The sequence below is a fragment of the Acomys russatus genome, chromosome 1 (genome assembly GCF_903995435.1).
Source record: "Acomys russatus chromosome 1, mAcoRus1.1, whole genome shotgun sequence".
In the NCBI taxonomy this organism is placed as follows: Eukaryota; Metazoa; Chordata; class Mammalia; order Rodentia; family Muridae; genus Acomys; species Acomys russatus.
Window position 1 is genome coordinate 124,324,108 of NC_067137.1, and position 144,179 is coordinate 124,468,286.

Consider the following 144,179-nt stretch of genomic DNA (forward strand, 5'->3'; position numbering starts at 1 on the left):
ATCAGTAGCTCTCTAGCAACATCTTTTTTTTATAAGATATTTGGATGATTTTACTATTACTCTTAAGACAAAGACCATTCCCTTAATGAGCTTCTCTCAGTCTGTTTATCCCTCACTCTCTGACTTCTCAGGTACCCTTCTTCAGTGTTTGACATAGCCACCTACTTCATTCAATTAAGTATTTTATGTTTTGTGAATTTCATACCTGAGACTGTATTTACGTAATTTCCACTTGCCCCTGTCCGCACTCTAATTCTTTTATTGTGCTCTTCCTACTTCTCAAAAACAAGACTTTTTCTTTTAAATTATTATTTTCACATATATACAACCTCTGGCCTCATTTAGTGCTACGTGTGTGTGTGTGCGCACGCGCGCGCGCATGCATGTGTGTGCATCTGATCACTGGAGTTAGATAACCTAACAAAGGGCTCATTCCCAGAGAAAAGTTTATCTCCATCCCTCAGAAGGCACAGAGTGCCTGAAGTACTTCACCCAGGGATAGGGCCTCGTGAACTGTCTCCCATTCGCATTGGCAATGACAACTGGTATTATCATTATGCAGGCCTTGCTTAGACTTTTATTTAGATTTCATGAGTCACTTGACATGTCTAGCTGCTGTTTTTGTTTTCTGGATCTCATAATCTCTTGCTTCCTCTTCTACAATGTGCCCTGAATCTTAGATATAGAGTTATCTTATATTTGTACCAATGGACAATGAGCTCACCATGCTTATTTAGTCTTTGTATTTTAAAAATATATTTTATTAATTTATTTATATTACAGCTCAATTGTTATCCCATCCCTTGTATCCTCTCATTGCTCCCTCCCTCCTGTTTTCCCCTTCCTCCCCTTCCCTATGACTGTGACTGAGGGGGACCTCCTCCCGCTGTATATGCTCATAGGGTATCAAGTCTTTTCTTGGTAGCCTGCTATCCTTCCTGTGAGTGCCACCAGGCCTCCCCATCCAGAAGACATGGTCAGATATGGGGCACCAGAGTTCATGTGAAAGTCTCCACTCTAGTCTTTGTATTTTGAGCTGTAGCATATCTCTATAGTAGCCTCGGTTGCTTCTTTGGGGAGGTGCAAGAGCTACGTTTAAATGTGGTTGTAAGGACAAGTGCTTGTCATACAGTCAGAAATTATTAATTTAGGAAAATGGCAGCAGTAAGTTTCCCTCTAGGACCTCCTCTTTTGATACAGGTAGTTGACTTGGTTTATAGTAGCAGGAATAAATTCCCACCTGTCTAGTGGCCCTAAGTACAATTTATACAACTCTTGATTATGCCCAAAATATATGTGCCACTATCTCATCACTGGGTATATTTTGCAGGCTGGTCACTGTCGTGGCTCACAGGTTTTACAGCTGGGTAGAACTACTGACTGCTTTTCCCCATTTGCAGCTTGTATGGTGTCCTTACAGAAGAGGCTGCTAGTTCAGCTCCTTATCAGTTCCTCCAGGGTATGTAAGTCCTCAGTAGTTCCTGCCTCACACATATGTCTGTGAGATATATTGGACCAGAAGGCTGAAGATGATGCTCCAATGTCGTAGAGTTTTGGGTGACTATTCAGGCAGCAATCTGTCTGTCATTTTTTCATTTTGGAAGCTGCTAACCTGCACTTCCAGTTCACTCAGGTAATTAATTTTATTCCTTTTCTGATGGGGTTGAAGACCAGAAAGTCTAGTTTTACTATTAAGCTTAGTTGTTTAGGGGTTAAGATGTTTTTAGGTCTAGATAGATGTTTTAAGTTGACAGAGATGAGATACTTTCTGCAAGATTGCCAAATACAAATAGCCAAAACATCATGAATATAACATTTATATAACTCTTGATTGTTTCATGGTTCTTCTTGCTGTATGCAGTTTTTTATTTATGTGTAATAATATAAATATATATGCCAAAAATAAAATAAAACCTTTTGAAAAAAATATAAATGCCTTCCGCAGTAGCCTCTTTGTTCCCTTCAAGCATAGAATCTCTGTCTCATTTCAAGGGACCACCAGACACCAAGAGGACCTCTGATCTCTCTTTAGGCCCTCTCAGTAGCTGCCTCTCACCTCCATGACACCCTGTCAGGTCCCAGTTAGCAGCTGTGGTGAGATTTGATAGGCCAATCTCTGCCACTCATTATCAAAGTTGTGATCTCACCGGTGTTCATGTGATTTTGAGAAAACACTCGACTCTCTGGGGTCCTTCTCATTTCATGTCATATTTACTATACAGAGCACTGTGGCTTGCACAAAGACACTCATTTTTTTTTTTTTTTTTTTTTTTTTTTTTTTTACATTAAGGAATAAGTAGCTGAGTGATTGTATGTGTGTGTCCAGGAGCCTGGATCCCAGGCCTTGTTTTGAATACCTTGTTACAGAGTCACTTTCATGCACAGGTGCTCTAATATTGTGCTCTTATCAAAGGCACTGTAGAAAATATCTCCATGAAATATGTTATCTACATTTCCTGTGGTTGTTTCCATTCTATTAGTCAGGATTTCTTATATACCTAATAATGAAAAAAAAGAATTGATTTCTATCTTGTTTTGGAATAACTTTGCTTTCATAGAGTAGTTATTTTCTCTTCTGCAATGGACATTCGGGGATCTGCCTAAATCTATCACAGCCATTAGGACCCCATCATGCATACTGCCTGCTGACCACTTGCAACTAAGGCTTCCTTCCAGCCACTCTTCCTCATCTTCTGCTGAAACCAGTGTGATGCAACACCATTTCACTTCCAGGGCCAGCCTGTATATTCCAAAGTGATCAATCTAAATCTCGGGTGAGATAATAAAGGTTTGTATTATCCAACTATGAAAGCTTAGCAGAGCCAATCCCACCTTCGGCTCCATCCAAAGAAGTATTTCCTGTTCTCACTGCCTTACTCCTTTCTGCTCATCTGGATGTCCATGCCACCGTAGGTACTAAGATCAAGAAACTTCACCAGAAAGCCTTCCAACATGAATTCTGCCTATACATTTATTTCCCAGAGCATATGATTTATGACAAGCTTCCAAAGAAACAAAAACTAAGTAATCATTTCTCCCTGTACTCTACCTGAAGCTAAAAATCCCACGGAATGGATTCCAAATCTATCCATAGGTTTGGTATGCATTTCCTATTATATTTATCTGTTTGGGTGTTCTTTTTCACATAGTTAGCTAATGTGCTTTAGCCTCTTTGTGGAAAAAGGCAGGATTTCGGTGAATAAGCAGAACAAAGACATAGGCATATAGGCTTAGATATACCACTTAAGATTACTTAGAGCATGCTGAAAGTGCTTGTACTAAGAGGAGATAAGTGTGCTCCAATAATGTTCTGCTGTGTGTGTGTGTGTGTGTGTGTGTGTGTGTGAGAGAGAGAGAGAGAGAGAGAGAGAGAGAGAGAGAGAGAGAGAGAGAGAGAGAGAGAGAGAGAGAGAGAGAGAGAGAGAGAGAGAGAGAGAGTTCCTGCTGCTTAAAGAGAAATCCAGCCAGAAAAATGTTATGAGAACACTTGCCTTTTCCTTTGAATTCACTTCCTGACTAAGAACAAGTAGAGAGAATAGCAAAGCTAGCTGGGGAATGAGAAGTTCAGGAGGCAGGCGGTCCAGGTGTTAGTCAGTCTTCCATACTGTCCCTCTCTGAGACAGTGATATGTAAATTACCCTCACGACTGTCTGCTTCTCAGCACTGCAGGCCTCCGAGAAACAAAACAGCAATGAAGCAGCGTGCAGTGGTAAATTGCTCTGTGAAGTGGCTGTGACTCTTGTTTTCAGTTCCTTATTTTTTTAAACCCTTGTAACCAAAGTCACCAGGCATGGAAGTAGCATGAAAACTGGATAAGAGAACATTTCAATTGTTCAGTTCATGAATTTCATAGGGTATCATTTTGTCAAGGAGCAAACAAGGCTTTTGCCATTGCATTTAGCTTGGGCTTAGGGAATTACGTGTTGTGCTAACATTTCTAATGAATAGTTCCTTGATCCCATATCAAAGACATTTACACTTTCTGAACTTATCTCCTCATTTGAAATTTCATTAAAAAAATGAAATCAGAAGCCTAAGCTTTTTTGATAATGCTGTGGCAAAAGCCAGGATGCCTTTCCCTGTAGTTAAAGTCTTTTTGGAGAACACTAAGTCCCTTGATAAGAAAACTCTTACATAGATAGCTACAGGCATGTTTAACCTGGCACCTTTTCCATCAATGCAAAACTATTTCTCACACTCAAGATCCATACACGGTATTTAATGCAGGTTTCAGAGACATTATAGCAAGCACATTTACCTGGATAGTGTGAGCATTCTAGCACAGAGACGAGAAAGAGTGATTCTAGAGGTTCAGTAGACTGCTTACTAACTTGCTTGTTACTCTAGACTGTGAAAACAAGGACAATCTCTATGGTGTATCCGTTACTTTTCTGTTGCTGTGACAATGTACCATAAGTAACACAACTTATAAAGATAAAAGCTTTATTTGGGTTAGGACTCCATCATGTTGAGGAGGCAAGTTGCAGGCATGACAGCAAGAGCAGGAAGCTGAGAGCTCTCATCCTCAACTACAAGCGTGAAGTTATAAGCAGCCGAAGCTTTATAACCGCCCTCCCCCCAACAATGCTACCTATTGAGGACCAATTGTTCAACTATCTGAACCCGCGGGGGTCAGCCTCACTCAAACAACTACACATAGAAACTATAAGAAATTTCTGTTTTATCACTCAACAACTTAAATATCCAAGATATCCTCAAAATAGAGATAATTTAGGGTTAGTAAAAGAGAGCTATGCTATTCTAATAATTGCTTTTAAATCAGTTTATTCTGGTAGTCACCTCGAGGAATGTGCCTTCCCCCAGATGTCTAGAAGTGATGCTGTCAGATGCATTTAGTCTTTCCTGTTTTGCTGTAACCTGCCTGCCTGATGTAACCACTTACATGTTTGAAAAGTGTATGATTTTTATGAACTTTTCTATTTGGTTATTATAAAATGTTCATAAAATTGCTGCTGAGTGGGAGCATGGTATTTGGGGCAACCTGAGTCTGTGTCCCCAAGCCATAGTCACTCATACTTGGCTTGAGAATTAAACCTTCTCTCTTATGCCTTTGAGGTAAAAACTTTTGTCAGGATTTCCATGGATGATGGTGGGGTGAGGGAAATACAATACCCTCTGATATAATTAGGTGAAACTTCATCAATTAATGGTACAAGCCTCTATATATACTATTTTCACTTCAAACATGAGTTACAAGTTCATGAGATGCCAGGCACTCCAATTTCTGACCAGAGGTGTTCACTAATTCTCAGGTGTGTTCGAACAACTCAAGAGAGCACTATGTTTATGACTGTGATTTTTTATAGTAACAGAGGACACATTAAAATCAGCCAATGGGAAAGGTGCATTGTGTAGAGTGTGGCTGGGAGGTGGTGGCATTTGTTAGGAGTCTTCACACTTTAGAACAGCACAGTGGTGTGTGGCAGTGGCTGTTGCTAACCAGGGGAGACTTTAAAGATGTGTTGTATGGACTTGTAGTGTGGCTTCATACCACATTGGCTTGAGTGGTTGATTTATTGTCTATATAGTTGAACTCAAAGTTTAGCTCCTTTTCCCCAGAAATTGTGCTCTCTCCAAGCTCAAAGTCATAACTCTCTAATCACGTGGCTGGTCTTTTTGTCTGAGCAGCAAGACTCCCACTACCCCCAACCATCAAACTGAATCAATCAATCATTTTCTTAGTAAGGCTTTCAAAGAATGCTCACTGAGTCATCTCATAGCCATGAATTCAGGGCTAAGCCCAGGATTCACTGCCAATAACATAGGCATCATATCATTCTAGAAATTTCTAAGGCCAGTCAAAATCTTTGGTACATAAAAGGGAGCCAAAAAAAGATCTATATTCTATTGAAAGGCATCCAGAAATTAGTATTTTAACCATATTATTAAGACAGTGACGTTTAGATATAGTTATGAAGTCTTAAATTAAATTTGTATAAGAGTCTTTCCCACTCTCCTCTTTCTTTCCTTTCCTTGCCTCTCTCCTCTTTTATTTTCCTTTGTCTCAGCTCTGTGTGTGGTAACAAAATTCTGTCTGCAGACAGATTTTTCTCTTCCTGCTTGATAGTCACACTTATTTACAAAGATGTTGCTCTTATGCTCAGAGTCATCTTGTTTTGCTGAGTTCCAGGACATTTTGGAAAAAAAACATTTAACAGATGATTTTACTAGGCCAGACCACTGAAGGTCTTTGTACATGAATGAGCGTGAATGCTAAGTCCCAGAAGTTTGGAAATGCTTCATAACCCATGCGTGCAGGGATCAAGTCCAGAGTCTTCTACTCTTCACATCCTATCTATGCAGCTCTGGGCAATTTAGGAAAAGTGGGTACTGGGCCAAACTCCCGGCCAAAGTCTTACTCGACTCATGTCTTGTCATCAAGTGCAGTGTGAGTAGCAGGCAGATCAAGCCCTGGGAAAGGGCCAGCTAGATAAATGGGGAGGTCACTTGAGGTCAGAGCCTTGCCTAATCTTCAGTGCCCACAGAGGACACTTTATTACAGTCATGCTCTTTATCTCCTGATGTAGTGTTGTCGTCACTGAATATCCTTCCAAAGAGATCTGATGAGTGAGTTTGCGCTAAAAAGCTAAGGACGACCAATAAAGCCAAGAATGCGCTTATCACTCCCCAAGAAGGATATTGAGGTGATAGTTTGGTTCGAAGAAATAAATGCTTAATGATAGGGTTTTTACAAAGGCTGAAGGAATAAACATTTTTGAAGATGGTTCAATCATTGTATAGTCAGCACCAGAAAAGAAAAACACAGAGTCCAAAAAATATAAATTGGTTATAATAAGAAATTATAAAAGTGTTATTTTCTTAAATTTCTTAAAAGTATAAATTCATTTAACACATTTCACACATCAGTAAGAATTTTGGTTTTTTCAAAACCCATTTATGTTATGGAGTGAGTGTGTGTGTGTGTGTGTGTGTGTGTGTGTGTGTGTGTGTGTGTGTGTGTGTGTGTGTGTGTGTTTTGTACCTGTTATGCAATAAACGTCTGCAATCCCAGATGGGCTTCTCTGCTCATGCACATGTGGAGGGCAGGCACATTCCTCTGTTGCTCTCTGTTTGATTTTGTCTTGAGCTAGGTAGCTCACCATTCCTGTGAGCCTCCAGGATCTGCCTGTCTCTACCTCCCTGCCCTGGGATTCCAGACATTCACTGGCTAACAGGCTTTTTGCCTGAGTGTTGGGGGATCTGAACTCAGGACCCTGTACTTGCACAGCAAGCACTTTTGTACATTGAGCTGCCTTCCCAGCCCTGGAATAAGTCTGTAGACTGGTTACACAAGTCCGAGTTGCACCTTAAAGAATGACGGCAAGTAAACACATTTTCGGTAGAAATGAAAAGAGATTTGTCCTCAAATGCTTAACTACCATGATTGAAATGCTGTTGTTGCGTGAGAGTAGGGAGGTCACTGACAGAGGGACAGGTCAGAATGTCCCCTGGAGGGGACAACAGAGAAATCACCCCAGCTAGAGTTGACATTTCACACACATGAATTTGACTCATTCCGAAGACTCATAACCCAGCAGCTGGCTCATGTATTTCCCAGGGCATTTTCTTTCACCATCTAGAATAGAAACTTTCAATTCCCATACAACCCTGCTGCCCACTGTTGCAGTAGGTACCTACTGCCTTGGTTCTCCCTAAAGGGAATTCTTCCCTAAAGTCTCTGTCTTCCTCCTCTTTGTGAACAGCTGTGAGTCAGGTCCACAATTTGAGAGCTCCAGGCAGGCAGGAGCCCCAGGTTTTTCCTTTTTTAGTATAAAAACCTAATGTTGTTGTTAACATATACAAAATAAAAGATTAGTTTTGGGGAGGAAAAATGTTTTCAGAAGTTTTGACAAAGGAGCATAAACAATATTAATATTTGGACCTCACAGACATTATTATGAACTCATTGAATTATGATCTGAAATTATTCTTTAGATTTTCTTAGGGAAAGAATCAATTATTAATGTTAAGTCTTCATATATATATATATATATAAGGTTGCTTGAAATATTAAATGAGATTGTATAGATAAAGTGCATTGGAGAATGTTTGAAGTGTAGAAAGATTTCACAGCATCTAACTTAAGGTATTATTATTTTAAATACTGACTCAGGCTAGAGTTCTTACATGTAATGTGTGGTTTTTTTTTTTTTTAACATCATTACTTATTTTGTTTTAGATTTACTTATAAGGCGTGTATGAGTGTGTTGCCTGCCTGTTTGTATAGGCATCATGCGCATGCCAGATGCTTAGGGAGGTCAGAAGAGGGAGCGGGAATGCCTGGAAACGGACTTACACTTGGTTGTGAACTACCACGTAGGCTCTGCAAGCTAAGCCTGGGTCCTCTATAAGAGCAACAAGTGCTCTTAATTACAGAACCATCTCTTTAATTTCAGCATCATTACTTTTTACATATCATAGATAAAATATTTTAAAAAATCTTGAATAAGGTCCAAGTGAGGAGAGGCAAACAATTAAGTGCCAGACGTTTAGTCTTGGTACCTCATATACAACTGTAATGTTAAATATTTCAATCAATAAATCAATTTATACATATATATCTTATTTTAATTTTTATGTGATGAGGAAACTTATGAACAGAGAGATTAAGGGGTTTTATAATCACACTGCTAATACTGTACTATTTATCAAGGAGTTAGAGTGAGCATCAAAAAGTATATTTTAAAATTACTTTGAATAGTACTAAACATCAAAAGCTTTGAACTACTTTTACGATTACTTTACATTAATAATAAAATATTAAATTGTTTTTGGTATAAAGTGATGAATTTTTTCATGCTTACTAGATTTAGTATATAAATTAACTTTGGTCTCTGTATCAAACCATTCTGTTTTATCTAATTTCTGTGTTATCAAGAAGCCACAAACAAATGACATTGATGAAGATATGTAATTTTGCTACTATTATGACTTGTAATGTAGATACCAGGTATGCAGGGTATCCAATATGTGACTCTGTGAAAAGGTTGTTCATCCCCCAAAGGGCTCGGGAACCACAGCCAGAGAAGTGCTGTTGTGTGCCTTCTGCTCATGTCTTACATGTCCACAACGTAAAGAAAAAAAAAAAAAAAAAAACCCAACCCTATACAACCAGCCTGCATATGATTTTAATTTTCTCTTTTTCCCAGCAAATGAAAATATTTTCTCAACTGATGTTTATTTAGCAAATTAAGTATTCCAAAAACACTTGCTTTCTGTAGCTCTCCTTTGTTGAGTTCATGCATTACTACTTGTATCCAACAGGGGCTCAAGAGATGGCTCAGTGGTTAAGAGCACTGCCTGGTCTTCCAAAGGACCCGGGTTCAATTCCCAGCACCTACATGGCAACTCACTACTTGTATCCAACAAGTGACATTGACTGAAATATAGAGCAAAAATAATTATTCATTTCTTGTCATATGACTTCATTATATAGCTAACAAGGCAATTCTGTTAATAGTTTCATGACTGTAAAACAAGCAAAAAAAAAAAAAAAGAAACCAAATAATCACGAATAAACAAGATAATATAGAAGACTCACAATCAAAGAGCACCAAAACATGGGGGTATTATGCAAAGAAAAAAATGGGCTTCTTCATATACAGCGGGAGGAGGTCCCCCTCAGTCACAGTCATAGGGGAGGAGAGTAAGGGGAAAATAGGAAGGAGGGAGGAATGGGAGGATACATGGGATGGGATAACAATTTAGATGTAATATGAATAAATTAATAAAATATATTTTAAAAAGTGGGCTCCTCATTAAAAAACCCTCATGTCTGTGGAGGTACTTTGTGGTTTGGTTTTTGAGAGAATGAGTGAGTGAGTGAGTGAGTGGGCTCAAGCGTGTAACATTTGGTACCACTATCTGTTTTGCAGGAATCCGCAGGCATCTGTCATTGCTCTGCTCCTTCAAGGGCAGCAAAACTGAGTGGACACTTGGGAAGTGTAGGGCCAACACAGGGAATCGGTGGCCTCCGAGTGGACAATCAGGGAGCTCTCCCTGAGGCTGCAGAGCAAAACAGTGCAGAGAGAGTAAGCTAAAATCATTCAAGTGCATTGAGTCAGTGTGAAATTGAGTGAGATCAAGAAGAAGGCAGAAGGCGGATTAAGACAGGACGGAGGGTTAGAAAGACCACACGACGAGAGTTCTATTGAATAATGTTTCTAGGACTTTTTTTTTTCTCTTTCTGACTTTTAGCTGTGTCCGTTGTCTGTATGATTACAAAGTGTGAACTGAAGATGACCAAGGAACTCAAAATCAGGAAGGGATCAGAACCAATAGGCCTTGGGGTTTTGGAAGAAACCCAGGTCCAGGCTGCAGTCTCCCTGTTAGCTTTCCGAAGCGCTGTGGATTCCATCTGTGGATGTCACCTTCAGTGGAAGCAACCTAACACCCTCCCAACTTACTCAGCATCTCAGGAATATTTCCTTAGATGTCTCATGGCTCAGTAACATGTAGCAGGGTGTTTTTATGTCTTTTACACTGTTCATCCTTATCTTTGCATAACATTTATGTGCGACATATCTCACGGGCTACTAGATTCTATCTGTGCTTAACCCTGGTTTCTCCTGTGTCTCACCGGGCACTCCGTACTTACTGTATATACTCGATGACTTTCACAAGTGTTTGTATGATGGCAACGGAATCCTCTCAGATAACGTAGCCAGCACACCTCAGGAAGAGGAAGACACGAACAAGGACCACACAGAGGCTAGACTTCTGTGTGTGTGATGGAGATTGCTTCTAGAGTGTGCTAAGCAAGGGAGCCTGGCGAGAGGTGGCAAGGCAACCCTTTCCTGTAGGGTCCTTCCCACAGACATGCAGTCATCTTCAATGCTTGTGAATTGTCCCTCCTGCTTTTTAAGGATGATTTATAAGTGGTTACTGAAAGAAGCCCCCAGCACAGCTGTGTGCTTTAAAAGCTTCCCTGTTGTAAACTACATTACACTGTTTATTCTCCTACTGCCCCATCTTCTCCAGGACTGATAAATTATTTACTTAATGTTTACAAGGCTAAACTAGGAAAAACATGCCAAAAATCAGATACTCAGAGGGCCAAGGATAAGAGATTACACAGTTTTCTTCCAGGCTCCAGAATCTTTCAAGGTAGAAGTAAGACTCACAAAAAACTTGATTAAAGCAGTATAAATTGGGTTCGTAATGCATCATATCCTACAATCCCTACACTTGATTCTGGGTGTCCAATGTTGTTAAATTCCAGCTGAACGCGACTTAGCTGAGTTCTGTAACAAGAGAGAAAACCCCCCACTCTTACTTACAGTACAAGACTATTCTTTGTTTTTCATCTCGGATCATGGAAATCACCAAAGTTTTACCACTGTGACTCGAGATGCTGATTGGAAGGTTGAAATAGCTCTGACCCAACATTGAGCAAGTTCTGCTTTCCCAGGCAGCCACTCTAGCATGTCTACACACTACAACAAACACATTTAGAAAGGAGCTACCCAGAGATTTGAAGTTCTATATGTAGGTAATTTAATAATCATCTGGAGACTATTATTAAGGCAAAAGCTCAGAAACATAGGTGGCAGGACACTTGGTAAGTGCTTACCCCACAGTGCCAAAGTTGTCCTTTCAGGATTGCACATTGTTTTAATTTTCAAAGCTTGCTTGATCAAGGTGCTTTTTATATTTTACATTTAAGGAAAACCAGTTTGCTGTGCTTTACAGGGATCTTCTCGACAGTCAGGAGGAGAAAATGTGCAAAATGGCTTTTTAACAAATCATGTGTTACATTTCTCTATTAAAAAAGAAATTGGTTGTGTAAAACAATGCTAAATTACTATGACTGTATTTTTGTGACCAGTCATTTTCACTCCTTGACTGAATGGAACTTTTCCATGCATAGAAGGGATGAGAGTGGCTGCAAAGGAGTAGACTCAACAGAAAATATAAAAGCATTCATTTGGGGCACTGTAAATAACTGAAATTCAGAGATAACAAATAGATATTTATTTTACATCTTGCTTATGCTTAGTAAAGAGTCCTATGCGAGATGCTGCAGAATATTTTTAATAGATAAATGTAACATTTTGCCTTATTCTCAAATACATATTTTTAAAAAAGGATTTTTGAAGGGACAGGAGATTGTTTTTATTTTCAAAGTTCAACGGAAAGAAAAGAAATGATGACAGTGTTCCGGAATTGTCCCTAAAACAGGAAGGGTGGGTGGAGGCTCATCCATGATTATAAATAACGTGACTGGAATCTCCACACAACTGTAGAAAGCTGTCCCTGAGAAAATGCCCACTGTGGCCCCAAATAGTCCATTCTGCCTCGCTAGTCCCTCTGGCAATTTCCCCTTCATGATAGGGTTTCTTGCAACTAAAAAGTATATTAGAAGATCATTTATGTTCAAAATATTGGCCTATGGAAATGAGAGAAGATCCATAGAGGAAATGGAAGTAAAATTGAGCCTCAAAAGGACAGATTCCCTAGGAAATTAATGAAAAAGAGCCTTGCAGGTCAGAGGACAAACTTCAGATAGAGGAATAGAACAGAAGGTGGTTTGTGGTACCTCCTCCCAAATATGGCTAAAAATGGAAAGTGAAATTCTGCTATGGAGGAGCTCCAAAATAGGTGGGTGGGTATAGAGTAAAACAAACAAAAAACAATAAATGCAAGTAACCACATCAAAAGCCCCAAATACACCCAGGATACTATCCAGTGATTCCACTCAGTAAAGGAATTTAACAACATTGAGTGTTTATCCTCAAAGGGTTCTTAGTAAACTAGGAACTGAAGGGAATTTCCTCAGCTCACCATAGGAAATTTGTAAAGAGTCTACAACTAGTAACTTAATGGTCAAAGTCTGATGCCTTCCTTCCGATGGTGACAGTGAGATGTTTGCTTGTACGGTTTCACTTCACCACTGTCCTGGCTACGTTGGCCACAGATGATGTTCATTTACACGCCCAAAACAAAACAACAACAACGTGGGAGCAGGAGATCAAGAGCTAGACAAAGAAAAGGAAAGTCGTACTTTTGAGTCGGAACTCAGAAAACCAGTCATGCTTAGCAGTGAATACTCACAAGCAGCTGCACTTATTCCTTGGAGGTGTAAGTATCCCCTCATTATGGAGAGAATTTACTCCTACCTCCTTAGCCTGTCTTCAGGTGAGTTGAGACTCCTGTGGGATGGTTTCCTGGATAGGTGTCTGACAGGTCCATTTGCATTAACTCTTAAGGGAGGGAACAATAGTATCTAACATTCTAATTTTTGAAGCATTTGAATGAAAATGGTCCACACAGGCTCATAGGGAGTGGCACTATTGGGAGGTGTGGCCTTGTTGGATGAAGTGTGTCACTGGAATTAGAAGCTTAAGGCATACCCAGTGTCACCTTCTCTTCCTAGTGCCCTTAGATCCAGACACAGAACTCTCAGCTACCTCTCCAGCACCGTGTCTGTCTGTATGCCCCCATGTTTCCCACCATGATGATGATTAACTCCAGTTAAATATTTTTCATTATAAGAATTGTGGTCATGGTGTCTCTTTACAGCAATAGAAGCCCTAACAAAGGCAGAGCAGACCAGACCAGAACGTTCGGTCTCTACCTACGGCCAGAGATAAAGCTCAGATTCTGGAAGAAAGCTCCTTTTTCTTAATGGACCTCCACCAAGCTCCAGTACCTTCCCTTCTTCATAAGATATTTTAAGTCCTAAGAAGGGTGAATTCTGATGCTTCCTCTTCTAGGGGAGACAGAAGGTGGAATCTAAAGGCAAATATGAGGCAGGGGTCCACCCTCAGTGGCCTCTAAAGCTCTTAGTCGGTCTTGCAACCCAACAAAAATACATGACAAAAACAACTTAGGAAGGAAGAGTTTATTCAGCTCCTGATTCCAGTCTGTTGTGATGAGGAGAGTGTTGGTGGGAGGAGCTAGTCAGCTACTCACATGGACCCTGGTCAGGAAGCACAAGCATGTGCTGCTCTAGAGCTTGCCCTGGCCTCGTATTCAGCTTGGGGCCCCATTACATGGGGTGCTGTTGTGCATACTTGATGGAGGTCTTCCCTCCTCAGTTAAATCTTCCTGGGAACATCCTCACAGACACACCCAGAAGTTTGTTTCTATAGTGATTCTACACCCAGCCACATTGTCAATGAAGATTTAATTGAGAGCTTTTAGAGAAGTACATACACAATGTATTGTCTATTATTGCACAGTACTCTAACCATAAAAGTTGGTGGCACAGAATAGCTGTGGTTACAAGCGCACTTACCATCTAACAGTATTCACAGCTCAGGACTCAGAAGTAGCTAGGCTGAATCGCCCTTCTTTCCTGGTTGAAGATGTAGTCAAGATTTTGGCCAAGGCTGAAGACTCTGAACTGTTAGCTGGCACTGAGGATTTGCTTTCCAATCGTTCACTCACATGCCTGGACAAGCCAGTATTGACCATTGTCAGGAGGCCTGCATTCTTCGTCTTGAGGCTCTCCCTATCGGGTTTTGGGAATGTCTTCATCACATGGCAGCTGCTTTTCATCAAAACGAGCAAGCCAAGAGAGATTAAGGAGACAACAGTAATGGTTTGATGACTTAATCTCAGAGATTTTCTTTGGTGTCCTAATAGTTACAATTTAGCAGAGAATCACACAGGGATGTGAACATCGCTATCTTGGGATCATTTGGGGTTTATCTTGGAGGCTAGCCACAGACATATCAGAAAATACATAAAAAAGACCCCAATGTCTTAGTTAGATTTTTTTTCCCTGTGTACACAGAAGTCAGGTGTTTTCCTTAGTTCCTATTCACTTTTTTTTTTTTTTTTTGAGGCAGGGTCTCTCACTGAACCTGAAGTTTACTGATCTGGCTAGATTTTCTGGCCAGAAAGCCCCAGCGGTCTTCCTGATCCTGCCTCCATACAACTGGCATCATAGGTGCACTGTAACATGTCTGACTTTTGACAAGGGTGCTGGGGACCCACATAACTCATGTCCTTGTTTGGCATGACAAGTGCTTTCCTGACTGGGCCACTCCCACAGCTGTAGAATAACTCTTAAAACCCCGACACTATAATGACTTATTAACGATGCCAAGCATCTGGGACACTCATATTTTGCTGCTGAAAATGGAAAATGGCACGGCCATTTGCAATGCAGTTTGGACATGTCTCACATAATGATGTTCGTGCTTACCATTTGCCCTTTGACCCTACTCCTAGGCACTTAAACGAGAGACATAGAAACACAGCTCTGTACAAAGAGCTCTTTATGAATCTGGATGGCATTTTCACTCATAATCACCCAGGCAGAAATTCATCAAACTTACTACGCAGGGTCAGTGAGATAACTCAGTTGCTAAGCCTAATGACCTGAGTTTAAGCCCTGAGATCCACGCAGTAGAAAGAGAAAACCGGACTTTCCAAGTTGTTCTCTCTCTCCCTGTTCCACTAAATCAGAGATATGAGTGCTGTGACCCTAACAGGTTGTTAACTGATTAACCATCACATGAAAGGATTGATTGACTGAGAAAGGGGTTAAGGATCTTCTCAAATATCAGAAACATTTAGAATCTGAGTTACGATGTTGGTGTCTTGGGTGCAAATTGCCAATGTTTCTCCAAACTCATTTTGCAGTAAATGTCACATCTGCATGCTGTACAGACACTCACCTAACATACAGAGGGTGCATGTGTGCATTAATGTACATGTGCCTGTGTGTGCACGCATGTGTGTATGTAGCTGTGAGTGTGTATATATGTGTATGCATGTGTGTATATATATGTGTCTGTATAGTGATGGTACTAAGAGCTGATGATTTTGCTTGTGACATTTTTTCCGCTTGTCTCTCCTCTATGCCTGAGCCACCCACACCAATGTTGAACACTTGAGGCCACCTTTACTCATCACCACTTTTAAGAATCCATTTTATTTTCTGCAGCTCTTTAGAAGTATGTGGGTTTTTCTATTCTGCTCTCCTTTCCAAATGATCACTAATTAGACCATCACCACTTCTTTTACCAAAATAGAGACAGAGTATATGATCAGCCTTACTAAATGACTGAAGAGGTAGGAAGAAGTTTAAATGGGATCTTTATCTTTTATGAAAGGAGGAATAGAGAGGAAAGGCATGTACAGTTTTTATTTTAGTCATCTCATTTTACTTAGAGTTCTGCATAATTTTTCCAAGTGGAATTCATGTCATTAGGGGACAAAGTAATAGCATCTTTAAGCTTGCTAACAGTCTTTTCAGAGTTGACCCAAGGACAAATACATAGCATCATGCTATTTTAAATAAGGAAAGCATTGAATTTATCTTAATATATTAAAATGAATAGCTTAATAAAAAATAATCTAGGGAATTGTCAAGTGAGAAGTAACAGGTATTTGAAGAACCAATTTGTAAATCAAGGCAGATAGTTTTGTGTGCAAAATGATCTCATTAAATTGAAATGTGTAAAAATATACATTCTAATGAAATAGAAAGAATAAGTAATTTTACTAATTTTTTTGTAATTTTTTTTGTAATGTAATAGAGGGTCCAAATTACTCCTGAGAAGATTATGATCATTGTTTCAAATTACATAGCAAGCCGTACAATGTGCGGAGATGTGTAATCGGATCAGGAGAACATACTTGACTTTGTCCCATTTTGTTTCCTGGGAGGAAACAGGATGCAGGCTGTATTTGCCCTTATGTTATTAGAGCGACTCTGTAGCTGAGACTTCTGGTGTGAATCAGGCATAGGACTTCTTTGTATCCTAAATGTCAGGAATTCACTAATAATCCATTCTGAGCTTGAGCTTGGTGGGGATAGCGCCTACTTTACCCACAGAGAGCAACAGAAGAGGAGCTCTGAAAGTAAGTAAGCAAATAAGTGAAAGAATGAATGAGCAAAATAAATAAATAATAACAAATCTGTCCTCTCTCTCTCTCTCTTTCTCTCTCTCTCTCTCCCTCTCTCCTCCCCAACCTCCCTTCTCTCCTCAAAGGGAGGAAGTTGGGATTTAATACCTTTTATTCTGAAAGTCTGCGTGTGGCAGGTGAAGCGCTTCTTATCCTGGCACCTTCATAAATATGAGTAATGCCCAGGTCAGGCTGACAGCTGGGCGCGGATGCCTACATCCCATGTCCTCGCTTATCTGTCTGGCTCCTGATTCACTCAGAGACACAGGGTGAATTTTTATGACAACCTTCTATTGTTCTAAACCTTTCCTGAGGCATTAAATATGAATATGAATCAAGAATAATTAAGGTACATTTTCTCTCAGCCGTTAAAGGCTAGGCTCACAACCATAAACATTTTCTCAAAAAAAAAAAAAAAAAAAAAAAAGAGAGAGAGAGAGAGAGAGAGAAATTCTTGTTCCTTGAGAACTCATAGTTTAAGGAAAGCAAATTACCGAACAATGAACAATGCATTATTGAAATAGCAAGGGAGGAACTCTGGTTTACCATGAGTGTTAATCCATTACACTTGGTTAAGCCCAATAATCATTAGAAAGGGCTTCTCTGTGACAAGCTGAAGACCTACTACAGGGTTGCTCCTGGTAGGATAGGAGGGTGACTCTAGCTGAGATTTCTAATAGCTGGGGCCATGGGGACTGAAGAGGCCACCCACCCTCTATCTAGTCAGTACTACTAGTGGAAAGAGGGGACACCAACCCACCCACAAGCACTTTGGCCCAAAACTTACCCTGCCTACAAGATGTGCAGGGGCAAAAGTAAAGCAGAGATTCAGGAAATGTCCAACCAATGCGGGGCCCAACCTGAGACCCACACCAAGGGAGAAAGCCAACCCCTGACACTATCAACAATACTCTGCTATGCTTGCAAATGGGGACCTAGCGTAGCTACCCTCTAAGTTGCTCCACCCAGCAGCTGATGAAAACAGATGCAGAGACCCATAGCCAAACATTGTGTGGCGCACAGGGAGTCTTGCAGGGTTGGGGTGGGGGGATGGGGATGGAGATGGGACAGATAGAAAGACTCAGGACAGGAACTCCAGAAGAAGACCAACAAAGCCAACTAACTAGGGTCCAGGGGGCTCACGGAGACTGAAACACACAATAAAGGACCATGCGTGGACTGGTCCTATGCATCTCTACATGGATATAGGCAATGGGAAACTTGCTCCTTATTTGGGTCCCCTAGTAAGGGGAATAGGGGCTGACTCTGACGTGGACTCTGTTGCCTGCCTTTTGATCACTTCCCCCTGGCGGATCTTCCTAGCCAGGCCACAGGGGAAGAGGATGCGCTCAGTCCTGAAGTGACTTGATGTGTTAGGGTGGTGGGTGGTTGGGCACCCCTTCTTTGAGGAGTAGGGGAGGGGAGATAAGAGAAACAAGGAGGGAGGGTGGAGCCAGAAGGAGAAGAGGGAGGGCCTATGACCAGCATAAAAAGTAAACAATTAGCAAAAGAAAGGGCAGATAGTATCTGTAATGGTTTGAATGAAAATGGCCCCGGTAGGCTCATAGAGAGTGGCATTGCTGGAGTGAGTAGGTTAGAGGGAGTGCGTCACTGGAGGTGGACTTTAAGGTTTCAAGGGCCTATGTTAGGTTCAGTGTCTCTCTTCTTGCCGCTTGCAGATTCAGAGGTAGAGCCTCTCCAGCACCAAGTCCACCTGTGTGTCACCATGCTTCCTACCATGATGATAGCAGACCCAGAAGCCTGTCCCAACGAAGTGTTTTCTTTTATAAGTGTTGCTGTGGTCAAGGTGTCTCTCGACAGCAATAGAAACCCTGATCTAACACAGCATCTAATGTGTGCCAATCTGGGACTTTTAATTGGTAATGTGTAGAGTGACACTTTCTTTCTTTCTTTTTTTTTTTTCTTTCTTTTTTTTTTTTTTTTTAAATATGGAACGCTTCACGAATTTGCATGTCATCCTTGCACAGGGGCCATGCTAATCTTCTCTGTATTGTCCCAATTTTTAGTATATGTGCTGCCAAAGCGAGCACTAGAGTGACACTTTCATGCTGCTGAGTTTTTCCCCCCTGGTAATATTCTCTGGGCTCAAGTTATTTTTGTGGCACCTCTTCTAATAGGTCTGCCTAGAGTCTTGTCTTAACACGAGGGTCCTCTCCACTCTAGCTAATTGGTAAGCACTTTAAGAGAAGGCAGGTGGGTGTTTTTTCCTTCTCTCAAACAATGAATATACAAAATACACCATGGCCAGCAAACGCCTAGCAGGTAGGTGCTTCCATTTCCATCACAGAGCTATAGTACCATGGGAAATTAACTTGGGAAGGTTTATTTTTCCATTTATATTTCCAATCAGCTCACCCCACCCCTTTTTTGTTCCCCTAGTACACATTTCCTCCAGAGAACGTCTTTCTATCAAGCCTATGATAAAGTAGAAATAGTACCAAGCTTCACAGAATAGAAACAAAGCTGAGCAGATGTTTGTAGCACAGCTCTGCTCTTGCCAAAATCAGGAAGAAACGCTCATATCTTAGGGTCTGCTTGTGCCCATTCCCAGCCCTTTTGAGTGACTCTTAAATATTGACTGTCATTGAAACTACATAGAGAGTTCTTGAATGCACATTGTTAGACCCCATTTATAAAGTTTCTAACTTAGAAAAATTGGGTTAGTATGGTGGTTTAAGTAAGAATAGCCCTCATAGGCTCATATATTTGAATGTTTGGTCATTAGGGAGTGGCTCTACTTGACAGGGACTAGGAAGTGTGGCCTTGTTGGAGGTGGGCCAACAAAAGGGTAGGCTAATCTCTCTCTCTCTCTCTCTCTCTCTCTCTCTCTCTCTCTCTCTCTCTCTCTCTCTCTCTCTCTCTCCCTCTCCTTGGTATCTGCCAATCTACCTTTTTGGCACCTTGTCAGCCTATTTGCCACCATGCTTTCTACCATGATGGTAATGGACTAAACTTCAGGAACTGTAAGCCAGGCCCGATTAAATGTTTTCCTTTGTAAGAGTTGCCATGGTTGATGGATGGTAGTGGTGAATGCCTTTAAATTCCAGCACTGGTCTACAGAGCGAGTTTCAGGACAGCCAGTGCTATACAGAAAAAAACCCCATCTGCAAAACAAAACAAAACAAAAAACCCACAAAAGTCATGGCCATGGTATCTCTTCATAGCAGTAGAACATTAACACAGCTAGATACCAAAAACTTTGCATTGTCAACAAGTATTCTTCCAGGGATGCTACTGCCGGCCCAGGGGCTCCTCTGTGAAAGTCAGGGGCTCATAGACTACAATGCACTTAACATGGAAAAAGTATAGGCAAATAGAGAGTTTCTCTTAAGTTAGTTATTTTCCTTATTTTAGTTGTGGTCACAGTGAATTTTATAATCATAATAACAATGTGGCACAGTCTGGTCTGAGGGCTTGTCTGGTTAAGGCCAGAAGTCCAAACAGCGCTGGCCCCAGCGCAGCAACCCAGGGTGCTTCACGGTGTACAGTGTGGTACACGTGGGCCGTTTGTTCTTCTCACACGGTGTGCCTGTAAGTCTGACCACAATATCTGCACCAAAACCACATATTGCCGACGTTTCGAATATTTTACAAATCATCGAAAGTGTGATCATTGGTGTACTTAAAACTTTTCCTGCTTTAGTTTTGTCTGGCCAAGTATTTTGATAATGTGAGAATTTAGTCTACAAGTCATGGATTGGCAAGAACACTGTGGTTTGTGATACCGGTCTGGGAGTTCGATTCAGTTTGGACAGTTACCAGGAGCGACTATTAAAACTGGCATTAGCCTTCTCTTGGAGTAACTGACTCCTTTATTGCCTAGATCAGCTCTGTTTCCAAGCCTCCTGGAAATTCTCTTTAGGCAGGGCCAATATTCCCTCTCTTTGTACTTTTAGATCTTTACTTTCTCTTGGGAAAAAAATGTGCTCTTTTTATGGCCTCTACTTTGTCACAGTTTGAAAGGGCTTCCCTCATGTCATGTCTCCAGTTCACCCAAACCTTCACAACATAAATGTTTCCCTCTACTCTGGTTTCTTTCATTGATGTTAAAAATGGACAAGTCCTTCCCATTAAAAGCAACTGATTTTCTCTTTTGCTGGGCACTGAGGGTAACTGCGCTGGGTATTTGACATCTTCTACTGTTCTTTTCTCAACGAGCACGACTGTGCTAAACTTGTGGGTAGAGCACTTTACCCTTTAGCATTTGCTACTTCCTAGTCAGTAAAACATGGCCTGCCTGTCCTTGACACCGAGTTCTTCATAACCTGGTACTGGCAGCTCACTGCCTTTCATTGTCCTCTTACCACTCTCTCTGCCCTGTGAGTCATGCTTTGCCATTTTCTACGTCCCCCTTGAGTCTCCCTTTCTCCATGTCTACTTACTTTTCCTGTGAGGCTAATGCCATTTTCTGTGGGTCTTCTGTTCTGTCTTATTTATGGCATCTTGGTATACTTAGCATTTCAATTGCTGCCCCCCCCCCCTTCATGTAGCACACATACCAGCTCTTCTACTTTATTCATTGCACATGTCTTCTGGGGTGCAGGGACAAAGGAGCCTCTGGTAGCTGAGCTGGTTTAATTGTCCTCAAAATGCATGTGGTTAGTCACCTGTGAAAAGGGAAGTAGACCTGAGTGTGGCGGACGCTAGCCTAGCCATTTATTGGCTTAATTGGCTTAATTCATTGTTTTTAATAAGTCCCGACTCTCCCGGTAACTCATTTTTTTCTCCTTTGAACATTTAGAGAAAATGGTATTTATGTCAGTGAAGGCTCTCAGTGATACAACTATACAATGAATCAATTACTGGGCTACAAGTTATCTACTGTTACACCAACTGGTATAAGTACACTGTTGGCCTGCCAGGGATGAGTGAGGTGAGCAGCACTAGACAAAGCAGAAGCTATCTACAGTCTCAGGACATGGTTTCCTCGTCAAGGCAGTAATCCCGGGTTGGCAAAGTGGATAAGAGAAAGTGAAACCAGATTTGCACACATCATTTCCTCTTTGCTTTCACTGCGTCTGCTTTTGGCTGTAAAGGAATCTGGAAGTTTCAGGGTAGTCAATTGAAACTCAGGAGGAAGATTATGTGACTAAAACAGAGTGGGAAGAGCTCTGACTCCCAAAGACTAGGTGTAGTCCAAACACAGCTCTCAATGAATTCTCAAAAATTAAGGCCGGTGAGACTGGCTTTCTAGTAGCTTCTCTCTGAACTTGACTGATTAATACCTACATTAACACCAGCAAGTGTCTTCTAGCTAATGGTACATTATATACACTCTTCAAATTATTAGGAGCTCCTTAAGGATAAAATCTCTGTCATGTTTAGTGCTTAATACAACCTGCACTGTTCTGTTTTATTCTTTCCCTTGGGTTAAAGGAAAGAAAGATATAACATTTTTTTTTTTAATTTCAATTGCTTATTGATGACGTTCTAGAATGAACAATTAAATATTGGCAGTATGATGTTTGTGTCGAATGTGTTCTATATCTGATAGTAGAACTGTCTTGAAGGTATGTTTTAAAATGGACTGTTTTTGAGACAGGCTTTCTCTGTGTAGCCTTGGCTGTCCTGGACTTTCCTTATAGACCAGGCTGGCCTCAAACTCACAGAGATCTGCCTGATTCTGTTTCTCTGAGTGCTGGAATTAAAGGCATGCGCTACTATGCATCAGCTTTGGCTAATTTTTAAAAATACTTTGTCATTAGAATATTCTTTCTGTTTACATTATTAGGTATTACCTGAAGGTGCAAGTGCAATTTAGGATGTCACAACTCTTCCTGGGTGGTCTTCATAGCCTAAAAACAGTAGCTTTTAAAAGTTATTCAGTGTCCTTTGTTAGTGACAGCATGTGACTACTGCCACATTTTCTCCTGTGTCAGTATTGTTTCCCAAGGCTTGAAGGGTCACGATGCATATGGAAAATGAAGAACAGGCTTACATATTGTTTATGCTTTTATTAGATCACTAAAGTTTTATTTTAAAACATAAAATTTTATATTGATTAACACCTACATTTAAACAGACTGGTATATCAATTAAATGCCTTGTTACAGCTGTTATAAGCTCTGTTAGAAAAATAAACATTTCACAACAATCTACAGTGTCAGCTTTTAATAAATACATAAAAGAGAAGTTAGTAGTCAACCAGTTTTGCAAAGAGATTCATAGTACAGTACGTGACATTGTCATATTTATTAATCCGTATTATTTAAGGCAATTTCACCTTTTAAATAATTCAAAGCCAGAAACTACACAAAATGTCTTCATGAAGAATTTGTTTTTCTTTGAGCTATTTTATATTCAAATATTTTGTTTTAAAAATACATTCTGTATTAAATTTCTTTTTACAAAGGCAGTATTTTGTTAAGGGAAAGAAAGATTATGTTACTGTTAATTTAAAAACATGTCTAATTGTTTTTTCAGAAATTTATAAACCTTAATAAAGCGGCTAGTTCATGTAAAGTAGCTTTAAAGGCATGTTGAGTGTACATGGAAATTAATGTCTATGTTAATATGTGCAAATTTATACTTTCTTATAATTTAGAAGGAAAATAAGTTTACTTGCATATTTCAATAAAAATCTACGTACCATACTTGTCATTGTGCAGACATGTTTTCAGCATCACATTTGTATGTCTAAAGTCAGTAAAAGGTCCTTTACATAAATCACGTGATTTCCATTTTTGATGATTGCAGTGTTTTTTCATTTATGCTGATGTGATTGACAGCTGTACTGAAATGGGTGGTGAAGAATTCCACCTGGTTGGAAGCGTTAGGTTACAGGGTCCATCCGAGGCAGGAAGGAACTTCAGGTAGACACAGGGTAGTGTTATTACTCTCACGTATCGATCAAAAGCTGCCCAGAGAGTTGAACAATTGTTTTTATATAAGTACTATATCTTAACTATGCATTTTTTAAAACAGTCATCACATGGGAGAGAGAGGAAGGTTACTTGAGCCAAAGGAAACATCAAAAGTACATAAAGGATAAGAAAAAAAAAATGAGAAAGTTGAGTGATCTAAGAGGAAATCTTTCCCACAAAAACAACTTGTTACATCTTTTTATTCTGTTGTAACTGACATCAAGCATACAAAGTGCCGTAAAATCTATGATGTTTCATGTAATCTTTTTCCAGTTAACTTATTGAAAAGTGAGATGACAGTTCCAAACAATCCCTTCAAAAAGGATGGGAAGACCAAAGATCCTTAAAGGAAAGCTCAAGAAACCTCCGCATATCATCAGTGACGGAGGTTTGCTTAAAGCATTGCGGTTAGCAGAAAGTATAAATGGAAGTCTGAAAGAACTTTTGCAACTTGAAGATTCAAAGGATCTGAACTGATGCCAGTTAGGTCTGTACTGAGGTGTATGTGGCTCAGCTGTATCAAAAACCGCCTTACAGCCTGGCAAGGTGGCTCAAGCAGGCCTGTATTCCCAGCACTCTGGCAGGGCAGAGCAGGCGGATCTCTGTGAATTCGAGGCCAGCCTGGTCTACAAAATGCGTCCAGGACAGCCCAGGCTACACAGAGAAACCCTGTCTCTAAAACAAAGCAACCCAACCCAACCCAAACAAACAAACAAGAACAATAACGAAACCTTGCTTTACATATTATCACAAACAAATTCATAAGGAAAGGACTGCACTCACAGATATTTAATTAAGTTGAAGAAGTGTAGTGTTTATCTTAACACAACTTTAAACACTGCACTGCGGAAGACAATTTCAAGAGACAACACAATTTTGGAGATGTTAAATTGAAAGTGTGTCCTAGAATCAGCAAGACACATAGTATGTGTGTCTAAACAGTTATGCATATCTAATTTTCCCACATAGGAATTATGGGAGATGAAAAGGAGAGAATTTGAAGGAATAATTCTACTCCTTTGAAAATGTTTGCAATACACGAAGTGATGTTTTTAAGGTCATAAGGACATGAATATAGCTGTAAACTAAGTATTAAGCGTAAACAGAGAATGCAATATGCATACCACTGAACTTCCTAGGGAGTTGCTACCTCAGTGAAAACATAAATCACAAAGTTGTGAAAATTCAAAATTATTTGTCTTTAATGAGGCTGTCTTTGTCCAAAGGAGTGTTAAAATCAGTAAGAGATCTTTGGAAATGAAGAGCTTAATTACATTATTAAATTGTGATTTTTTTTCACAATTAGGATTATTGGCTTGAATCTTATGGGAAATTTCTAGAGAAATGTGGATGGGAAGACTAGGAGTCAGGAGAGAAAGAAAAAGTCATTGAGCATAATATACTCTACCAAGTATCAAAAGAAAGACCATTCTACAGAGAGAAATATTCATCTTCTATCAAGAATAAATGAGTCCAGTGTCCCATGTATTTTGTTGATATATACAAGAATATCTTCACTGGAGATTTAGTAAATATCAAAAATATTTGAAATTTAATCTTTGGTGAACTTTTGCATCTGATGTATACACAATTTTATTTTTTCAATTTTGAAAAATTTTCCTCCGGAGATATCTAAATTTTTTTGTTATTTTTATGAATTAAGTTAAGCTCAACATGTGGGACATAATTAAAATTTTGATGAACTTTTAAGTATTTTAGAGAATGTTTATGGCTTAATAAATAGTAGAAAATATCTAAAAATTATATCAACTGTCTAAATACACGTGTATTGCAGTGTAAAAATGTCTTAGAAGAAATAGCTTGCATGTAGTTGCTTATGTAGTGGATATATGGGACATTTTTGAATAATTACACACCAGGGCACAAAATGCTGCCATGCCAAAAAAACATCATTCAAGTTATTAATTTTGCTAACAATTTAAAATTTAATAAATTGCATTTACTATCAACAACTCTCAAAAGACTCGTGTGGTCATAGCATTTGAAATACTCTTTAAGTACATAAATTATTTAATCTAAGAATACCCTGTTTCCCCTTATCTGTTAATAAATTCTACCTAGTCAAATATTAATTCTCTTCTCAAAAACTATTAAACAGAAGAACATCAATTATTCAAGTAAAATGTAAGCCCTACAATCTTTAAGAATTAGCTCTTTACGTTAACAAAAAGGAAGAGAAAAAGAAACCACAAGACATCCCACATGTAAGTACATATTATCAACTGGCACTGAGTTCCTGGCAAGGAAATTTGTCTTTCCTGTGACAACAGCATTGGTCCATCTTAAAATTAGTGCAAAATAGTGAGGGCCTAAGAGAGTACAAATCTTTGCTTTTCAAATATTCTCTTTAATTATGCTCTTTTTATGTGGAAATTAATCGGTTGTTCATAAACACTATGTACTTTTAAGTTGTCAGCATTTAATTAATGGATATCTTCCTTATTAGGGGGAAGAATGCCAACTATCCATTAATGTATGTATTTATAAAAGTATCCTGTATAGTCTGAGCAGCAAAATAGGATTTTCACATCAGCTTTAGTGAACCACAGCTTTCCTAGGCACAGTCACAATATTTTGACAATGCCCATCTCCCACTGAAGAAGAAGAAGAAGCACTTCAAGTCAGCAGCATCACCACTGCTCTGCTAAAGGGACTTGTCATGTTTCTGGCTAGAAAATTACTTACAGGCTTTCCAGGCCCCTCTCCCCCCTGCAGGGTGTAATACCTAGTAGAATTTAGTCTTTACCAACATGCAAATATCTATGACTTTCAAGTGCTGGAAAGTAACAAATCTGGGAGAGACATTTCTTTAGATCTCTCTGTTATCATGGGTGCGACATGTACTACACACAGGACAGTTGGCAGTTAGGACTCAAGCACCAAGCTTCTGCACTAAGGCTTTAAGCTGAGCCATGCCTAGCTCCAGGAGGCTTGTCCTTGTAGCCCCTGTGGAGTGAAGGGCTGCACCAAAGCCTTACAGAAGATGGCTAATGGGAAAAAACAGATTCATTTAGAGTTCCCTTTCTACTTTGCTTTGAAATATTCTCATGAAAAATGCTGAGAGTTCAATAAATCATATTTTAAGATTTTCCATGGAGGTAGTGTGCTATTGTACAACACTGGCCTGTAATTACAAGGCATCTCTTCTCTAATACTGTGCTGTCATTGCTCTGTGTTTCTGTGAAATCATTTAGATTTTCTGAGCCTCCATTCCCTCAATAACAAAAGGGAGGGGTTTTAGCTTGTTTCCAAGAAATTACCCACAGTTCTCCAATTTTATACCTTTGTGAATTCTCATGAGTTAGGGTTGGGATGATTCAAAGAATGACCTTAGGCTGCACAGGCGGGGACAATAATATAGTTTTCTATTTGAATAATGTTGACATTAACTTGGAGCAAAAGTCAAGAGAATATACTTAGGGGGAAAGGGCAGTCCTCTTGAAGCAAGTTTTAGACACCTTGTGGATCAGGCTACAGTCAGATCAATGAGAGCGTGAGACAGTTCATCCAGTTTGACAGGTAAGAAAATATAAACTCTCTATCTTCAAAGACGCTAAGGACCGAGACGACACTTTACAGTGACCCTTACAAACGTTCAGCTCTGAAAACCAGTCTTCTAGTAAAGTGTCATTGTCATATGGGTTTCTATGGCAGTAGTAACTTAGCACTTATTTAATCCAGTCCTCTGTGACATTATAAACTTATTCCAGAAGAAAACAAAACAGAATTAAAATGCAAAAAAAAAAAAAAAAGACAAGATGTTCGGTCAATATCCATTCTGCAAAACAGAAGAGAACAGACTGGCACATGCAGCAAACCACACAGTTCCAAAAGCAACGTCACTTAGGGTTAAGGTTTTATCTATTCACCACCAACTGAAATGAAATACTAACCCTTATTCAGCTGGTTGTGAACGTCTAGACAAGGCCAGTTGTTGGTTCAATGACCCCCAGATGTTTTCTGTCAGCAGGTTGTGTGCAAAGATCACTGCACTGTGGCGGTGACCCCGTGCCAACCGGTTTCATAGCATTGTGTCTGTCTGGGAAGTGCAGGGATGACAGGTACCTGTAAAGTGTAATCAGTGCTTTCCAGATGATCTACATTCTATGTTGATCTAAATAAGTTATATATTACAGTAAAGTGCTACAACACTAGTCTCCAACAGTAGTAAGACACATAGTTCTCTGAAAACTTCAGCAGCTGAGTGAGTCACACGGTTGTGAAGACACTTGCCAATCTTCATGGCATAGTATTCAATAATTTGTCTCCTCCTGTGACTTTTTGTATTATACTTTTTAGAAGCAGTTGTGTAAAAAAAAAAATCCAGTTTCCAACAGTTTTCATTTGTTTGTTTTAAATCTTTCTTTAGAAGTTGCATCTGAAAGCGTCATGAGCATTTAGCTTGTTGATATCCATTTTTATTTCCTCAGGCTTTTCTCGTCGGTAGGTGACAGCCCTTGTGCAAACACTCTGCAGAATCAGTTTATCCTTGATGAAGAAGAAATATTATCATTAGTAAGGGAGCCGAGTGCTAGAACTGGACAGTAACATATAGATAGCTATCCTCTGAGTTCACCAACCTTTTTGGAAGCAGACATTCTGTAATCTGATGAGGACTTTATCTTGTTACTATTCCACTGTAGAATCACCTGTCTAATGATAAGGACTTTAAGTAACCCAATCAAGAAAGTGACTATGAATATGATAAAAAATATTCGCAGATAGCTTGGGCCAGATAAACATTCTGCAAGAAAGGAAACAAGTCGAGGAGTTAAAAAAAGTTTTAAAAAGTAAATCAATTTTTTTCTGTCAAATAAATGATGTTTACATTCCTATAAAAGAAATAGAGTTATTTACAAATCTATGTTTTTGAAACAGGAGCCTGACATTACTGATTACTCAAAAGAGCAAACCCTTCTTTGGAAAATATTCACAATGAAAGTATTTGATATATTTTTATTGCTTGCTATGTAAAAAATATCTTACCTACATGTAAGCTTGTTTACAACAGTGCCAGAGAGAGCTTTAGTGGTGTGTACTGTTCAGCACTATTTGGAAAGCACGATTTAAAAACTATTGAGCAGCCCTAAGCATTTAGCATGTATTTTTCTTTTTATTCTTTCTCCTCCTTTGTTGCTGAGCAGTAATGGAAAATAAACATCTGCAGAAGCTAACTCAGTACTACTCTAATAGGGAGATAAATATTTCCTCTAAACCTTGGTGTAAGATTTCATTAATATTTCACATCGTGACTCTGAGAAGCAGGAGTGTCGAATCTTGGACAATACCCAAATTTCTTGTCTCACTTGTTACTAATTAACTTAAGTAATCTGGTCTGTTTGCTTCCACAAATTCATTGCGAGTTCCTCAAAAAAAACAAATAATCACTGGCTGAAGAAAGAAAAGCTGTGTTAGGAGAAGGGACATGCTAGGCCTTTGGCAAACTCTCACTGGAAAATTTGCAGACTCTGTGCTTGCCCGAGGTCTACTCTAGTCTCTGAGGAACATGGTTGCACAACAGTGGGTATTCCACAGAGCTCACAAGCCGCCCCAGATTCATAAAATCACTTCCTGGACTGAAACATGTGTTTCTCCACCCATTCTGCGTGCTTCAGAGACCTAGTCTGACTGCTGTAGTTGCCTTTAAAATAGCCTCAAGGGAGAGGATATGCCAAGGCCACGAGCATAGTAGCATTCAGTCATCGCTGGTTCTGGCCTGAGTGTTCAATGATAACCCAGCATGCCTCTTAAACAAGGCAAGGTTTCAGGAATCGGGGGTTGGGTGGTGGAGGCTCTTTTCCAACTAGGTATACTTAATAGAGACCCTTTCTTGTGATTGGTGACAAAAGACCTTGAGGAGATCAAAGCACATCCAACCCCACTCAGTGGAGTGGAAGCAACAGACACACATACAGTACGGTGCCTCCTTGTTAAAGATGTCATGGGGATAGGGTACAAAACGTGTCTCCAAAGGTGGTGCTCTTTTCCGGCTAACTGCCTTCAGGCTAGTGACTCTCATGACTTAGGTCTTGACAGATGGTGATGTCCCTTGGCTGACTTAGTCTGCTCTGCCAGCTAAGCTGATCCTCAGAGGGTCACATGGCTTGATCCCACTCCTGGCTTTTTGCCTGATGGGAGCTTAGCCAAAGAGACTGAAAGAAGACCCTTTAAGTGTGATTGAGTGGAAACATAATTGAGGTGCCTAACAAATGCCCTTTTCCTTTCTTTGCACAATAGTTGTCAAAGCGGGGGGGTGGGGGTGGAGCCCTGTAGCTACTGATATATTTAAGAAATATTACTAATGTGTTAGCCAGAGGACCCCTTGAGGGCTCAAATCTGCATGAATGTTCCTCATGTTGTTATGGATGGTCTAACATTTGCCCCTGGTCATGCTTTTCTTAGCTGAGGTCAGACTAGGCCTTTTTCTAAGGAGCTTTAAGGGAATAGTGTTTGCAACAACACTTAAGTCAGAGTAGTATTTACTTAACATAATTAATGATATGTAGGGGCCCTCTTTATTAGAAGGGCACTTGGCTTTCTGGAGAGATTGCTGCAATCTCAGCTGGCAACACATGGGACTTTTTTTCTGAGCCAAATTGACTGTGGGCTAAGGGAATGAAATATCGGAAACGAAGATGTACAGGACATTTCCACTCTGCGACTTCTAGGGCTGCCCTTTCTGTTTCTTGAAATACTGGAAGCAACAGGAACATTTCCAAAGACATGGCTGCAAATACAGTTTCTATTTCATAGGTGTTTCTATACCTTGGACCTGTGCAAAGTGGGCTAGATTTTTGGGGTGGGGAGAGCACTCCAATAACCTTTTGTTTAAAAGCAGTTTTTGAACTTAGCTCTCACATCTTTCACCTTTATTCACAGCCTTTGAATTGAGGCCTTTCTTTATGTTCATTAGTTTATTTAGTATCATATAACCTTGCAGCGTACCTCTTATCCTCTATTTTCTAGTGAGGTAGGGCCTCAGAGAAGTTTTGCCGAAGGACTTATATTTCTTTTTTTTTTTTTTTCTGGCATTTTTTTCAAAATAATTTTTTTATTAATTTATTCTTGTTACATCTCAATGGTTATCCCATCCCTTGTATCTTCCCATTCTTCCCTCCCCCCCCCCCATTTTCCCCTTACTCCCCTCCCCTATGACTGTGCCTGAGGGGGACTTCCTCCTCCTTTATATGCTCATAGGGTATCAAGTCTCTTCTTGGTAGCCTGCTATCCTTCCTCTGAGTGCCACCAGGTCTCCCCCTCCAGGGAACATGGTCAAATATGAGGCACCAGAGTATGTGTGCAGTTGAGCAGAGAGTGGGATATGACATATTTCTTAACTTACTATATTTTAGGACAAGGTCTTCAGCCTGAAAGTAACGCATTCTTTCCATTGTATCAAATTTAGAATTATTCACCTCAAAGTAATTTCCTTTTTCTTTTCCCCTTTTTAATTTAATGGGCAGAATTTATATAGTTCAGGATGGCCTTGAACTCCCTATGTATCTGAGGCTGAATTTCAACTTATGATCTCTGGATACCACCTCCCAAGTTCTGTTATATCCCATGATGCCTAGTTTTATGTGGTGCTGGAGACTGAACACAGGCTTTACCCACGCCAGGCAAAGCTTCAGCCTCAGTGTCATAACCTTAGGTATATGACAACTGTAGATGGTCACTTAAAATGTTAGTGGTTCATCTGAAACAGGAAAATAAAGTTTTGATAGAAATGAGGAGGGTCAGAAGGAGAAGAAAAATTAGGCTATAATGGAAAATCAGGCTCCTCTGATCTCTTAGAGTGATAATTCTATACAGAAAAGCCTATATTTTGGCTCAAGGACGTCCTTCTAGATAATTCATTTGTATGGCCCTTGGTAAAGACAAGCAGCACAGGAACTGGGAGGATGAGAAAGGAAGTCTGGCCACTTAAGTGCCCATCTTTGGGAGATCAAAAAAATGGATGACCTACTCAATTCAATCTTGTATGTACATGTTACTACAGTTAATACAGTAATCACATAATACTTTGGCACAGTGATAAAGTCATTCAAAAATGAATCCAGTAATTTACATGGACTCAATATGAAGTAGGTGCTCCTTCCTTCAGCCCCAGGAGCCTCCACACACTTACCTGATGCTTGGTCTACACGGTGCTGTTCCATGGCAGCACAGGAGGCTTTACACTGATCAAGCACAGCCTGAGACAGATTGTGAGGGTGAAGGCACTGCAGACAGTTCCTGTGCAGAGAACATGAAAAGATTGCTACTTTAAAAAGGCAACAGACAGACATTTCAGGTGGGAAAACAAAGCAACAACTAACAGACAAGTTTTGGTTAGGTCCATTAGAAAGTAACTCCATCAGCAAAGTCTGGTGGCCCAAGCCAGTAATCCCAGATACATGAAAGGCTGAGGCAGGAGGATTATATGTTCTAGTGCTGCCTCGGCTCCAGAGTAAATTCAAGGCCGGGCTAAGCAAAACACTGCTTTGGAAAAAAGAAAAAAGGAGGATAGAGAACCTGTCTAATATGTTCGAGTCCAGAATTCAATCCTCAGTTGCAAATAAATAAACTCAACCGTTATAATTAAAATGCTACACTTCTAAATGATTTAAATAACATACTATGCATATTTCTAAGATTCTTACTTGTGTTACTGTTCTGAGAAAGTATGTTTTTTTTTAAATAATTTATTTAATTTTACGTGCATTAGTGTGAGGTCAGATCACCTGGAACTGAGGTTACAGATAGTTGTGAGCTGCCATGTAGGTGCTGGGAATTGAACCCCGGTCCTTTAGAAGAGCAGAAAGTGCTTCTAACCACTAAAACATCTCTCCAGCCTGAAAGTATGTTTAAAAAACATGAACAAGCAAACTTGAACCACAGTAAGATTTACACATGTGCTCTTTGAGCAAGTCTCAGATGGCTATTAAAAATAGTTTTAAGGTGAAATAATAAAGCCACTGTCATGTAACACATGGATTTCCATTTATGCACCCCCTGAGTGCTTCATAGCAACTGCAATTTTTTTTTAAAATATATTTTTAAAATTTATTCATATTACATCTCCATTGTTATCCCATCCCTTGTATCCTCCCATTCCTCCCTCCCTCCCATTTTTCCCCTTACTCCCCTCCCCTACGACTGTGACTGAGGAGGACCTCCTCCCCCTGTATATGCTCATAGGGTATCAAGTCTCTTCTTGGTAGCCTGCTATCCTTCCTCTGAGTGCCCCCAGGCCTCCCCATCGAGGGGATGTGGTCAAATATGGGGCATCAGAGTTCATGTGAAAGTCAGACCCCACTTTCCACTCAACTGTGAAGAATGTTCTGTCAATTGGCTAGACCTGGGTAGGGGTTCGAAGTTTATTGCACGTATTGTCCTTGGTTGGTGCCATAGTTTGAGCAGGACCCCTGGGCCCAGATCTGCCCATCATAATGTTCTTCTGGTAGGTTTCTAGGACCCTCTGGATCCTTCTATTTCCCCATTCTCCCATGCTTCTCTCACCTAGAGTCCCAATAGGATGTCCTCCCCTCTGCCCCACTTTCCTGATATGTGAAGACATTCATGGGACATGCCCCTTGGGCTAGTGTCCAGATATAAGTGAGTATATACCATTTGACTCTTTCTGCTTCTGGGTTAACTCACTCATTATGATCATTTCTAGTTCAACCCATTTGTCTACAAATTTCAGAAATTCCTTGTTTTTAATAGCTGAGTAGTATTCCATAGTGTAAATGTACCACAGTTTCTTTATCCATTCTTCTACTGAGGGACACTTAGGCTGTTTCCATGTTCTGGCTATTATGAATAAGGCTGCTATGAACATGGTTGAGCAATTTTTCTTGTTGTGTGCTGGAGCATCTTCTGGGTATATTCCAAGGAGTGGAATAGCTGGGTCTTGAGGAAGCCCTATTCCCAATTTTCTGAGATAGCACCAGATAGATTTCCAAAGTGGCTGTACTAGCCACTGCAATTCTTTATGCTAATATTAAGATAGTCAATCCCGTTGTAGTGGGTCATATTTAATCACTGACTGCCATATGCCAGGTGCTAAAGGTTTGTTTAATTTACCTTTACAATATCAGTTCATTCCTTTGCAAGCCATAATAAGGTATTACTAGTCTTACTTTTAACCAGAGATACAGAGAGTTTCAATAATTTATCGAACATCACATAGCTAAATAGTAATCAGTGTGTTAGCTGACAGTCTCTGTTTTCAGAAAATTATTTTTAAAAACTAATCAAAGTAGTGATTTTATGTAGCCATGTTCTGATTCTTCCAAAGCAGCTTATTAGGCAAAGATGGAAATTTTAGTACCTTAACTCTTAAAATTTCCCACTCAGTTCTACCCACCACCATCATCCTTATATGATAGTAACTAAGAACTCAGTAATTAAGATTTTAAAAGGCAGAATAAAGAACAGAAATGTCTGTCAGCAAGGACTGCTTTGCCCTCGCTGGAGACGGGGACATACCAGTTTTCACTACAGGATAGATGGCAGGCTGGGCAGTGCTCGCAGAGGCGGCCAATACTCCTGGGATCGGTGCACTCACACCTGCCACACACACAGGTGCCTCTTCCGCTGCAGACTTGGCCCTTGGAGTTGACACAGCGCTGTGCTGCGGCTGATGGGCACTGGCACCTATCGCCTTCCCAGCCATGAAAGCACTGGCATTTGCCACCTTCACACTCCCCGTGACCTGCAACACAGACACACCAGGGTAAGGTCACCAGGCCCACTAGCTTGGTAAGAGCTCTCCCATTTTCATGAAAATGTGCAACAGCCCCATGGGTAGAAACAGCATCAGGTTCTACTTTTTTTTCTTTTTTCTTTTTTTTTTTTTTTTTGGACAAAGCAGTGGCAGGATTTAGGAGTTTCTGTTTTTAAAACTGTTCTATTGTAGATAATTTCCCCGTACTAATATGTTATACTAACATATATGAAAAAAAAAAAAAGGTCCAACTTTGATAGTTTGCCCGACTGCCTAAATGCCATTGCGCTTTCAAGTTTTAAATTAGGAACACATAAATATAGTGAAGCCACAAGGGCTGACTTGAAATCAGCAATGTAGGAGTGTATGAGCAATGGATCCCACCGTCTTCCCGCTTCATTGTTGCTAGGGGCCCAGGAAAACTTCGCCGGGTGTTGAAGCAACCTTTTTAGAGCTTCTGTGTGTTCAGGCATGATTAAAGATAGGTCTTGTGGGAAGCAGACATAATTTCCCTGATCCTCAGAACGCCGCGCAGGAGGTTAGCAGGGCAGGCTTAATCTGTGCTCTGAGCTGTTACTAGGTGGAACAATGGGAAAGAGAAAGAAATATGTGTGTGTGGGAGGGGGCATTTATGCAGACAATTATCTTGAGAAAATCACGCTACACACCATTAAATGGGTTTTAGACTATAAAAAGTGTCTAAAACCTCATATGTCAACGTGAAGTAGGAAGTCTTCAGAAAGAGGCACGTTATGTATTTTATTATTTTCAGGCTTCTATGACTATAGATCAAACACCCTTCTTTTTCTTGCTTCCCTCCTTCTCTCCTTCTTTATCTCCCCGCATTCCTCTCTTCTCTCCCTCCTTCCTTACCTCCTCTGTTTTCCTTTCCTCCTCCTCCCCTCTCCCTCCCTCTCCCTCCTTTTTCTTGTTGCTGGATCAGCTGAATTTGCTAAGTGTAAAGCTGATGAGGTCCAGGCCAGCAAACACCCTGGTGCTGACTCCCAGCCAGATGACTTGTGACCATGAGCTATCATCCCCGAGGGAAAGTAGTAGGGAAAATGCATGTCGGCCTTGCAGCCTCCACTCTGACGACGCAAAGCAGATTGTCAGTTGCCTCTGTGTGTGTGAGGTGTGTAGCCACAATCAAATAGACACTGTCAGGATGTCAATTTCTTTCTTTCTTTCTTTCTTTCTTTTTTTTTTTTTTTTTTTTTTGAGATTACGCAGCAGAACCTGATTCTTAAGTATGTGAAACTGCTTCTAGAGACAGTATCTATTGGCTGATGACAGAAACTTCCTTGTCTTCTGCCCTGTAAAATATTTCCTTTTCCTATAAAATATACTGGACACCTGCTGGCCAACTCGGAAGTCATGTTCCCTCCTATCTACAAGTCTAGTTACAGTTGAATAATGTGCTGAACACAGAGCGTTTTGTGTGTATAATAAAATAAAGGAGACTTAAAATAGTGTTTTTCTGTAATCTAAGACAAGCTTTCTGCCTATACAAGGATAGAGGGTTAACTTTTATAGTTTTTGACTTCCACACAGTTATAACAATGATATAGTTTCATTTTCCAATAATTTAACGGATGTTTCATTACTAGCATACACATACAAGAAAGGGGTCTTTATGGTAAGCAAGCTTACCCTTTCATGGAGAAACAATCAAGGAATTCAAACAGTGAGTAGTTTATTTTATTTTAAATATATATTAAATTTATATTCTATTAATATAATATTATACTAATATTATGGCAATGCTAATATAATGATATAAATATAATATAATATAAAATATACTTATATATTGAAGTTATATTTATTATATTTAAATATAATATATATTTAAAATTATATATATTTAAAAGTTATATTTTGTTTTAATTTTTAAAAGCTGCACAAGTTTTTTTATTTCCTGGATAATAACCAGTAGATGGCCCTGAATTGAATTAACCAAAATTAATCTTGAAATTTTTATCTTATCCTATTTCATTAAAAAATATGTTCTGTGTGTGGCCAGAGGGATTAGTCTTCTGGATTACTTAGCAATTCAGTACTTTCTGAAGAATGCTGCCCTCTGTCCATTCTGTTACTGGCGGTTTTTCAGAAATAAATTGGTGAGGTTTGAATGACTTCAAACTTACAATAGCATCTACAGCGATGCTTTAAGAATTTTCCAGTGACTGGAATTATGTTTTTATAGCTTACTTCCTCTCGTCCAAACAGAAATAAAACCCTCGGAGCAAGCAGAAGGGGAACCATTTGCCAAAGCGAATCAGACCCTTACAGAATACCCCCCATTCTTCTAGAAAACTTGTCAGCCTTCACCAGTAGCTTCTTTTTCTGGTATAAATCTTTCCAACATCAAGGGATACATGAGATTCCTATTTAATTTTAGGTTTTAATTTTTAAAAATAGCAACTGCACTAAAGCTAAAAATATAAACATGATTTTGCCATGACCCAATTTCATAGGCTGTGTGGGGTTTTGAACTTTGATTTTGGGTTAAGTGGCAGAATTTCATGACATCAGGTTTAATACACCAGTGTAAATGCCAATATCACTATGATGAATTCAAACTGCCTGTGTACATCAACTTACCAGCACACACAGACCCATGATGATACGGACAAGAAAAGTCATCCTTTTCACAGTATTTGCCATATACTCTTCCAAGCTTGGTTTTATGACACAAACATTTCCCACAGATACAAACGCCTCGGCCACTGCAGACAGGTTGATCCTCCTGTGACTTGCATGTCTCAGAAGGAAACTGGTCTTCATCAAAATGACACTTGCTGTCATCACAGTGCGGACACTTGGGATCCAGGACAGCTTCCACACACTGTCCTTTATGTTCTTTGAGATCCTCACACTGGCAACTGCAGCTTCTGTGTATGTAGACTTTCGTGGTTTCATTGAAACCGATAGGTTTGATTATTGCATAGTTTTTTCCTCCTATGATATCACATGTTTTCATCACAGCTGTTACATTGAAAATAACCTAAATTTGAAAGCAAGAGGAAAACATGTTTATATCCTTTGATACAATAATACTATATCCAGTAATAAATTCAACAGTGAACATTCTAGAAGCACTAACAGTATTTATAAAACATACATGCAATCTTTTTATATGCAGGTACATAATCCCCCTTTAATTCCACCTTGCCTAACTAATTAATTGGAATTAAAGGAAGCAACAATTGCTAATGGCATGTAAACCTCCATGTGTCCATTTGTCCTCAAGTGTCTGTGTCACCTTAGGTAACTGATTGGATAGACAACTGATGAAACAATGTTTTATTTTCTAAATTGCAAATAAGGGGTTAGTGAACATACGGCATTAGGAACCATTAAAGTAACAACCTTCTGGTTCAGAGCCCTCGGGTATTCATATGGACAGTTTTATCTATTTATAGTCTACTTTCTAGATGTCCAAGGTAAAGGCCCAGAGTTGACCTTTAGCACAGACAGCTTGTCAGTGGAGAAAATTCTACATGGTCTCTGATGTTATTCAAAGGAAAGAGGCTTAGGACTCATTATCAAGTTCAAGACCTCAGCACAGAGCTGCTCTGTTGTTACAGTGAAGAAGCCACTCTAAAACTAAAGGATGGACTTGCAAGAATTAGTCTCACCCCCAGAACTACAGTTTATTTGCCTGACAAGCATTTCCTTGTTTCTTATCTTTTTCCGTAATACGGTTGATTTACTGTCTATATTTTCTGACTCTCCATCCCCAGGTGCTTTGACAAATCAGAATGCTCATGCACATATACACCAGTTATGTATGTGTATACACTTTGAATTGAAATTCACTACAATAATTAAATTCCAACATTAAAATAATGTGTGCTGGAATTTTTAATTGGAAATGAATTAGCATGAAACTAAAAAATCTTACATTTAGGCTTCCATGTGCAAGGCATTTGAGTTGGATTTATCACATTAAAATCAGTGTGGTTGGTGTCAGTTTGTACTTAAACTGTTTTTACCTCTAAGAATTTTAAGGACTCACACTGCTATTATAACCAGTATAAAAAAATCTAGGACTTCCATAAATAATAGGCTCGTTTACTGCTCCCAGGGGTCAAACTGTTTATAGTGCTTAGCTGAAAGGAGATAAAGTCAAAAAAAAAAAAAAAAAAAAAAAAAGAATATAAGAAGGAAGGTAAATCACTGTTATAAATCAGAAAGTCTTGAAAGACTTGCTTTGTTTTTTAGAACTTAGCTTAGTGCTATCTTTCTTGCTACAAAAAAACTTCTCTGTAGCAGAAGTCAAATGAGTATATGAGTATTATATAAATGAGTATATGATTTTTTGAACAATATCCAAGGAATAATTGTAGCTGGAACTACAGAATTAGAAGCTTGAGGTAATTAATTAAAGATACATGGCTTGTGAGCACAGTCGCACTACCCACACGAGGAAAAATTATTTTCCAACTAAAGAGGAAGAAGTGTTCTCTCTCTGAGTTAATCTTAGAATGTTAAAAACTTTCTATCTCTTTGAAAACTCCTTTCTCCCAACACAGAATGCTGGAACACACAACCTTAGAGTGAGAAGGAGGGAAGATGCAACGTCTTCCCACCCAGGGCATCTGAGTCAGGGATGTTGGAGAGGTGACACGCCCACCCCAGCCCTGTGTGCCTGATATACTCTGCTGAGGCAGTTCTTGGTGAAGAACCATTTCCTCTGGCCCTGGAGCTCTCTTCTTGGCATCCCAACTCTTTCCAGTTATTTTATAAATAGTGTCACTCCTCCAATTTGACTCCTTTTAACAAATTTTCACCTCATTTTTGAGGACATCACAAAATGAAAGATTTCGGAATTCTTAGCTTTTATCTGCAATCTCATTCTTTCAATTTCATACAATTTTAATTTGAAATTAAAAAGGCATTGTCACTGTTACAACTACAGAAACTGCTTGCTTGAAAGTATGTGATTTTCTCATTAGACAAACTGAGTCACAAATGTAACACTGCTAAGTATTAAATACGTACTTAACACAATACATATTTAATTTGAAATTCTAAGAGAAGTCAAGTAAGTATGGAAGTAACTTTGAGAAGACACTAGAAGGATGCTACCCTTATAGTTAGTAAGAAAGTTTTTTAAAGTAGTTTAATTTTTTTCATGAGAAAGCACACCAAACAATTAATCTCAAACAAGAAAAGCACACTGACACATACTTCGTCATTGCTTGTCACGTTTCCACATCCAACTATGCCTGGCTTTCTGGCCCCATCCGGACAGATGGCTGTGATGTTGAAATAGACACCATGTACCTGATTTTCCATCTGCACTTTTACTTCTGAAGTGAGTTTCTGCAGAGACATTGGTTTTTAATTACACACTACAGTAGTTTCTAGTATAAACAGTAAAGCATACTCAAGGCTCATGTCATCCTAGACTTAATATTTAACTTAATCAGAGTCTACCTCTGGAAGTTTGAATAAAGTGATGACTTCTTGCAACAGCCCAATTATATGGAAATCATGTAAGAAATACTGAGTGATAAGCTGAGTTTAAATAGTTTGATTTTCCCACACATCTGTGATTCCACATTTTAATCATTATAAAAGCAATTCTCTTACCCAGTGTTATAAGGATAATCTTTCAAAGTCATGTTTATTATATTTAATGATGTAGTTTAAAGAAACATTTTCATAACAAGCGAATTCTGACAATTTATAGCAGGAAATATGGTTTTGGCAAAACAAAAACAAAAACAAGACCCTGAATTTCAAGTGCTTTTGACTATCATGAAAAGCTAGTGTTTTATAAATACAAAGCTGAAACATAGATTTGTGGAGGTGGCGTTTCTAAGCTGCGGGTGTTCACAGCAATCACTGGCCAAACACAGTCTTACAAGGCTCTCTAAGAAGGGCTTAGGGTTTTATCACGTCTCCATGCTTGCCTGACTCCATAATGTTTGTCCCTAGCTGTAATTCTAAAGCAGAGCTTCATGTAGGGTACAGAATTATGGTGCATTTGCGCAGCCATTCAGAGGGTCACTCAGTAAATGTCTACCGCATGTCATGTATTGGGTACACACTAACTTCTTCCATCACAATCTTTCACGTGCAAAAGATGCAGCTACTTTAAATATATCTTTTAGATACATGTGCATTTGGTCACAAAAAATCTGAGCCTGGCACATGGAAAAGTCATGAATTTGTACTTGTAAGCAAAAATAACAGAAATGTGAAATACGCAGCTGTGCAAGGACAGTGGGTGGATGAAATACTTCCAGTGGCTTCTAATTTTTTCAGCTAAAGTAATTTTATTTCTTTACCAATATTTTTGATGAAATAGGTATTCATTGATGAAGAACTTTCTGATACCATGTCCTCACAAGAAGATGTTTTCCTCAAGTTCATGAATATAATTTAAGTGGGTGAAACTACTTCACACACACACATATACACACGCTTACTTTTATCTCCCCCAAGAATTCATATTCTTTGATACAAAGTAATCCTGGCAAACTAGGAGAAGCTCCCCATGGTGTAAATGAATGTGGCACTGATCGCTGGGCCAGGACCTGCCTTCCATAGTGGCACGCTTGCACACCATGCTTGCCGTTCCTCTAAGATCTCAAACCACTTGGGCCCGTGTCTATGAAGCACTGTGTAAAGACAAATCTCTACAGTATTTCTTGTGCTTTGGAAATCAAGATTCTGGTGAAATGTGCAACTTCGTCTTTCTGGTCTAAGAGTTACTAGGACAGACACTATTTCATGTCTAAGCGTGTTGGGAAAGATGCTACTGTTTTTCCTGGTGTATAACACTTGAATGAATTGTAAATTGTTTCTGTTGGGCTTCGAAAATAAAATATAATTCTAAAAGAATTTTGAAAATGTACACACATAAAAAATAATAACAGAATCCCAAGATTATCTCAACCATAATCAGTTTTTTTGTTTTTTGAGTTCTCTAATGCTCTTTCACTGCAAGGATATACAGAACCACAGTAGGCTGAGGAAGTCACATGTCTCCACAAGGCGAAGAACATACGGGCCAAACAATGCTGTCTGGTTTCACTGTTTAAGACAATGTTTCATTCTTAGCTTCCTGTCTCATTTTTCATAAGTCTGACATAAAGGTTTAGAAAAGCTAGACATGGCGGTGTATGCTTATAGTCCTAGGACACAGGAGAAGGCAGAGAAGGGTCAGGAATCCAAGGCTAGAGTTGGTTTATCAAACAAAGAAACAGAAAAGAAGTCAACTTATACTTTGCCGTAATAAAATGGAGGTACACAGTAGTAACTAAAAGGTCTAATTGCAGAGCTGGGGAGATGGTTCAGTAGTTAAGAGCACCGGCTGTTCTTCCAGAGGTCCTGACTTCAGTTCCCAGCAACCACATAGTGGCCCACAACCATCTATAATGAGATCTGATGCCCTCTTCTGGCCTGTACCATATATGCACACCGAATGATTATACATAAATAAAATAAAAGGACTAATTGCATACACTCCTTATTCATTTGGATGACTCTTAAGAACAAACTATGGATAGGAAAGAAGTGTCAATATGGTTTGCTTTTCTTGATATAAAAGTCCATGGATCTAATATTTCTTTAAAGATATGTATGAATGTTTTACCTGCATGTATGTTAGTGCTGATGGAGGTCAGAAGGGGGGTGATGGATCCCTTGGAACTGTAGTTAGAAATGGTTTTGAGCCACCACATGGGTGATGGGAACTGAACCTCCGTCCTTTGGAAGAACAGCAAGTACTTCTACCCACTGAGCTATCTCTCCAGATCCAGGATCTAACATGTTTTTATGGTCGTAAGGGATGTAATTTAAGATATTTGTGTTTATTTCATTCCATGTAGTTTTCAGACATTAAAAAAAAAAATCTCTGCAATGGGTGTTAAGGAGCATAAAGTTGGCACCTTCTGTAGCCAGGTGGGACTCCCAGTGGAGAGAGGTGGATATCACCCCACACATACAAACCTTCGACCTAAAATGTGTCTCATCTGTAAGAAGTGTAGAGGCAAAGATGGAGCAGAAACTGAGAGAATGGCAAACCAGTGACTGGCCCAGCTTGAGACCGACCCCACAGCAGAGGGCAGGCCACTGTCACTGTTAGTGACACTCTGCTATGCTTGCAGACAGGAGTCTAGCATAGCTGTCCTCTGAGAGGCTTCACCAGGCAGCTGATGGAGACAGGTTCAGAGACCCAAGGCCAAGCAATGAGGCGAGCTCGGGGAATACAGTGGAAGAGTGGAAAGAAGAATAGAGTCAAGGACACCACAAGAAGACCTGCAGAGTAATCTAACGTGGGCCCACGGGGGCTCACAGAGACTGAACCACCAACCAAAAGGCACGCATGACTGAACCTAGACCTCCTCCCCATGCCTATACAGCAAATGTGCAGCTTGGTCATCCTGTGGGACCCCTAAGGATAGGAGAAAGGGCTGTCTCTGACTCTGTTACCTGCAGCTGGTTCACTTTCCTTGTCACTCCCAGGTGGGAGAGGATTTGCTTAGTCCTGTATGATGTGAGATGACAGGATGGATTGGTACCAATTAGGGGCCTTCCCTTCTCTGGGAGGAAGGAGACGGGGCAGTGGGAGAAGGAGGATGGGGATGGGACTGGGAGGAGAAGGGGGAGTGGGCTGGGAACAGGATGTAAAGTGAGTAAATAAGTAAGCAAGTAAGTAAATAAACAAGCAAGCTGAGGGAAAACCCTCTGCTAAACCAAGCCTAGCAAGATTTATTTACTTTAAAGAAGGATATTTTAAACAATTTCTTCATTTTCTTTCCTGTGTCTCTTTCCCGCCTTCCCCTTTGAGCCCAAGTTTGAAGCAGGTGCTGCCTAAGGACAGTTAACAAGCAGCCCTGGGGCTTCACAGCTCCGTGGCTCTCACAACACTAATTCCACAAGTCAGGCAAGCTGGCAGGCAGAGAATCTGGGGCAGCAAGGCTTTATAACTGGCCAATAAATCCATGGAAGAATAAAGCATAGTTTTTTTTTTTGACACCCCGTTAAAAAAAATTTAGAAGATAAACAGGCCACATCACACGTCTGGAAGCAGCCAGGTTCCTGGAGTAACACCTAACATTTCATCCTGACGTCTCTGCTCACTGGTTGTGTGAACTACAGTTACTTGGCTTGCTTTTCTGGTCCTAAATGTACAATGGGACTACTAACTGCTGCCCAGCAGAGCAGGCGTGCAGATTAAGTGAAGGCATGTACGGAAAATGGCAGGCATGAAGAGAAAAGTCAGTATTAGCACATTTTAATGAAACTTTTAAATGCAGGCATGATCCAGTTTGCGAGGCTAGAACTCCAGTTTGAGTTCCCTTAAAACTTCACTCACCTATTCTTTTTTTAAAAAATGTATTTTATTAACTTATTCATATTACATCTCAATTGTTACCCCATCCCTTGTATCCTCCCATTCCTCCCTCCCTCCCGCTTTCCCCTTACTCCCCTCCCCTATGACTGTGACTGAGGAGGACCTCCTCCCCCTGTATATGCTCATGGGGTATCAAGTCTCTTCTTGGTAGCCTGCTGTCCTTCCTCTGAGTGCCACCAGGCCTCCCCCTCCAGGGGGTGTGGTCAAATATGGGGCACCAGAGTTCCACACACCTATTCTTTACATGACTGATGATGACATATAACCAGTGACCCAAGACAGCATCCGGGAAAGTGAAACCTTGGCCCAACTCTTGATAAAAATGCGACTTGACTGGATGCTACAATGACTGAGCATGGGTAGCCTCAGGAAGCCCTCTTGTAATCTCTACGTCCTGAAGAGTCTCTTTACCCTGCAGGCTGTTCTTTATAACAGCACCATGTTGCTTGTGTCTGCTAAATCTGTGATGTAGGAAACTATCCAAAATTTTGTGACAAGCTGGTGACTCACTGAATATTCAATTTGAAAGGAAACCTAGATGACCGGATCAATCTTAGTTCACCGTCTGTGGGACAAGTGAGGCACAGAGAACAGAATTGACTCCCCCAAGCATCAGGCATCACTGCTGGTTTGTGGTCCATCCAGGGGTAACCCCAGCTCTGAAGTCCCAGTCTTACATCGTTTCTGTCCCTCCTTGCAAGAAACAACAACACTGCCTTGCACGTTGCCACATAAAATGGTAGTGACATTGACTTGGAGAAAATTGTATGTACATACCTTGTAGGCTTCTACTACTAAATTGTTGAGGTTTGCAGCTTTGGATTCTATTTCACCAGCAATGGCGCCAGGCAAAAGAGGCAGAAGGTCCTGTAAAATATGTGAGTCATGGGTGCATAATAAAACAGTAGATGTAAGCAGTGAACAATCAAGGCATTAAACGTTAAGTAGCTATAAGGAAGAGAAGCCACTGTATAAATGAGGATGTTGGACCAAACCACAAGCAAACTAAGGAAAATGCCAATCCAGAGAAATTAGAAGTAATACATATTGATTATCATTCAGAGTTTTAGATGCACCAAGACAGGAAAAATATTTTCTTCAAGGTTGCCAAATACAAACAGCCAAAACACAATGAATATAACATTTATATAATTCTTGATTGTTTCGTGGTTCTTCTTGCTGTATGTAGTTTATATTATTTATGTGTAATAATATAAGTGTATATGTAAAAAAGAAATGTAATAAAATATTGCAAAAAATAAGTATCAGTGTCTGTGGTCTTCTATGTAAATGAGTGTGTGTGTACATCCTGAATCACATGACCTCAACTCCAATTAAAGTTAGCTCAGCATTTCCTAAACTATTTTTAACATGAAAAGAGTTCTGATGGCAAATAAGTTGATGAAGTTCTATTTTTTTCTCCATTTAGAGATCCAAAATCCACACTTGCAAATTATTCAGAATGGGTCTGCAATTTGAAAATACTTTAACTTTAATATTATTTATCTGGCATTACCAATTCATTAGTTTCTAAGCTCTTTCCATGTGACATAAGTAAATTCTTGATATAAATAGTGTCCTGTGGAATGACACTTTGGGGCATGCTGGGCCGGATGGAAGGTCATAGTTAAAGTGTGAAGAGGAAGATTCTACGTATCTCTTGAGAGAACATGAGACTGGGCAGTGGCCTCAAGGTCTACCCGAAAGAAGTCTGTCTGATCAGAGTGAGAAGTGATGAGCATAAAATTACGATGAGAAAAGCAGAGCATGAGAGCAGCAATGTTCACTTCTTTATTCATTTTCCCACTCATTAAACACCACCATCTCCTTCTGTGTGCCAGCCAGACTTAAATGTAGCAATTTAAAAATTCAGGTGTCAAACTCTCACCGAACACTCTCATATGTTACTTTGAGATGTTAAATTACTAGGCCACATAGTTTCAACTCTTAAGGAGCAGTTTCACGAAGCACCGTACACATGATGACACAATGGAGCCATGCTCAGGTGATATGAGGAGGGACACCAGCAAACATTTCTGTCTGGGAAACATTGTCATGGACTGTTCCCCCAAGAAAGCGACTTAAAGGTTTTGGCTAAATGTTGAGCAAGAGCTAAGAAAGTAATGAGGGAGAACAGATTCTAGGCACAGGGTCGGGGGCGTGGTGGGGGGGGCAAGAACCAGGGCACCAGGGAACGGTATAGCCTGATGAGTGTGCATGTGTGCACACAGAACAATTAGACACAGAGCTGTAAAGACAAGTACAAGGCAGGACACTGTCTAAGGAATGAGTCCAGGGAGACAGACAGAGGCCATATGATATTGAAGGCAGAGGGTGCTTTCAATAGAACACTTTCCTTCAGGTTGTATTGTGGGTATCTTTGTGATTTTGGTGGATTGTCTAGATAGCCAGGTAGAGAGGGCCTGGGAGATAGCTCCCAATTCTGGGGTGTAAACCAGATAAACATGGTTTGTAAGTAGGTAGCAGCAGGTGCACTTGGAACTACGAGCAGAGCTTTTTAGGCTTGGATAGCCCAGCAATTCTTACTTTGCACACATTTCAGTTAATAATAAGCATAATCTTGTATTTCATCAGCCAGATTTACAAAGGGAGAGAGAAACCCCGGTGCCAATAACACATGAAGAAACAACAAGCCTTCGAGAAGCAGGAGGCAAAAAGCACAAAAGGCTGCATAGAATTTAAAGGTCAGCTGTGAATCTTAGAGGTTAAGAGCCTAGGACTTGAGAAACCAGGCAAGCTTTTAACCTCTCTAAATGTTTGCTCATCTTAAAACAAGCATGTTGACAATACTGCCCTTGTTATATGTAGCTAAGAGAACTGATGATGAGTGCGTGTTTCTAAGTTCAGTATCTGAAAGTAGTTAGGGAACCAGCAAACAGAAGCTGCTTGTGTCATTGTCCTAAGTGGTGTCACCGTTCATTTTGGGCCCAAACTAACTCATGTGAATGTAAATTTGCTATTATGTTAAAAGATGACTGATTCCACACTGTGTGTATACAATTGGGGAATCGGGCTTTTATCATAGATTTTGGGTGGAACTAGTGATACACATGAAGTTGAATTTTCAGATGATAGCGTTGTTATTAGGTCTGAAGGAAACTAGTGAAGGAAACAACAGCTTTGTACAAGACGGAAATGAGTTGTGGCATTTGTTGAAGTCAACAGAAAATGTGGCTGCTAAAGAAAGAAAGAAAAGAAGGAAGGAAGGAAGGAAGGAAGGTAAAGCGGATGGGCCACTGTGAGAGGTTTAGAGTGGATAGTAGAAAGAATAAACAAAACTTGTAAAGGAGATGAAGGCTGAGTGAAGACAGGACAACTAACGTATCATAGTCTCATGGAAACAAGAAAGAGAGTCTTGAACATTGAGATGTAACAAGAATAAATTAATAAAAAAAAAATTAACCAGAAAAAAAAAAAAAGAAAGAAAGAAAGAGAGTCTTGGAAGAGACACTCTCAAAGACTGAGAAGAAAGGAATGCCTCAGGCGCTTCTCTGTTGGGCGCTCCATGCCATTTCCAGATTTGTCCCTCTACACAATGTCTGCTTTGCTTCTGAGTCCCACACACACCAAAGGGTTCCAAGATCCACAGAGATTATTTTTATGTACAAGTTATTGGCTGGTTTAGCCACTTCCACGGATTTGGTTGGTCCTTTGCTTCATAGCCTAGACCAAAGCTAGGTGCTGTTAAAAACCAATGCACCTACAGAACAGTTCCTAAACACAAAGCGCAGGGAAAGCATGGATGGGGCGTAAAGATTGTAAGGAAGAGGAGCCAGGAGGCCTGCTGTAGACAGTGAAGGTGTACACAGGAAATCTCAACAATATGGCTTCCTGAACAAAACCTGCATAATGATGATGCCAATCAACATACCAACATGAGTGGAGGCATTTTCATAAGGCCCCCACTCTTAGAGAAAACGTTACTGACAATCAAAGACTGCAGAAGAAGGGAGAATCACTTTTCTCTAGGAATGAGTCCCTGATAGGTCGTAGAAAATCATCTAGTCCCAAGTCAGCCCTGAACATATGTACATAAAAGCAACACTAAAGCAGCAGGATATATATATATATATATATATATATATACATATCATAAATAAGGAAGATGTTATGGATTTGACAGGGAGTTATGAGGAGTTGAAGAGGGGAAGGCAGTAGGAATGATGTAAATACAGAGCTTATGTTTGAAATTCTCCAAAAAAATTTAAAAAAAAAAAAAAAGAAGAAGAAGAAGACAGCTGCTGTTCTCCAGTGTTAGCCTATGATAAGAACATGACCTTGGACCATGATATAAGCAAGAATCCAAACATGAAAAGAACAGAGTTGGAGTATGGAATACTTCTCATATGATGCAAGTCTACATTACTGTTGCATTCAGTACCAGCTTAGGTGTTGTACTGTGACCATGTGCATTGAGTTCAGTGTCCACCTGTCATGGTTCTAGGTGTCACAGACTTAGACAGAACTTTGCACATAAATGCTAACATAAGATACTATAAAGTTTACCTTCAAGGAGACATCATTACTTGGTATATCACAGCTCTAGAATCTCAATTTCTGCTTCTGGAAACTACCTTCACTTCAACCAAGCATTTTAACTCTGACGTTACAGGTGTGAACGTACCTTGTACCAATGAAACTGCTTTCCTTGAACTGCAAAAATGACATTTATGTTGTTGTCTATTAATTTTTCAGAAAGTTGGCCTAATGATGGATGTTCCTGTAATAAACAGCGAAACAAAGATGGAGTGAAGTCTAGTACTCAGTCTCACACATCTATAGACTTTTAGTATGGAAAAAAAAATCCATGTGACTTAGAATAACAATGCATTTACTTGTCTATGACAGTCAAGAAACATTTTCAAATACAACGCCAATATCAGCGAAGTTGGTGTCTTACAAGAGGAACTCCATGAAACTCTATAACTTAGAAGAGTAAAGGTCATATTCACACACTAAAGTGAGGATCACTGCTCTATCAAGTTAGCACTGTTCTAAAATAGGGACATGCAAGTGACAGTGCATTCTGAGCTGAAACTCTTCAAAACTTGAAGTGTAAAACACTAAAAAAAGTTGTTTATCCATACCAACTGTGTTTACACATATACAACTATACACATATTTGTGTGTGCGCACACTTGATTTGATGTCTGACATAGCATATATAAACTCTCTTCACTAGCAGTAAACCCTGTGGTTTTCGTTTGGATAACAGAAGCTCTCAGCTCTATCCTCTGCCCCACGTGCAAGAGATGACAATGTACATAAAATTAGAAAGATGTTTTCGGTAGGTTCTCAGACTAATGGCTCTCAGGATTTCTACCTTAATCTCTTATGTAGAGTACATATTAATGACAAATTAATTATTATTATTGTTTTGGGGCATGTGATAATACTATGAGCCCACTTTACTGTGGTAAATAAAACATGGAACGCTTAATGTAGCCTTTCTTGGCTACATTGGCAGAGGTGGTTGTTTGAAAGCTAGGGATTAACTAGAAAAGGAAATGCAGTTTAGTTCAAGGATGAGAATGAAGCATAGTAGAAGGGTTCTTGCCTACAAAAGACTCTGGCTTCAATTCTCAGCAACGTCTTCCCTCTCATCCTCCTGACGGGCAACTATTTACTGTTATAATCGTTAGGTGCATCACTGGTACTGTTTCTTTCCGAATGCTCTTCTAAGAATTAAATTTTCTCAAACAGCGGGTTCATAATTAGATATACCCCAGAAAGATGTCAGACTCCATTTGCTGTGGCCTCTAGATAGTCACTGGTACCTACGTGTAGGAGCCCAGAGTTGTGTTACTGAGCCTACGTAGCTTCCTTCATGCAGGTCAAGATCAAGTTGTTTTGTAGTTTCTGCACCAGTTTACACCTGCCAACGCTAATCTAGCTTAGTTACCATCTCTGTAATCTGGAAACTATGTGGATTTAGTAATGAAATTTAGTCTTACTTATAGCCAATGGACACAAATACTTTCAAAGGTACTACTTGCTTTAAAAAATACCACTAAGTCAGCAAGTGTGCGTGGATGCTTAGCATCCATGAGGCTCTGGGCTCAACCTGAAACAGACATCATAGCAAATACTCTGTATTTGTTTTTATTAGTTGCATCTAGACGTGATATGAAACCAATTCATGAAGAGGCCCAAAAAGTGTTAGCACATGGGCTTGCATAAGAAAAATTCTTCCCAGAGCAATTCTTAGGCATATAAATTTAAAGCAATAGAAAAAATATCCCTGACATATAAATTCTCCTAGACAAATTCCTATTCTTGTTCTTAATAAAGTACATGGTCTTAAAATAGATTTGTGACAGTTTGTGTAACACCAGTTAAGCTTCAGGTAGTAAGTAAAATACAAGACAAATCTAGAAACATTTGACAATATTATTTTAATAGCAATAGTTACTTTTAAATATTTTTGCTTTGACAAAAAATATTGACAGCTTGCCAAGCATTTACACTTCTTAGTTTTAAAAACATTTCATTTAAAATAAGAAAAAATATGTTTTAAGCAGCTTATACTTAATTCACACAAAATCAATATTTAAAGAAAAGTTGAAAATGTGAGCAGCTTCTGGAGCCTTTTAAATTTATTTCCTCTTCCACAAATAGGAAGTCACATTAACCAAAATTACACAAAATTCAAGTCCAGAATGCTCATTCTAGCTCATTAGACACTCCTAGAAAAAGCTCATCAGACTTTTGCACTTAAAAGAACATTCTTTTTTAGCCCCTAGAGAGAAATCTATTTAAAAAAAAATCTAAGTACCTTGAGGCAGATTTTTTTTTTATTATAAATGTCTAACACATGTTTAAATAAACCACTGTTGACAAGTGGCTGTGGATTAATGGCCATTTCCGAAGCCTCCTCACCTCTTCTTCATGAAGCCCGTTATCTGTCAAGCTTTTTATCTTATATGTCCTTTTCTTTTCTTTTTTCTGCTAGTAGGAGAATGCACTCCCCCTCAGCCCGCTGCCCTGTCCTGGTGATGCCATGACTCCTCAAATCCAGCACACGGTTTCACCTCCCCCAACCTAACCCATTACATATTGCTTATCTAGACTCTGAAAATAATTAATGGAGATAAGGTTCATGTCAGAGGCAAAAGGGAGAAGTGAAGGGCATGCCAGGAGAACGGCTAAGTAATTAAGCTTGTGGGAAGCGACATGAATTTAAGGAGGGAAGAGAGATTGATGGGGAACACTTTCAGTCAAAGAGATTACTGGCAGGAAGGAAGTACAGTTGAGTTGTAACAATATGCGTAGCCAGGCGGGGATAAAGAAGGTGCTAAGGATTCTTTTCATTCTACATAAAATTAATTTAAGAGGTAAGGTAGGTTACAGTTTGTAGTATTGAAAACGAGTAAGATTTGCTTTCAATTAAGAGTAACTTCAGCTAGGTCTTGTTTGCAGAGATCATTTCCTGGCTACTTTTCGGAAAACATGTAAAGCATTCAAACTGGGTTTCATAAAATAACTGCAGAAATATTTTTTTTAGCATGTTTGCAGTTTAAAGCACATAGTACAGTCAGCTGTTATCAAGTGTTTTGTTGGTTTAAAAAAAAAAAAAATAACCCCACAAGATGCAACAGTATTTGTTAAAAACGCATGCGGACTTCAAGGCTTCTATAGAAGTATTTGAGTGCTGAAGAATGTCTTTTTGTTGATGTCTTTTTGTTGATGTGCCCAGAATACATGCTGAGAAGTGAAAGTGTGCCTAACAACTTTTTTATGCTGAAGAACCCATTTCTCAGCCAAGAGCAGCTAAAACATAATTAACAATTTTCTTTTCTAAAAGATTAAGTCTTTGATTAAATGGAATTGTCTGATGTCTATATTAGTTATAAATGCCTCTGTGACTTTGGAATGTTAAAGAAAATTCATTTTTAGTAAAATAAACCACTGAAAGAAACATAACTTCATAAAACATTGTTAACTCATGCATCTAACCTGTGAATTAAAATAATCAAGTATGTTCTTAACTTTGCTTTCTTCATTGACAGTTCTAAAAAAAACAACCTTAAATGTACTTCACAGTCATAGAAAGCTCACAGATGGAATACTAAAAGTGCAGTCCATGCTATACAACACTGTGTGAGAGCAAGAACAAGAATGTTGAATATCTTTCTATGCAAGGAAGCTTAAGTCCATCACCAACAATTTTATATGAACCTCTGTCCTTTTGGAAAGAATGTCATACTTTATGTTGACATTGTTGCTGTGTAGACTGAAACACTAGGTTACTGCTCAAGTTTTTATTATGGCATTTATTGTAGATGAAAACACTAGAAAATAGATTTATTTAATAGTGTACCATGAATGCGGACAGTAGGCACCCATAGAAAAAATCTGTAGAGAGAAATTATTTCAAATTAAATCATCTTTTATAAATCAGATAAAACCAAAGCATACAGGTTTATCCTTCTATAGGAAAAGGCTAGAGTGTAAAAGCTAGAACTGAAAACGCACCAGAAGGTTGAGACATTTTGACAAGGTAGTCAGGGGTACAGATTTAAATGCAGTGGGTCCCAGACCCACAGTTCGTTACTTTTGTAGCTTTCACTCTTCATACAGATTTAACTCAGCTTTTCTAATACTTAATGGTTTTGTTAGTAAAAGGACAATAATGGTAAATACTGTTTAGACTTGTTGTAATGATAAATTCCATGCTGTATACAAATATTTTAAAGATGCTTTCAGCCAATGGGCAATCATGACTAGGGTAGGTTACACTGGTCTTCTGGAAATGGTTATAATTCAAAACTGTAACTCTGCTCCCTGCCCTTCAGAGGCACAAGAGGTATGCGTCTCCCTTTATAAAGGTGAAGTCCTGACTCTTGGGCTAGGAAGTCTAGCATCACTACTGCATTGTTTTCTGGAGGTGAGGCTAGGAAGCAGAGTGCCTGATTTCTTGCTTAACTGATACATTGTTTAGAATTGCTTCACAGCACTTGATAGGAAGGATGTGTAGATATGGGCCTAGAGATGGGGTCAAGGTGGCCTGACACATACCAGGCTTTAGAGCCATTCATTGTACATTTTACACACGGCCGTACAACCAAGGAGTCACTCCACTGCACCAGCTCTTTTTAAAAAATTATTTTATTATTATTATCATCATTATTTTTGGTCAGAGTTGGCAGCAATGAGAATTCTCAGCAGAAGGACTCTTAAAAACACAGATAGTGTCTATAACTCGTGTTCTATAAGTTATTGTCAATGCACTTCCCTTTGATTTGCCCAATAAATCACAGGAGTGACAAGATCTATTTAGAGGAATCAATCTTCTAAACAGATGGAATATTGACAAAGAACACAGAAGAAGGACAGGGTGCTTTGCCTGTTACCCCATATCACAATAACTCAAATGGTGTCTAAAAATCCTATAAAAATTGTAACTTATCCACAAGGTTCTATAACATAACCTGTGTCGAATATCATGATGGCAGTTTATTTTAGCCAAAAGAATCCTCCCTGGGTGAGCCACAACCTCCATTTAAATATACAGACAAAGAGATGATAGAGATGATGTCAATAATTTGGCAAGACTTAAAAAAAAAAAAAAAAAAAAAGAAGTAACAGGACTTGGGAATCATGCCATTGTCATTTCTCCTTTAAAAAACCTTTCTTGGTCTCAGAATAGAGTAGCTCCTCCTGCTCCTCTTCCATTGCTAAGGAACATTTTAGACTTCTACCCTAGATTAAATGAGGCCAAGTAGAAAGCAAGCTAGATAAGAAATTAACAACAGAAAAGACATCTAACCGCATAGGAGACAATTAGCAAATTAAAAGGTTCTCCTAGAGTTAGTCCAAAGCTTGAATTTTAAATACGTTAAGGACTGAATTTATTTATTACGTTTTATTATTTCAGTTTATTATACTGTTTGAAGCAGAATGTGATGTGCCCAGGTTGGTCTTGAACTTGTTATACGGGTGAGGATGATACTGAATTTCTGATCCTCTCGTCTCTACCTCCTGAATGCTAGAATTACAGGCAGGGACCACCATGCCTAGTGTACACGCTACTAAGCAATGGGGCTTGTGAATTGAGAAATTTGTCAGCTTTCTCCAGACATTTGCAAGTATTTAGTTGTCAACACCAGATACAAATGATACTTTGTTGCCCATTTTTTTCATATCATAAATTAGCTAATACTGTGGAAGATGTGGTGATAAAAGGTTGCATTTAAATTCATGATTCAAAACTTATGCTAATCTTTAGGAATTAATGTAAAAGTAACTTTTATTCTCCTGGCTCAGTTGTTGTCTGGGAGGCTTACTGTCTCCTTCTGCTGGCCTAGGGCTAGCCCGGAAGCTTCTAGCCTCTGTATAACCTAAGCTAGGCCTAGAATGTTCTCAGCCTCTGAGACTTACTGCTTAATGAGCTCACCTCTACATGTTCTTTCTGAGCTCTGGGCTGGCTGGTTCACCTCAGCTGTTTTGGCTCAAACTTCTCTCCCAGCTGACTTATTTTGTCTGGCTTCTTTCTTACCCTGGAATTGTTCTGCTTGGCCTTAAACTAACTCAGCAATCTGCTCTAACCTTTTGGCTTTTTCTCATTTTCTGGCTCGTTCAGTTTACTAATGAAATTGGCATCAAGGTAGACAGCCCTTAATAATGGGTAAGAAGTCTGGCTCAATGGAACGGAGGCCAGCTCACTGGAACAGAGTGGGGTATATGAGGCTGCCTAAATATCTAGTTTAAGTGTGGATTCATTAAAATGTAATTGTACCTTGAGAAATAGAAAGAGGGAGTAAGATTAGCTAAAAGACACTGGACTGTAAACTGGGTGTGGTGGTACATGCCTTTAATTCTGTCACTCAGGGAAGCAGAGACAGGCAGATCTCTTTGAGTTGGCAGCCAGCCTGGTCTACAAAGTGAATCCAGGACAGCCATGTTCTGAGTTAACATTCTTCTACAGGTTAATTCAGACAAGCTTCATTCCTCAAGCAGCTCGACACCAGGGATGTGTGGGGAAGGGAGGATGAGGAGTGCAGACACACAAAGCCTGCCTTGCTTCCTTTGATCTTTATTTAGCTTATTTAGTATTGTGTCTTGAAGATTCCCTATACCATTTCTCTTATCACTTTTTAATCTATTTATAGATACCAACCTCATAGAACTAGCTTATTTCCACAAACCAAAGCCATGTTTTTCTTTCTGTTCAAGGTCTTTGAATCACACTAAAATAAGCTCTTGAATCACTGTATTCTTAAAAACTCCACAGTCCTTAGTAGCTTGCCATAGAGTTAGATACTAGACAATACCAACATCTTCTAGCCATTAACTTTCTTGAGCAGTAATTGTAGACTGCACTGCTCCCTTGGTGTTGTTTCCTGGCCCATCTTGGTTCTGCATATTGCTTTTAGATAATTTCCCGTGAGGACAGTTTAACTTTCATTTTAGCCTAAGCAGAGTCTCCTCAGCTAGGAAGGCTTGTTCCTACATTACCATGGTTGTCGATTTGACATAGATGTTATTCTTCAGATGGCAGTTTCCATCATTAGGCACCACGATGCCTGCCAATCTGCTATCAAGAGCAAGATGTGACGTCTGGTCTGTCATCACCAGCAGCAATCTTTTAGCTTCTTTTCGCCATCCAATATGACTCTTAAAACAAACATGTAATTAGACCTTGTACAATGACATGGACCTCACTGCGGTCTTTGCCTCAAGTAAACGATATGTTCAAGTTGACTAACACTAAGTCAGGCTTTATGTACGGTCTGGGACAGCATGGCAGGAATGGGACAACAGGCTCTTTCTGGTTCTTGCATGAGTTGTATTACAAACACAGAGCACACCCTTTGTTAAATCTTATCTTTTCTCTGTAGCCATTTCCCAACTTGGTCCCTCTAGGCCAGCATATACCAAATGAACCCCAATAGTGATAAGAAATGATAATTTTAAAAAATGTATTTGTCGGGCTGGAGGGATGGCTCAACAGTTAAGAACACCGTCTGCTCACCCAGAGGTCCTGAGTTCCATTCCCAGCAACCACATGGTGCCTCACAACTATCTCCACTGGGATCTGATGCCCTCTTCTGGCATCTACATGTACATGCAGATAGAACACTCTAATTAATTAATTAAAATATATTTGTTCATGCTGTTTCCACTCTACAAACAGGCTAGAACAGCAAGCTCTTACACCCTTGGTTACACCCGAGCACTTAGGCACCCAGCGTACAGAGTTCCTTACCTCGCAGACAGCAGCCTGAAGCATGGCATCAAAGCCTCCCTCAGGTGTGTCTATGTTTCCAGAGATCTTCTGTCTGTGGACTGCCTTTTCAAACTCAGTGATATTTTCTGTTAGAGACAGCACATGGATGTACCCATGGGGAGGCATACAGTCTAAATTGTAGTCACTGTGTGGGAAAAAAAAAGTGAAAAATCTTGTTTTCTATGCTTCCTTAAAACTGTCACAGTGCTGCTAACAGTCCAATTATGTGGTGGCCATAAGAAAGAATAGCAGGTGTTCTTGTGTTGGAGGGACAGGGAGATTTTAATAGCACAAAAATCTGTAAGATGAGAGATGCCAGTGTTGACAAACACTTTTTGTGAACAGAAAATAGAACTGTAAGATTTGATGTTCAAAAATGAAGAAGATTCTACGTGTTTCAGGAATACAGGACAATGAAACACTTCAGACGCTAATTAAGACTGGATTTTTAAGAGGAACATAAAAATCTGTACTAATTTCCCATCACAGTTGGACTTGGAGCCGATGAGAAACACATCCAGGGAGATATTTGGGGAATTCAGCTCAAATAGCAAATTGCTTTTTTATTTCTAAAAGATATCACACTAATTTTGAAAATTATGCTGGCTGTGCAACTATTAATATTCAGCAAAACTTATGAGAATGACTTTGATAAACACTCTTGTATCTCAGAAAGAGACTCATTCCCTAAGCAGACTCTCCTTCAAGGAGATTGTTCAAGCTAGGCAGCAAGATTCATGAGTTCAGACTCAGCCTAAGATACAAAGTAACACCTGATCACAGAAAACCATAATGAATGCATCACAATGAGTAAATGGGTAAAGAAATTAATAAAAAGGAGACGGCTTCTCAAAGTCTGGTAAAAGATAAATCTGTAAATTGATAATAACTATTTCTGCAAGTTTGAATGTATAGAGTGAAATTATTTGAGCAGTTTATAAAAATAGAAGATACCTCTAAAGAAAATGATTTATGGAACAAGAGGTATACAGAGTCATTTCTCTGAAAATTCAACAAATGACATTATGTGAAAACTTGCAAGCTTGAAGTTAGTTATTTTTCTTTGGGGAAATAAGTACTAGTTAAAATCAAATTATTAGTTTTTGATCTTTGGAACAGTTGTCTGTATCACTAACAACATAAATACACATTACCACAGTATAGTAAGGGGTCAGCACAGCATTGAGATAATAAATACTCTAAAATGTGCAAACCTAAAATCAACAAATTTAGAGCAACCACAAAGGAGGTACATGTAGAATTTTTGTCAGCCTCACTGTTGGAAATTCATATACAGTTACTAATAATAGGTAAGTTATTGTATGACAAAAATGAATAACAGTATTTGAGGGAATATAACTTAAAACTCAAGGTACAGGCAAATGTTTCCAGAGAGGAGCAAAGATCCTTCTCAATGTTTTTAACTTTTATTTAATAAGACAATATTTTGAAACATGGTAAGTCTTTACAGAAGAGCAAACAACATGAGACTTTGTTAAGAAAGAGTTTTTTACTACTATCCACACAAAACATTAGCTACCTGCACTGATTGTGAATCCTTTCCGGGTGGATGCTAATGTATGGAGAGACAGTTTTATCCACATATGAGCCAAAACCAAGACGGAAGTCACGGGAAAAGAATGCCATTTTTTTAGATAAATCATTTCCAACGGAATTCAGTTTTTCTATATTATTGTGCATTGATGCTGACACATCAACCAGATAATAAAGATCCACAGGATATTTCTTCAGAGGACGGATTTTTAACATAAAATTAGCTTCAGCTCCTAATTCAAAGAAAGAAAAGTATCAAAGAAGGAAATTCATCTACACATCTTAGATGTCAATAAGTCAGTGATATTTTTATTTGCATTTAGAATGTGTGCTTGTGTGTGTGTGTGTGTGTGTGTGTGTGTGTGTGTGTGTGTGTGTGTGTAATCACACTTGTCCCAACATATATGCTGAGGTCAAACAACAACCTCAGGAATCAGAATCAGTTCTGTGCTTCTGTCCTGTGGGTCCAGTGACAGAACTCAAAGACCATACATTCAGGCATCACTTCTAAAGTTTGTTCCAGAGATTGAACTCAGGTGGTCAGCCATCTTGGATGCTTGCAGTAATACTTCAGTAAGCTGCACAATTATCATAGGTTTACACACTATCAAGATGCTTTTCTTACTGTGTAACTATCACTATGTATCACAATGTACATGACTCAGTACTAGACAGGGGCATCTTCAGTGAAGACAGATTGTTTAGGCTCACAGATTAGAGGATACAGCCAATTATCTTGGTGGGGATGGCATGGTAGTTGGGGCAGCAGGAGTTCAATGACCTGATTTTTCTCATCTTTGTAGATCAGGAAGCTGAGTGTTACAGAAGGAAGCAGGGTTGGGTACTGCTCTCAAAGGCCCATTGCAAGGACCCACACCACCAGCCATAACCTTCTGAAACAGTGTCAGAAACTGGGGATCAAATGTTCAGACAAAGGAGCCTTTCAGATCTAAGGAACCTTTCAGATCTAAACTACAACAGTGCACTTCTGACAATTCTAGAGACAATATACAAACAAAAAATTAACCAGCTCAATACAAATGCAGGAGGAATCATTTACATAACCATGAATTATCTGTTGCCCTCAGAGCTAGGAACTCACAATGCAAAACCATTAAGTAGCACTCTGTCTGAAAAAGATTCAGGTGGCTGTGCTCAGGGAATGATCTGAGGCAAAACAGAAAGAAAAATAACCTTTTCTTAGATGTGTTAAGTCTTCTGAAGCAAGGCGTCTCTATCAGTGAGGTGTGACCCCTTTGGGACTTGACAGTACATAAATCCCCTAGAGATAATGGGTGACACGTTATGAGTCAGCAGATGACCTTTTTCTTGTTGATTAGTGACTGAGATTAGAGCAGAAAACCAGGCATGCCACGTTGAAGGTGTAGGGAGTATTAGTTCAACACACAGAGGGAGTTCAATCAAAGCATGCTGCAGAAAGATCACAATAAGTGGTTCTATATTTAGACTACATGGACACTTTAGGATGCCTAAATTATAAAATTCCAAAATGTCCTCCTTAATTAAAAGGTGCCCACAGCCTAGCTTGGTGCTCTAAGGCTTGCCTTGTTTCCCAGGATTTCTATCAAAGGAACCATTAGAGTAATAGCAGAACCAGGCTGGTGGGCGATGGAACTCTGGACTGAAGTGCCAACACCCCAGTCTCATCAAGCACCCATTAGCTCTATCCAGTGGCTTAAAACTAAGAGGCTAACAATGGTGGGCAAGGAAGGGAACCAAAATCTCCCCACTCTTGATCTTTCCTCCTACAGGAATAGCCTCCTGGGCCAAAGACATGCTCAGTGGTTTAGAGCATTAGCTTCTCTCTCAGAGGACTCGGATTTGATTTCCAGAACCCACATGTTGCTCATAACCATCTGTAACTCCAGTCCTGGGGGGATCTAAAGCCCTCTTCTGATCTGTGAGGGCATTCTGCAAAGAGATGCCCAAATAAATATGGTGTGTAGGCAAACACCCACAAACACAAACACAAACACAACTAAATTAAAGAAGAATAACCTCTTATTCACTCCCCATTAGTACATGATTTGCAAGACAATTTGTTCTATTTATTCTATTCAGAATCATATTACTCTTCCATGACTATGGTGATCAGCATGAGAATGCCACCATAGGCTCATATCTTTGAATTCTTAGTGCCCGGTCAGGAGAATTGTTTGGGGAGGATTAAAACGTGTGGCCTTGCGGGAGGAGGAGATGTGTCACTGAGGGTGGGGACTGAGGTTTCAAAAAGGCTTTTGCTATTCTCAGTATACTTCTCATGACCTCCTAATGTACCTCGAGGTGGGAGCTCTCCTCTCAGCTGTTCTTGTCACCATGCTTTTGCTATATCATCATGGACTCTAACCCTCAGATGAAAACCATGGTTCCAATTAAATTTTTTCTTTTATGAAACCATGCCTTGGTCATGATGGCTTAACACATCAGTAGAAAAGTTAATAAGACAATGAATGACCTTTGTTCAATTATTAAAACTAACTGGACTCTTTCAACTATTAGATATTGTCAGAGTTATATTCAATTATATTTGGTTTTCAAGTAAGGGAAACTGAACTAAATTTTACTTTCTGAATAGTTCAGTAAGAAGATATGATTGACAACTATTTAGATTGATGCATACTGGAGAGTTTTAGTCAATGTGTTTTTTAGGTCACATGGAATTGATCATAATCACTCATATCTTTTTGCTCTGAGTGTGGAGGATAAGGGCAATGACTGATTATGTTGCTGGCATCTCTCTTTACCAATCTCATGAAAAGGAAATCTTGGACGATGAATGAGAAGCGAGTTTCTGACAACGCCTCAGCTTTTGTTCAAGTCCTTTGCTGCCATGGAACATATGCTCCCTTCTCTTTGTTGACTTCTATTTGTGGGGTGTGTGTGTGTGTGTGTGTGCATGTGTGTCTGTGTGTACCTATGTGTGTGTGTCCCTGTGTGTGTCTATGTGTGTGTGTGTCTGTGTGTGTGTGTCTGTGTGTGTGTGTCTGTGTGTGTGTGTCTGTGTGTGTGTGTGTCTATGTGTGTGTGTCTGTGTGTCTATGTGTGTGTGTCTGTGTGTGTGTGTCTGTGTGTGTGTCTGTGCGTGTGTCTGTGTGTATCTATGTGTGTGTGTCCCTGTGTGTGTGTGTCTGTGTGTGTGTGTCTGTGTGTGTGTCTATGTGCATGTGTGTGTGTGTCCATGTGTGTGTGTGTCTGTGTGTGTGTGTGTGCGTGTGTCTGTGTGTGTGTGTCTGTGTGTTAAATCACATTTTCTAACTAATTTTAGATCCCATCCCACACACTAAACAGTCAAACCACTAAATATAGTTGATAGTCAAGGCCAACTATGTGGGAAACTGTTATAATTGACTATAGTCAGGGCCTGACCATAACATTTCCTTCTTGGTATTTTCTTTCCCTTATGAATTTCTCCCCTCCATCTTATCTCCTCTTCTCACCAGCTTTTCTTTTGGTTGTTGTTTCAGACAGGATGGCACTATGTAGCTCAGGACTGCCTCAGACTCGACGCGCCCTGACTCTCCCCTGCCCCTCTTGCCTTTCGCCTGCATTTTACCCCCTCACTTCACTGCCCTCCATTGCCGTGAGCCTTCCTGCAGCCACCACACTGTCATTTTAAAACTCAAAGTTGTATACGTCACTGCCTGCTTCTGGTCAGGGTAGACTGAAGCACGTCGTCATTTTCACCCTGTCTTCACTTAAATCTAACAAAACAAAACTGCTTATACACCCCCAGAAGTACTCTGCAAACACACTTGTCTGTGCAAACTGCTTGTACACCCCCAGAAATACTCTGCAAACACACTTGTCCGTGCAAACTGCTTGTACGCCCCCAGAAGTACTCTGCAAACACACTTGTCCGTGCAAACTGCTTGTACACCCCCAGAAGTACTCTGCAAACACACTTGTCCGTGCCACATGTATGCTCCTTTTGTCTGTGGTGAGCTAACCTCCCTTTCCTTCATGTAATTACTGCTCTAAGACACTGGTGGGCAAGCCGCTCTTCCTTGGGCCACGCTGAGCTTCCTTCCCTTGTTGCCTAATGACTGGATCATACCATCATTTTAATGTTTTCCATATGATTATGAAGCCCCAGACATGGCATCTTTATCTTCTTTCAAACGCTAAAAGCTTCTGTGAGAGCTTTACACAGAACACTTAGCTTTGCATTTGGAGCACAGTAAATACATATATGTTAGTAGTTATTGGCATCATTTCCACAGGATTCTAAGTAACTTTAAGGATAATGACTACTTTCCATCTCTGAAGCCTCTGGTATCTGTCTATAATCTCAGGAGACCTAAAGCACTAATATAGCTCCAAAAGACTAAAAGCCAGTTACTGATCTAGACAAATTGCATGAATGCATAAGCAGAAAAATATAATTTATAGGTACTTACATTGCAAATATTTTCTAGAGAACAGGGCTTTTGAATGATACAGTCATATTAATTAGCGATAAGCAATATATAAAACAGGATAACCTGCTGGAAATTAGCATTTAATTATATAAGTAGGGTGGTTGGCATATTACTACGGAGAAGCAAATCACACCAAAGCCCCAAGCATAAAGATGGTTAGAAAAAGTAAGCTTACAAAAGGTGTTCAAACTGTCCAGTACTGGCTGTGGGGAGGGTAAGAGCAGGTAGCTCATGGGCTGTTATGCCGAGAGCACTGAAGACTGGGCCAGCAAGATGGCTCAGCTTGTAACTGCGCCTCCTGCTGATGACCACGTTCTATCCCTGGGACTCCGGTGATGGGAAGAAAGAGCTGACTCCCACAAATTCTCCCTTGACCTCACCTTATGAGCTGTAGTATGCCTGTACACACACACACACACACACACACACACACACACACACACACACACGTGTGAGCGCACACACACGCGCGGATGCACACACACACACACACTAAATAAGTGTAATAAAAGTTTTAAGTAAAAAAAGTGACGACATTAAAATGAACAAGACAAAAAAAAAATAAAAAAATAAAATGAACAAGACAGGAAGCTTCACTCACATAACTCTAAACAAACCTTAGTTCTTCTTATGAATTATATGGGAATGAATATACATTAAAAATCTACACAAGTTTTCTTACTTTAACACAATGTTACAGCTGAAACGTGAATGTTTGCAAGGGCCCCAGATGTTAAATGTCTGACCCAGCTCCAGTGCGGTTGGACTGGGTAGAACATTTAATAAAGAACTGAAGCCAGTCAGGATGGAGTCAGTCACTGGAGGCATGCCTTTGCAAGTGTAGTGGGACCCCTGCCTCTTTCTCTTTGCATTTTACCATCATGAGATAAACAGGTTCCATCTCCCTATATGACGAACTGTCTCACAAGCCCAGAACAGGGAGGTCAAGTGACCAGTGGTAGAAATGCTGGTATCAGAACTCAAAACAAATCTCTAAATTAATTTTCTGATGTATTTTGTCACAGCAACATAAAAATAATTTACCCAGAAAATTCACCTTTAGAAGCATATTCTAAAGAAATGTGCTGCTTTGTTTAGAGAAACTGTATTTGACCTAAATTGGGATTATCTCAATTTGGATGAATATCATTAATTTAACAGTGTTTATGGAGACTTGTAATTCTCACAATAACAGCTTCTTGTTCAGGAATGTTATATTCTTTTGTTTTTTGGGGAGACACAGTGGTTCTTAGCAAATGCAATACGATTTGATTTGCTACAGTTTTTATTAAAGCTTTCACAGTGACTCATAGCAAGTAAGTAACTTGTAGGCCTGCTGTAAATCTGTGTAAGAGTTATTTGACACAGGTATAATGTGTTCTTTGAAAGTTTGAATGAACCCAAAGCAATTCTTACTATGTAACTATTTAGACCTAAAGTACTTATTGAACATTTCTTATTTAATTAGCAATTAAATTTTATTTTGTCTTCTTTTCTTAGTTAAACTTACTAACAATTGATTATTATCATTGAGATTTACAGAGAACCAATTCATGTACATCTATTTACATGTTATTTATGATATAGTTAATTTTATTATTTTAAATTTATTCATTCATTTTTATTTGTGATTGCTTGTATTTTGGGGCTTTTTTCCCTTTTTTAGATGCTTGCTTCAATTTTATCCATTTATTTTTCAAAATAAAAGCAAATGATTCAATTTTTTTCAGAACAATTCAAGTTATATCCCATCTATTTGAATGTATTTTGTTACTGTTACTATTTATTACCTTATGACTAGAACTTTGATTGTGGCATTTTGAGTTAACTTTATTGCACTGTGCTTAAAAATGTTGGGTCATGAAATAGTTTTTAGTTTCTGTAACTGGGTTCTGTGTTGATTTCTTAATATATTTTGTGGACTTTAGCATTTTACATATCAAGTGCTATTAGCCGAATAGTATTTGGAGGGGCCTTGGGGTGTGATCAGGGTTAGATGAGATCATGGGGTGGTAGTTCACCCCATGATTAATGGTCCCTTGAGATACGGGAGAGCTTCCCTTCATATCATCTCCATGCCTATGACTTTCCCTCCCAACTCTGTCGTGTGTTCCTCATTAGGAAGTGAACACCTGCAAGCCTGGAGAAGGGCCCTCACAGGAAGCTAAATCTGCCACATCTTCTTCTCCAACTTCCCTGACATTTGGAATTTTAGGCTTTCTGGAACTGTTCCAGATGTAATTCTATCATTTGTGTCACCAAATGTAAGGCACTGTGTGTGTGACAACTAAACAGACTAAGGCATCAATCAAAATTTCAAGCTCAGTTGTTCTGTTATATTCTTTTCCCCTCATTTCCTCTGCAGACACTGAAGGTTGTAAAATTCTCCTCGTCAAGTGAAGAGCGGTGACGCAGGGATCCGAAGGATTTGAGGAGAGTCTTGGAGTAAGGACAGTGCTCACAGCGTGCCTTCGAAGTTAGGCAAGTTATAATGGATCGTCATGTATGTTATCACTCAAGGCTAACACACAAGAAACAAACAAAAATCGATCCCATAAAGATTCTGGAGGCACAGGTGGAAACGGTGATGGATGAGAGTGCTGTCAAGATATGGAGACTGGTAAGAAAGTAGCTAGGAGAGATTAGAAACCCTGAGATCAGGCGCCCGTTATAAAAACAGGCATAGGAAAAAAGTCGTTAGAGGTTTCTGGGCAGTTATAACTTCAGAAGCCTGTGTGTGCAGGAAAGACGCATGTGAAGTTAAGGGAGTGTGAAGGGCAGATCTTAGTGACTATGTCGCGTTGGGTGAGCACACTAGGTGGAAGAACCGTGACCTTAACTGAGTTAGAATTCCTGTCCTGGCTGTGCTTCCCCTTCCTGCTGGAACTCTTACACTTCCTTCCGAGCTGTCTCATTATTTTACATGGGGAGGAGCCCAGTTTTAACTGGAAGCTCGGAACATGTCGGGGAAAGAACTACACTTTGTTTTTCTGGTAACTAAAGAGTCTGGAAGAAACAGCTCAGCTCAGAGTGGGATGACAACTATAGCATGAATTACTATTATCATCATTAGCGACTACTACTATTATTGTTAAAAACAAAAAGTAGTAACAAAATAGGACCACCCACAGTGAACTAAGGAAGAGTTGAAATTTTTAATATTACTTTAGACCAGTCTTCTAGCTCTGTGGCTTCTGTCTGCATCCTTTGATATCGTGTATACAGTTCATATATTGGAATTCTCTGTATCCGGAAGAATGAACGTTCCCGAGCTACAACATGTGTCAGTGTCAGACTGCGGAACACTTTTGGGGAGATATCAGAGGAATGCACAAGGAAAAGTAGATACTAATCTCAAATGCTATCGCAGAGCTGTCTAAGGTAATTATGGTAATAATGAATGATAGTTTGTGTTTCAAAGTTCATAGTAAAAGCTCCCAATACGTAGCTTAATTTGTATTTCCCAGTAACTAATGAATCAGTGCATCATCCAAATATTTATGGAGAGTTTACTCTATTACCACACTGTGAGGAATGGAGAAAGAATAAAAAAAAAAAAAAAAAAAAAAAAAAAGGGATGTTTTCTTTCTGGGGTTAGGAGGTATGAGCACTTGCTACCGGGAATGGCCATTGTTGTACAATCATTGAACACACATGGCTAAAGAAGAGAATCACTTCCTGCAAGTCGGCCTCTGACCTCTAGGTGCACTGCGACTGGTGTGTGCCTCCTCACCCTCTACCAACTAAACAACTAAGAAGTTTCTTTTCCCCAGCGGTGCATTGTAACAAGAGCACAATTACATCACTGTGTGACTGGACCATATGATCAGAACACAGAGTTATAATAGGTTGTGGGAAGGTTTGGAGCATGTCCAAGGCAATACAGCTTAGCTACAAACATGATAGGGGCTAGAACGATGGTTCCTTTATCTGAGCTCACTAGAATTTTAACGACACTACTGTCTGTTGCATCATATTAACCCTGAGCAAGTCACTAGGAACTGACATTGCAAATTAAGGGCCATTGCAGACTTCTGTGAAAGGTGCCAAACCTGGATGCAGCTGGATTGAGACTTCGCCTGGTGTCACTTGGGTATTGATTTCATTCTCGTTTGGTGTAACCACATGCACAGACAGGTATTCTACTGAATCAACCGGACAGCCTTTGCTTATCAAATTGGAAACAGTATCGCAACGTTCACTTCTTAATCCATCTGAAACAAAATCCTGTTTTTAAAAAAAAAGGAAAATCAATGATGTTTTTAGCAAATCATCTCTGTGACAACTTAAGAAACTGTACAATGCAAATATCACAAAGGAAACATTTCCCATGTAGAACAAATTAGGCCATCCCATAAAGCAGCTGCATGCTTCTAATTAAAGTATGAGAAGTTTTGTCAGGAATAAAAGTTTCACTTCTACATTTCATTTAAAAATAAGAAAACAAGTTAATAAAAGGAGAAGAGTTTAATCAAGCACTTTAATTGTTGTTGACTGAGCACTGTAAAATTACACCAGCTTTATTCTTTGTAGGCATCTGACTTTGGAAAGACAGACCTAAAAAAGAATTAGTCAAAATAGACAATTTATTGTTTCCACATGTGTGCCTTTTATGTTTTAAGGAACCCAGCTGGCATGTCTACTGTACACTATTGTGCTTCGGAGATGAGAGCAAGTCCGTCAAAATCACATGCCAAACTGTGCTGACAACTCACAAGAAGGAATTGGAATACTAGCTTCTTAGGTCGTCAACTTCTGCAGCTTCTTATATACAAAGCAGCCTGTAAATAATTAGATAAAGCAAGGAAGATGCTTGCCGTGATACAACACCAGAAGATTCCATTTCAGACTTTCCTGATTTTGCATCTAAATCATTCAGCATAAAATGATGCATAGTTTAGAATTAATGGAATACGATTAAAAGTTGATTTGTTCTGGTTGAGATAAAAAAAACAATACTTCCATCTTTCACATGACCATTCAGGTATCGTATCGGAAAGCATGGAAATATTTTACTATGGAAAATATTGATCTAAATTGTTTACTTGAGATAGTTACATGTGGTTGAATATTTGTCTTCCTAACGGGGCTATTTGGTCCATTATTTCATCATCTCACCTTTATGTCACATGACTCAGGGAATTTGACCTCTACTTAATCGTTAGTGAAAGACTACTGAGCAGACAGTCATTACAAAACAACGATTGTCTAAGTGTTAAGGAAACAGAGCAAAGCAGCTAGAGACTCCGCTACTGAAGTCAACAGATCACAGGTGGATTCAGTCACTGAGCAGGGAAATATGATTATTTATTATGGGAGTGAAGCTTAGGGGCAAGAGAATGTCTTAGGTTTATGAAGAAAGGGAATTATAAGCTTAAATGACAAGCCAAAGATGATGTCATCAATTATGAAAAGTGATATCCCCTTGGCCAGGGAACTATTAGGTAGACTCATGGTGGGCAATATAAAACATTCAAAAAAAATTGTTCTTTTCTCAATTTGGAGCATGGCCTGGTAAATTAAAGTCAGTGGGACAAATGAGACCATTTGCCTGTTTTTACATGGTTTGTATGTCAAAATGCCCCATTTTTAGGAAACAGTGGAGAACAACACAAGAAGAATTGCTGCACAGGATGTGTACGGCTGCAAGTGCTAATGGCTTACTGTCTGGTCCTCACAGTGTTGACTGATAGTTAGTATATGGCTGTCACTGGTGACCCAAAAACAATGAAAAGGAAAAAAGAAATATGCCCTTCTTTCTAATTGATCCAGGCGTTTGCTAAGTGGTTTGCTATCATATCAACTGGTAACTCCCACCACTGCCAGCCAGATGTCACGTAGAAGCTGCATGGAGTTCCTCAGAGAAGGGTAGCCAGTGCCTGGCACAGCATGTGGCACAGTTCTCCAGTGTGCTCAGGTTAGGCTGTGCTTCTCCCAGTGTAGGGACACCGAGAGCACTTGCTGCATTTCCAACTCACATGTCATGTCATGAAGGGCCACTTGCTTCTTCCAGATGTAAAGGCCCCAAGATCTTAAATAATGCAAAGGAAATAAAATATAAGCAGCTCTGATTAATCTTTCTTCTCAGCCTGAGAAGAGTGTCTGAGTTCTGGTGTAGAGAATAGGGAAGGAAAGGGTGTCTAATTTCCTGTAACTATACATCAAGCTATATGCCATATGACCTTTAAATGTCAAATAGTTTTGCTAAAATAGCAAAAATCTTCTCAATTATTTTGCAATGTCTGAATCAGAACGGCTGTTTTGGTCCACGGTAAGCACTACTAAGTCAGAAAAGCATCACCAATTGGGCCAATTACGTTTTAAAAGGGAAAGAAAAGGCTCTTGCCCAGTGTGGCTCACTTTCCATTTGGAAGAAAAGCGATTTGAAACCACACCCTTTTAATTTCTTGGCAGTTTATGTCATTCTAATTTCTTCTAGCCCTTATGTTTTACTTTTTCTTCAAGAAAAATACTGGGGAAATCAGACTCCAGGTTTCTGTAGCTCAGACCTGATGATTATGGGAGGCCCAGGCCGAAGTCACTGGTGCTGTTCAGCTTTTCACAGGGTTGACTCTTCTATGCATTAGCACAATGCGCTGGTATATAGTGTTCTGGGCTTCCAAAGCCAGCCGTGTGGAAATGGAAGGGTCTTATCATCTCCCCCTAGACAGCAAATGCCGGTCAATTCCTACTCTGTGATAGCTGTGATTTCAAGTCAGGCCTATGATGTCACACCGTGATGGCTCTGTTGGCCAAGATAGAAAGAGAATTGCTCATAACAATGTGTCTCCTCTTACAGTTGTTAACTAGAAATGTGACTGTCAACTAGGTGATATTAATAAGGTACTTATTAATTGTTTTCTGGAGCATGTAAGGAAGGGAAAATAGAGATTATGGAATAACAGATTAAAATGCTATGTAAGAATACAAGCAAATCGAGTACACACTGTCTACATTCATAGTGATTTTTGAGACAGGATTTTTAATAATTTTTGACCATATGATGCTTTCTAATTACTCTTATTCCCCCTTTATCTCCCTCCATCAGTAATGCCTCCTCCTCCCTACACATCTTTCCCCACATTCCAGTCTAGTTGTTTTGTGACCCAGTCTGTCTTGGTGTTCATAGGTTTGGAATTATCTACTAGACCCTGGTGGGCTCACCATTCACTACACAACTAAAGACAATAATCACACCTCTCCTAGGATCTTTAAGCTGCTAATATTTTGGCAGGGAGGAGAGAGCCCTGTGATCCTCTGTCCCATACATAGCCAACTGTTAACAAGACCAGTTTCATGCAGGCCCAGAGCAGGTAGCCACAGTCGCTTGAGTAAAGTGTGCAATGCTGGGTCATTCCCAGTAGATAGAATTTCTCAGCCTTTCCCTCACCTTCCAGCTCTTACACCTTTGCCACCACCTCTTGTCAGGTATTTCATGAGTCTTAGAGGAGGTGGTATATTGACCAGCTTTGAAAGTTATACAGACCAGGTTTGGTAAGCTACCTTTCATCCATTGTAGTCAGGGTTAGGAGAACCCTCTTTTACCTTTCTGGCAGAGAAATCAGGGCCACCAGCTGTATCTGGGTCTATATGATCGGTGATCTGACCTCTTGACAATGCCAGGACAGCCCACAGGGTTGCACAGTCCCTTCTCTTAGTAATTTGAGCAATAGCCAAGATTGGACCTTCAGAGGTTGTGTTATTTTCTTGTTGTACTTTAGTATGGTTTTTGTGTGCATGTGGTCTATGCATGTGTATGCAGCTGCGCTTGTCCATGCAGTTACATGCAGAGGCGAGAAGTTGATGCTTAGATGTCTTCTTCCAGTCCTTCTCCACTTTAGTTTTTGAGATGTTGTCTTTCACTAAATCTGGAGTTTGCCATTTCAACTAGACCGTCCTGTCAGCAAGCCCCAGGAATACGTCTGTTTCTGCCGCCCAATGCTGCCATCACAGATGTGTGCCCCTACATCTGGCTTTGATGTTGGGGACGGAATCCTAACTGAGGCCCTCATACTTCTATGGCAAACACTTTCCCCACTGAGCCATTTCGCCAGCTCCCGGCTGACTTACTGGCATCGGCAGCTCCCTAGACATAAGTATCTACAGCCATAACTGCTATATCTCAAACAATGGCCAGTGGCAAATGTTCCTGCCCGATATATTGGTTAAAGTGTGGACTGAGTACAAACAGACAGGGAAAAATGTGATTTAAAGGGACGAAGCAACATAGTTTACATAGTCGTTTACATAGTTCATAGTTAGAAACTGTTGGTACTAGCGCCTAAATTCAACTTGATATCACTTAGGGTCTTATCTTTCCAAACATAAATTACCTTACACTGCAGTGTGTAGACAAGAACAGCCTTGCACATTTTCAATGTTTTTGTCAAGGCCTCTGTTTGCAGGTCCAACAGTTGACACAGGTTCCCTCTGTCCCTCAGCACACCCCCTGCACTAGCTGTCTTCCTTCTGAATTCCCAGGCCTTGGCACAGCCCCAAGCTCCCGATTCTGTGAGTAGACAGATGGGCATTTTCAGAGCTGCCATTTTTCTCCCCCTTTGTACCAATCACAGCTGTGAGGAGGCGTGGTCTCTCTGGAGCCCAATGTCACACTTGGCTGACAACTAGGCTTTGAAGCATATTTCTGAAAGCTCACCCCAACAACTCCCACTGAAGCACTTAGCAGCTGAGGTTGGCACAAAGATCGGGGCTGTAAGGATCTCTTTTAGTGATGAGTTGAGTATTGGCTCAGGGTCAGGAAAACCAGGCCACAAAACAATCCTGACACAGGGAACTCTACAGGTCAACTCCATGCTCAAAGCTGCAGAGATGAGTGAGGAAAGGGATGTTCAGGGGACAGCAAGGATTCTGTCTGGTATTTAGATGATAGAATTGATGGTCTTGGACTAAGGAAGTCTGGGATCTTCCATTTTATGACATTGTCTGACTTGGTGACAAAGTATTTCCTTGCTAATTAATGATGTCTGATTTTTCTCATTATGGAGCCTGGAGAACAGAGGAGAACATGAGACTGTCCCCGGAACAGGTAACTTTTAGGTGTGGCTACTGTATGCTAACCCCTTATGAGCTAGTGCCCTATTCCTTCATAGGAGAGGGGGACACCCATCATCCCTGCTACCTTTTAGCTGTCTTTGTCCTCCTGACACAAACGTGGAAAGGGAGAGCAAGAGGGGGGAGAGTGCCGAGATGATGGGAGGTTAATTAGAGGAAGTAAAACTAGAGACGCATGGACACATCAGGCAGGACTGCCATGTGCAGGAGCTGCATAAGCAACCACAAAACTACGCAGGCAACCTCACAAAAGAGACTCCAATCTAGCAAACGGCACCTTGGAGAAACGTTTTATATAGGTGCCTCTGATCTAAGATCATTGGTTTAAAAAAAAATTCTTAAAACAAATTAGAGTAAAACAAAAATAAGACATTATAATTTTTACAAAGAATTTTGTTGGAATTTGTTTGTCCACAAAGAATGAAAAATATTAACTTTTAATAATAACAGTGAATTTGCAGGATTTAACTCTACACAATACTTCAAGTGTAAAATACACAATAAGTGTAAAATTAAAGGCATCATATTTTCCATAGTTAAAATTTGCTATACAATGTTAATAAACCACTGAACTCTTAGTATTTCATGGAAAAACAAGCAAAATGGACCAATGAACCAGACTTTCTTTCATAAGCAAGTATTAAGAGAGTAGGTCTAACCTGAGTATATAACTTTATGCTGCAAGTTGCAGCAAGAATCTTATATCAAAGTCTACTGAATTATCAAAAGTTATTATATCTGTTTGCCAACTGCTTCTATAGAGCAGATGGAAAGCGTAAAAATGGTTAGCACTTCATGTAAAAATTACTGCACTTTTCCTAATAAAAATGTTACACTTGGTTTTCCATTCAACCAGATAAGCTGCTTTTTACAGAAAACCAAATAAAATTCCCCTGATGCTCAGCATTACCTTTCTTGTTCCAGATGTGTCTTAAAGTACAGAATATTGGGGCAATGAAATCAGGCTAGAGGGAAAATTAAGGATGGAAAACTCAAAAGTAGCAGCAAAAACCAACCAAACAAAAGACCACCATCAACAAAGACGCACCTCCTGAGCACACCATCCACAGTCTGGACCCAGCTGGAGGCACCTGGCACAGGAGACGACGGTTGAAGAGCCGCATTTATTGTGTTCTGAAATTAAAGTCAAGATGAACCATTAGGCTTTTTTTTTTCCTAAGGTGGAAAGTGTACACAATTCAAACTACGGTAGAAAAGTGAAATAAGGTCATCTTTTGTTAGAAACAGATGGCATCAGAAAATGTACAGTTTCCTTGGGAAACATTAACCTGCCCACTGCCGTTAATAGAACACCTGGGTAGCTAGAGCATTTAATGCTCTAAGATCATGAAAAAGCAGGAGTGTGGAGATGTGACCTTTGTGATATCTAGGGATTTAACTGTACTGCAAGGGAACCCTTTAAAGTTTTAGTTCACTGAAGCCAGAGCTCGTGATCTCTGACCCAAGCAGGTGCTTTTCATGCTGATGTTTCCCACGTAAAAATTAGCATATCCAATCCTGAAGCCACGCTGAGTCACAGTGAGGGAAATTTCTGAGAAGTAATCTTGGTGGACATTTAAAGTAGCTCCAGCAACAGCAGACTGTGTTAATACTACTCTGTACAACGCAGATCTAAAGGACACTGTGGCATGATTCAGCGTTTTAGACACAGTGGTTAAAGTGAGTGAGCTGTTTTAGCTAACTCAATGTGGTTTGTTTTTGTTGTTTTTTTTTTGTTTTGTTTTGTTTGTTTTGTTTTTTTTAGACTGGATCACGAGTCCTGTGCTGGGCTGTACCTGAATAGAGAGTGGTGCCTAGAAATTGTCTTTATTCCTCCGTGCGCTCAGTTTTAAATTATAACAAGGTTCACTGTTGTAGGCGTAGATGCATAGACTAACACAGAATGAGCATGTTATCTTTTTTTCTTGTGTTTAGTAGGCCACTCTCTTCCTATAGCTTCTTCTTTAACCTGAGAGCGCCGACAGGCGCTGAAAGTCATTTACCTCCACTTCACTCGTAAGTGCACAGTGAAGGAGATGGACGGCAAGGCTACGGTCACTCACAGTCCAGGTGAAGTGAATGTGCAGATTATGTAACAAACAAAGGAGACCTCAAATTTCTATGGAAACAGGTGAGGACGGTTCTCTCTACTTTAGAGCAATGGAAAGGGGTGGGGGTGGGGCCCTTACAGCATTGCTCCATAGGGATTGTGCCACCCAGGACTCTCCTGCTCTCTTGGCTCACAGGTTTTAATCTGTATTACTCTCCTTAAAAGTGCATTCAGCACGAAAGTGTGAGTACCTACGGATATAATCACACGATTATAAGAGTCCACAGGGATAGGGCTTGTCAAATTCCCATCGCAATTTTTTTTCTCTCTCCTCCAATTTCCTAAATATTCTGGGAGCCAGGGTGAAACTGTTATGACTTGCGTGTGTCATAGCGCAGGTGTTCGAGTGGGCAGAGCGAGGGTGGCAACTACAGTAGAGAGGCACTAACTATAGCAGAGTGGCAGGCTAGTGTGTGCCCTCCCCTGACTCCCCTAGGCAGGCTTTGCACACTGTTCCCTAACACCCTCTCTTACGCTCTACTATTTACTCTCTGTGGTTCCTCCAACCCTTCATTTTGCCTTTACACTAATTTTAATATATATATTAATATATGCATATACATTACAAATCACATATCTCCAAGAGTTCTTCCCAGATCTTCCCAGGTCTGAAATTCCAAGAACTAAAAATAACTTCTGCTCTGGGCTCCCTTCACTACCAGCCTGGTCATCTAAATATGAGACTCTCTAGTCAAAATCATCCATCTGGCTTAGTTTGCAATATATATCCTGCTTATTCTTAAAATACTCAGAAATCAGAATGACCTTTAGTTTTATTTCCAAAAAGAATTCCAAAATGGATCTAAAAATCAGGCATACTGGCAAACTTTTGTGGTCTTGAGTGTAGTCTGCATCTCCAGTGCAGTGGCTGAGGGCCTTTAAGGTGTAACTGTGTTGGAGGTTCCTACACTGTGAGTGGTACTGTAGCCCTTATAACAGAGGCTTCTCTGTGGTTGTGCCCTTTTGCCTTTTTGGTCTCTGTCGCATGAAGTCAGCGGACCCCGTCACTAGACATGGAATATCTGCTCCTTTATGGTGGATTTCCCAGCCTCTGGAGCTATGACAAACAAATTTCTTATAAATTGCTTAATATCAGATATACTGTTCCAGCAATAAGAAATGAGTAAGACCCAGACCTGACTTGACCTTTACTAGTGCCGACTTTGACCTTACTTGAACATGGAGTGACATCTACTTCAGTTCAGACTTGCATGGGACTCTGACTCGGCAGGTAGAACTTTGTGTTGCCAATCAAGGTAGGAGGATCCTGGGAGAACAGCTGCAGGGCCCAGGGCTCCAGTCCTTATTACTAATGTTTGTCACTTCTGACTTAAGTTCCCCCAAGTTTAAGCTTATGCTGAGCTCCTACTTCCCAGCACACAGGAAGCACAGACAAATTTACAAGCAAAAGCTTCTTTCCTTTTCTGTCTTGCCTGGAACTCTGTACAGCCCAGGCTGGCCTTGAAGTAGCAGCCATCTTCCTTCCCATGTGCGAGACTACACACATGAGTGGTCAGGAAGAGCTGCAAAAGTTTTCTCAGTATTATCTTGTTTTTAAAAATTCCAGGGTCAACCTCTGTTCTCCAACTTCAGATACCTAAAGAAGATCACCAGGATGGATAGGGACCTTGGCTCTGTCAATGCATCACAGACGCCAAGGCCGGCACTGCTGAGAATCTACAGAACTACAGACAAAGAGCCCACAAATGGGTCTAGAGAGGGCAAGCCTGATGACTCTGCAGACGCGGGGAAGATGGGGAAATGAATTCCAAGGGAGCAGTGTTACAAATTAACTCTAGGCAGCGTCATGGTCACACTTGACAGAAGTGCTTCTTCAGGTAGAATTTTATGACGTTGTTCTTTAATTTAAAAATATGCAAGTTAGAAAAAAATGCCAAACATTTAAATAACATAGTTGTGCCAGTTCTTGTCACTGAGGGGCCAAATTATTGGTCAGCATGTGGTAGAAATCCTCTCTCTCTCTCTGTCTCTCTCTGTCTGTGTCTCTCTCTGTCTGTCTCTCTGTCTCTGTGTCTCTGTCTCTCTCTGTCTCTGTTTCTGTCTCTCTGTCTCTCTGTCTCTCTGTCTCTCTCTCTCTCTCTCTCACACACACACACACACACACACACATATCTGTGAGAAGAGAAATCCTTACAAAGCACATAGTTCAATGCACAAATGCTGTTTGTTGACTCTGGGATTTGTCATCATCCTCTGGGTATGTTTGGCTCATTGTCTCTCATTCCCAGTGTAAGAATAGGAGGTTTCCTAGCAGCCCAGGCCTCTGCCCTGACAGCTCATTAGATCATGGGCTTGAGCATCTCTTCCTCATCTATGACTGCAGTTGCTGCTTGCTCAGTCTTTCGTCCAGTGCTGTTGCCTTATATTCTAGGCTTACATTCTTAGGAAAGACAGATTTGTATTGAACTTAAGGAGCATTTTTAATGAATGGGAAACATGGTGAAAATATTTTATGCCAAAGAACTCCAAGTACATCTTTTGTCCTTTTTAGTCTCCTTGAACTCTGTCCTTTCTCTGTGAAGAAATCAGTAAAGGATTTAGTAGTTTATTGTCTTTCTAAAAACTTTATCCCTTGACCTATAAGCAAATTTCACATTATGTTATGAGACGGGAAGAGGCAGATGTGTTGGGGCAACATTGTTAAATGGCTCCTGGGAGAAAACACCAGACTTCTGGGCAGCTGCTACTTACTAACATATGCCTTAAAAGTGTTATAACTTTATTTCTCCCTGAAACGAGTAGCTAACCCATAGCCACATGTTTCTGCAATGGTGCTATAAGGTAAATAGGCAAGCATAGTAAGCACACATCATTAATTGTATGGAGATAGCCATATTGACATGTGCACATATACCTTTATATGTAGATTTGTTTGTGTGTTTAACTCTGGGCTCTCATAAAGAATGACTGTGTGTGTTTATATCTGTAGTAAATGTACTTTTGCTGTCTGTCCTTAACATGGAAGTCTCTTGAGTCATAAGACAAATATTTAAACTGTAGCCAATACAGAAATATCAGTAAGTGAAAAGTTAATGCACTTGGCTTAGTTGTTTAAAATGATTAAGAACAAGAGAGTTAAAGAAACATGTACCAGCCCAGCCATGTGAATGAAAGCTGGGCCCAATGGAGGGCCAAATTACAGACGCTCCCTGAGAACACATTAATTTCACTCATGTCTCGTAGGCACATGTGAAATGACGTCTAACTCCATATATGGAGTAATAAGCACCCACCACCCACAGAGGGCAGACAGATAGGAACCTGGATGTTCACGATGCTCATCCCATTCCTCTTTGTGTAGATGGCATCACTTAGTCCTTACTTTGAGACTATCTAGTCAGTAGATGTAAGGAAACTCACATAGATGACAGAACCCCAAACAAAATAAAACAAGCACGCCACAAAACCCTAAACAAACAAACAAACAAAACAATAGATGTTTTAGTGTTTAGACTGAGAAATTTCCCCATATCAAATGATCAGGCCAAACAAAGGCTGGAAACAAGATTTTCCAGCGTTCTTTTCCTGCTGTAAAGACCGGACAATGAAATTTTAAAATAATTACATGATATCTATTATTGGTTTTGGGTTCATAAAACAAATAGGATTGGTGCACATTGTAGATTTTGATAGCCAGAAGCACTTATTCCAGATTCTTCTATTACTCCTATATAAGATGATTCATAAGAAACTGCATCTTTTTCTAGGCACTGTCCCTTTCCATCTACTTATTATACAAATCAAAGTATATTTGGATAATTTCATGAAGCTACTTCCTTATATAAAAATGAAGTCAGTACTGTATTTTGATAGCAGTTAAACAAGACACACAGAGTCTATAATTTTCAAGGGTAAGTTTAGGGTCTTCTTGATATTTACATAATCCTGTGTGTGTGTGTGTGTGTGTGTGTGTGTGTGTGTGTGTGTGTGTGTGTGTGATGGTCTTGTTATAGTTACCCTCACGTTACTGAACCTGATTACTGAAACTTTTTAATACAAAGATTCAATCGATGCTGCTATTTGATGGACAAACAGAAACAAAAATCACACTGATGCCTCAATCATTAAAAAGTATCTAGTTACTTCAAGGCTTAGGCTACCATTGCCTAAAGGACCCTGTAAAACTCCTAGTTAGCAAGGGAGGAGTAACGTCTTTGAAGACTGGGTATGAGAAACGAAGGTCAAAGAGTGGTAGGGATCAGAAAAGCAGCAGTTCAGAGGAGACAGGACTAGGCAGGGGCTCCTCTGAAGGAGATCTGGGAAGGGAAGCTCTGAAGGATAAGATGAGCCAGTTAGTTCCTGAACCTGTACCTCAAGCCAAAGGCAACAACAACAAAAAATGACACAGATTTTCCATTTTCTTTTCTTCCTCTGAGTCTATCCTTGGTCTTCATAGGTACAACATTAAAACAATGTAGGCTAGCATTTTTAACTTGCTTTTTTAGTTAGTGCTTAGACTATAGGAAGCAATTCTACTCTTGAAACTTACAAGGAAGCAGATAAAAAGGATTACAGTATATCTACCTCAAAGCTTTAGCTATTAAAATAACTTTTATGGAATAAATACATATTTGCTATGTCCATTTATAAGTAGTTAAAAATTTACTTTAATGTGTGTAGTTTACTCCTGTGTTATGGAATCAGAAGCTACTAGTCTCTAACATACTATAGTAAATATTGCCAGCTGGAAGACACCAGGCTGACCTCAAAATCACAGCAATCCACCTGCCTCTGCCTCCGTGAGTGCCGAGATTAAGGATGTGCACCACCACACCTGGCTCAGACTCCTCTTTTTATCCTCTATGATACTCTTCAACTTATTTCAAACTTGTCAATAAACATCCAAGACAAATCAATGAAGATGAGTGTGTCTAAGGGGAAAACAATCTTGTGGGCTTAGCTGGGAGGGTAGCAATTCTTCTGAAAATGGAGCAAGTGTGGGTCCCCAAACAACAGAGCTCAAAAACAAAGGGCAGGGAGCCTAACAGCCTGATGAAAGACGTCAATGTATCAACATCTGCAATGTTCCACCCTGGTTAGCAATAAACCATTAGAGTGCTGTGGCCACTGGCATGCCTGTCCCCTTTAGACTACTGTACCCAGGATTTTTTAAGGCAACACCGAGAGGAACAGGAATGCCACAATTCTCAACTTCTCTAGCAATGATGGTGGTTGTATGAATACCTCTGATGACTGTGTTATCTCAGAGTTGCTTAATGGGTCTTCTGTGAAAGACTCTCAAAAAGGCATTTTCTGTTCTTTTCTTATCCTGCTTCTTTCCTCTTAGCGTGGGCACATGATGTTTTCAGTGACCACTATCATCTTCAGACCAGATGGAACTTGTCTCAGAAGGTCAATGCTGAAGATTCAGAGTGAGAGGACCCATGCCTGTCTGAGACAGAGCTGCACCAGAGGATGAGAATAGACATGCTCTGGTCTTAAATAACCCACAGCTTTTAGGAACCTTCTCACTAAAATAGTAACACAGATATTAACTAACTTTTTTTTAATCAGATAGCTTAAAAATTTAAAAAGTGAAGGAGCCAAAAAGTTTAAGTTCATGGTTTTGAGATAACTATGAAGCCTTCTATCACAATTATTACCACATTGGAGAGATTTCCCTCCTACGCCCCCTCCCCACACACTTTGTTTGCTTTCCCTTGGAGAAGATGACTGGACTCTTAAAACACTTTTTATTTTCTTTTAAAAAGTTAACAAAATTAATTAGTTATTATTCTTGTTATTTTGTGTGGGTGATATGTGTGTGTGTGCCTGTACGTGTTGGTCATACCCTGGTGAGAGGGTGACTTTGTGGAGCTGGTTCTCTGCTGCCATCTTCCCATAGGTTCCAGGGTAGCAAGTGCGTTCACCCTTTGAGCTCTCTTCATGCCTATCATGTATTTTCCTTGTATCCCTAGTACAGAAGTCTAGTACCTGGGCCACACTCAGTAAATGTGTAACGAATAAACAGAATTCTGTGTTAGGCTTAATTTGGAAATTCAGTTCCTGGGGTTTATTTATTTTTATTTTTATTATGTAATTAATTTATTCAGATTACATCTCAGTTGATTTCCCTTCACTTGTATTCACCCGTTCCTCCCTCCCTCCAGCTTTCATCTACTCCCCTCCCCTAGGTCTATGACAGGGGGACCTGATCCCCCACTCTATGGTCATAGGCTATCAAGTCTCATCTTGGTAGCCTGCTTATCCTTTCTCTGAGTGCCACCAGGCCTCCCCACCAAGGGGAAGTGGTCAAATATGGGGCACCAGAGTTATGTCAGAGTCAATCCCCACTCTCCACATATCTGTGGGGAATGTCCTGTCCATTTGGCTAGATCTGAGTAGGGTTTCAAAGTTTACTGCATGTATTGTCCTTGGTTGGTGCGGTAGTTTGAGCAGATCCCCCTGGGTCCAGATCCGCCCGTCATGATGTTCTTCTTGTAGGTTTCTAGGACCCTCTGGATCCTTCTGTTTTCCCATTCTCCCATACTTCTCTCACCTAGGGTCCCAATAGGATGTCCTCACATCTATCCCAATCTCCTGGTAAGTGAAGAGTTTCATGGGACATCCCTTTTGGACTAGTGTCCAATTATAAGTGAGTATATACAATGTAACCTTTCTGCTTATGCGTTAACTCACTCAGTATGATTGTTTCTAGTTCCCTCCATTTGTCCACAAATTTTGGGATTTCCTTGTTTTTAATAGTTGAGTAGTATTCCATGGTGTAAATGTACCACAGTTTCTTTATCCATTCTTCGACTGAGAGACATTTAAGCTCTTTCCAGGTTCTGGATATTATGAATAAGGCTTCTCTGAACATGGTTGAGCATATGTGCTTGTTGTGTGGTGGAGCATTTTCTGGGCATATTCCATGGAGTAGAATAGCTGGGTCTTGAGGTAGCCCTACTCCCAGTTTTCTGAGAAAGCACCAGATAGATTTCCAAAGTGGTTGTACAAGTTTGCATTCCCACCAGCAATGAAGGAGTGTTCCCCTTTCTCCACATCCTCGCCAACATGTGCTGTCACTTGAATTTTTGATCTTAGCCGTTCTGATGGGTGTAAGATAATTCCTGGGGTTTATAATAGCTCTTGAATACTTACATTTTAAAACATCCTTCATTTACCAAACATTTATTTTAAAAGGCAACATAACTATGTTTGCTTCTAAATCCACATCTGGGTAAAGCACATGACTCTCCAAATTCATGAAAACAAACATGCCCTAGTGACATCATTTATTTTAAAAATACAACTTTTATTTTGAAAGTTATTTGAAAATATAATTTATTTTGAAAATTAAATTTCTTTCAGAAGAACCCTGAGCATACGCTAAGATACTATGGAACTAAATAGCATTTTTATTCTTGCTCTCATCAGATGCAAAACCACTAAATTCATTTATATTCTTTGGATGCTCAGATCACAGCCAGCCTCTCATTCAGAAAGTGTTCTTATTTTTACATTGGAATAGTCTGCAAGTGGAGCTTCCTTATGCGTGTTAGGAAGAGTTAGGAAGAATTGCTTTTTTAAGCCAGGTGGGGCTTAGGGGGGTGAGGGGCCCTTAGTAAACGTTACCTTATGTTTCGAGGACAAGGCTCAACTTTCCCGTTATCCAGCAAATAGTTCATGCAGTTATATTAGGAAAGCAAAGCAGGAGCAGGCCATTTTAACTTTGGGCAGGTTTAGGGACGTTGTAGTAACACTGTACATTCGAGTCATTGTTCTTGCTCTCTTTGGGGGAATCCGAAGTGAGTCAGTTACACTGCGACAGGATGGAGTCAGCGTGAACGCCGACAAGAAGAGCCAGTATGCAGCTACAAGTGCCAGTACTTTGTGCTGAAACTGAGTGTCACAAGAGGCCATAGAGGATCACAGCAGGAGTTTTCATTATAACTCATTTGTATACATACTAATTAGTTTGAAAGACTCTGATGAGTACACCTGTTGGGTGACTATAACTTATGCTTTATCTTCAGCCACTTCTTACATTGAACTGGATACTATTATAATTAATTACAATTACAGTTATACCATTGATATAAATTGGAACTCCCCATCAGTTCTTAACCTGTGGGTCACAACCACTGGTAAACACAATGGTCTTAGGAACTGAGAAATTGTTCAGCAACAAAATTGTAGTAATGAAGTAGCAATGAAAATAATTTTATGCTGGGAGAGGGGGGTTCTTCACAACACAAGGAACTGCATTAAAGTGTCACAGTGTTAGAAGGTTAGGGACCATTTAGGTTGACCCTAAATGCTGTTCCAGTAGTAAGAAGTGACAACAAAGCAGCTAGACAGATGTCAGTGATGGGGAAATCCATCCTCACAGGCTTGCCTGGAGCAGGGATCGAAGGCTAGGGAAATGCAGAAATTGAACTGAAAGTAGATCATGTTCTTTTTTATTATCATCACATTCCACACACACTGTGATATATATTGTGTGATGTGTGAAACAGGTGAGCACACAACACACTGTCTGCTTGATTAGTGACTGCCGTTCCTATTTATCCCTACGTCATGAAATTCCTGAGTGTGCCAAGTTTTCATAAGTGTCGCTCAACAAACAAGAGTCGCTCAAAAAAAATGATCCAATTAGGTTTTACAATAAGCTGTTCATCAGACACATCAGTTTGTCTTCAGACACTCACCTAGTAGGAAAATGGGACAAACTCAGGAACAAAGGCGGGGTTGAGACCACACATCTCCCAGCACAGTCTTTCTGCTGAAGCCTCAGACTTCAAAAACTATCAACATCTCAGGACTCAAAGAAGGTTCCAGAGGCCACTTCGGGGTAAACTCTGGTTAAGGCTGCATTTGTCTAACTTGGAAAGGCAATATTAGTCATGTGCTTTGTGTCTTGTTTTAACTGGAACTTTTCCATACATTCCAACTATCCTGTTTATGAGGCACACTCCCTCTCTATAATAGGCAAATATTCACCAGCTTTCCACCCTACATGTTTTGAACTTAACATACTGGATCGGATGAACTTCAGGGACTCTTTCTAATTTCCTTTCCAATTTTTGGCAGGTAGCATTTTCCTGTTCTACATCTTAAAACAAACAAACAAACAACAGCAACAAACCCAAAACATATGGCCATTCTTGCCAGAAAAACGACTTAGTTAAAGAGGCGAAAGAAAAATGCCCTCTGGTAAGAGGCATGTCTTACCTGCGTCAAATCTTCCAACCCTGGAATCACGTTGCAGGTGTGCACTTGAGGAAAACCACAAGTCAATACCTGCATTGTAAGGAATTCAGTTTGCCTTCTGGAAGCCTGTGTGCCTGTCAGTCTGTGTGTATGATGATTCCTACCTGCATGTTTTTTTTTCTTCCTTTAAAAAGGTCTCTTGTTCACCACAGCAAATACCCAACTCACCTCAGATGCCAATAAACTGCAGGTATTCACTCTCTGTCTCCTATGTTACCAAGGGTGCAGCATGGTTACAGACATACGTCACCACGCCTGCATTTATGTGAGTTCTTAGGACTGAACTCAAGTCTTTCTGCTTAATGCAGCCACTCTTTACCCACGCCTCAGTCCAGGATTTTAGTTTCATGTAAAATAAACAGGCAGATGAATAAATGCCTAAGTGCCTGAAGCCAGTCAGAAACTGGTTTTCTTTACACTGCATTTTCAGTATTCCGGGTTCTGCCACTTGAGAAGTCTATTTTCACCTTCAGATGCAATTATGGGAAAAATCAAAACAGTTAAGATTCATCCTGCAATTACCCTATGTTGGGCCCTATTCTGAGTCTCACTGATAGTATGAAAATCCTGTGAGGGTGGCACTACTGTCCCTGGTTTTTTTTTTGGGGGGGTGGTGGGCTAAAGTCTAGAGATGCTAATTCTCAACCCAAAATCATCCATCTAGCATGCCTGGGTACAGCCATGGTGGGCAGTAGTGACTGCAGAGCATTCGGATTACAGAGGCTGTCCCACACGCAGTTGAGAATAACAGAAAGACAATTCCCTTAAAGGTCCTGAGTATCAGAGTCATTAGTGTTAGTCCTTAAGTGATGGCTCAGTAAACCCAGGTACCTTAAGACATAGCTTAAGTGTAAGCACTGTGTCTGTCGTTGCTTTTCCTACCACCACCCGAGGCTGGCTCCTTCTCCCACTCCAAAAGTGAGGAAGTTGTGTTCCTCAGCAGGCGTCTAGTATTCTTGGTGCCAAAGCACCCCTACATTCTTCAGCCTTTCAACAGATTCATTTTTTTTTCTATGATCAAGGGTGACTGAGTTTTAGGTTGAAAGTCCTGGCGCGAGCCCGTTGCTGAGGAATGAATCAGCCCTGTTAGGCAGTGCTCAGGGCAAGATCCTCTTTTCAACTGTTTCCCCAGCCTCTTGCCAGGAGTCTCTGAGCTGTTTACTAAGTAGGCAGAGGCTAAAGTGCTGTTTACAGTGGGCTTTCACTGGATAACTCCCAGTTCTGCACTGGCAGACAAGCTGGACCAGGGAACAGGTCAGGATGGTCTCCTGTCACTGTTGCTCCCCTGACCTTGGCTGTTGCTGAGGTTCTGGGGCTGGTGGATGAGGGTTGCTGCCCCCCACGCAACAGGCTTTGCTTGTCCTCTGAGTTCTAAAAAAAAAAACTTTCAAAAGGCAGAATATGAGTTAATAGAGCATAAGTGGTAATTATCATGTATCTCGTGTGTGCAATTTGCTTAGCCTCCACGGCTGTTTTAAGATACAGTTTATAATAGGCAAGATTTATTTTAAAGGCCAACAAAATGCCTATCCTTAGTTGCAACACCTGCCTGTAATGTTGAATGAGCACTCACTGTCTCCGGTTTCCACATTACTGAGAGGTATCAGCAGCCCTTACAGAACATGGGAGGGCTCTGCATGTGGGCGCAGTCCCGTCTCCACAGATCCGTCAAGATCTGCAGACTCACACTCTAAGTGGTATACCAATGAAATGTACAACTAACACTGTAAATTACAATATTATTTGCTGAAAGAGCAGCAAGCGCAGATTAAAAAATATCTTTTTATCCTGACAACGCACAGAAAAATATTAAATCATATGATACAGCTTTTAAAAAGTGAACGAATGACACTTTGTGTATGTTTTGGGCCTCACCTCCCATAGCGGCCAACTCAGGATGTTTGAGTTGGCACAGTATTTGGTTAATTTGCAGACCTTCTTCAGTTTAGAATAAGAGGTAAGAAATTCTAATGCCTTTCATATCAGTTGAGCCTAGTTGGTGAATATACATTTTTAGTTACAGTTTCTAATACTATGAATAGACACCATGACCAAGGAAATTTTTATAGCATTTAATTGTGAGCTTGCTTACACTTTTATAGGGTTAGTCTGTGGTCAGCCTGGCATGAATTTTTGAAACTTTAAAGCCCACCCCTAGTGACACACTTCCTTTGAGAAGGCCACACCTCCTATTTTTTCCTAAATTCCACTAACTGGAGACCAAGCATTCAAAAGTGAGCCTGTAGGGGGCGTTCTCATTCAAGTGCAGTATCTCAATCCATAAAGAATAGGCAGGATGGTGATATCAGTCTAGGGTTTTCTTAATAATTAATACCATTACTACTCCCAATATAATAATAAGGTATTTTATATTCTACTCTATATTAAAATCTCTTCCACCCTCAACACCATGGCTAGCTCTAAGTACAGTTTGTCTTGCTTATAGTTTATTTTATTTATAGTGTGATATGAAAGGAAATTCTGAGTTACAGTCAGATGAATATAATTGAAACGTATCTTACACAACACACATGTAGATATATACTCTTCTGTGCCTTAAGCTTTTAAAATCAACTATTTGTCTAATTTCACTGGACACAACTTGAAATCTATATGCATATCACAATAGAGTTGGCATATTTCAGGAAAGTTAATATTAATGCTAAATTATGAGCTGTTGTACTTTGAAATTCTTGCTCTGAATTCCTCACATATCCCCAAATAGTTAAACTACTTTCTCTTAATTAAAGTTCAGCTTTACCCAGAGTTCATCGTTCCCTGGAAATGTTTCCTGACAGGTTTTAATATTCTTCTTGCCCTCTCTGGATTCTTGTAGGATTCTGCCCCAATCCCACCTTCCAATCCTTCCTAATGAACAGTTCTGACATTACACCAGCCTTTACCAGGGCCCACTGTCATCATAACATCACACATGTACTAGATTATGTCAGGGCCACTGTCACCATTACAGAAATATTTTTAAAATTTGATGATGTGTTCACCACTTACCCCATGTATCCCATGTCTTGTTCTGCCACCATGGGCAGAGCCATTAGGACTCCCTGAAGATGACTGTGATAGAGTGGAAGCCCTCTTAGGCTCTAATGGCACTGCACTGTGAACATGCAATGGTTCTTAGACTCAAAAACCAAAGGGAAGTGAAAGGCCAATTCAAGATAATCCAGAAAATGGGACAGAAGGCTTCCCACTAAGCCAAGGATGCTAAACCGTGGCCTTAACAGTAAACTGAACAGGCCAACACCAGCCTGAGAGGCATCCTGAGTAGCAGCTTGGAATTTAGTGTTTAGAGCGTTTTATGGCTCCTGGTGAGTTTGCTAGAAAGTCCTTTTAACAGTTCTGTTTGTTTCCCTCAGCTAGTTCTTTACCCCAGCTTTTGCTCTGTCTGGTTGATTTTTATTGGAACTTTTTTTTTTTATACTTGTCATTTGTAATTCTTTCTTCTTAAACCTGCATTTCCCCCTAAGTCTTCCCGCTAAAATGTGACTCTAACCCCAACTTCATATGGCAGTGAACATCCGAATGGCTCGCCTTCTCCACAGCCATCTCGTCTTTATTATCTTTCTGTAGGAAGAGTTCTCCCCCTACAAGATCACCTCGGTGAATGGTTCACTCAAAGGCAAATGGCCATTCCCTGATTACATTTATCAGCTGGCTATGACTGATTGCTTTGTCTTTAAGAATGAGTGGGCCGTTACTCCCTTTCCCCTTCTGACAAATTCTCCTCTTTTTTTGTCTGGCTATTTTCATATTTCCCACTAGATTTCCACACCTCCGGACTCCATCAGCTAATGAAGCTTTCAGATTCTCCTCCTCAAACATGAACACAATTTTTTAAATAATAATTTCCAATGTCTTCCCCATGTTTCTGTTTGGGTTTCCAGCAACCTGCTGGGCATCCATTTAGGTTCCCACCCATCCTCAAAGCCTGCAAACGTTCCTCTTCTTCACCCGAATGGGTTTCTGTTAATTACCTTATATTCCCATTTATTTTAGTTTAAGTCTTTCTGCTCAACCCAATCAAGTCCCAACAACCTACCGGTCCCCAGGACCCTGGTTTAACTTCAGCACCCTTAGTGTTCAGCCTCCTTCTCCACATTCCCTCTGGCCTCATCCTGTTTTAGGCTCCTGGCCATTTACTCTGTCATGATAACTTCTTCAGCCAGTGCACGATACTAAAAAATTATTAAACAAGGATTGGAGAGATGACTCAGTTAAAAAAGTATTTTCCACACAAACAAACTTGAAAAAACCCCAGTGCCCACTTAAGATAGCTGGGCCTGCTGGCATTATGTTTGCCTCTATATGTGGCTACCTTTTTATTTCTGAGTTACAAAATCCCGCTTTATGGATATTCAATGATTTATCTACTCTTGACTAATAATATTTGAGATATCTCTGTCTGGGTGACTATGAGTGAAAAATGCCATCCACATTCATAAAGAGCTCTTTGTACAGAGCTGTGTTTCTATGTCTCTCATTTAAGTGCCTAGGAGTAGGGTCAAAGGGCAAATGGTAAGCACGAACATCATTATGTAAAATATGACCAAACTGCACTGCAAATGGATGTGCCATTTTCAATTTTCAGCAGCAAAATATGAGTGGCCCAGGTGCTTGGCATCGTTAATAAGTCGTTATGGTGTCAGGGTTTTAAGAGTTATTCTACAACTGTAGGAGTGGCCCAGTCAGGAAAGCACTTGTCATGCCAAATGAGGACATGAGTTATGTGGGTCCCCAGCACCCTTGTCAAAAGTCAGACATGTTACAGTGCACCTATGATGCCAGTTGTATGGAGGCAGGATCAGGAAGACCGCTGGGGCTTTCTGGCCAGAAAATCTAGCCAGATCAGTAAACTTCAGGTTCAGTGAGAGACCCTGCCTCAAAAAGTAAAATAGAGACTAACTGAAGAAAATATTCAGTGCTGACCTCTGACTTCCACATGTACAGAAATATATAAAGTCATCAGACACATTTCTTCCAGCCTCACTTCCTGATACAGTGTGATTGTATTACTATTCCCATGAACAAAAATTTTCAGGAGCCAAGATGAACAAACCCCTAAATCCTGTATAATTTCCCCCTCCACAGAAGTAGTAATGTGTTATTAATGGATTTAACCAGCTGTAGTGAAATACCATAGCCTGAATGACTTACTGGTAGCAAACGTTATTGAATACTGTTTTGAAAGAGGCTGGGACATCCAAGTGCTGCCAGGTATAGTGGCCCCTTCCTGAGAGCTACCTCATGCTTGTTTGCTGAGGACAATCATGTCCTAGTTAGTCACCTTCCCGAGTGTCACCTTTTAACATTGTCACATCCAGGACTAAACTTTCATGTTCACGTTTGGAAGCACCACATGTTGAGACTATAGAACACAATTTGAAAAGAAATCTGTCTCTAACGCAATAGCCTCTTTCCTCACTTCTCTTCTGCTGTTGCCCAAGGTAGGGTCAGTGTTCCTCCTGTGATATTGCACCAGCCTGTACAATCAGGCTGGTCCTTCATCTTTGACACTTGTCACTTACGTCACGTCTCACCAATACACCTTCCCTCTTCTCTCCAGGTGTAGTCAAGCCCTTTACTGTTGACTCCTTCCAGAGTTTGTGTCATAGAGAGTTTTTATGCTCTACAGAGCTATTTGTCTGCATATAATTTGCTACTTGTATTTTTGTTCATATATTTGCATATTACACCTGGGACTGTAACTTACATATTACACAAGCAAGTGCAATTATCAAGAAGAAAACTCCTCCAAGAAGGAGAGATTAGTAATCAAGTTTATGAAACGTCCTTTGGTACTTTCACTGGCAAAGTCCTGTTGGTTTGTACCTCAATCAATTTTGTTACCAGGAGTCAAGGATAGTCCACAGGCACACAAGGAAATACAACCTACCACTTTTGGGAGAGGATGAGGTAGACTAAATCTCCCATACCTGAGTGACAACAGGCTTCCTCAGGCCTCTTCCCTTCCCGCTGCAGAAATCAAAAGCAAGCCCAGAACCCCTGCCCTATTTCCCCTCAGCACCCACAGAATCAAGTACAAGATGGTTTACCTTGAGCTTTTCAGGACTAATATATTTATTTCCTTGGTTATACCAATCACTATAAGATGCTCAAAACTGCTGAGTTTTCCCCTACTCTGGTCACCACAGGGCTCTGTGGGACTTCTGTCCTCCCTTCATCTTCTTCACCACACTGATGACTCCTCCTCAATCTTGGACAGAAGGGTTGTTTGTATCTCAGTCTCTCTCCAAAGCACCCTTTATCTTCCAGTCCTCGCAGAGCAGACCGGGAGCTTTCACGAGGACTATGCTTACATTGCTCACCAAAGAGCTGTGATGAGTATGCCTCTGCTAGTCCTCACGGCTGGTCCTGAAGATGGACAGATGCCTTCATCATTGTCATTTGAAGGGTGCTCCCTGAGTGTCCCACTCAGCTTTGACCCTCCTAATGCTAGTGAGGGTCACAGCTGTCAGTAGTGAGTTGTCGGGCAGTTAGCACCATTTCCTGATCCCCAGGTAAATTCCCATCTCAGTTCCAGGAAGTTGTGACTGCTTGATTACATTCAGTGGAGCAAGCTCTCCACTAACTCTCCTTTTCATGTGCACAGACCATCTCCACAAAGCCTGTATATTCAGGCTCCCTGCTCTTTTTTTCAGGTTATTTCTGTCACTGCCCTAACTTTGCCATACTCTCCCACGGTCACAGCTTTACAGCATGTCACTAGTAGACACTGCAACCCCACTGGGATCTTGATGCCATACATCCCTCCTCCGGGCACAGTGCCCTTCCTTTCAGTCCGTAGTCTTTCTAAGCTCTGGGTGGTGACATGCCATCACCTGTTCTTGAATCCTATTACTCAAGAGTCTCTCAGATTGCATTGCTATGCCCTCTGTTCCTGTTCTTCAGCAAATCATTTGACCAAGTCCCCTGAATGGGGAGGCCTGGTGGCACTCAGAAGAAGGATAGCAGGCTACCAAGAAGAGACTTGATACCCTATGAGCATATACAGGGGGAGGAGGTCCCCCTCAGTCACAGTCATAGGGGAGGGGAATAAGGGGAAAATGGGAGGGAGACAGGAATGGGAGGATACAAGGGATGGGATAACCGTTGAGATGTAATATGAATAAATTAATAAAAGTAAAAAAATAAAATAAAAAAATAAAATGGTAAAAAAGTATCATCTACAAGGCTGACTTTTCTCACTGCCTTCGGACTCTTGTTCAAATGTCATCTCTCTTAATAACCACAGGCCCAGCTAGTGTTCTCAGAATGGCGATTTCCAGTTGGTTTCCTTCTCCACCTTTTTACAGCTGCACATATCATCTTTGGTAGATGATTACTTAACTTTACTTACATTGTTTATCACTGGGAACGACTGAAGTCCTGAGTGAATGCTGTTGCTACGGGCACAGTCATGGTAAGAGCCAATGCCTCTCATGCCTACGATGGTGGCAAATACTTTACTGGGTGATGCTCAGAGGACGGGCAAAGCCTTCCTTTTGTCTGAATGTGAATGTTGATAGGATGTGCAAAAAATCACCATGGCTTATTCTCCTTGAATGTTTATGGCCTGAAGTCTGTTCCCCTCCAGAGACGGAGATAAGCTAACCCTTCCTCCTTGTTTAGCTGTGTGCAATGAACTTCCCTCCCTACCTTAAACTGTATATAAATGACACCTGCAGCTCTCACTGCTGTAGCTCCCCACCCCCATGCCCTCCCGCCCCCCCAGTAGGTGAAGCCTTGGGTCTGTGCAGAACGCAGGAACTTGTTGTTTATTCTGTTCTCTCCTATCAAGATTATAAACTCACGAGGAAAAGGACATGTGTGAGAGTGTGAGCAGAGAGCGCTGTGTACGTTTCTGTGTACATTGGGGACATGTGTGCATGCGCCATCCCCTCAGCACTTAGAGAAAGACCAGGCATGCTCTAAACGGTACGTATCTGTGGAGCGGGAGGATGAACAGGCATCGTTTTTCACTGATGAAAATGCCTGGTGTGTATTCTCCCCCTCCCCCGTGTCATTCCCGTGTCATTCCTGTAGCCTTTCCCCATCTGTGCCCCTTCTTCTCAACCCATTTAGGAACTCGTGGCGGGCTTGGAGGAGCTCAGCCCTGACACTGTGCTCATCTCTTATGTCTGTTCTGCACTACTTCCCAGGACACATACACTAATATTTCTCTCCACAAGCCATCCCTGAACTTGGGATTTTTGATACCCTGAGTTTACTCATTTATTAATCCTCACATTTCCCACTTTATACCATATCTCACAGTTTAAACACAGTGCAGACAGACTATGCTTTGGGGGTGCAGCATGTACAGCCTGAATGGATGGCACTTTCTGGTGATTTACTTTACAACAACAGTCTGGGGACATACTGTGCCCATGTGTTCTGAGAAATGAACATCCTTGAAATCTGTTAACCAGGGCTCCACACTCTAACACTCTGCTAAGGAAAGGAAAAACTAAAAGTAAGACTTAATATCTATAAGGATGCCGAGGTTGTGCCCTCTATTACAACATATTCGCCCTGTATCCCGTCTAAAGCGATGAGGCACCAAGAGACAAAGGACTCCTCTGTGTCCATACCACTGCCCTGCGCAGTCACTCACATGCGCAGGAGCAGTTACTCTGACTGCAATTTCTGTAGCAGCCAGACCAAAGTACCATTGGACCTACTGGTTAAGTTAAGTCTTCTGATTCAGCTCTGAGTTTTGTGAATCTGGTCAAATGATAACAGTAAGGCTTCCTTCTCTTAACAAATGACATTTGAATAAGGTCGCTGCCAACAGAAGAAAACATACGCGTCCATCTTAAAGAGCTTTTAAAAGTCAGGGTATGAACAACCGTTTGGAATTTGATTAAAACAACTTTTACATGGTGACTGGGGAATCCAAGTTAGAATACTTTTCACCTCGTGAGAACTCTGCTAGTATCAGAAAAGCCGGTTTCACAGAATGGAGTAGTGGGCAAGGGTTTAATCTAAAGAGGAACATCATATCACTGGGGAGTAGAGATAGAAGATTCCACTTCTTTGGGATTTTGTAGTAGTAAATGATTTTTTTCTGACACTTTTTCTTTTACGAAGTTTCTAGTAATACCTGCTATGGTGCATGGACTTTAAGGCTTCAGTTCTTGCTGTGCAAGGTTTATGGCACCATGGTCAAACCTGACATAAAACAGAACCTTTACAATTAGGTCACAAAAAGGACCAGGCAGGGTGCAGTGGCATCAGATAACAGGGACTTGTCCTCTCAAATGGAGACAAAGAGGGACAAAGCAAACTTCTTTGAGGAAGTTCCTGGGCCTTTTTATTGCATGATTGCACCTCTATTTTGTCTGGTTCACTACCACATGCTGCCTGTTTAAAAAAAAAAAAAAAATCACACCCTATTGCTAGGGCTGGGGCAGGACTGATGACAAGCAGACAACAACAGCAGCCTATTCAGAACCAAGAGACAATTCTTCATATCCCGCACCCTGTTTAATCTGAGCGCTGAGTAACCTAATTCCTAGCCAGCGTCCTCTCCAACCTGGGTCTTTTCTGTTTTCCAACACCTACTGGGCTCTTTGAAGGTCCTAATGCTTTTGCCAAAGATTCCAAGATCTATGTAATTCCACAACAAAATCATATTTGAGTGAGCAATAGAGGAGCTACTCAGACTCCTAGGTCCATGCAGATATAGCTGTTTTTATTTACGTTTTGGGCTCAGACACTACTATACCCCCAAACAAGTGACACACAAACTGAAAACTCAGAGATTATAGGATTCTATATTCCCACACTCAAGAGTGAGACTGCCTATAGCCAATTAATCCTTGCCTTGTGTACAATCAGAGGCATCCCAGACTTTATGACTTTACCTTGGTCTGAAACCAATTCAGAGAAGAAATGGATAAGGGCCTCTCATGACCTGAGTTTGCTTGTGATTGGTAAATTCCCTTGATTTCTAGGATTTGTTGCCAGTCTCCCAGTGCTGATGCTGCACCGTCTGTGAAAGTCACTGGATCATGAGGGCAGTATCCAGGAACATGGGTTTCTCTGACCAACTCATTTGCACTATCCTGCCTCATTCACCACACAGTATTGTCAAAGCTCTACAGAGTACATACTAGTAAAGGTAAATCATTGTGACTCTTCCTAGGCCAGCCATGGTTAAGCATGATATTTGGCTAGAGGAAAGATTCTAAAAATTGAAATACTTCTGTATTTCTTGTGATTTTTCAGAACATTTAGTTCCCTGCTTGTCAATAAGTATCTTTAATAAAGATTCTCACACAGACTGATGTTTTAGTAAGCTCTCTGAGATTATGGCATCTTTACACATGTTGGTATAATTGTTGCTAACTGTTCCTTAACACAGTACAGAAATACCTAGTAACCACAAGAGTTACTTGTGTTCTGCACATGGGAACTGTGTTTAAAAAGCTCAGCCCAAAGAATTATATAATTTTTGTAGTGAGGAAAGAAAACAGTTTGTGGTATCTAGAGAATAAAGCATGTTTATCTGTAAGGAAGAGTGTAAAGTCCAGCGATAGCTCTGACCAGACCACCCTGCTCAGTTCAGTCAGAACAGTACTGTCTATTTATTCTTCAAAGCCAAACTCATCTCTGGAAGGCAGAATTTCACTCCAAAGCCCTGATGTCTGCATTTTCCATAATGTTCAGACAATGCCCTCTGTCCCACTAAGTCTGTCACAGATAATTCAGCCGCAAGAAACAGTGGGCTCTGGTATTGCTCATATGTTGGCCTCCAAGCAGACCAGGACAGTCTTGGGCTGTATAGTGCTATGATGGGGACCTAGCTTGGAAATCCTGGCACTCATCCTCTAGATGCCCTAATCTGCCTTCAGCAAAACATGTGCAACCCTCGGGAGCCCCTTCCTCTTCTCCCATGCCTTTACAGTCCCAGCGGATGGCACCAAGCCCTGTGTGGTCTTTCTACACAGAACCTCATGAATTAATGATGGTAATAACATTTAATCCTTACATTTTTATCACCAACTCAGAGATCTGTTATTGTGACCATATATATTAGACCTTACCTCTGGACTGTCACTTAAACTAGTTTGAACTGAAATGCTCATCGAAAGGGACCTTTTTGTTGTTTCTTTGTTGCAGCCTTGGCTGGTCTGCAGTTTGCTATGTAGACCTCCCTGGCCTTGAACTAACAGAGATACACCTGCCTCTGCCTCTTGAGCACTGGCATTAAAGATCAGCACCAACACACCTGTAAAGTGGTCTTTTAAAACCAAACTCAGGATTCCTGGAACTGACTTCTGTTGTGAGTTGGGCTCCTTTGTTATTTTCGGGGTCAGCAGTCCAGATGAAGTTTTCTTTGAGTGTGTGTCATTTGTAGAGCATTGCCTTTTACAACGTAGACTATACTTGTTTTAAATTTGTTACACAAATTCAAACCAAATGTATAAAAGTACAACAGAGAAATACCTTGGGAGGTATGCCTTGTACTAGGAGAGATTGGCTCCGTTTCTTTCTCTGCCAACAATAAAGTTTGCTACAATGACTTCTTTGTTTCCAACTAGAACAGCCAGTTCTACAGCAATCCCTGCCCATCCTACTACTTTCTTGTATTCTTTGTTTCCCCAGCAGTCAATGAATACCTTACAAGACTAGGCAAAGCCACCCTGGCTTCTGAGCTTCTTTCCAGCAGGCACTTAGGAAAGGCGCACCCCCAGTTTGGCACTCCACAAGGTACATTTTGTGAACTTTCTCCTTTTAAGGAGACTACAGTTTTTATTTTAATTACTTTCCTTCTAAAACCCTCTAAATATTCAAAAGTCCCCTTCTCGTTCCATGAGAAGCCCTTGCCCTCCTCAAACCTGCCAGGGCTGCTAAAGAATTGACACTGACTATACAGTCCTTGATGAGGTCAGGGAGATTGCTTTTACCTGGAAAGACAATCACTCCCTTTCAAGGTAAGCAACCTTGGAGCTACGCATGTAAACACAGATCAGGTGGCTCTATTTTGCATTATCATATCTTGAAATGTCAGTGTAAATCCAAAGTATTCAAACCTAAAATTATCCGTCACCTGTACCTAGCAGGACACACTTGGCATAGCTCAACACCTTGAACTGTGTCTAATCTCCCATTCTTCCGTTTTGTCTTTGTTACTATCCTTTATCCCCACACTCACAGGCTTATGCCCACGCCAGGTGTGTGGCTTAGCCTAGACCTCCCCAGCTGCTTCTGTTTCTTACTTAAGTATTGGCCGTGCTTAAGTGTTTGACAACAGTATAGGTCAGTCATACTCACCAATACTTACTTAGGAAACAACAGACTCTTTCCTCATCAACTTTATTAATATTTTTCAGGCAAAACAAAATAACAAAACACATTATAAAAAGAGAAAGGCTTCTTGTTTTTAAATTTTTCTTTACCTTTATTTTATATGCATTGGTATTTTTGCCTGCATGTATGTCTATGTGAGAGTCTCAGATCTCAGAGTTACTATTTTTTAAAAAGTTTTTGTATCTTGCTTCAAAATGTGAACTTCAAATACTTAAAAAAAATACAATTCAAAATGAGACAATTTTTAAAGTTATCTTGAGATTATATATGTGCAGTAGGCAAGTGTGAATTCAATACTTGGGACCCAGATCGTGGCATGGAAGAATGGACTCCCTCATGTAGACCTCTGACCTCCACACTCACACCATGGCATGGGAACCCATACACATACACACGTATACACCCACAATTTAAGTAAACAAGTGCAATAATTTTTTAATTTAATAAAAATTTTAAAATACTATATATGGTAAGACCACTATAATTTACTTTGTAATTTTCAGTCAATGATTTTGATTTTTAATTATTAAACTAATTAAGGGCCTTTAAAAAAATTGAGATAATTTGGTTATGTCTATTTGGTATCAGTTTCTTAGCAAGAATGACTCCTGCTCCTCTGTTGAAAGGTGGGACTACTTTAATGTATAAAATCCCATCGGATGCCATTTTTACTTTCATTACAGTTTTGTTTGTCTGTAAATTATGCTGACTTACTGACTATAAAAGTCAAAACAAGGTGCATCACTGCTGATTACTGAAGTGAAAAATTGTTCCTTTACTCCATGAAAGCCATACAGTGACATTTACTGTACAGTTGCTCTCTTACAGAGATTGGCGATCTGCCACCTAAATAATTTGGACAAATTTAGCTTATTCATGTGACTAAAGTGATCTTTCCTGTGATCTTTTAAATTAATACTAGGAAATAAAAAGTAAAACTAATTTAAGAATATTTATGCACTGGCTCTAGCAGGCATACTGTTCACAAGAGTGTAGAATTCAGAAACCCCATATCTTGGCTTTACTTGAAGTAGGAAAATATAAAAGCCCGTTGATGTGAAGGAACCCTTCTGCACTTTACCCTGGTACTTGCCTTGTCTGCCCTACTCTCCACTAATATTCAAACTGTCAGGCAAGTCTGCTGCAACTTTTCAAGGCCAAGGCCAGAGTACAAACAGCACCGGACACAACAGGGCCAAGTGTTTAACAGTTGCAAACTAGAATAAGAAATAATTAAGTCAAAGAAGTTCATTACGGTTTGGATACGAAATGTTCCTTTACGACTCATATGCTAAAGGCTTGGTACTTAATGCAACAGTTCAGAGATGACAGTCTGAGTGATTGGATCACGGGCGTGCTAATCTTATCAATGGATTAATCCATTGAAGAATTCCAATCTGAACAGACCATTGGAACTGAGCCTATTAGAAGAAAGTAGGTCACTTGTCCTTGAAGAAAGGCAGATCTTGTTGCTGTCCTTGTTCAGGAGCACGCCCCACCCCACCCCCACTCTTCCTTTTCCCCTTCCCTCTACCATAAAGTGAGCACTGTCCTCTTTGGAAGAGTCCTACTGCTGTGGTAGCCTGTGTAGAGTGTCTAACAGATGAAGGCAGGCAAATCTCAACTCCAACAGAAGCCTCTGGGAGCCTTAAGGCAAGTCAAACTCCTCAAGGTGTTTTGTTAAAGTGATGCAAAGTCAGCACAGAATTTTGTCTAATGGTTGGGAACTTGTACGAAGCTCTCGAGTCCAGGGTCAGTCTTTCCACTCCCAGATCTAGAATCATTCTGCAGTGCAAATAGGTGCTCGCTCACCTGTGTGGAAACTGCAGCCTGTGTGTCTAAGCTGCCTTGTTCTTGTGGCATCGAGCCACATTTGGTGGTTTGTCTTGGATTTGGCACAGAAAGAAGGCCCAGAAAAGCAGCTTGGGGCTATTAGGTCAAGAATTTCAGAAATAACCTAAAAGTGACTGACAGGCAAGGACATCCTCTATGAGGCTAGAACCAGGTCTCACAGGGTCAGGGAGGAACTCCGTCCCCCTGTAGATGGCAGTCTATGACGGTGATTCAGAGTGCTGAGTCAAACCCAGCTCTAAATTGTCCCGGGACTTATTAACTAAGAGAACTTTCAGAAGTTATATGTGGTCACTTCCCCCGGCTCGGAGAGCTGTAACACTAAAGAAATAGTAGATTTTCACATCACGTGCTCAGGGGGCCTCCTGGTCTGTAGAAATCCTTCACAAACCTTACTTAGTCTTACTCTTTTAACTCTAAAACTCAGGGGAGTGCTTGTCATGACATTAGAAAAGCCGCATAATGGTCATGTGGATAAGACACTTTGTTGTTTGTTTTTGTGTGCTGTAAATGAAATCATTTTTTAAGGCCAGCACCAGGGGGACATGGGCAGGGTTACTTTTCATATTCTTTTTTTTTTATTATTAATTTATTCTTGTTACATCTCAATGTTTATCCCATCCCTTGTATCCTCCCATTCCTCCCCCCCCCCATTTTCCCATTATTCCCCTCCCCTATGACTGTGACTGAGGGAGACCTCCTCCCCCTGTATATGCTCATAGGGTATCAAGTCTCTTCTTGGTAACCTGCTGTCCTTCCTCTGAGTGCCACCAGGTCTCCCCCTCCAGGGGACATGGTCATTTAATCATTTTATTCAGCATGGATCTCCATTTTACTTTTATCTCACCTGCCATCAACCTCTTATCTATTACCTTGTTGCCTTCTCATTCAAAACTTTTTTTCCATGTAGAACTATGTGAGATACTTATTATCTTTAATAGCAAAAGAAGGAGAAATTTTATTATGGTTATCAGTTGAAAATCCTAACATATATTTCTTGTAATATTTTCCCTAGGAAGCTAAACTGAAGAATGTCTTAAGTGAAGCTAAAAAAAAAAAAAAAAAAAAAAAAAAAAAAAAAAAAAAAACAAAACAAAAAACAAAACAAAACCAAAACCAACCAACCAAACAAACAAACAAAAACGCCCCAAACTGGAAACAATGTTACTGCATATGAAAATGTGATGTGATGTGATGTATCTGTGTGTGTGTGTGTGTGTGTGTGTGTGTGTGTGTGTGTGTGTGTCTGTGCATGTGATAGCAGTCTGCTCTTCAAAGCGTGTGCACACACACACACACACACACACACACACACACACACTTTAGCTTTTCTTCCTCAAATAAAATGAAAACCTCTTGAAGTAGATATTTGCTTTGTTCTATGTTTTCAGTGCTTAAAACAGAGCCTGGGTTGTCTCCATATCAAGCCTATATGAAGAGGGCAGAGCAGCTTGTGCCTTGAGTCTAGTATATATTGAAATGTCAGGCTCTAAGTGACCCATCTTGCCAGACATTGGGGAATTGCTGAAAATCATTACCAGCCAATGAAAAATATCCAAGGTAGTAAATGTGCTTGGGATAAAAGTGACATGGCTACTACAGCCACTCTGTCACATGATGGCTGTAAGCAGTTAGAAGCGTGGTTAGGCCTGAGTAGGTCAGTAGTCTGACCATGTCATGGATTTGTCCCTAAGAGTACTTTTGATTACTTAGACATTCATTTTTTCCCCTTCTTGCCTTTCTTTCCCCAAGTAACAACTCTTACACAATAGTGATACATTGAAAAGCCAAGGGACCACAGGGAAGCAGATTTTACCACAGGGTGTTCCCCACTAAGCCACCTGTATTTTTTCTCCCTACATGGGAAACCTTTCCACAGTAGGGGAAGCTGGAATAACTGGGAGCTTCCCCGGAGGCATGTTTTGAAGATACCTGAGATTCTAAAGTCACAGCCCTCTCTCTGTGGTTACTCTGCACAGGCAACAGTGCCCTACACAACTCATATTATGGAGGTACCCGAGAACTCACCAGGTGGGGCATGTGTGGCAGACACATGGTTTATAACACCTAGAAATTTCCGCAAGAAATCACGGAGCCTTATAAAGAAATTTAAATCCTGCTCCTCTGTGTTGTACACACTGTTCACCTCCTTGTGCAGCGAGTCCTCCTTTCAAAAGTAGGGACTGTAAATCCAGTTTTCACACAGTGCTGCAGTGGTGATTACATGAATATATTGAATCATTTAGAAAAAAGCATGGCAGAGAATGGGAGCTCAAATAACAAACATTTTTAAAGGTTTTAATGGAGTAACCTTTAAGCTCAATACTTAATATTCAGTGCCACACAGCCCAATAAATTATAAATTTACAATTTTAAATGTATAATTATAAAAATTATAGAATGCTGGGTTTTTCCTTATGGTTTATTTTATCATACAGCTAGTATGTAATTCAGAGAATGTATTTCTTATAAAATTAAAGAATCTCCACAAGACCTCATAGTCTTTAGCTGACAGGCAGCAGTTTGCACAGCAACAGAAGCTGGAGTTTTGAGCAAATACAGGGACATTGGGAGGAAGTTGTTTGCTTATTCGATGGATGCACAAAACGATGATATCTTCGTGTCAGTCTGGCAAAGTGAGAATAAAGTATATCATAAAAGTTTTATATCTGTTATGATAGAGTTATCATGCCAGGAACAAGAAAAGCTCTGCCTTGACTGTAGGTGCTGTGTAACAGGCACCATCAAGGAAGTGGTGTGGGCATCTCTTCTTGGCAAGCCCAAACAAAGACTCACCAAAGACAAATAGTTTACTGAGTGACAGGGAAACTACAGAGGGAAAGAGCTTGTTTGTTAAAGTTTAAGAACCTTAGGTCAAAACAGAACACTCCATGTCAGTGGTGCATAGAAGGATCTGAGGGAGCCTGTCTGTGAGCAAAGTGAGGAATTTAAAACCAGACCTTTTATACCTATCTATAACAGACTCAACCAGTAGAAATCCAAAAGTCTGTAAATGTAAAGGACAAAGACCAAATTATCTCACACACTGTGTTTTCTGCAAGAATTTTTTATTTGAAATAGTATTATATAAAAATTGGAAAGTCAATATAGTGCTTTACATCATGATACTTTTCCCCTCTTATACACACTTTTCCACTCTCATACACACTCCACTGGAGTAGAAACTATTATTCTTGTCCTGACTGCCTGTCCTAATCTTATCTGAAACTCTCCCTTTCTTTCTTGAACTGTATCTGTTGACTGTTCTTGGCTTATTTTGATGCCAATTAATTTGTCTTATAAAGACATAATTAGCTTGGCAGGCATATATATTTACAGGTAAATAATGCTATATCTTCCAAATTTAAACATATGTTTAAAAGTGATCAGCTGGCAAATGTATTCTAAGAAATTCTGTTTCCTGGTCGGTTGCCCTCACTTGTAAGATTCTTTACATGGCTTTACTACGCGCACATAGCCTATGGATTTTACAGTTCTCCTAAACAAAAAGCCAGGCCTTTGGAGTGATTCAGCTTTTATTAAATTGGAGTGGTCCCTCCCTCGATCAGCAAACTGTGACCTAGGACAGCTTATCTTTCCATTTTTACAAATGTGGAAAGACCTTTTTTCCCCAGAAGAAGATCACTGTTTTCTATTAAGTATACTAGAATTCGACTTTACGTACACCTATTTGTTACCCGAAGGGAAAGTATGTCAGTCCTTCCTTCAAATAAACAATGACACAACTGGAGACTCAGTCTAGAAGAAGCACATTTCTGCTTTACTTCTTTGACTCTTCTGCAAGTGTATGTAGGTGATTAAAAAAAAAAAAAAAAGAACAAACGAACAAACAAAAACCCATCATGAACAGTATTCTAGTTGTAGGATTGGAAAGAAAAGGGCAACAAACAAACTGACATATAACGCAGGCCATTAAGGACTAGGAAAGTAAAAGATGCAGAATGGGTCCATAGGAAACACAGAGATGCCCTCTCTGATAGGGTGATGTTTTCTAGACACAGAGAAGAAAAGGACGAGAGGGGCAGGAACATCTCAGAGACAACACATAGAGGAAAAGAGTAGGGCCGTGCCTTGTGTCTCCATAAACAGCAAGGATCAGTGCTGCCAGAGAAAAATCAGAGAGAAGAGATAGGTGGTCAGTGCTGAAGCTTTTGTGGGGTCTTGAAGGCCTTCAATTCAAGACACATAAAACTATGAGGAGTTCCAAATGGAGGGTGACAACAGCCATTGGATGTCTTTACAATAAGGGTGTGGTACACTGTGAGAAAAGGAAGATGTGATGGGCTTTCAATATGTGAGGCAAAAAAAAAAAAAAAAAAAATGCCATATGGGCCACAGTAATGGCAGTAGAGGTTGTAACGGATTGTGCCATGTGACAGAAATAGACAATCAAGGGTGCCACCAACAGTTAGTCTAAACCAGAGTTGGAATCACCACTGACTGAGTTGGCAGAATGTGAAAGGGTCAAATTTGGGGGAGAATTTTAGGCATTTGGTTTTGAATACACAGGGATGATTTTTATCTTCAGACATACAATAAGGATGTTGAATAAGGCAGCCTGCTGTCTCCTCTAGAGACCCAATAAGCGGTCAAGACTGGAGATAGACACTTGTGTGATATCATCCTAGAAACACAGTTTTAAACCCCGGGGCTGGATCATCCATTTGAGTCTCTGCATTGATAAGGAGGGGAACTGGGAACAGAATTCCTGAGCCACTGCTGCTATTGGAGTTCCTAAGATGAACAAGAATCAAAATTAGAGATGGAGAAAGAGGTTAAGCCAGGAGATCACAGGCATATAGCTAACTGTCAGGTGGACAGTGCCAACTTCCTAGTTGATAACAGGTCTAGTAGGGTGGTACCTAAGGGTTAGATATCAGATTCGACAACTGGGCAGTTACCAGATGTGGGCTGAGCAGAACCGCAACACGATGAATAAAAGTCTTCCCACAAGGGCTCGATGCGGTGAGATGAAACATTGGAGAAAACAAGCATAGGGGCTCTTTCAGAGCACATGCAACAGAAGGGAAATTTTAGAAAGCACGTTAGCTACTTTTTTCATATGTAAAGCAAGCGTAGATGACTTTTAAACAGACTCCAAAGTGTCTCTGCTGTGTAAGGATAGAATTAGTATGTACACATTGAATGAAAGTGACATAGAAGATTGGAGTTTTTCCAAATGAAGCCTTAGATGTCTTAAATATCTCATTGCTCCAAGTTAGCTAAGGAATTTTGGGGGGCTAGTAAGACGATTCAGTGCTTAACATGTTTGCATGGCTCGAATTTAGGTCCCCAGAAGCCCACATAAAAATGCCCAATTGGCATGTTAAACTGCTTGTAATTATATTCTCCAAAGACGTAGATAGAATCCTCAGAAATGTCACATCAGTGAATTCTGGCTTTGACTGAGAGATTGCTTCAATGAATAAGGTGAAAGAGCAATGTAGGGTGGTTCTGACATAAACCTCTGGCTTCCACATGCACATGCACTCACATTTATTCATATCCATACCTATGAACACCCCACAAATACAAAAACATGGCTGTGCTTTTGTGCACACACAAGTGCCTGTGTACACACACACACACACACACACACACACACACACGCACACGCATGCACACACAAACTGGGGATATTCAAAGAACACTTGATATGAAGAAACCTTAAAACAACAACAACAACAAATCAGAAATGTAGAAATAAAATGTTGTAACAATAACTCTTCACATATTAACTATTTTTTATTTAATGGAAAATCATTAATAACTAGATTTTTAGTGTTGGTGTTAAGGACTTAAATTGTCTCTGATCCCCATTAGTTTCTGTGAGGGAAAGTCAAAAGAAACTGGAGTAATGTTTTGTACATCAGAAATCTTTGCATCTCATTCACAACATGCTCCACCTACTGTATTCAGCCACCCTCAGTTCCTTCTGCTCACATTACTGTAAATCTAATTGCATTTGTATAAACTGTGCTTTAAAAGTTAAAGCCAAAGTGATGTGTTTCTTCTGTAGCTATCATCTTCTTAGTATGGCTTTATTGCCCTCAGCATTTCCTTGGTGTAAACTACTGGCCATGGGGACAAGATTTCCTTTGTAACTGATACCTAAATTTCTATTCTGCTTTAAGCATTCACTTTGCACAGTAGAGACCTGTAATTTAAGACTTGTAGCTGTATCACAAAGTGCAGCTGTTTATACTCATCTCTAATTTGCTGAGTAGTGCTGGCTATAATTTAAATTTTTTTCATGTTTTTAACTACCATGCAAGTCAGTATATGTCAGAAGCCTTTGTGTGCTGACAGAAACTGGGGAGAGGATGCCATGTCTTGATTTCAGATAAGCATTCACCTTTCAGGTCAGCAGGTGCAAGGCAGCCCATTCATAATACTTGTTTCAAATCAATAGTCGCTGGATGGAAATATCTCGCAGTTATACAGGAACTTGACTTATTTTTATAAGCACAATGAACTTTTAAAAAACAATCTCTGTTATTAGCAAATTTTAAAGGTGAATGAGACTTTCTTCGGAACAAAATATATTTTGTTGATATAAGTTTTGGTCATTTTACAGGTGTGAATGTTTACTAAATCTGGGAAAACACTTTACTACTTACGGACATAGGATGGAATTACACTCAGTGGAAAGTCTGCTGTGGCAAACACACGTTCCATTCAAAAGACACTTGGTAATGAATGTGACTCTTTCCTTTGCATTAAGTTTCACTTATTTTGAAATCTCAAAGTCTCAAAATAACCACAAGATAAAAATTGTCTCTAATTTGCCCTGTTTCATATAAGTAGGCAAATCTCTCTCACACACACACAAAAAATGTTAGACAACTATATATGCAACCATTAAAAGAAGTTATCTCGATTTTTACATGGTAGGCTTTTACATATTAAGCTTTTGTTTTAGCTAACTTCAGGAAGAATGCCAGCATATCAATTCAAAGTGCAGGAGTAAATTTTAGTTTTACAACAGAAATGTGGCTATTAATTCAAACTCCTTTTAGGTTGAGATGACACAGTAAGTTTCTAAGAAAATTTAAGGGATTAGTGACCAAAAGAGAAAAGTGAAAAACAAACAAACAAACAAACAAAACGTATGGCAATGGTGACTCCATTTGTAAAAGTAGATATTTGACCGTTATGTAAATTTGGCCGTTACACTGGGAATTACTTTTATGCTTGTTTGTTTCGTGAGTCACCAAGAAGACAATTCAACCATGTTAAAGTCCCAAGCCCCTTCTCAGGCACTGTTCCCCTGGAGCTGGCCTGTGCTATTTAGGAAAGGTAGGCATCTTTATCTGTTTTACAGATGAAGACAGTAAAGTTTTCGGAGGTGACCTCTGGGTATCAGAGACTAAATTTAGGGGAAGGATCAATTAACCACAAAAATGTAACAACCGAAGTGTTCTCCTCCACCCCCACCAGTGGTTTAAACAATGAATGGATACTCCTCAAGGGCATTTAATTCATTCAGGCTGAATGTTATGGTAGAGGAAACTTGTGTGCTGTTCTTTCATAGAGCAGTAAATGGAAGACTCTGTCCCATTATAAACCGTCTTAGCCCCAGCCTTGATCCAAGCATTGTTAGTAGATGATGCCTTGCCAGATGAAAAGACGGGGAACACAGACTATACAGCGAGATCCTCAGGAAATACTGGAAACCCTAAACTGGGCTCTGAAAGTACAACAGTCTCCCAAACTTCAACTTAAAAACTGCTTTCCCAGCACTGTGAATTATCGCTGTCACTTCAGGACAGAAATGCTTGGCACCTGGTTTCTTGAGGACTTTGCCACACACCAGCTCTCCTGAAGTCTCAGGAGTGACCTGGACTGACATCAACTACTTACCTGTCAGGGATGCCCAGGCCAGAAGCTCTCCAATGCCAGCCCAAGACTTTGGGAGAAGGGAAGAAAACAAAGCAAAAATAACTTACCACTTTGGCCCAGTCCGAGAACAAGTGAAAACACCCAGGCCGCCCCGAGAACCAAGGCAGGACCTCGCTGGCAGTTGTGCAGGCAGAGCAGTGCAGCAGTCAGAAAAGCCAGGGCCGAGCCGCACATAATGCAAAGCAGCCCGCCGCCTGGTCGCCTGCCCGGTGCGCGCTCTTGACTTGGGGGCGCACCTTGGGGCCCGCAGGCCGAGAATCTCTAGGACCTTTTCCGAAGGCCGGGCTGACCGACCCAGTGGCTCTGAGCAGGCGGTACAGGTATGCGGGCCAGGGCAGCTCTCTGCATCTCAGGGCCCCGAGGCCCTCCCAGCTCCGCACAGCCGGGCTGGCAGTCTCAGCCAAAAGCACCTCCTTGGACAGCCGATGGCCCGCGGCAGTGAAGCAAGTGAGGGCTCCTCAGTCCAGTCCGGGACAAAGAAAAGAGCTTTTGTTTCTCTCCAGCCGATGGGGCTCTGCTGCATAAATCAGCTTAGCGAAGAGCCAAACACAATCAAACCCAAACAAAGCCCAAGGCTGGGGGGAAAACCACCCTAATGTAATTCACAGGGTGATGCTGCATTAGTGGGAGGAGACGGCTGGAAGGCCAAGGGGTTGCGGGAGTCAGTCGGTATGAGCTTCTTCCACAGGTGGGCAGGGAGGCCAACTCCACTTAGTCGCATCGAGCCAAGGTCGAGGCGGCAGCGTCCCGATTGGCTGGAGAGGAGACTCGGGTGCCAGCAGCTCAGGGGAGCGGCTCCGCGGGCCCACTAGAAGCTCCGGTCTGTGCCCACAGGCAAGGAACACCGCATCGCTGCTGCCTGTTGGCCAAGGAAGGAACGTTCCACGCGCCTTGCCGAGAAGGAGTTTCGTACCGCTCCCTTGTTGGACTCAGTCGGCTCAGGCGCCTGGCAACCCAGACCCCTGGCAGCTGATACTCTCTGGGTTGTACCCAAAGAGGATGATGAGAGGGAAGCAAGGGAGGCGAGGGGCAGGAATGGGGTGCTCTAGTTCTGTGGGATTCCCGGGATGGGGGGGCTCCGAGCTTTCGGGTGGCTGGGCTTGCTCCGAGCTGAGAGTTGCTAGGAAACCTCCCCACGCTACAGTGCTCCCTGCTCAGGTCGCCAGCAAGCGCAGCGGCAGCCCAGGGCAGCCCCTGCAGCAGCAGCGGCGGCAAACAGCTCCGGCTCAGAGTAGCAGCGGCGTGGGCGGGACATTGGTGAGGCATGAAGTCACCGCGGCCCACACTCCCACACTCGCTCTTTGTTTTGCTCACTCCAGCTCCTTTTCTCCCCCTCGAATCTGATAGTTGTCATTCCCATCATTCTCAAGAATTCCTGGTGCGTAGTGGCACAACAGGAATTGCGTGCTGAGTTCTCTTTTCGCTCTTTCCCTGAGCCCCAAGGCTCGCATCATAACGGGTGGGTGTAGTGGTGTGTTGGGAGACTTCTCTCTGCTCCAGTGGCAACTTGAACCCCAATACTTCATGCTCGCGCTGTGTGCTCCTTTGTTCAGAAATACTCACGGGTCCGCAGCTGCTGCATACAAAGTGGAGTTAAGGGGCCTCTCCCAGCCCCCAGCACTCTGCTTTTGGAGTGTGCTTTGCCCACTTTCCTTTCAGCCTTAAGAAGTCACCCTGTGTTGATCCTAAATCCGTCCCAGATCTCCCAGCCCTTGGAGATTCAGGCAAGATCTACTTTCAGAGAAGTCTCGCTGTTCCTTTTGTGGACCCTCTCAGCCTGAAAGGGACACCCTAGCTTTACCCGGGGTCTGTTGGTGGTTCTTTGGCCTTTTGTTGGTTTCAATGGATCTTTTGACCTTAAAGCGCTACCTTCCCAGTAAAATGGAAGCAAGAAGTTACAGATGGCAGAAGAAGGAAGAGTGAATGAGAATCCAAGAGAGGCAATGAGGGCGCGGGGGGGGTGGGGGGGTGGGGGGGGGTTGTGCAGACTTGCAATTCAGTTTTGCACGAGGCTGAAGCTGGCTAAGCTGGACAGCCAAAGGAGAAGCGCTGCCTTTCCAGGTCCTGCCAGCGCCGCTACCTTAAACAGAAAGAAAGAACACAATTCTATAGGTTTAAGAAAGAGCATCTTTTCCAATGTAATTCTGGGCAACTTTGGCTCTCAGTTTCTCCTGTAGCAGAAGTAATTTCTGCGTCTTGAAGTTTGACATCTTAAAAAAATATTTTATTAGTGGCTTACAGAGCACCACCTCTTACAGGCATCAGACTAGCCCAGCCAGGTCCAGGTGAGCTAGAGGGGATTTTCCCTCCTTATTTAATTGTTTCCGGCTTCTTATTTGGACTAAAGAAAACAAGTAGAAGGCTCCCCCGCCCCAACACACACCCTTTAAGAAGTTCTTTCTGTTTTCTAATTGTTAACAGTGAATGGAAAGTACCTGGTTAATAAACCACAGCATCGAAAACTCCCCTTTCCTCAGGTGTGGACCGCACTTTGGGCTGCCATACAGCCAGGAACTTGGTTAGAAAAGTGCCCTAGATCTCTAAAGGAGGACCATTCGAGAAGCCAAGGGGCAGTCCAGACTTCAACAACTCATGTCAGTCAACACAACTCCAAGCCACTGTCCTCTCAGCAAATAAAATACACTGCAGCCTGACGTCATTCTCAAATTTTCATTCTTTGGGTTTTCACTTTTTCTCAGGCATGTCTTCATTGAAATGTCCATGAAAAAGCCTGCAAAATAGCAGAGACAGGGAAGAACACAAACCCGCCATAGCCAAGCTAGGAAGTGGGTTTACTTTTTTGAAGCTATGTGACAAACCTAGGCAATGCAGCAACACTAGAGACAGTGCAATGTTCTAACAACAACGGCAACCAAATTAATCTCAAAAGTATGTGTCCAGTTTGCATTGTAAAGTTACTGATACATTAAAGTTTCAGTCACATGCTGAAACTAAAGTTTCAGTTACATTTAACTGGTGATACTGGATCAGAAACAGCAGTTACAATATTAAATGAGACAGAAGCTTATACAATTTTTAAAAAGGATATAACACTGTGAAACTGCTAAGGTATATAACTTTAAAATGTTAGGTATTAATATACTTTACATATGCAAACCAACTGTGTGGAAAGATAAAAATAATGAAACAAATCTGTTTGGGAAAGTTTGAAAGTCATTCAGAAGAAAGCCATTTTGGCCATAAAGTTGATGGAAATAAATGCCAGGATTGAGCATGGACTGTGCAGTTGATAAAGGCCATGCCACACAAGCCTATGGTCCTCAGTTTGGATCTCCAGAGCTTATCTACAAAGCCTGGCATGGGAGTCCCTTCCCCCAACTCCAGGGTCAAGTCAGATTCCCAAAGCTCATTGGCCAGCCAGTCTAGTTGAATCTGCCAGTTTCAGGTTGTCTTAAAGAACAAAAGATATCCAATGTCCACCTCTACCCAACGTCTACAGGCATGCACTCACACATGCATACATATGCCAAGGTACATGTACATGTCGCCACACTAACAAGTTGTCTCAGTTTTGTTTCCTCTTGCGGTGATATAAATAGTCTCACAAGATTAACCTAAGAAAAGGTTTGATCCTCTCTCAATTCCAGGTCACAGTCCATTATTTCAAAGGAAGTCAAACGGGCAGAAACTTAAGAGAGCAAGTCTCCCAGGACAGCCGTAAGTACTCAGTGACCCATCTCCTTTTCCTTCAATCCAGAGCCAGAACATGCAGTGCCGCTGCCCACATCCAGAGTGAGTCTCCTCACACCAATGAACCCAGCTAAGAAAATCCCTCAGGGCAAACCCAGTCTAGACAATTCCTTGTTGTGGTTCCCATCTCTGGTGAATCTAGACTGTGTCAAGCTGACAAAGTCAACACCTACCACACAAGTACACACATAACACAGGTACCACACATGCACACACTCAAAACTCCAAAATGTCATTTTTTAAAAGAGTCATTGAATAACCATAGAATTGATTGCCACTGCTTCCCAGTTGGGGAGAGGCTATAGCTCTGGTTCTCAAAATAAATAAAATAAAATAAAATGCTATGCATTAAACTGTGAACCTACAGGTTATATATGAGGAAGTTATTTGAACATTTTTGGCTATGAAGATATATTTTTAACTACTCCTGAAATTCTGCAGGTCATCCTTGGGCTTTTTAATAATAAATGTAACAAGTGACCTGGAAATAAAAAGTTTACTTATATTCAATGAATGTCACTGGCCACACAACTTATGCTTTCTCTTATTAAAAAACAGACATGATATTATAAAGAAATACAGTATTATTTCCATTATGTTACCTGAAAAAACTTAACAGAGAAAAATGTTCAAAATGATGACTAATTCTTGTTTTCTATCATGTTTATCAGTCTTGCCTTGGAATTTCTGACAGATAATTTTTCATAATTTGTGGTGATGAGAGCAAATGAACTTCATAGATAGTCTAAAATAACATTCTAGCTATTCATGCAAGACTTTGAATCATTAGACTCTTTGAGTTGTCACTAAGTCATAAAATCAGATGACATAGACTTCTATACCACTCCTTTAACCTTAATTTCTCGGCAATGCAATTTATGGCAAGAATGAATAAGCTATGTGGGTAGTGGGAGTGACGGACACATCTGAGATACTTTTATTGAGTATATAAACTTGAAACTAATTCTTCCCAAATGATTGACTTTGTGCTGGCATTCACAGCCCTGTTAACACTTCAATATTATGTCTTCTGATGTCGAGGCTAGAGCTGTTGAGTAGCTTTTTGAGCACGGCCAGGAGCTGTCTCTAAGCTAATAAGCTTATGACCTGTCTATAGCTAACAAGAGATTCTCAAAATTGGACTATGTTATGATGATGATAATGTCTAGCTGTTTCTTGATGAAGCACGTAAAATGCTGAAAAGTGTTCCTCTCTAGACTACTCTGTGGACTGAAGACTGCCTACCACGTAATCATGGAGTAGTCACAAACTCTGATTCTTTCTTTGTTCCAGGAGTTTTTGGATTAATTGGTCCTGTATAAATCCCAGCAACCTCCCAGTAAGCTCTAAGAAAAATTCTGGTCTCATGACTACTGAATCCCTTATGCAATAGCGAAATAAGGACTTCTCAAGGTTGTCATCAACACTTAGACACAAACTCTGAAGGGGGCAATTTAAAAAAGAAGGTGTGTGTGTGTGTGTGTGTGTGTGTGTGTGTGTAGAATGTAATAAATGTCTCTTATAAAGGTAGATGATGGATGATTAAGGCTACTAGCTGCTAATGTTTTCTGAAACAAGATCCCCATGATTAAGCTTAGGAAACATTGAGTTAAATCCTTCGCTAGAGAAATTCCCAGAAACTGGAGTAGGCCAACACACAACTGATTTTCAAGAACTCTTTATCCTGGGACCATCATGCAGTGCATACAATCTACTTGTTCTCCTTGTACAAATGTAGACATTGAGAACCAATCAGGCAGAGAGAACAACTTCATTTTTTTAAAGATAATTCTTGGGCATGCATGTATCAGAGCTCTGATTTTCTTGAGCCACCACATATCAGTGATGCCTTTTGGGTTCAAGTAATAAAATAATATTGTGAATGTTATGTTTTTTATTAATTTTTAATGAAAGGAAGTTGGGAGCTCACAGAATTAGGATCAGGCCTAATCCTGATTAAAGAGAACAGAGTTAAATAAGGCCACAGAACAAAGAAGACATTGGCCAAATGTCTTAATTAGGGTTTCTACTGCTGTGTAGAGACACTATGACTGTGGCAACTCTTATAAGGGAAACCATTTAATTGGAGCAGGCTTACAGTTCAGAGGCTTGACACATTGTCATCATGGCAGGAAGCATGGTGACATGCGGGCAGACATGGTGATGGAGAAGTAGCGCAGAGTTCTACATCTGGATCTGAAGGCAGCAGGAAGAGAGAGGGAGCCACTGGGCCTGGCTCCATCATCTGAAACCCACCCCCAGTGCTGCACTTCCTCCAACAAGGCTATACTTCCCAACAGTGCTGCTCCCTATGAGCCTATGGGCACCATTTTCCTTCAGACCATCATACCCTGAAGTGTTTAACTCACAAGAGTTTGAGTTACCTCATCAACTGTAAACTATTAGATATTTAGAATCAAATATCTAGCTTTCATATAACTTCTGGCATATGTCATTGCACTAGAACACTGTCAGTGAAGAAGAATAAAAGGGGGAGCTCCTGCCTTTGGCTCCCTCAGTGAAAAATGTAAGTTGTTTTGGAATATTTTACCTGTGTACAGTCTTATTCCAACTTTCTTTCACCTTGGTTCATTTGTTTGTTTTTATACAGCAAACTGATGCTTAACTAACCTCCAATTAATCTTTATGGTAATTCTAAGAATGTGAAGATGTTTGAATTCATCTCTAAATTTTGGGAATTCCAGCCTATAGCAGGCACTATCAGGGTTGCCTCTGGTTTGATATGGCTAACCATATAGCTTGAAATGCTCATTAAATACTGTCTTAAGTGCAACTGATTATATGGGAAGCAAGGTATAATAAATACTCCAGTTTCCTCTTCTATGAATGGAATCACTTGGGACCTTAGGTTCTACAGTATTTTTGGGATAGTTTTCAAAAATAATTTTCTATATTAATAAAATAAAATGAATTATTAGACCACTGGAAGTCACTAAAATGTCAAATTACCATATAGTCTCTGAAGACTCTGAACAAGGAAGAACGGTCTCTCAGAATATTCTGCAACATAGAAGGAACACACATCACATCACAGTTTGAACAACACTGGGTACATTTCCCATAAAGTCCCCCATGAAAATAAACTGTAATGGATCCTCGCATGTCAGTAGCAGCCTCCCTCATCTCTCCACTGTTCCCCGGTATTTCCTTGTCTCAAGGAGGAACTAACACAACATCAGCGGTGAACCTAACTTTGACTAACCTTTGGTGTCCTGAATATGAAAATTTGAACACTGTTCTTGTCTATCTGTAAAGCAACCACAGGAAAAAAATTACAAAAACTTTGGAGTATAAAAAGTCTATGTGAACCTGATACTTAGTACCTGTTGAGTCATGGGCAAGTTATTTATTTTCCCTATGCCTCAGTTTATTCATTTTTTGCAAGGATGACATTAAAAACAGCTACCAGATTTGCAAATGAAAATGACACATCATGGCATTTCTGTCATGGTGGCTAACATACCGAACTCTTACAGAACTAGGTTCCGGTGAAGATGGGAAGCAATGGGCGCTGCTACCATTCATCGCTGTTGACACTCCAGATGTCATGATTACTTCTAAAAGACAATCTGGCATTTCTTATAAACCAAATGAAACAGTAATCATATTTGATGTTATTTATTCAAAGGAGTTGAAAGCTATGTCGACACAGAGCCAGCACATAGATTTTTCCGCCACCTTTAATCATAATTCCCCAAACTTGGAAGCATTCAATATGTGTGAAATGCCATCTTTTAGACAACCAGTGTAGTAATGAGCTCATAGCATATGTGGCTGCTTTCAGTAAGCCTATTCAAGACTGGGCCATCGACAGTCAGTCGTACATTAGGGAGGACCTCAAGGGTACCACCCTTCTCTGCTGGATACTTGGGGAATAGTCACTGCCTTTAGTTGTGAACCTATTGAAGAACCCACAGGACTACAGTGCATAGTTTTAAGCCCATGGTCACACGGATGATCCTGATTAAATTCAGGGGCCTCAAGAAAAGGAAAGGAAAGAAAAAGAAATAGATGGATACAAACAAAATATGGCTTGTAGGGAAGAAGGCAGGTGGGAGATGCAAAGATCAGAGGATTATAGCAATCAGCTCTTTATATATATTTTTTTCAATAAAACTTCAAATAGATGTTTTCTAATCACTTAATAGGTAATTAAAATATAATATATCCTGACAATGGAATATTTATCAACACTAAAATAAAGTGCATTATTAAAACGCAGAAGACGTGGAGAAACTCAAGCGCATATTGTTACTTGAAAGAAGCCAATTTGCAAAAGCTCTGCACTATATGATTCTAAACACACGGCATTCTGGAAAAGGAGAAACTGTGGAGACAGTATGAAGGTCAATGGGTTTTTACTACAGTGAAAATGTCCTGCACATCGCCTGTACAATGGTGGACAAATGTCATGCCCCATCCATTCTAGTCCCAATTAGATGTAGAACAGAAAGAATAAGCCCCAATATAAAGTGTGAGCTGCAGGTGACATATGGTATCTCTCTATCAAAACAGCACTGTGATGTGGGACTGGTCATACAAGAAGCTGTATATGTGTGAAAGCAGGGTCATACAGAAGTTCTTTGTATGTGCTCCTTAGTTGTGGTATTTACCTAAAGCTGCTACAGAAGTAATTCATAGACACACATTTACACTCACATGTATTCACACACACACCACACATAAAACTACACAGTAGGATAATTGTTAAAGTCAAAAGGCAGACCATGAACAAAACACACTATAATTCATCATGTATCAGTCACTTATGGTTTTAAAAAATAGGTAATTAGAATCAATTTAATTTCATAATGCACAAATATATAAAATTATCACCAGACTTGTATATTATGAATAAAAAGCAATAACAAATGCCATTGGTTTGCTGAATGCTTAACTTTTCTCTTCTGGTATATGTTTATTTGTTTCTTTCCTTATATTAATGGATGCAGTCAGCTCGCCTCTAAATAGAAACCTGTGACCCAAGAACCTTTAGTGACAATCTAGTTTTATACCTTCTTTGTAAGGCAAAGTCATTCTGGAATCTTCAGTCTGATGTCATCACTATGCAGTTTGATACACAACCACAGGATGGAAATACTCACTCTTGTCTTCATGAAGGGACACATGTTCATAACATTACCTTTTAATTCAATTTTAATATTTTAAACTTTTACGCACTCAGGAAACTAAATGAATGTTTAATAAGTGTTATGTGCTATTATTTCAAACGTGTAGTAATTTTAAAGGCCCACATTTGAGTCTCCCCAACGTAGGAATCTGCAGATATCATAAACGCAACATTCACAGGGATGTAGTTCATCTGCCGAGGCACTGTGCAATTTGGGCTGAGTCACACATCATGCCACAGTTACAGGCTCTTCTGAACCTCAGTAAGTCAAGGAGCCCAGGACCCAAATCTTCTCTTTCAGCCTTTTCTCATGATCACATGGCCTCTGGAGAGTGAAGTCAGCACAGAATTTAAATTATTCTAATTGAGTTCACATGGCATGTTTAGCCTTGGCCAACATCACCCCCTTCTTTCATTTCAATATTGCTTCATGTTTCACCTTGAAGAACGTGACCTTTTAACATACTGGGGAGATTCTTTGTGAATTAGGCATAGGGTATTTAATGTAAGCATTCGTTTAGTAAACATGTAACTATTTATTGAACCTTTACAATGTGTAAAGTGACAGGCCCTATGAAAAATATAAACAATAGTATAAGTGAATCTTTTTTTTCTCAGATATATTTAAATTGTATTTTGGGAAAAAGATGATTCAATTGCTAAATCGGTAAATACAGTAGCTAAGGAGCCATTCCTAATATCAGTAATCAATTTAATATAACATAAAACATTATACACAAACTATTGAGAAGATAAATTATTTAATAAGTGTTAGCTTTTTGGAAGATATTAAATCTACAAGCTTTTACCAGGATGTTTGTGGTAGAATAAATGCTGTGGTGACTATATGTCATTTTTTTTTCTGACATTGATAATACTTTAACAGTACCAATGCTAACAAATGATAACAAATGTAAAAATAATTTACTCAATATTATAGGAACAAGTAACATATTTAATGAGCTTTTACATTTTTACATTTCTAATTGTTACAAAAAATGTAAAATTACAAACCTCAGAGCATGTAAATATACTGTAAAACACCAAGTCTAAATAAGATTAATTTGTAAAAATAAAGAAATACAAGAGCTTAAAAATACACGGGAGTAGTTCTGTGTCACTGGCTATAAAAATGTAGTTTAAGATACGAGATGTTTCCAGGTGGTGGTGGCCCACACCTTTAGTCCCAGCACTCAGGAGTCAGAGGCAGGTGCAGCTCTGTGAGTCTGAGGCAAGCCTAGTCTAAGAGTGAGTTCCAAGACAGCAAAGGCTACATAGAGAAGCCCTTCTCAAAAAACAAACAAACAAACAAACAAACAAAATGGTATGAGATGACATTTTTATGCAACAAATACCCAAGGACTTCAAAATATACAGGATTTTTAAAAAACTCACAGTAAATTTGTAAATTCTGCCTTTTCTTTAGTTAGTGACATCTAATAAAAATCTCTAAAGTGCTTGAAACACAAATCCCACATCTACGGAATAAAACTTCAAAAGATTCAGGAATGTAAGGCATTTATTTATTTGTGTGTGTGTGTGTGTTGTGTATGTGTGTGTGTTACATATTCAATTATAACAAAAGATGGGAAGAATATTTTAGGTTATTAGGACCTATTAGGTTACTAAGAAGAGACAGCAGGTTTCAGGTACTTACGTGTTTTGTTTTTCCTTTTTATAGGTGGTTGTTGAATAACTCCTTTAGTCATTTGTCAGCTGTAGGCCTGTAGTAAAGATCTTTTTGTTGCTAACAACTGTTTGTTGTTTTGTTTGTTTTTTTAAGAAAAGACCTTTTAAGTACCATGACTGCCACTGCACTGCTAAGCCCATGCATTCTTTGTTTTCCAAATATCTGAGTTACTAGGCTGCTAGAAGGGAGGGATCTTATTTAACCTGATACTAAGCTCCTTGGACCCAGCACAGCCACAACTTGGAGTGTAGTGCTTTATAAAGGGTGTGCAACTTTTCTTCCTTAATTGAGCATTACAGAAGAATCTTAGTTTCATCTTCTTTTGGGGAAAGAGACACCTTTGTGAATGTGGCATACATTAGATTACAGGAAGTTTGCTTTTTAAAAAACTTAATCCTTTATAATGTAATGTGGAAAGCCTAAGGATGTTCCATTGGAGGAGGGTCATTAAGAAGCAAACCTTATATGTAAACTTCTCCCTTTTGCAATGACAAAATTCACTGTGAATGGTTCAGATGTTGGTGCCAGTTGAAGACACAACCATAGACTTTGGTAGAGAGAGCAGCAGTACATAAAGCCTGTCAGTTCCCAGACTTGTACTTAGCTCTTCTCTTGTGGGTGGTCACAGCTGGATCATCTAGAATAAGCTTTATTTGGATTTTCATTCTCCTGTGTGAGGAAGCAAGGGCTATCAGAAGTATGCCTTGCTTTTGTCATTGATTTCTCTTGACTGGGCAATCCTTTGGATGCCTCTGAATACTACTGCTCACCAATAATATAAATCATAGAGTAGTGAGCTGATTGCACCATTTCATTACATAGTTTACCAGCGCGCTCTCTTTAGGCCAGACTTTGTCAGTCTTCTCTGGAAACCTAGGGCATCTCTTTTTCCACGGTGTTTGCAAGTCTTTCTTCTGAAGCACAAATCTGAAGCACTTACCATCTCTGACAACACGTTTCATGTCAGATTCCTGCCTCTCTCCCCAGCTAGGAAAGGGACAGTCAGTACCTGCATTGAAACCTTGGGCATTCTGGCCCCAAATCATATTCCCAGTGCCCTTTTCTATGAAATTCCCCTACTCTTTTCCAACTTCATGTGGCCAGCACTCTACAAAGCAGGGTCCTGGGTATCTGGTGTCACTTTCACTTGCCTTTTTGTAAGCTTCATGCTTAGCCAGACATGTTTTTCCCCTTTTTCTTTTTTACCTTACTTTATGGTTATATCCCCAGCCATGTCTACTATCATTTGTAAATGTGATTTCTACAAATTCTGAACTCCTGTTTCAAAAATAGTACGTGGCTGAGCAGTGGTGGTGCATACCTTTAATCAGCAGCACTTGGGAGGCAGAGGCAGAAATGGCTTTCAGACTGGACTCATCATTTTTTTCTATAATTATGAATATCTTTTTATGCTGCACAAAAGCATATACAAAATAGCATATTGTTGCTCTATGTATTTTAACATATTCTTTAATTCCACCATATTCATTAGCAAAATGTCTATTAACAAGATAATTTGGGGGAAATTTTCTAATTAGAAGACAACTTACATGCATGGAATAAAGTGTCCATAGCACACAGTATCTGGAATTAGAAAGTGTTGAGAAGAGGGTCATCATTCTTAGTGTTCAAAGGACAAAGGAAGGATGTCTTACTAGACCCAAGGAGAACTGAGTGTGGAGAAGGTCAGAGGGTCAGGACACTCTCTCCCATTGGCTCAAGAGTTATAGCTAGTCCAAGGTACACCTGCATGAAAGAGACCAGAGAACAATGCTCCATACTTTATCCCTTTTCACTTCTCCAATATTCTGTCAAGACATCTCACTGTGAAGGTCATGCCAAGGCCAGTGGTGGTAGAACTACAGACAGAGCGTGAAGTGGGCTGGTCTCGGGGGTGGAGGGCAATCAAGCAAACAGAAGACACCTGGCATGCCCGGTAATACGTTCTGGTTCTTTAGAGTTTGTGATTATTGATAACACAGTTTCATGGATCTTTATGCAGACTTAATCTTAAAGATTCTTTCTTTGATTTTGGCTATTGGCTTGCTGTATATAGCCTTTATTATGTTGAGGAAAGTGCCTTGTATCCCTGATCTCTCTAAAACTTTAAACGTGAATGGGTGTTGGGTTTTATCAAATGCTTTCTCTGCATCTAAAGAGATGATCATGTGGTTTTTTATTTTCAGTTTGTTTATATGGTGGATTACATTGATGGATTTCCGTATATTAGACCATCCCTGCATGCCTGGAATGAAGCCTACTTGGTCATGATGAATGTGTTCTTGTATTCGTTTTGCAAGTATTTTATTTAGTATTTTTGCATCGATGTTCATAAGAGAAATTGGTCTGAAATTCTCTTTCTTTGTTAAGTCTTTGTGACGTTTAGGTATCAATGAGACTATGGCCTTATACAATGATCCAGATCTAGCCAATGGTCAGAACATTCTCCACAGTTGAGTGGAGAGTGGGATATGACTTTCTCACGTACTCTGGTGCCTCACATTTGACCATGTCCCCTGGATGGGGAGACCTGGTGACACTCAGAGGAAGGACAGCAGGTTGCCAAGAAGAGACTTGATACCCTATGAGCATATACAGGGGGAGGAAGTCCCCCTCAGTCACAGTCATAGGGGAGGGGAATAAGGGGAAAATGGGAGGGAGGGAAGAATGGGAGGATACAAGGGATGGGATAATCATTGAGATGTAACAAGAATAAATTAATTTTAAAAATTTTAAAAAAGATTCTTTCTTATCAAATGTATCCTCCCATCAGAAAGCCATTAGTGTACTTATTTCATGAAATGCTAAACCCAGAGGTTCAGGGAAACTTTCTGAGAACTTTCCAGAGGAGAGAAGCATGCCTGTGAGTGTTGGCAAAGAAGACAAGGCGGACTAGATGCCTCAGAGATGCTGCAGGATTTGTGGGACACTTTGCCCAGTAAGGATCTCAGCCTTGAGTAAAGATTGTATCCTTAGAAATGGCCTTTAAAATTGAGTCGCAAGCAGGAAAAAGAAAGCAGAGCCCCGCTGGTATTTTTAGGACTGTAGGAGGTTGTGAGGAAAAGGACAGGGGTGTGGCTCAAGACGGCTGTAATAGTGGTAACCTTTCACACACATAGCCTGGAGAAGTAGAAAAAAGAATATCTCAAGAAATATCCCTCCTCTGCGCGTGCGCGCGGTTGTGTGTGTGTGTGTGTCTGTCTGTCTGTCTTTCTTCTTTCTCTCTCTGTGTGTGTGTGTGTGTCTGTCTGTCTCTCTTCTTTCTGTGTGTGTGTCTGTCTGTCTGTCTGTCTGTCTCTCTTCTTTCTGTGTGTGTGTGTGTGTCTGTCTGTCTCTCTTCTTTCTCTCTCTCTGTGTGTGTGTGTGTGTGTGTGTGTGTGTGTGTGTGTCTGTGTCTGTCTGTCTCCTTTCTCTCTCTGTGTGTGTGTGTGTGTGTCTGTCTGTCTGTCTCTCTTCTTTCTCTGTGTGTGTGTGTGTGTCTGTCTGTCTCTCTTCTTTCTGTGTGTGTGTGTGTGTGTGTGTGTGTGTGTGTCTGTGTCTGTCTGTCTGTCTCTCTTCTTTCTCTCTGTGTGTGTGTGTGTGTGTGTGTGTCTGTCTGTCTCTCTTCTTTCTGTGTGTGTGTGTGTGTGTGTGTCTGTCTGTCTGTCTCTCTTCTTTCTGTGTGTGTGTGTGTGTCTGTCTGTCTGTCTCTCTTCTTTCTCTCTGTGTGTGTGTGTGTGTGTGTGTGTCTGTCTGTCTGTCTCTCTTCTTTCTGTGTGTGTGTGTGTGTGTGTGTCTGTCTGTCTCTCTTCTTTCTCTCTGTGTGTGTGTGTGTCTGTGTGTGTCTGTGTGTGTCTGTCTGTCTCTCTTCTTTCTCTGTGTGTGTGTGTGTGTGTGTCTGTGTGTGTGTGTGTGTGTGCGTGCATCTGTGTAGAGGCCTCCACAAGACAAGAAAGAGTCCATGGGAACCTGCTTTGAAAAGCATGCTGACAAGTGCTATGACCCCAATTTCTTCTCTCCCTGCAAATGCCTGCTAATGTCCTCAGCTGGGTCACATTCAATGAAAGGCAAAAATAAGAGAACCCCTTTAATGTCATCATCTACACTGGCTCTTGATAAAATTGAGACTGGAACTGGAAAATGAAAATGTCTCACTTTTCCTTTATAGAAGACCAAATGACCAAGTGATTGGCTTTATTACAGAACATTGCTTCCTGAGTCTTGATAGATTTCATTCATCAAATTCTTGATTTTTTTCTGAACAAAAACTGGCATTTCTAGTTGTGAATAACTGTCACTCAGTACTGTTTTGATGAGGCCTTTTCTAGCAAAATGTGGCTGATGCATATCATCGACCATCATAGTTGTCTCTCAGATTAAGTCTGCAGTCCCACCCTTTGTCCCACTGACTTTATGCCCTGCAAGTAAATAATAATATCATTTTCCATGGTGGATATAAGGAAAGTGATAAAGCAGTAATGTATGCACAGCTAGAAAGCCCCATGCTTTAATATTTATGCAATGTTCAGTAGCATATTATGCCAAGTCCCTTCAGGAAACCACTGAAAATATTCATTAGCACATTTTTTAAAAAGCTAAAATTAGTATGGGTTTGGAGTCAATTGAAATACTTTAGACAAGTTTTGCTATGAAAGCATATGTCTCTAGAGAAGCGAGTGCAATGGTAACTGAAAATATAATTGGTGCATGGTCCATGTTACAAGGATCAAAGATCAGCTTTCTCAGTCTCTGTAAAGTGACATTGATGATTAGTTGTGGAGTATTCAAGATATGGGAAAGATCATTTAGAATAGAAAATTTCATGTGGAGATGTGTGTCTGAAGCTTTAAAAGGAAGTGTAGAGTTTCATTATAGACTTTAACGTTAAAATGCACTTACTTATCAAACATATCTTTTGTGCTGGGGTCTCCGCAAACAGTGATCTGCTCATTCTGTGGCTAGTCCACACAGGCAACTGTGTTCTCATGACTAGTACTGCATCATTTCAGGAGTGGAAACTGAGTCACAAGAAATAACTTCCCAAAAGCACTAGTGCGGATGGTGGAACTAAGTTCAGTTTAGTTGATTAAACTAAACATCCCGTGTCCTTAATCATGACTTACTGTTAGCAAATAGGACTAATGACTGCTCTAGACACGTGGTGAATACAAATGTGAAATACAGAATTCTTTCTGGCTTGGGCTTTGATGGGAGAGAAAACAACAGAAAAGTTACAACTTGATAATTACTGAGCAATTGATTAAATTGGTGTTTTTCTTTGATGAATAAATTTTGAAAAGAAAAACAGTTTTGATTCTTCTTACCACAAGAATAATGTAATGACATGCTTAGAAAAGCTCATTGTCATGACAGAATCATACATTTTGCTGAGGTAATTATTATAATCATAGGCCACTTCACATTTCCCCATTGTTCCACCAGTCAATTTTCAGAGTGTCATCTGGTTAGCATCTGAGGCAAACAGTGACACATCTGCACCAGGTATGCTCTGTTCACAAAAAGAGACTGAGCCTTAGAGTAACGTTCCATTAGCCACCTTTGTCATCATTTGAACCATGTAAATCATTAAAGTTATTTGATTTAGCTTCTCACTCTAGTAGTGAAACTCTCAGATAGTGGTGATTTTATATACTTCTTAGGTAATTAATGGGTAGTGTAGTAAGAAAATCTGGTTATTGATGAGAGGTACGCAGCACACTGAACATGTGCAGGATTCAGTTGTTCAGCATCTGTTCATTGGTGCTGCCTCCTGGCTTAACGAGTGTCAGTTACCTTGTGTTTTCTTCCCAGATCCGTGCAGAGGATTAAAGGACGAGCTGTGGCCTCGCGTCTTCTCCTTGTCAAGCAGAACAGGCTAAGTACAGATCATGGAAGCCAAAGACTCTCAGCAGGTGACCAGAAAAAGAGGTCCCCATTACCCATTGGAACCTGCACTTTAATCTTCCAGACTTCTCTTGTAATGGAATTTGAATTTAGAACATGCTTAAGAGGTCATATCCAAAGCCCTTCTAGCTCTGCATGATCTGGAATACAGAGATGCCTTTGATCCCAGGAGACAAAGGCAAGCACATCTCTGAGTTCAAGGGCAACCTGAGATAGAGCAAGTTTCAGGTAAAGAAAACCTTAGGTCCAGGCATGGTGTGTTGAATGATTAGTAATAATTAATATTGATTCATATAATTATTATGGTAGCAGTTATTCTTTAACTATTATATAAATAAAAGACACAGAAACCTGTTAGATTTTTGATAAGCCTCAATGCACTGGGGCTGGGCAGATATCAACCCTCTAAGCTATCTTGTCTGCTCCCCAGCCCCAAACCCACATGTTTTCCATTTGGGCTGCTTCTTTCTGTCATGCAGAGAAAGCTCCTCCCGGCTACCTGCTTCTCTTTCCTCCTTCCTCTCTCCTCTCCCAAAACCTGTGTGCCTTGGCTCTGCCTACCCCTCTTCTGCCCAGTTCATGTGTAGGCAATTTTATTTGCCAATCAAAGATAAATTGGGAAGCAAGGTTTATGCCACATCATTTCTGATATGTGAGAATTAGAACAGTTAGGGATCATGGGGGGCGGGGAAGCAATTAACACTTGAATGCATAGTAGCACCAGATCAAGTCCAACATGGCGGCACACACCTGTAATCCCAGCATTTGCATGCAGGAGACAGAGGCATGCAGATCTTTGAGTTCTAGTCAGTTCTATGAAGGCAGTTCTGCTGAGTCAGTGAGTTGAGAGGCAGTGCAGTGGAGTTGAGTTCCCGGCAGTTCAGTTCGTGGAATTCAGAGGCAGTTTTTACAGGGAGAGTTTTACGCAGATAGGTTAAAGAGAAAACAAACTAGACACAGGTGAAGACAGAACAAGCCAGAGAATTGAGAAGCAGCCAGAAAATTAGAAAGTTAGTTTGAGGCCAAGCAGGAGCAATTCAGTGAGAAGAGAGAAGCCAGGTTGAATCAGTTAGCTTGGAGAGGAATTTGGGCCAGAACAGCTGAGTTGAACCAACCATTGTTCAGAAAGGACAATAAAGGGCGAGCTCATTCAGCAGTAAGTCTCAGAGGCTGAAAAAATCCTAGGCCTAGATAACATTGTACAGAGGCTAGAAGTTTCCAGGATTAGGCCTAGCTTAGCAGACAGAGGCGGTAAACATCAGAGACAACAGTTAAACGAGGCAATAAAAGTTACTGTTTTACCTCTGGTGTTCTTCTCTAGTTTAGGAGTCCTTTTCCAGGCAAAAAGGCCAGCCCTTTCATGAATGCTTGGCTACCATGCTTGGCTGAATAAGAGGTGTTAATTGCCAGTCCTTTTAAATCAAAAGGATCTAGGATTAGGGATTGAGGCGTCAGATTTGGAAAAAGGTTTTCTAGCCTGTCATGTCATGGTTGAGCACCACATGTTTACATCCTCTCTCAGTCCATTTCTCTTCTATAATGAAATGACTGGCTGAGTAATTTAGAAAAAACAGAAGTGTATTCTTCACAGTTATAAAGCCTGAGAAGTGTTGGGTTAAGATACCAGCAGTTTCTGTGCCTGGTGAGGAACACTTTTTCAAAACAGCACCTTCTAGTTGAATGGGACATGACTGTGTGGTGCCTCTTTTACAACAGCAAAACCTTGCTTATAGGAGCCATGGGAATTTATTTCACACCCCCCCTAAATACCTCACCTCTCAAGAGTTTCACATTGGAATTAAGTGTCAGCACATGCACTTTAGAGAGTCAAAAATATTCATACTATCATGTTAAATGAGAAAAAGAGGGATAAGCCTGATACTCTAAACCTGTCTTCCATACTCAGCATAAACAATGTCTTTAGGTGTTAGCTGGAGAACACCAGATCTAGGCGATAATGCAGAAAATCTTGGGCAAGAACTCAATATTGTAGAGCCATGGAATAGATCCAGGTCAGAGTTCCTCGCCTGTAGCACTCTTTCTGTCCCCCAATTCTTTATGTTGGGTAGAGGCCGAGGATTATGGAGTGTTTAGCAGCATTCTTAGCTTCCACCTCTTCAATGCCAGGTATGCCCATCTTGACTGTCCCCAGACACTGGCAATGCTTTAGGGGGTAAAAACTCACTTCTGGTTGAAATGGTAGATATTGTTACCTAGATCAGGGTTTGGCAAGTTGATTTGGACTGGTAGAGTGATAAAATAGACAGAATAAGAAATTCCAATGCCATCAGGAACACATGAAGGTTTACTTGGGTCACACATATATTTTGAAGTAGTTGTAGAAATATTTGGGGTGTGTGTGTGTGTGTATGTGTGTGTGTGTGTGTGTGTGTGTGTGTGTGTGTGTGTGTGTGTGTGTGTGTATGTGTGTGTGTGTATGTGTGTGTGTGTGTGTGTGTGTGTGTGTGTATTTAGTTACTTTGTTTATCTATTGATGCACAATAAGCCACTATAAAACTTTAGAAGAGTGACAACATTGATTTTACTTACAAACCTAAATTTTGGTCCTGGATAGGGGAGATAATTTATCACCATTCCACTGGGGTGTTCTAATACTGGGCTCTTAAGTCATCCAAAGCTACTCACACTCGCACGCCTGATTGCTGAACAGCTTGTTGTTGGTAGGGACTAAAAGGGAGTTCTGTAAAAAAGGCCCACATGTGGCTTTTCTAGGGACTACTTAGCTTTTTCACTATATGGTGACTGCATTCCTAAGGCAAGGATCATGAAGGAACCAGGTGGAAATGAAATTGAATAATTCGTCATAGCAGCAAATACATTCACTTGTACTATATAGTCCTGAGTCTGCCCAGATCTAGGCAGCAGTAACGTAAATCCCACTACTCAATGGTGTGATAGCAATGCCACTTTTGAGAACACATAGGACTGTAGCCTTCATATTAGCTCAGCCACATTTAGAAAATAAAATGTATCACAAATTGAGAAACAAAATCAAAGGATTTCTTATGCTGTGTCTACCACAGTACGCTAAGGGATCTTCTGGGGGACATATATGTTTGTCAGCTGGGAGATATGTATATTGAATGCTAATTTCTGGGCCTTTCTCTAAAAAATTTCTTCTTGGAAGGTCAGCCATGGGCATTTGGGATCTGATGTTTCAACAGAGTCCGAAGAAGACATTTATGCTGTCAAGAATGTTCTGTTTATACGTATGCTCTCATCAGCTGTACATTTATATCACATATTCACTCATTTTTTTTTTATCAAACAAGGCACCGACACAGAAATGGAGCTGAGGAATGCAGCTGTTTTTAAGGGCCAGTTTAAAAAAACCCGTGTTTGGGTTTGGAGTCGGCCTATGTTACTTGTCAAAAGACACTTTGAAGGTAGCGTTGCTGATGGGGGTTTTTAGCTTCCACACACTATCAGAATGAAAAAGAGGAAGAAGAAGAAGAAGAAGAAGAAGAAGAAGAAGAAGAAGAAGAAGAAGAAGAAGAAGAAGAAGAAGAAGGGAAGGGGATGCCATCCTAGGCCCAGCCAAACAAGACATTTAGAATTATTTTTTCATAGTCTGGTTTTATGGTACAATTTTGCATGCTTTTATGTTACATTTGAAAAGTATACTTTAAGCATCAATTGAAAAACTAACACATATGATGATATAGTTCAAGTTTTCTCAGAAGGAAGGTGCATTTATTGAAACTTAAAATAATAATTGCATTCTAATATGAATTCCATTTTAGAGAGCATTATGAATGTGGGAAATAAATGCAAACACAGGGCATTTCCCTGAGATAAATATTGCTTGACATAGAACTTCATCGGTTTAAATATATTTGAGAAATCAACATTTAAAGAGACATCATGACAAAGTAAAAAACAAAACTTATATCCTTTACTCAGAGCCTCTTACTAAACCTTGCACAAAGAAATAGATGGTCCATCTGACAGCAATTGAATACTGACTCTTTTTTCATAAGCCACACTAAGAAGATTTTAACAGCTACAATTTAACAGTGGCATCACTTTCATCAAGTCAAAAAAAACAAACAAACAAAACAAAACAAAAAAAATGATTCTTAAACCGTGTGTATTAAAACTATTGCATTTTCAAATGTGTTCTAAATAATCATCTGATGGATGAAAACCAGTGAGGTGTGTCAGAATTGAGGAAAAGGCAGCTAATAAATACCGTTTTTCCAAACTCAAAAAAAAAAAAAAGAAATAGATGGCCAAGGTCCCAGCTCACAGAGCAGGGCCACAGGGTGTTCGGGCGGAAGCTGATGGCTGCTGTCAAACTAACAGCAAAAGGCAAAAGAACAGGAATTTAATCATTTCAAAACAGAATCATCTTCAGTTTCCCACAGTCACAGAAAGATGTTTTGTATCTTACAATTTTGATATCTCAACAGATTATAAAGATAAATCTGAGCTCTTAAAAAGTATTTCAAGTATATTTTGCTTGATATCAAGGAATTGTTGAATTTTTAGAAAGCATTTCTTTAATATGATTAAAATAATCTTTGATGCTTTTAATAAACTTCCTCTATTTATAAAAATTGTCCATTTAGAGTGTCTTATTTGCAGAAGATACTAGGTAATAATGTTTCTTGCTGTAGAAATTGGTCATTCCATTAAGATACTATCCCTGAAAGGTTTAAATTAAAACTTAGGTGTGACATAAATGTAACGTGGAAATCTAAATCTGACACAGAGAATGAGATCAGACTTTTAAAGTTACATCAGCAAAGTGTACAGCCTGGGAGTGAGTAAAAGGATCATGCGATTTACCACAAAGTCCTACTGGGTCCAGCACCCTAACCCATCTCAAACGTGTTCACTTCTCGTGGCTAAGACTGTCTTTACCACAGTCACCACCAGGATCGTCACTGACCTCCCACCTGCTTCTCAAAGGATATTTGTGACGGTTTGAAAACAAATGGCCCCATAGACTCATATATTTGAGTGTTCATACACTAGGGAGCAGAACTACTGGAAAGGATTACAAGTTTAGAAGGTGTGGCCTTGTTGGAGGAAGTGTGTCATGGGGCTCAGTGAGCTTTGAGGTTTCAAAAGCCCATGCTAACAATTGGGACATAATGTTTGAATAAATTATAATGAAAATATTTTTTTAAAGCCCATGATAGGCCCAGTCTCTCCCTCTCCCCTCCCCTCCCTCTCCCCCTCCCCCCCCTCCCTCTCCCTCTCCCTCCTTGCGCCCTGGTCAGGATGTAGAACCATGTTTGCCTGCATGCTGCCATGCCCCCCACCATGATAATAATGGACTAAACTGAAACTGTTAGCAAACCTGGCCCCATTAAGTGGTTTCTTTTTATCATGGTGTCTCTTTACAGCAATAGAATGGTGCATCCCCTATTCTCCTGCAGAAGAAGATGGCTTCTCTGCAAAGCCATCTGTTCAAATGACTTCTCCTTTAACTGGCCACTGTGGCTTTCCATTATCTTTCAGATAGAACCCCAAGTCCCTCCTGTGGCTTTCAGGGGGCCTAGCCTGATCCAGTTGCTAATACTTCCTCAATTCCACGTCTCTACTTGTTGCTCAGCTGTCTTCTTCCCTCTGCCCTTTCTAGAACTTCGGACCTTGTGCGCCTGGTCCCCTCTGCTTCGTCCTTCTTTAATTTCTTCTACTTCCTAAGTGATTTGTCTTAGTCTTCATGCTCCAGGAGGAATATTGCCCTCTTAGAAAGGTTTTTGTTGATTTTCATAGCTTATATAAACGTCTTTCCCCAGCATTATTTTTTTTTTTAGCACTGTACTTGGTAGCTACTTCGAGCCACGTGAGTATGTGGTTTTCTTATTTATTTACTTTTTATTGCCTTCACAAATGCTCCCTAAATATAATGGCCCCTTTTCATTTTCCAAATAATGATAGTGGTGGATACTTCGTGTATGTTAGGCTCCTGTTTATGGTATTATAGAAGGAAAATAAGAGCTAAGTGAAGAGGATATCTAAGGGCAAGTTTACTTACCAACAGAACACGTCTGCATGTATACTAAATGATTTATGATCTGTTCATGTGGATTTTGAAATTAAAAGTTTTAGAAATTTACATCTAACCTTCATTATAGTATCCCGGATGCATCTAACTCTAGTCTCCAATTATGACCATTTTCAGAGTGTTGGTAGTAAGGCAGAGATACTTAACTTGACCAACCATGTACCTTTTAGGAGTTGAATAAAGGGCATAAAAGTAGGATATGAAACAAGAAATAATAACTTGATATCTCATTTATTCTCAAGCATAATTAAAAGATTACACATGTTAGCAACCCTGTATTAAACAGCTGAGGTTTGATGTGTATGTTTCACTCTATGAATAAGAGGTTAAGTGATTTTTGTCTTACGAAGTTGGAAATGAAAGTAATTCTTTTTGTTCAGGCTTCTTCTAGAGTTATCCAGTGGCATACAATTCATGGTAATTTTAATATGGAATATGAAAGGCAAAAAAACTGGTTTTCATATAGGTGACTCATGCAACTTCTTGGACCTAGGGACCATGACTTAAATGGCTTTCTCTTTCCAAGGTGGGCCTATGAGATGGGATGATATGTGATGAAGATGCAGTAAGTATCTCTCACCTGATTGGGAAACTCTCAAACCACACTGAGGGCTAGTTTCAATAGGCTTTTAATAATGAATAAGTTGAAAAGTAGACACAGTAACCTATGTTCTTCAATTCACAAAACCCAATAATGCACTAAACTATGTCTTTTTAACCTTTTCTTATGTGGAATCCTCTGAAGATATGCTCAACAATTTTATTTTAAAAGTAATGCACAGTAGGTCTCATGTAAAAATAAAACAAAAAGAAAAAACCTTTAGGTGGCGACCAAGAGCTATGATTATCAATTCTCTTGTTTGTTTTTATAGCCACGTTAAAGGCCCATTTACTAATTCAGTGAGTGCAAAGAAAATATGCAATTAGGCAACAGAAAGGAGTTTTGGGGAGAGGAATGGCCAGGAATGGGGCATGGCAGCAGAAGAGGGAGAAGGGTATGAATGTGGTCAAGTCAGATGATGTGCATTAGATGTCATTATACACACACTATGCTTATTTTAAGGCACCAATATGAATACACGTGGACGATTTTTAAAATGTCACTAAACAAACCCTTACATTCCTAGAAAACAAAAGAAACAAAAAATACTTAAAAGTCGATAACCAAAGTTTTTTGGCGGCCAACAAACATTTTTTTTTTTCTAATAAGTTTTCTAATCTACAGTCAGCTCTGCTAGCATTTAGACCAAATCTCCACACTCCCTTCTTCGTGAACTTTCATCTCCATGTAAAATGCTCAGGCAACTTAGTGCAAACCCAAGTTCAGACCAATTCACGCACAGGACTCGCCTTTTTATGGCAGTTTCTGCTATTGCAGCAATATGTCATTGATGTGCATGGTGGTACATGCCGGTAGGCCCAGCATATGGGAGACTAAGGCAGTACAGTGAACTTGAGGCCTCTATAGAGAAGGACATTGTATGGAACAGTTTTACTCATTAAAACCTGAATTTACTACATTGGAGTTCAACTTCATCTCTGACACAGTTCGTTCCTGCTTCTCAGTCACTGTATCCAAGCTGCTCAGCCGAACATTACTCTTCCTCACTGCAGTGTGTTCAGTTTCATGTCTGAGGATACACACTAGTAGCTGTGTATATTAGAAGAGATGAGCATTCTCTTTACTTACAGGTTAATAATGAAGGAAATAAAATAATCCAATGTTTTTCCAGCAAATACCCATCCACCACTAACTTCGGCCCTGGCACCGGCAGGAGCCAACACATAACTAGACACATTCCCAAGACCTGGCTCCCCACTCCACCTCATTTCTTGAGAATGGTGCTAGTTCTCTTCGATGCAATGCCGTGCTCTATCTACAGTGTAGCACTCTCAACACATAGTGTCAGAGTCACTCTCTTAGGTCACAACTGGCTCCTAAGGCAGCAGCCAGGGTGGCAGAGTCTGCGGGATCCATGAAATGCAAATGTGCATGGGTTTTTCATTACCCTACCAACAAACAAACAAAAACAAACAAACAAACAAACAAAAACCAGTGCCTTTTTCAAGATGATCCCTGGTCCCTGAGAATACTATGAGTTGTAATGAATTCCTTTCTCAAAGCCAGGATTTTGTGTGAATATCAGGCCTCTTATCTTTTTAGGCTTTATGCATGTGAAGGCCATGAAACTTCTGACCTGTAGCATTTCCAACATCTGTACTGAGTTTGCTGGGATGCTCTCTTTCACACTTGTCCCTTTGGGTAGATGGGGCCTCGTCGTTGGTTATGGAATGAGGTAGTAAATGATTTGATATTTTGTCTGGCTGATTAAACAGCTGTCTGAGGTCTCTGGACTTTATAGCATTTTCATTTCTGTGGTATTGATTTCTGGTGTTCTTCAGTGGTGACTCACCTCAGTAGGAGGCTCTCTTGCTATGGTTCTGTGAAGAGGAATAAGTGAATCCTGGGAGCTTTTATGTAGCCATCTTTCTGATCTGTACTTTCTCTCTTATCTTTGAAATAATTATATCTAATTTCAGCATTTCTGTTAAGCCTTCTACTTTCATATTTCTGCTTACTATTAAGGAAGAAAATGCCAACTAATTTTTGTTTTGGTCCTTCATGAATATAGTCTGTTTTGGTAATTTCTATCTCCATCCTACCCCTCCAATTCCTCCCCATACTCCTATTATTATTTCACAATTTCATGTATTTTTTTAACCCACTGAGCCCATTTAGTACTGTAAGCATGTCTACGGCTATAGAGCCATCCTCTGGAGCATGGGTGCCTTCTCAGGGGCTGCATTCCTGAGGAAAGTTGGCTCTGCCACCCCAGGACTCACTAATAGCCAGTAGCTCATTGGCTAGTGATAAGACTTCTTGACCATCTCAAACCTGTAAGCTAGGATTTTCTCTAGCTTCATCTTATGCAGGTCTTGTGCATACAGCCAACAACTGCTGTGAGTTTATATGTGCCATTGCTTTGCTATGTCTAGAAAACAGTTTCTGTGTAGTTATCCACGATCTTTCTGCCCCCCTCCCTTGATGACCCCGGAGCTTTGGAAAGTAATGGTTTAATAAATTCTATAATCTCTTATTCTGTGCATATTGACAGTTGTGGGTCTCTTTCTTAATCATACTGACTGAAAAAAACATCACTGATGAGGGTTGAGAGAGACACTAATCTATGGGTGTAATGATAAATCCTTAGGAGCTGGTTTAATACTATTCCCATTAGCAGAGTAATAATTGCAGGTTCTCCCATGGGCTTACAACATCTCTACCTTCAGGGTCTTGTCACCATTAATGGTGCCTGGCAGACATGATCTTATGGGACAGGGCCTTAAATCCAATCATGAAATGATCCGCTACACCCATAACATTCATGTTGTTATTGTAATGTTGGCCATATCTTGCCAGGATGGACATTACTATAGCTTGAAGCATTCACAACTGAATAAGACTGATGATTACTTTCGTATAGTAACATGGGTAGCACCTGCTAGCACTATGAAAGCTAGCCAGTAGAGATGAAGTGTCTATACTGGTACCAGCTTTATTTTTCCATGTTTGATGGCTTCAGCAATAAGGTCTCACCATCAAGAGCAATTGTAAAAGCCTCTAATGTTTGGAGGAGCCTATGGGACCCCACTTATCAATATCTCTTAAATGAGGTCTCCTATTCTTGGCATTGGCTTTTTATAGCTATGGTGTTTTATAATGGGGGCATTATCCTCCAATTATAGTGTAACTCCATTAAAATTGTGTGTGTGTGTGTGTGTGTGTGTGTGTGTGTGTGTGTGTGTGTGTGTGTTTGTAAGCCCCTGCAGTAGCATGTTTCTATATGGCTTTTTCAAAGATGTTTAGTGTTAGTTATTTCTCTGCATATTTCCTCCTCTACCCTATCTTCCCATTCTCCACCCTACTTGACCCTCTCGTTCTCCCATTCAATTAATTTTTACATTTTGTATTTTAAGTTAGTAGAAACATATCTATAATTACAGCACAGGAATTTACATGAAAATTATAGGAAAGACTGCATTTTAACTTCAAAACTCATTTTTATTCATTTTTAACAGAGGTGAAAACTCTCCTTCATGTGAGAGACTTCTATACCATCAAGTTGTGCTAACTCTCACCCAAAAGGCACCCACTCTGAAGCCACATCATTCCTGAAAGCTAAAACATTTCCAGGCTGTTGACCTCAGATTTCATGAACATTTCCTGTTCAAATGATTTCCCAGATTTAAGAGTTGGATAAACAACTGCCCCTAGGCTATGAGAAATACAAAGAACACAGCATATATAGTCACCATTTTAATATGGTTACCTTTGTATGTGTGTGGAGAGGGGGGAGGGGAGAGGAGGAGAGAGGGAGGGGGAAGGGGAAGAAGGAAGGGGAGGGGAAAGGGAGGGGGATAGGAGGAGGGAGAGAGAGAGAGAGAGAGAGAGAGAGAGAGAGAGAGAGAGAGAGAGAGAGAGAGAGGTGCTTCAAGGAGGCTAGAGGAGGGTGTCAGTTTTCTTGGAGCTGAAGGGAGGAGTGTGGTACCTGACATGGGTACTAGGAACTGGGCTGTGGTACTCTAGAAAAGCAGCAGTGCTGTTATCTGAGACATCTCTGCAGCACCACTGTTAGCTCTTTGGCTGAAGTTTATGTCACTGCTTTTATTAAAGAGTCTGGCATCTTACCTGAAATGTTCTCACTGAGAGGTATCAAGCTTTAATTTCTAACATGCAATCTATTGCTACTGAGAACATAAAACTTTTCTTGGGGCATATGTGGAAATCTTTCTCTTGCCAATGAACTGCAAATGTTTCTACCTATATATAAGCTTGTCTAAATTAAATGGTAACTATGGTCTCCTTGTACTCAGCACCATCCTAGTGGCTAAAACCTTGTTACAGTTTGCTCGTATACAGCATCTGACGCAGTCTTAAGGTAATCAGGCAACTGCGAAGATCTCCACCAAGTAAATGGAGTTTGGAACTAACAGTGCATTCCTCCCCTTAGCATCCAGAGTCGCTGTGGAGTGTCTGGCAAACTGCAGTTTCTATCACACCCAAAGACCCTGTTGCTTAAAATATACTGCTGGACGCCCAGTTTTGCAGACAGCCTCTATTTTTGGTGTAACAACTAGTGCCCTAGACTAAATATTCATTTCTTTAATAGGGAGCTTGAATCTTGACTAGTTTTTGGATTTAAACTTGACGTTCTGTTTCCAAGACATTGGTTGAAGTTGTGCTTCCAACCCAATGGGCCCACTCTTTTCCTTTTCAGAATCCCAAACCTAATACTTCCTGGACTTTATAGCGCTTTATCTTCTCCACTAGATTATAAGCCCGTGAAAGTTATTCCTGGCTCAGAAATGCAGTTCCACTGCCCTCTTATGCTGTGATTTGCAATGCTGGAGATTTCACTTCATTTCAGACCCTTGATTGTCACCCATCACCCACAAGACCACAGGTACCTCATAGCACACAGAGTGGTGTGAAAGACAACCTCACTATGGTAAGAACACCCATAAGGTAAAGGAAATCTTGAATATATCTCTTAAGTCAATGAATGACCATGGCAGACAATTTTGTGGTTAGTTATTTTATTTTAATGGGAGTCAAACCTTTATGTTTCCTCTGATGAGGGCACCGTATATCTTCCTTTAAGTAGGCACCATATATCTTCCTTTAAGTAATTCCTTTTGGGATGCCATAATATGGTTACCATAAGAACACTGTTAGGAGCCTGATTCTTTCTGCAACATCTGTATTCTGTGCTGGCTTTGTTTCCATGGCAATATATTTGTTCCCATGGAGAAACAGAAATGAGTGCCTAACTGCAATTGAACTTGAAGACATAAACTTCAATTGATGGGTAGTTTGCTCAGAGGCTATTTAAAGAGGAAAAGGCCAGAAAACAAAAGATATATCTAGGTTTCAAGTTCTAGCTGCAAGCTGCTTTCTTTGATGGATTAAACAACAAAGCACCTCCTGTCATTAGGAACTCTTCTCCCTAAGAGAAATCTTTAAAACTTACTATGATATTCAGACAAAATCTCTTTAAAGTGATTTGTTTTGTTTGACGTCTGGTCGTTTTAGTAGTAACTTGTACTACCATGCTTCAACGACTGGTCATAGTTTCATGAGATTGCCTCAAGTTAACCAAACTCAGTTGAAAACAAACAACAACAAAACCAAAGCAGCCAAGCCAAACTTTACAAACTAAAGCAGCAAGACTGTCACTTTATTTTTTACAACACAAGCAGATTTCTTTCTCTTTTAATTTTGTCTTTGATATACAGAATTTTCTTAGCTTACCTATATGGTCAGTTTATGGAATAATCACAGCTTACAAACTGCAGAAGGATATAAATACAGCGCTGTACTTTTTTTTGGAGAGGAAACTGATAGCTTAACTGAGGCTGACACTAATATGCCAGGCCCCTAATAAGACCACAACAGGACTTCGAATGCCAGTAAAGCATTTCCCAAACATCTGATAGCTCCACTCATGTGTGCTGAACTGCACTCACCAAAGAAAGCGGATAGTCGTGGGTTCCTGTGGCTCTGCCCTGCCCAACTTCTTATTTGCTTATGCTCCCCTTTACAATTTAGACATGTGCTCTTTCTATTTGAGAAATCTTAGCTGGTCTTTAGCCTTTTTTTGTGCCTTTTACCTTTCTTGTCCTTAAATCCAGGCATCGTTTCCTTCATCTCACTCTTCTGGTTCTGCTTCGTATTTTTCTACCCTCCCTGTGATTTATTCCTGTGTCTTATTCTCTTCTGTTTCCAAGTCATCTTTTAGCCTAGTGCTCCTGCCTTCAGTTTCCTTCCCTCATGCTGTTTCCATTCTTGCTCTCTTTTCTTCTCTTCATACCTTTTCTTTTTAGCGGCTTTTACCTTTTGTGTTCTCCCTCTGTCTCTCTCTCCCATCGCTGTGCCCCAGATGACTTCCTTCTCTCTTGATCCCTTGAATTCTAGTCCCATTGTGCTTGTACAAAAGATTATAATTGGAACAATTTTAAGAGTTTCTTAAGCGTGAAAATACGAGGAAAATTCGCTTTGGGAAGTAGGATCAGGATGATGACATGGCTTAGCGGGTGAGACGCTTGTCACTAAATTCAGTGACCTCAATTCGACCCCCCAGAATTCACATGATGGTAGAAAAGAACTGATTCCCATAAACACGTTGTCCTCTGGCTTCCATATGTAAGCTGTGACAGGCACACATGCATGTGCATACCCACATTTGTGCACCCACACAGAAGCACACATACACAAATGTTAGAAAAAGAAAAAAAGAAGATGGCATATTAATGAGAAGCCTGCTGTTCCCCCCCCCCCTGCCCCCCCGCCCCCGCCTGCCCCCTGCTAGGCTTTTTAGGTCCTCTGTTATTTCATAGGGAGTAAAATCAATGAGACTTGCTCTCTCCACTTTTTATCTAAGCCAGTCATTATTTACCCCAACTAAGCTGTAAAAAAACAAGACAAGACAAGACAAAACAAAACCAAGGACTGACTGTCATCAAGTCTCTCCTGCTCTAGATAAAATAAGCTTTGTATATTATATGGCGGACTAGGAGTCACCAGAATAAATGTTTGGCCTAGAATTAATTGCAATTTTTGAAGTAAAATTTACTCGGAGATATGACTGAAGATATGTTTTTTCTCTCCTCTCCTAACTTGCTTGTCTACGCTACGAGTTAGGAAGGAATTGTGTCCTTGTACCTGATCCTTCCCTGTAAGAACTAGATCAGGGGAGCCTCGCATCAGGGCCTCTCTGCCTTCTTCTGCAAGTGGGCACATGCCTTGGCTTTTACTCTCTTGTTTCATTCCTCTTGAGTTTTAACACTTGAGTGATTTCTTTTGTAGATTTTTATCTAAAATCTGTAAATATGCAGCAGTGTGTTCAATGAAAAGAGAGTGATGCACTCAGTTTTATATGCATTGCTTGAACAAATGATACTGGTAACTTATTACCCAATGTCCTCATGATTCATCTTCCTTTACCCAGTGGTAGACTCATTATGCTTTTCCTATACTTGAAATTATTATTTTTTTAGAGTATGAGCCTAAAAGTTACATTAGTCCATTGTCTTAGACTCTCTAATTAGTAAGCATTGACTCTTCTAACCATGAATAAAAAGGATTGAGAATAGTCCACAGTAACCTATGACTTTACATTTCCCAAGCCTTGGACATTCAATTTCTCCTTCTTCAGTTTAGATACATCTCCCTGTCTATCTCAGTTTGTCGCTTTTGTACTTAGGTTTCTTTATGTGTATGGTAGTTTACCTGCATGCATGTGTGTGTACCATGTGCATGCCTGGTGCCAGGGATTCCTTGGGGCTTGAGTTACCGACAGTTGTGAACTGCCATGTGTGTGCTAGAAATTGAACCCAGGTCCCCTAGAGGAACATCCAATGCTATTAATCACTGAGGCATTTCTCCAGCATCTTATACTTAAAAATATTTTCATGTCCCCTGGAGGGGGAGACCTGGTGGCACTTAGAGGAAGGATAACAGACTACCAAGAAGAGACTTGATACCCTATGAGCATACAGGAGGAGGAGATCCCCCTCAGGAACAGTCATAGGGGAGGGGAATAAGGGGAAAATGGGAGGGAGGGAAGAATGGGAGGATACAAGGGATGGGATAACCATTGAGATGTAACAAGAATAAATTAATAAAAAATAAAATAAAATAATAAAAAAATATTTTAAGTCTTATTTAAAGATTATAAGTTTAAAAGAGGTTAGTTAGAGTCTAAGTTACTATTGTATTAGTGTTTTAGGATACAATAACAACAACAACAAAACAAAAACAAAAAAGCAACCACATATTTTCTTTGTTTGCTGATCTAACTCTCTCTCTCTCTCTCTCTCTCACACACACACACACACACACACACACACACACACACGTGTTCCTTGAGCATGCTGCAGTGTTAGGAATCATGGTTCCCCTGCTTGAGAAGACTGGTTACACTGGGATTCACTTCATAAATTTTTTTGTTTTTGTTTTTTGTTTTTTTCAGACAGGGCTTCTCTGTGTAGCCTTGGTTTTTCTGAACTTGCTTTCTAGACGAGGCTGGCCTCGAACTCAGAGTGATCCTCCTCCTTCTGCCTCCCTGAGTGCTGGGATTAAAGGCGTGCACTACCATGCCCAGTTCACTTTATACTTCTTATCAAGATTCTGCCATGAATTTACTCATCTGAAAGAAAAGAAACTCTATTAGATCTACATTTTCTCTCAAACTTGCAGACCCCCTGGCTCTCTCCTTTCATGTTACAGAGGAGAAAGCCAACAGAGGAATGGCACAGTCCTATAATACACTCTATCATCACATATACTATGAGTTATTATTAGCAGCACCCATTTAATTCCTCTGGAATATCATTTTGTATGAATTCCTGGCAACCAAAAACATGGTAGTTTTTTTCTTTATTAAAACCCTTTCTAAGCTGCTAGGGTTTTAGCCAAATGTTATTTTTAGATGATTCTGGATTGCAAACGGTAGGAAGACTGAAACAGGTTCTGGCTCGTTCTCTGTGTACAGCTCTCGGTGTCCTTCAAGAGTACACTGAGTGTTTGAGAGGGGATTTTACCACCTCTGTTGACAAACGCTAGGAAACAGTCCAAGCAAGATTGACATTGTGAAACGGCAATAGTTCCTTAGAAGTTAAAATGTTCACTTTTCTTCCCAAGGCTGTATTAGGAAATAGGTTAATCTTTTCTACAGAGCCTGTGCTTATTAATAGCTACCCCCGCTTTCATTTTCCACTTTTTTCATTGCTCAACATCACTATGTGGCTTTCATTATTGAATTTTAATTGGTTTCTATTTCCTTGCTGCATGGGGGAAGTGCCTCATCTATGTACCAAATTCAAGTCCGTCTTTCATCTGCTTTCCCTGTTCTGTGGTGAGTCTCCATGTGCTGATGTTAAGGTGCTACTTGGGCATCCAGGAATCAAGCTGGAGGCGAGTATCATGGAAGCCCTAACTCACCACAAGGAAACACCAAACTGAGTGAATGTTTTTAAAAGGCTTTATACAGAAGTGTTGTGTCATGAATCCAAGGGAAATGAGAGATTACAGAAAGTGGGAATGAAGAGTGGGCTCTGGAAAACCAAGTGGTTCTTACTGAAGTCAGGCCCCACACCCTCCCACAGAGCCTGAGCAACAGGGCTCTTGTTTTCAAAGGTCAGAACAAAAAGTAATTTCCTTTGAGGGGTTTGGAACTTTATTTTCCTGGCAAGCTCTGGAGACTGTGTTAGTGCAAGGAGGAAGCTGTCCATACCACCCTAGAGAACGTTAGTGCCCATTTGTTGGGCTTATAATGTCTGAGGTGATGGCCTCTGGGAGATGAGAGTGCAGAGAAGCCAGATGACTGTGGCACAGGGACAGAAGCTTGGTCATGTTAAAAAAAAGACATGCTTGGTTAGGGTCCCTGGAGGTTGCCAGCCAAAATCTCTTGTGACTACAGAGAGCTTTCTAAGCAGACGTCATGGGGAGACACAGATGCTCAATTTTTAAGTATTTTGCCTGGAATAAGGCTGGTATGGCATGTAGATAAGTAGAACATGAGATTTAAAGGGTAATTGGAGGAATATTAGATGCTACTATTAAGTTTAGATTTCATCCACATGGTGTCCTTGAAGCATGGGACTCACCTATAGACGGCATCTTGGTGTTCCAAGGATAGGGCATTAGAACTCACTGCAATTAAGAAGTCAACCATCTCAATTTATTTAAGGAGAAAGTTTTATGTTGATACTAATCTATGTCATAAAAATTTTCTGTTAACTAGCTTTTATTTGAACAAAAAGAGTAGATTTGTGAAAAAATTAATAGCATTGTTATTTTTAACACTCAGTTTTTATTATAGCAGTAACTTTCAGTTTCAATAAGTAATATAATGGTTTCCTCCACATCACATATGTGTAAGTTAAATTTACTGAGTGTTTTAAAAGACAAAACTGAGGTATGATGGCCATAGGGACGAACCAAGATGACGCCTTTGTCTCTGAGTTCCTCAGAGGGGTGTGGTGGTATCATTACCTAGGACAGAGATTACAAAACAGTCAGAACAGAGTAAAGGAAAATCAAAGCCAAGAATAAGAAATGCCTTGCCTATTATTATTGGATATCTAACAAAGTTTATTTAAATCAAGATCCCACACTTTACAATTTCTCCTATGTAGCCAATAAAAGCATGCTATAAAAGCAATCTTTTCATTGGTAAATCCTACCCTCTCATCAAATTACTTCATCTCAAGCTTGGTCATATTACCTATTGTTCTGTCACATGTTAACCCTAGGTTATTCCCTTGGTTCCTAGTTCTATCTTGGTCTAGGTTGTTTTTAGCCTTATATTTTAGGGTTTTCCTGTGTGTTTAATTCACTGCTTTCACTTTTTACAGTTCTGGAATACTGCATTTAGCCAGTGGTTCTTGTGTCACAGACCATAATACTTGTATTTCCATAGTAAACAGAAAGCTGTTCTTGTACTCTGTCTTGTCCTTCAAAGAAAGAGACTCCTCCCTTTCTTCACGAGGCCTTATTACTGGGAGATTGTTATTTCATTGCTTTTGTTAAGTGTTTACAGTGGTCTATGTGGCAAAGACTTTAAGAGTAATATTTGATCCTAGTAAAAAGTCTTCTGGTCATTAGGAGTTGTTCCCTTGAAGGGGGTTGTAGGATCCTACCCTTCTCTTTGCTTTGCTCTCTTTTGCTTGCTAGCTCATAAAGTAAATGATCTTGCCAGCAGGTGTTTCTGTTTTGCTAGCTTGCCTCTGACCCCAAACAACGGTCAGCCCGAGTATGGTTGGATCCTTTAAGAGAATGAGCCAACATAATTGTTTTTCTAAGTTAGTTTGTCTTAGTGTGTTGTTATAATGACAGAAAACTGATGAGCACAACTGTACGACATATTAAGTGAACCAAACTCAGTAAACCAAAAAGATCTCTTCTTTGGGTATCTGTCAGTGATGCCCTACTATGCCCTCTCTCTTTCCAATAGTTTAAGGTAAATCTTTTTTTTTTTTTCCTTCCTTGGAGCAAAACTTCCAATTTATGTCTTCCTATCAAAACAGGGCATTGTTTATTTCCATTTTCAATTTGAGGGTTTTTTTTTTTTTTTTTTTTTTTTTTTTTTTTTTTTTTTGGAAGCATATATCTGAAGCAATGTTTCTGCTTTGGAAGTGCTATGATTTTTCATATTAAAAATAACTGCTGTGTCTGGGTACTGTCTGCATGAACATGGCTTTTCCCTTAGAGTGTCCACTCGAGAGCTGTTAACCTTTTAGTGAGCCCTTAGACTCACTGGCCTGCCACATAGCTAGTCAGAAAGCTCCTTTAAGTACAAAATTAGTAAATAATAATTTTAAGTAATTTTACTTTAAACTCTAAATACTTTATGACTTTCATTTTCAATCATTTTGGAAATTGTATTGCTTTTGGAAGAATGGTATTAGAATAGGTTTGTATTTTTAGGCAAGTAAAGTTTTAACACTTCATACAAAACTTGCAGGTGTAACTAAATGCAAGAATAGATGTGTCTTTTGTTGATAATTCTTTTTCAATTAAGATTTAAATTTGATGAAATATTTTCAGCAGCACTAAAGAACTAAATGTCTGACCTGGCCTCATGTTTCATACCTTCAACCTCAGAACTTGAAAGACTGACTCAAAAGGATCGGGGGTCAGTGCCAGCCTTAGCCACATAGCAACTTCAGAGCCAGACATGGGGCCTTGTCTCAAAAATCTAAAACTGAAAGAAAACAAAAAGGATTTTAAAAAGTGCAGGTTCATACTTCCTATATTCTATATAAAGAAACATTTTTTTTTTGTAATGACATTTAGGACATATATTTAACACTTCCATTTTGAAAAAGGAATACTCATTTCCCCATCTGGGGCACGACTGTGACTGTTAAAAGTCTGGTAAGTCAAAGTCAGAAACATTTGTTAGACTACAGGACCTACATTCAGTTTTGAGTTGCATCCTAACTTAAAAATGAAACAATGGTACTATTTAGACAAGATAAATGAGGACCAGGGATGTAGCTCCCAGGAGGAACACTGTCTTAAGAGATATGAGGTGAGGCCCCGACTCTGTTGCTTCCCTTTGGATTCCTTTACCCTGCCTGAGTTGCCTCATCAGGACACTTGGGAGAAGATGCACTTAGTCCTGCTGTGACTTGAGATGCCAGGGTGGGTTGATACCCTGAAGGGCCTCCCTCTCTCTGAGAAGGAGAAGAGGATGAGGGAAGGGGTTGTGAGGGCGGGGCTGTGGGGAGGGGAGGGAGGGGCTAGGATCAGGCTATAAAGTGATTAAATAAATAAATAAATGGGAAAAAAAAGTAGTTCCCCCCAAAAGAAGTGAGTCCTTGGATTCAGTCATTAGCACTGGAAATGTATCAGTGATGGAATGGATGAGACAGGGATCTAACCGTGCCTCTCTGCTAGCTCCAATACAAATAGATGAGGTCTCAAATGTCGGGTGTTGAACCTCTCATTTGTAGATTTACAATGAGCCTAAAGCAGCATCAAGGCACTCCTCTTTTGTTTAATTTTTAATTCATTTGTACCTGTTAGAGAAAGAATTTATAGCTGAGTGGTGATGGCACATGATTTTAATCTCAACACTCAGGAGGCAGAGGTACACAGATCTCTTGTGTTCAAGGCCAGCATGGTCTACAGAGAAATTTCCAGGACAGCCACAGCTACACAGAGAAACCGTGTTTTGAAAATCCAAAACTGGAGATGGCTTCAAATGTGGTAAACAAGCCACTGGGGAAAATGTTCTTGTTTCTACCATAGATAGAGTTCTGCATAAAAAAGGGCAAGCTTGGATGCAGGCAGAGTCAATGGCCAAACTCTCCCAAGACAAGGTAAGCAAGTCCTCAATAGTTCCTGCCTGACAAATATGTCTGCCAGATATGCTGGGGCAGAAGGCTGAAGATGATGCTCCAATGTTATAGAGAGTTTTGGGTGACTATTCAGGTAGCAAACTGTCTCTGTCATCTCATTTGGAAAGCTACTAACCTGCACTCCCGGGATACTCAGGTAATCAATTTTATTCCTTCTCAAGTCTCTGATGGGGTTGAAGACCAGATAGTTTAGTTTTACAATTAGGTTTAATTGTTTAGGGGTTGAGTTGTTTTTAGGTCTAGATAGATGTAAGTTGATAGATATGATAGATGATAGATAGATATTGATTTACATTCAGAATTTTAGATGCACCAGGATACAGGATACAGGCTGCCAAATACAAATAGCCAAAACACTAAGAATGTAACATTTATATAATTCCTGATTGTGTCATGGTTCTTCTTGCTATAGGTAGTTCATTGTATATATGTGTAATAATATAAATGTATATGTAAAAAATGAAACAAAAATTTAATAGAAAAAGAAGAAGAAACAACAAGAAAAGTTTGATGTCTGTGCTCTGTGCTGGAACCTGAATCCATGTTGATGTCCATGGGCCATGCTACTGATGGGGGCCATATTGATCTGAGTGGCCAGCACTGCCACCTGGAGCCATGGTAAAGTCTGGGTTTGTGCCATCACCAGGACCACAGTCCTGCTGCAGTTGGGCTCTCTGTTGGTATCTGTGGCCTGTGTTACCACCAAAGCCTCAGGTGATATTCATGGTCTTGCTGCAGTCTGAACCCATGTTCATGAGCCTGGGATGTGCTGCTGTTCAAGGCCATTTTGATGTGAGTGGCCTCAGCCTGAAGCCATGGTGATGTCCTCGGCTTGTGCTGCCACGGAGGTCTGTGATGGCATCCATGGCCCTAACAGTGGCAGAGAGTGGTGTGGCTTTTTTTGGAGGGGGAGGAGGGGAAGCAGACCTGCAAAGCCTGGGAAGTGAAGGTACTCCAGTCCATGATGTGAAATCCACAAATAAACAATAAAAATATCATGAAAAAAAGAAAGGAAAATGTATACTGAAGTGACGTGGCTCTAACTCAGGGGTGGCAAAGAAAACATGTACATCTCTCCTGCTTCTCAACGCTGCATTTGGAATAAAGTAGGCAAGAATGTTACTTACATATTTGATAGCTACTGTTCGTTCTAGCCTTAGGATTATCTGAAAAAGAAAAAAAAATGGATACTACTGGTGTCTATTGACTATGAAGACTAAAATTTAAAACACAAAATATTATACTATTAAAAAATGTCACCAATATCACTTAGAATATGCTTGTTTTTTCGCTCAAGCCCCTCAACTCATCCCCTAATCATTTTTTCCTTAGAGTAAAACAAGAATATTTGCCATAGTTTGGATTTTGAATGAGTCTCAGTTACCGACATATTAAAGGCTTAGTCCCCAGCATGGTGCCATATGGCCTTGGAGAAGTGAGGTCTTAGAGGAGGTCCGTAGGTCACTGGGGGCATCATGTGGAAATGACTATACTACCTCAAGCCTCCATCTTCTGTCTTTGATCCCTGGCTAGTCATGTGCTGGTATTAAATCTCTACACCTTTCTGACATAATGTAGTGCCTTGTCCCATGATGAGATCAAAACTTCTTCACTCTAAACAAAAATAAACATTTTATTCTTGTTAGTTAATTGATTTAGGTATTTCATCATATTGTTGGAAAACTGACTAGCATAGGATTTTATTCTGTATTTTATCAATTTCCTGATGGGACCTTGTGGCAATGCAATGTTCTGAAAATATCTCACATTCTAAGAGACTGGAACTTTTGCTAAACCTCACAGTCACAGTGAACAATGTACCTTAAAGTCACTTAAGACTTAAGACTACTAGACAAGTATGCGTAACCTGTTGGCTTAACCTGTCTTTAAGAGAACAATGCAACAATCAATATTAGTTGTCTTGGATTTCCCATGTAATCAACCGTTACAGCCTAAGCTAATGCATAGCTACAATCTTAAATTATACACTCTTCAGTACCTCTGACTCAGTAATATATATGTATTATTTGTTAAAAGCATCAAACATAGAAGTTGAAACAACTTCCTAAAATCTGCCATGAAGGTTGAAAGCAACCTATATGGGTATTGGTTGATAAACAATGGTGTTTGTTATCTGGTTCATTTGGAATCCATTTGAGCCAGTGACTTAATCCCCTGTAAAACTATGGTAAAGATTTCTGTGAAGTATTGCGTTCCTTCCCCCATGCAGTGCTTTCTGTGCTCTTCAATAAACAGAGTGACAGATACCAGACCCAGACACACGCAGATCATATAACATGCAGCAAAACACACACAGATGTAAGACACAGAGGACATGAAGTAGATACTGGAAATCTGGGCTTCCTTTTAGTTAAATGACTCGAGGGGAAATGCTCTTCTTTCTTTCTTTACTGTTACATCCATGTGTTTTTGACAACTCAGGGCTACCCACCAATGTACTTAATCTACACCGATCATGATGTCTTCAAACTTGAATGACACTTGTTGAGTAGCGATGGGTGGCAACAGATAATTCTGAACGCCATGTGGATCATGACACAGGGACTATCAGAACACACTGAGCAAGGTTGGCATCTTTGTATCCATGTATGCTGTACACATGATGAGATGAGATGACTTTATATGAGAAATGGAACAGGATTTGCTGGTAAAGCTCTTCACAGATGTCACAGGAGGGGTAAGGGTTTGCAGGTGTGGTGCTGCCCACTGTGCACGCATTGTTGAGGCATCTACAGGCATGCAGATGAGGACAGTAGTCCCCTCGGAGGGCAGACCATAGAAACACAACAAGCCAGGAGCAGGAGGAGTTAGAAGAAAACTGTTCTATGAATAATGTCAATGTCCACTAATGTCATTAGCTTCCTTATTAGAATAACCCATTATCAGTTGTGAGTTGATTTTTTTTTGATATCAGAAAAATGAAAGTTTCATCATCAGATTTGTGCTATGATAACATATCATAAAAGAATTTACTAAAATAAACCTAAAGCATTTATAGCAGGGGAAAGATTTGAGGCATCAGACTCCAACTGACCCTTTGAGGACTCATGCAGATATCCGAGGCGACATAAAGGGAGACATACTGTTTCACATTAGACATGACTAATGACA

The 144,179-nt window shown here is 40.2% G+C and overlaps 1 protein-coding gene and 1 non-coding gene across 2 annotated transcripts; both read right to left on the reverse strand.

The window, feature by feature from the left end:
- Window positions 1-18,827: 18,827 nt before the first annotated feature.
- On the reverse strand, window positions 18,828-18,935 carry LOC127197855 (U6 spliceosomal RNA). The gene has a single exon (XR_007831801.1). It is a non-coding gene; the product is annotated as a U6 spliceosomal RNA (small nuclear RNA).
- Window positions 18,936-27,270: 8,335 nt separating this feature from the next.
- On the reverse strand, window positions 27,271-105,560 carry Itgb8 (integrin subunit beta 8). The gene is made up of 14 exons (XM_051152547.1): window positions 104,690-105,560; window positions 72,240-72,325; window positions 66,172-66,346; window positions 57,667-57,913; window positions 56,106-56,271; window positions 55,355-55,513; window positions 48,522-48,617; window positions 44,654-44,743; window positions 39,697-39,831; window positions 37,105-37,507; window positions 34,263-34,488; window positions 31,918-32,024; window positions 28,370-28,533; window positions 27,271-28,277 (listed from the first exon to the last, which is right to left on the reverse strand). The coding sequence occupies exons 1-14, from the start codon at window positions 104,814-104,816 to the stop codon at window positions 28,155-28,157; spliced, it is 2,304 nt and encodes a 767-aa protein (XP_051008504.1). The 5' UTR covers window positions 104,817-105,560; the 3' UTR covers window positions 27,271-28,154.
- Between the last annotated feature and the right edge of the window lie 38,619 nt (window positions 105,561-144,179).

What these genes read in the sequence shown, in the direction of transcription:
- Itgb8 (XM_051152547.1), bottom strand. Translation starts at nt 104,816, where the DNA reads ATGTGCGGCTCGGCCCTGGCTTTTCTGACTGCTGCACTGCTCTGCCTG. An exon ending in TCATGGGTCTGTGTGTGCTG is followed by an intron (nt 34,489 to 37,104) that starts GTAAGTTGATGT and finishes TCTGTGTTGCAG; the next exon opens with GTCACGGGGAGTGTGAAGGT. An exon ending in CTATCCTGTAGTGAAAACTG is followed by an intron (nt 32,025 to 34,262) that starts GTATGTCCCCGT and finishes TTCTCTGCACAG; the next exon opens with GAACTGTCTGCAGTGCCTTC.